General features: G+C 48.8%; 4 protein-coding genes across 4 annotated transcripts; 2 read left to right on the top strand and 2 right to left on the bottom strand.

The window, feature by feature from the left end:
- The first annotated feature begins 30,419 nt into the window (after positions 1–30,419).
- Positions 30,420–34,606, top strand: NDUFB4 (NADH:ubiquinone oxidoreductase subunit B4). The gene is made up of 3 exons (XM_073668714.1): positions 30,420–30,650; positions 32,990–33,136; positions 34,499–34,606. The coding sequence occupies exons 1-3, from the start codon at positions 30,474–30,476 to the stop codon at positions 34,559–34,561; spliced, it is 387 nt and encodes a 128-aa protein (XP_073524815.1). The 5' UTR covers positions 30,420–30,473; the 3' UTR covers positions 34,562–34,606.
- An 8,800-nt stretch (positions 34,607–43,406) lies between these two features.
- On the bottom strand, positions 43,407–88,797 carry HGD (homogentisate 1,2-dioxygenase). Its single transcript, XM_073668713.1, has 14 exons — positions 88,623–88,797; positions 63,826–63,897; positions 63,496–63,584; positions 63,123–63,228; positions 47,858–47,908; positions 47,105–47,196; positions 46,910–46,944; positions 46,647–46,726; positions 46,453–46,552; positions 46,230–46,354; positions 45,135–45,239; positions 44,935–45,061; positions 44,683–44,864; positions 43,407–43,699 (listed from the first exon to the last, which is right to left on the bottom strand). Exons 1-14 carry the CDS (start codon positions 88,635–88,637, stop codon positions 43,559–43,561), a joined length of 1,320 nt encoding a protein of 439 aa, XP_073524814.1. The 5' UTR covers positions 88,638–88,797; the 3' UTR covers positions 43,407–43,558.
- An 8,884-nt stretch (positions 88,798–97,681) lies between these two features.
- RABL3 (RAB, member of RAS oncogene family like 3) lies at positions 97,682–117,916 on the bottom strand. Its single transcript, XM_073668712.1, has 8 exons — positions 117,786–117,916; positions 117,464–117,555; positions 117,240–117,369; positions 116,405–116,519; positions 106,583–106,733; positions 106,200–106,271; positions 105,276–105,314; positions 97,682–97,938 (listed from the first exon to the last, which is right to left on the bottom strand). Exons 1-8 carry the CDS (start codon positions 117,829–117,831, stop codon positions 97,879–97,881), a joined length of 705 nt encoding a protein of 234 aa, XP_073524813.1. The 5' UTR covers positions 117,832–117,916; the 3' UTR covers positions 97,682–97,878.
- Positions 117,917–117,957: 41 nt separating this feature from the next.
- Positions 117,958–129,303, top strand: GTF2E1 (general transcription factor IIE subunit 1). The gene is made up of 5 exons (XM_073668711.1): positions 117,958–118,235; positions 118,604–119,056; positions 125,461–125,662; positions 126,584–126,819; positions 127,559–129,303. The coding sequence occupies exons 2-5, from the start codon at positions 118,609–118,611 to the stop codon at positions 127,969–127,971; spliced, it is 1,299 nt and encodes a 432-aa protein (XP_073524812.1). The 5' UTR covers positions 117,958–118,235; positions 118,604–118,608; the 3' UTR covers positions 127,972–129,303.
- Positions 129,304–144,179: the final 14,876 nt, after the last annotated feature.

Here is a 144,179-nt window from a genome sequence, read left to right as displayed (position 1 = left end):
CTCGCTGTATATCTCCCTCTGGTGGTTGCTGCTGGTAGTGCTCGCTGTATATCTCCCTCTTGTGGTTGCTGCTGGTAGTGCTCGCTGTATATCTCCCTCTTGTGGTTGCTGCTGGTAGTGCTCGCTGTATATCTCCCTCTTGTGGTTGCTGCTGGTAGTGCTCGCTGTATATCTCCCTCTTGTGGTTGCGGCTGGTAGTGCTCGCTGTATATCTCCCTCTTTTGTGGTTACTGCTGGTAGTGCTCGCTGTATATCTCCCTCTTGTGGTTGCTGCTGGTAGTGCTCGCTGTATATCTCCCTCTGGTGGTTACTGCTGGTAGTGCTCGCTGTGTATCTCCCTCTGGTGGTCGCTGCTGGTAGTGCTCGCTGTATATCTCCCTCTTGTGGTTTCTGCTGGTAGTGCTCGCTGTATATCTCCCTCTTGTGGTTGCGGCTGGTAGTGCTCGCTGTATATCTCCCTCTTGTGGTTGCGGCTGGTAGTGCTCGCTGTATATCTCCCTCTTGTGGTTGCGGCTGGTAGTGCTCGCTGTATATCTCCCTCTTTTGTGGTTACTGCTGGTAGTGCTCGCTGTATATCTCCCTCTTGTGGTTACTGCTGGTAGTGCTCGCTGTATATCTCCCTCTGGTGGTTACTGCTGGTAGTGCTTGCTGTATATCTCCCTCTTGTGGTTGCGGCTGGTAGTGCTCGCTGTATATCTCTTTTGTGGTTACTGCTGGTAGTGCTCGCTGTATATCTCCCTCTGGTGGTTACTGCTGGTAGTGCTTGCTGTATATCTCCCTCTGGTGGTCGCTGCTGCTAGTGCTCGCTGTATATCTCCCTCTGGTGGTCGCTGCTGCTAGTGCTCGCTGTATATCTCCCTCTTGTGGTTGCGGCTGGTAGTGCTCGCTGTATATCTCTCTCTTGTGGTTTCTGCTGGTAGTGCTCGCTGTGTATCTCCCTCTTGTGGTTGCGGCTGGTAGTGCTCGCTGTATATCTCCCTCTTGTGGTTGCTGCTGGTAGTGCTCGCTGTATATCTCCCTCTTGCGGTATCCGCTGGTAGTGCTCGCTGTATATCTCCCTCTTGTGGTTGCTGCTGGTAGTGCTCGCTGTATATCTCTCTCTTGTGGTTACTGCTGGTAGTGCTCGCTGTATATCTCTCTCTTGTGGTTACTGCTGGTAGTGCTCGCTGTATATCTCCCTCTGGTGGTCGCTGCTGGTAGTGCTCGCTGTATATCTCCCTCTTGTGGTTGCTGCTGGTAGTGCTCGCTGTATATCTCTCTCTTGTGGTTGCGGCTGGTAGTGCTCGCTGTATATCTCTCTCTTGTGGTTGCTGCTGGTAGTGCTTGCTGTATATCTCCCTCTGGTGGTTACTGCTGGTAGTGCTCGCTCTGTATCTCCCTCTGGTGGTCGCTGCTGCTAGTGCTCGCTGTATATCTCCCTCTGGTGGTCACTGCTGCTAGTGCTCGCTGTATATCTCCCTCTTGTGGTTACTGCTGGTAGTGCTCGCTGTATATCTCCCTCTGGTGGTTACTGCTGGTAGTGCTCGCTGTATATCTCCCTCTTGTGGTTGCTGCTGGTAGTGCTCGCTGTATATCTCCCTCTTGTGGTTGCGGCTGGTAGTGCTCGCTGTATATCTCTCTCTTGTGATTACTGCTGGTAGTGCTCGCTGTATATCTCCCTCTTGTGGTTACTGCCGGTAGTGCTCGCTGTATATCTCCCTCTGGTGGTTACTGCTGGTAGTGCTCGCTGTATATCTCCCTCTGGTGGTTACTGCTGGTAGTGCTCACTGTATATCTCTCTCTTGTGGTTGCTGCTGGTAGTGCTCACTGTATATCTCCCTCTTGTGGTTACTGCTGGTAGTGCTCGCTGTATATCTCCCTCTTGTGGTTACTGCTGGTAGTACTCGCTGTGTATCTCTCTCTTGTCGCTGCTGCTGGTAGTGCTTGCTGTATATCTCCCTCTTGTGGTTCCTGCTGGTAGTGCTTACTGTATATCTCCCTCTTGTGGTTGCGGCTGGTAGTGCTCGCTGTATGTCTCCCTCTTGCGGTTACTGTTGGTAGTGCTCGCTGTATATCTCCCTCTTGCGGTATCCGCTGGTAGTGCTCGCTGTATATCTCCCTCTTGTGGTTTCTGCTGGTAGTGCTCGCTGTATATCTCCCTCTGGTGGTTACTGCTGGTAGTGCTCGCTGTATATCTCCCTCTTGTGGTTGCTGCTGGTAGTGCTCACTGTATATCTCTTTTGTGGTTGCGGCTGGTAGTGCTCGCTGTATATCTCCCTCTGGTGGTTACTGCTGGTAGTGCTCGCTGTATATCTCCCTCTTGTGGGTACTGCTGGTTGTGCTCGCTGTATATCTCCCTCTTGTGGTTTCTGCTGGTAGTGCTCGCTGTATATCTCTTTCTTGTGGTTGCTGCTGGTAGTGCTCATTGTATATCTCCCTCTGGTGGTTACTGCTGCTAGTGCTCGCTGTATATCTCCCTCTGGTGGTTACTGCTGTTAGTGCTTGCTGTATATCTCCCTCTTGTGGTTTCTGCTGGTAGTGCTCGTTGTATATCACCCTCTTGTGGTTGCTGCTAGTAGTGCTCGCTGTATATCTCCCTCTTGTGGTTGCTGCTGGTAGTGCTCGCTGTATATCTCTCTCTTGTGATTACTGCTGGTAGTGCTCGCTGTATATCTCCCTCTTGTGGTTACTGCTGGTAGTGCTCGCTGTATATCTCCCTCTTGTGGTTACTGCTGGTAGTGCTCGCTGTATATCTCCCTCTGGTGGTTACTGCTGGTAGTGCTCGCTGTATATCTCTCTCTTGCGGTTGCTGCTGGTAGTGCTTCACTGTATATCTCCCTCTTGTGGTTTCTGCTGGTAGTGCTCACTGTATATCTCCCTCTTGTGGTTGCGGCTGGTAGTGCTCGCTGTATATCTCTCTCTTGTGGTTTCTGTTGGTAGTGCTCGCTGTATATCTCCCTCTTGTGGTTACTGCTGGTAGTGCTCGCTGTATATCTCCCTCTGGTGGTCGCTGCTGGTAGTGCTCGCTGTATATCTCCCTCTGGTGGTCGCTGCTGCTAGTGCTCGCTGTATATCTCCCTCTTGTGGTTAATGCTGGTAGTGCTCGCTGTATATCTCCCTCTGGTGGTTACTGCTGGTAGTGCTCGCTGTATATCTCCCTCTGGTGGTTACTGCTGGTAGTGCTCGCTGTGTTTCTCCCTCTGGTGGTCGCTGCTGCTAGTGCTCGCAGTATATCTCCCTCTGGTGGTCGCTGCTGCTAGTGCTCGCTGTATATCTCCCTCTTGTGGTTAATGCTGGTAGTGCTCGCTGTATATCTCCCTCTTGTGGTTGCGGCTGGTAGTGCTCGCTGTATATCTCTCTCTCGTGATTACTGCTGGGAGTGCTCGCTGTATATCTCCCTCTTGTGGTTACTGCTGGTAGTGCTCGCTGTATATCTCCCTCTGTTGGTTACTGCTGGTAGTGCTAGCTGTATATCTCCCTCTGGTGGTTACTGCTGGTAGTGCTCGCTGTATATCTCTCTCTTGTGGTTGCTGCTGGTAGTGCTTCACTGTATATCTCCCTCTTGTGGTTACTGCTGGTAGTGCTCGCTGTATATCTCCCTCTTGTGGTTACTGCTGCTAGTGCTCGCTGTATATCTCCCTCTGGTGGTTGCTGCTGGTAGTGCTCGCTGTATATCTCCCTCTTGTGGTTTCTGCTGGTAGTGCTCGCTGTATATCTCCCTCTTGTGGTTGCGGCTGGTAGTGCTCGCTGTATATCTCCCTCTTGTGGTTGCGGCTGGTAGTGCTCGCTGTATATCTCCCTCTTGTGGTTGCGGCTGGTAGTGCTCGCTGTATATCTCCCTCTTTTGTGGTTACTGCTGGTAGTGCTCGCTGTATATCTCCCTCTTGTGGTTACTGCTGGTAGTGCTCGCTGTATATCTCCCTCTGGTGGTTACTGCTGGTAGTGCTTGCTGTATATCTCCCTCTTGTGGTTGCGGCTGGTAGTGCTCGCTGTATATCTCTTTTGTGGTTACTGCTGGTAGTGCTCGTTGTATATCTCCCTCTGGTGGTTACTGCTGGTAGTGCTTGCTGTATATCTCCCTCTGGTGGTCGCTGCTGCTAGTGCTCGCTGTATATCTCCCTCTGGTGGTCGCTGCTGCTAGTGCTCGCTGTATATCTCCCTCTTGTGGTTGCGGCTGGTAGTGCTCGCTGTATATCTCTCTCTTGTGGTTTCTGCTGGTAGTGCTCGCTGTGTATCTCCCTCTTGTGGTTGCGGCTGGTAGTGCTCGCTGTATATCTCCCTCTTGTGGTTGCTGCTGGTAGTGCTCGCTGTATATCTCCCTCTTGCGGTATCCGCTGGTAGTGCTCGCTGTATATCTCCCTCTTGTGGTTGCTGCTGGTAGTGCTCGCTGTATATCTCTCTCTTGTGGTTACTGCTGGTAGTGCTCGCTGTATATCTCTCTCTTGTGGTTACTGCTGGTAGTGCTCGCTGTATATCTCCCTCTGGTGGTCGCTGCTGGTAGTGCTCGCTGTATATCTCCCTCTTGTGGTTGCTGCTGGTAGTGCTCGCTGTATATCTCTCTCTTGTGGTTGCGGCTGGTAGTGCTCGCTGTATATCTCTCTCTTGTGGTTGCTGCTGGTAGTGCTCGCTGTATATCTCCCTCTGGTGGTTACTGCTGGTAGTGCTCGCTGTGTATCTCCCTCTGGTGGTCGCTGCTGCTAGTGCTCGCTGTATATCTCCCTCTGGTGGTCGCTGCTGCTAGTGCTCGCTGTATATCTCCCTCTTGTGGTTACTGCTGGTAGTGCTCGCTGTATATCTCCCTCTGGTGGTTACTGCTGGTAGTGCTCGCTGTATATCTCCCTCTTGTGGTTGCTGCTGGTAGTGCTCGCTGTATATCTCCCTCTTGTGGTTGCGGCTGGTAGTGCTCGCTGTATATCTCTCTCTTGTGATTACTGCTGGTAGTGCTCGCTGTATATCTCCCTCTTGTGGTTACTGCTGGTAGTGCTCACTGTATATCTCCCTCTGGTGGTTACTGCTGGTAGTGCTCGCTGTATATCTCCCTCTGGTGGTTACTGCTGGTAGTGCTCACTGTATATCTCTCTCTTGTGGTTGCTGCTGGTAGTGCTCACTGTATATCTCCCTCTTGTGGTTACTGCTGGTAGTGCTCGCTGTATATCTCCCTCTTGTGGTTACTGCTGCTAGTGCTCGCTGTATATCTCCCTCTTGCGGTATCCGCTGGTAGTGCTCGCTGTATATCTCCCTCTTGTGGTTGCGGTTGGTAGTGCTCGCTGTATATCTCCCTCTGGTGGTTGCTGCTGGTAGTGCTCGCTGTATATCTCCCTCTTGTGGTTTCTGCTGGTAGTGCTCGCTGTATATCTCCCTCTTGTGGTTGCGGCTGGTAGTGCTCGCTGTATATCTCTCTCTTGTGGTTTCTGTTGGTAGTGCTCGCTGTATATCTCCCTCTTGTGGTTACTGCTGGTAGTGCTCGCTGTATATCTCCCTCTGGTGGTTGCTGCTGGTAGTGCTCGCTGTATATCTCCCTCTTGTGGTTGCTGCTGGTAGTGCTCGCTGTATATCTCCCTCTTGTGGTTGCTGCTGGTAGTGCTCGCTGTATATCTCCCTCTTGTGGTTGCTGCTGGTAGTGCTCGCTGTATATCTCTCTCTTGTGGTTGCTGCTGGTAGTGCTCGCTGTATATCTCCCTCTTGTGGTTACTGCTGGTAGTGCTCGCTGTATATCTCCCTCTTGTGGTTACTGCTGGTAGTGCTCGCTGTATATCTCCCTCTTGTGGTTTCTGCTGGTAGTGCTCGCTGTATATCTCTCTCTTGTGGTTGCTGCTGGTAGTGCTCACTGTATATCTCCCTCTGGTGGTCGCTGCTGCTAGTGCTCGCTGTATATCTCCCTCTTGTGGTTGCGGCTGGTAGTGCTCGCTGTATATCTCCCTCTTGTGGTTGCGGCTGGTAGTGCTCGCTGTATATCTCCCTCTTTTGTGGTTACTGCTGGTAGTGCTCGCTGTATATCTCCCTCTTGTGGTTACTGCTGGTAGTGCTCGCTGTATATCTCCCTCTGGTGGTTACTGCTGGTAGTGCTCGCTGTATATCTCCCTCTTGTGGTTGCGGCTGATAGTGCTCGCTGTATATCTCTTTTGTGGTTACTGCTGGTAGTGCTCGCTGTATATCTCCCTCTGGTGGTACTGCTGGTAGTGCTCGCTGTATATCTCTCTCTTGTGGTTGCTGCTGGTAGTGCTCGCTGTATATCTCCCTCTTGTGGTTACTGCTGGTAGTGCTCGCTGTATATCTCCCTCTTGTGGTTACTGCTGGTAGTGCTCGCTGTATATCTCCCTCTTGTGGTTTCTGCTGGTAGTGCTCGCTGTATATCTCTCTCTTGTGGTTGCTGCTGGTAGTGCTCACTGTATATCTCCCTCTGGTGGTCGCTGCTGCTAGTGCTCGCTGTATATCTCCCTCTTGTGGTTGCGGCTGGTAGTGCTCGCTGTATATCTCCCTCTTGTGGTTGCGGCTGGTAGTGCTCGCTGTATATCTCCCTCTTTTGTGGTTACTGCTGGTAGTGCTCGCTGTATATCTCCCTCTTGTGGTTACTGCTGGTAGTGCTCGCTGTATATCTCCCTCTTGTGGTTGCGGCTGATAGTGCTCGCTGTATATCTCTTTTGTGGTTACTGCTGGTAGTGCTCGCTGTATATCTCCCTCTGGTGGTACTGCTGGTAGTGCTCGCTGTATATCTCCCTCTGGTGGTACTGCTGGTAGTGCTCGCTGTATATCTCCCTCTGGTGGTCGCTGCTGCTAGTGCTCGCTGTATATCTCCCTCTTGTGGTTGCGGCTGGTAGTGCTCGCTGTATATCTCCCTCTTGTGGTTGCGGCTGGTAGTGCTCGCTGTATATCTCCATCTTGTGGTTGCGGCTGGTAGTGCTCGCTGTATATCTCCCTCTTGCGGTATCCGCTGGTAGTGCTCGCTGTATATCTCCCTCTTGTGGTTGCGGTTGGTAGTGCTCGCTGTATATCTCCCTCTTGTGGTTGCTGCTGGTAGTGCTCGCTGTATATCTCCCTCTTGCGGTATCCGCTGGTAGTGCTCGCTGTATATCTCTCTCTTGTGGGTACTGCTGGTAGTGCTCGCTGTATATCTCCCTCTTGTGGTTGCTGCTGGTAGTGCTCGCTGTATATCTCCCTCTTGTGGTTGCTGCTGGTAGTGCTTGCTGTATATCTCCCTCTTGTGGTTGCTGCTGGTAGTGCTCGCTGTATATCTCCCTCTTGTGGTTGCGGCTGGTATTGCTCGCTGTATATCTCCCTCTTGTGGTTACTGCTGGTAGTGCTCGCTGTATATCTCCCTCTTGTGGTTGCTGCTGGTAGTGCTCGCTGTATATCTCCCTCTTGTGGTTGCTGCTGGTAGTGCTCGCTGTATATCTCCCTCTTGTGGTTGCGGCTGGTAGTGCTCGCTGTATATCTCCCTCTTGTGGTTGCGGCAGGTAGTGCTCGCTGTATATCTCTCTCTGGTGGTTGCTGCTGCTAGTGCTCGCTGTATATCTCCCTCTGGTGGTTACTGCTGGTAGTGCTCGCTGTATATCTCCCTCTTGTGGTTGCTGCTGCTAGTGCTCGCTATATATCACCCTCTTGTGGTTGCTGCTAGTAGTGCTCGCTGTATATCTCCCTCTTGTGGTTGCGGCTGGTAGTGCTCGCTGTATATCTCCCTCTTGTGGTTGCGGCTGGTAGTGCTCGCTGTATATCTCCCTCTTGTGGTTGCGGCTGGTAGTGCTCGCTGTATATCTCCCTCTTGTGGATGCTGCTGCTAGTGCTCGCTGTATATCACCCTTTTGTGGTTGCTGCTAGTAGTGCTCGCTGTATATCTCCCTCTTGTGGTTGCGGCTGGTAGTGCTTGCTGTATATCTCCCTCTTGTGGTTTCTGCTGGTAGTGCTCGCTGTGTATCTCCCTCTTGTGGTTGCTGCTGGTAGTGCTCGCTGTATATCTCCCTCTCGTGGTTGCTGCTGGTAGTGCTCGCTGTGTATCTCCCTCTTGTGGTTGTGGCTGGTAGTGCTCGCTGTATATCTCCCTCTTGTGGTTGTGGCTGGTAGTGCTCGCTGTATATCTCTTTTGTGGTTGAGGCTGTTAGTGCTCGCTGTATATCTCCCTCTTGTGGTTGCTGCTGGTAGTGCTCGCTGTATATCTCTATTTTGTGGTTGCTGCTGGTAGTGCTCGCTGCATATCTCCCTCTTGTGGTTACTGCTGGTAGTGCTCGCTGTATATCTCCCTCTTGTGGTTACTGCTGGTAGTGCTCGCTGTATATCTCCCTCTTGTGGTTACAGCTGGTAGTGCTCGCTCTATATCTCACTCTGGTGGTTACTGTTGGTAGTGCTAGCTGTATATCTCCCTCTGGTGGTTGCTGCTGGTAGTGCTCGCTGTATATCTCCCTCTTGTGGTTGCGGCTGGTAGTGCTCGCTGTATATCTCCCTCTTGTGGTTGCTGCTGGTAGTGCTCGCTGTGTATCTCCCTATGGTGGTTACTGCTGGTAGTGCTCGCTGTATATCTCCCTCTGGTGGTTGCTGCTGGTAGTGCTCGCTGTATATCTCCCTCTTGTGGTTGCGGCTGGTAGTGCTCGCTGTATATCTCCCTCTTGTGGTTGCTGCTGGTAGTGCTCGCTGTGTATCTCCCTCTGGTGGTTACTGCTGGTAGTGCTCGCTGTGTATCTCCCTCTTGTGGCTGCTGCTGGTAGTGCTTGCTGTATATCTCCCTCTTGTGGTTGCTGCTGGTAGTGCTCGCTGTATATCTCTTGTGGCTGCTGCTGGTAGTGCTTGCTGTATATCTCCCTCTTGTGGTTGCGGCTGGTAGTGCTCGCTGTATATCTCCCCCTTGCGGTTACTGTTGGTAGTGCTCGCTGTATATCTCCCTCTTGCGGTATCCGCTGGTAGTGCTCGCTGTATATCTCCCTCTGGTGGTTTCTGCTGGTAGTGCTCGCTGTATATCTCCCTCTGGTGGTTACTGCTGGTAGTGCTCGCTGTATATCTCCCTCTTGTGGTTGCTGCTGGTAGTGCTCACTGTATATCTCTTTTGTGGTTGCGGCTGGTAGTGCTCGCTGTATATCTCTCTCTTGTGGTTGCTGCTGGTAGTGCTCGCTGTATATCTCCCTCTTGTGGTTACTGCTGGTAGTGCTCGCTGTATATCTCCCTCTTGTGGTTACTGCTGGTAGTGCTTGCTGTATATCTCCCTCTTGTGGTTTCTGCTGGTAGTGCTCGCTGTATATCTCTCTTGTGGTTGCTGCTGGTAGTGCTCACTGTATATCTCCCTCTGGTGGTTACTGCTGCTAGTGCTCGCTGTATATCTCCCCCTGGTGGTTACTGCTGGTAGTGCTTGCTGTATATCTCCCTCTTGTGGTTTCTGCTGGTAGTGCTCGCTGTATATTACCCTCTTGTGGTTGCTGCTAGTAGTTCTCGCTGTATATCTCCCTCTTGTGGTTACTGCTGCTGGTGCTCGCTGTATATCACCCTCTTGTGGTTGGTTCTGGTAGTGCTCGCTGTATATCTCCCTCTTGTGGTTACTGCTGGTAGTGCTCGCTGTATATCTCCCTCTTGCGGTATCCGCTGGTAGTGCTCGCTGTATATCTCCCTCTGGTGGTCGCTGCTGCTAGTGCTCGCTGCATATCTCCCTCTTGTGGTTGCGGCTGGTAGTGCTCGCTGTATATCTCCCTCTTGTGGCTGCGGCTGGTAGTGCTCGCTGTATATCTCCCTCTTGTGGCTGCGGCTGGTAGTGCTCGCTGTATATCTCCCTCTTGTGGTTACTGCTGGTAGTGCTCGCTGTATATCTCCCTCTGGTGGTTACTGCTGGTAGTGCTCTCTGTATATCTCCCTCTTGTGGTTACTGCTGGTAGTGCTCGCTGTATATCTCTCTCTTGTGGTTACTGCTGGTAGTGCTCGCTGTATATCTCTCTCTTTTGTGGTTACTGCTGGTAGTGCTCGCTGTACATCTCTCTCTTGTGGTTACTGCTGGTAGTGCTCGCTGTATATCTCCCTCTTGTGGTTACTGCTGGTAGTGCTCGCTGTATATCTCCCTATGGTGGTCGCTGCTGCTAGTGCTCGCTGCATATCTCCCTCTTGTGGTTGTGGCTGGTAGTGCTCGCTGTATATCTCCCTCTTGTGGTTTCTGCTGGTAGTGCTCGCTGTGTATCTCCCTCTGGTGGTTACTGCTGGTAGTGCTCGCTGTATATCTCTCTCTTGTGGCTGCTGCTGGTAGTGCTCGCTGCATATCTCCCTCTTGTGGTTGCGGCTGGTAGTGCTCGCTGTATATCTCCCTCTTGGGTTACTGCTGGTATTGCTCGCTGTATATCTCCCTCTGGTGGTTACTGCTGGTAGTGCTCGCTGTATATCTCCCTCTTGTGGTTGCGGCTGGTAGTGCTTGCTGTATATCTCTTTTGTGGTTGCGGCTGGTAGTGCTCGCTGTATATCTCCCTCTTGTGGTTGCGGCTGGTAGTGCTCGCTGTATATCTCGCTCTTGTGGCTACTGCTGGTAGTGCTCGCTGTATATCTCTCTCTTGTGGTTACTGTTGGTAGTGCTCGCTCTATATCTCCCTCTGGTGGTTACTGCTGGTAGTGCTAGCTGTATATCTCCGTCTTGTGGTTGCGGCTGGTAGTGCTCGCTGTATATCTCCCTCTTGTGGTTGCTGCTGGTAGTGCTCGCTGTGTATCTCCCTCTTGTGGTTTCTGCTGGTAGTGCTCGCTGTGTATCTCCCTCTGGTAGTTACTGCTGGTAGTGCTCGCTGTATATCTCTCTCTTGTGGCTGCTGCTGGTAGTGCTCGCTGTATATCTCCCTCTTGTGGTTGCGGCTGGTAGTGCTCGCTGTATATCTCCCTCTTGTGGTTGCGGCTGGTAGTGCTCGCTGTATATCTCTCTCTTGTGGTTTCTGTTGGTAGTGCTCGCTGTATATCTCCCTCTTGTGGTATCCGCTGGTAGTGCTCGCTGTATATCTCCCTCTTGTGGTTACTGCTGGTAGTGCTCACTGTATATCTCCCTCTTGTGGTTTCTGCTGGTAGTGCTCGCTGTATATCTCTCTCTTGTGGTTGCTGCTGGTAGTGCTCGCTGTGTATCTCCCTCTTGTGGTTGCTGCTGGTAGTGCTCGCTGTGTATCTCCCTCTTGTGGTTGCTGCTGGTAGTGCTCGCTGTGTATCTCCCTCTGGTGGTTACTGCTTGTAGTGCTCACTGTATATCTCCCTCTGGTGGTTACTGCTGCTAGTGCTCGCTGTATATCTCTCTCTTGTGGTTGCTGCTGGTAGTGCTCGCTGTATATCGCCCTCTTGTGGTTGCGGCTGGTAGTGCTCGCTGTATATCTCCCTCTTGTGGTTGCGGCTGGTAGTGCTCGCTGTATATCTCTCTCTTGTGGTTGCTGCTGGTAGTGCTCACTGTATATCTCTCTCTGGTGGTCGCTGCTGCTAGTGCTCGCTGTATATCTCCCTCTTGTGGTTGCGGCTGGTAGTGCTCGCTGTATATCTCCCTCTTGTGGTTGCGGCTGGTAGTGCTCGCTGTGTATCTCCCTCTTGCGGTTACTGCTGGTAGTGCTCGCTGTATATCTCTTTTGTGGTTACTGCTGGTAGTGCTCGCTGTATATCTCCCTCTAGTGGTCGCTGCTGCTAGTGCTCGCTGTATATCTCCCTCTTGTGGTTGCGGCTGGTAGTGCTTGCTGTATATCTCCCTCTTGTGGTTGCGGCTGGTAGTGCTCGCTGTATATCTCTCTCTTGTGGTTTCTGTTGGTAGTGCTCGCTGTATATCTCCCTCTTGCGGTATCCGCTGGTAGTGCTCGCTGTATATCTCCCTCTTGTGGTTACTGCTGGTAGTGCTCACTGTATATCTCCCTCTGGTGGTTACTGCTGCTAGTTCTCGCTGTATATCTCTCTATTGTGGTCGCTGCTGCTAGTGCTCGCTGTATATCTCCCTCTGGTGGTTACTGCTGCTAGTGCTCGCTGTATATCTCTCTCTTGTGGTTGCTGCTGGTAGTGCTCACTGTATATCTCCCTCTGCTGGTCGCTGCTGCTAGTGCTCGCTGTTTATCTCCCTCTTGTGGTTGCGGCTGGTAGTGCTCGCTGTATATCTCCCTCTTGTGGTTGTGGCTGGTAGTGCTCGCTGTGTATCTCCCTCTTGCGGTTACTGCTGGTAGTGCTCGCTGTATATCTCTTTTGTGGTTACTGCTGGTAGTGCTCGCTGTATATCTCCCTCTGGTGGTTACTGCTGGTAGTGCTCGCTGTATATCTCCCTCTAGTGGTCGCTGCTGCTAGTGCTCGCTGTATATCTCCATCTTATGGTTGCGGCTGGTAGTGCTCGCTGTATATCTCTCTCTTGTGGTTACTGCTGGTAGTGCTCGCTGTATATCTCCCTCTTGTGGTTGCTGCTGGTAGTGCTCGCTGTATATCTCCCTCTTGTGGTTGCGGCTGGTAGTGCTCGCTGTATATCTCCCTCTTGTGGTTACTGCTGGTAGTGCTCGCTGTATATCTCTCTCTTGTGGTTACTGCTGGTAGTGCTCGCTGTATATCTCCCTCTTATGGTTGCTGCTGGTAGTGATCGCTGTATATCTCCCTCTTGTGGTTGTGGCTGGTAGTGCTCGCTTTATATCTCTTGTGGTTACTGCTAGTAGTGCTCGCTGTATATCTCCCTCTGGTGGTTACTGCTGGTAGTGCTCGCTGTGTATCTCCCTCTTGTGGTTGTGGCTGGTAGTGCTCGCTGTAAATCTCTCTCTTGTGGTTGCGGCTGGTAGTGCTCGCTGTATATCTCCCTCTTTTGTGGTTACTGCTGGTAGTGCTCGCTGTATATCTCCCTCTTGTGGTTACTGCTGGTAGTGCTCGCTGTATATCTCCCTCTGGTGGTTACTGCTGGTAGTGCTCGCTGTATATCTCCCTCTTGTGGTTGCGGCTGATAGTGCTCGCTGTATATCTCTTTTGTGGTTACTGCTGGTAGTGCTCGCTGTATATCTCCCTCTGGTGGTACTGCTGGTAGTGCTCGCTGTATATCTCTCTCTTGTGGTTGCTGCTGGTAGTGCTCGCTGTATATCTCCCTCTTGTGGTTACTGCTGGTAGTGCTCGCTGTATATCTCCCTCTTGTGGTTACTGCTGGTAGTGCTCGCTGTATATCTCCCTCTTGTGGTTTCTGCTGGTAGTGCTCGCTGTATATCTCTCTTGTGGTTGCTGCTGGTAGTGCTCACTGTATATCTCCCTCTGGTGGTCGCTGCTGCTAGTGCTCGCTGTATATCTCCCTCTTGTGGTTGCGGCTGGTAGTGCTCGCTGTATATCTCCCTCTTGTGGTTGCGGCTGGTAGTGCTCGCTGTATATCTCCCTCTTTTGTGGTTACTGCTGGTAGTGCTCGCTGTATATCTCCCTCTTGTGGTTACTGCTGGTAGTGCTCGCTGTATATCTCCCTCTGGTGGTTACTGCTGGTAGTGCTCGCTGTATATCTCCCTCTTGTGGTTGCGGCTGATAGTGCTCGCTGTATATCTCTTTTGTGGTTACTGCTGGTAGTGCTCGCTGTATATCTCCCTCTGGTGGTACTGCTGGTAGTGCTCGCTGTATATCTCCCTCTGGTGGTACTGCTGGTAGTGCTCGCTGTATATCTCCCTCTGGTGGTCGCTGCTGCTAGTGCTCGCTGTATATCTCCCTCTTGTGGTTGCGGCTGGTAGTGCTCGCTGTATATCTCCCTCTTGTGGTTGCGGCTGTTAGTGATCGCTGTATATCTCCATCTTGTGGTTGCGGCTGGTAGTGCTCGCTGTATATCTCCCTCTTGCGGTATCCGCTGGTAGTGCTCGCTGTATATCTCCCTCTTGTGGTTGCGGTTGGTAGTGCTCGCTGTATATCTCCCTCTTGTGGTTGCTGCTGGTAGTGCTCGCTGTATATCTCCCTCTTGCGGTATCCGCTGGTAGTGCTCGCTGTATATCTCTCTCTTGTGGGTACTGCTGGTAGTGCTCGCTGTATATCTCCCTCTTGTGGTTGCTGCTGGTAGTGCTCGCTGTATATCTCCCTCTTGTGGTTGCTGCTGGTAGTGCTCGCTGTATATCTCCCTCTTGTGGTTGCTGCTGGTAGTGCTCGCTGTATATCTCCCTCTTGTGGTTGCGGCTGGTATTGCTCGCTGTATATCTCCCTCTTGTGGTTACTGCTGGTAGTGCTCGCTGTATATCTCCCTCTTGTGGTTGCTGCTGGTAGTGCTCGCTGTATATCTCCCTCTTGTGGTTGCTGCTGGTAGTGCTCGCTGTATATCTCCCTCTTGTGGTTGCGGCTGGTAGTGCTCGCTGTATATCTCCCTCTTGTGGTTGCGGCAGGTAGTGCTCGCTGTATATCTCTCTCTGGTGGTTGCTGCTGCTAGTGCTCGCTGTATATCTCCCTCTGGTGGTTACTGCTGGTAGTGCTCGCTGTATATCTCCCTCTTGTGGTTGCTGCTGCTAGTGCTCGCTATATATCACCCTCTTGTGGTTGCTGCTAGTAGTGCTCGCTGTATATCTCCCTCTTGTGGTTGCGGCTGGTAGTGCTCGCTGTATATCTCCCTCTTGTGGTTGCGGCTGGTAGTGCTCGCTGTATATCTCCCTCTTGTGGTTGCGGCTGGTAGTGCTCGCTGTATATCTCCCTCTTGTGGATGCTGCTGCTAGTGCTCGCTGTATATCACCCTCTTGTGGTTGCTGCTAGTAGTGCTCGCTGTATATCTCCCTCTTGTGGTTGCGGTTGGTAGTGCTTGCTGTATATCTCCCTCTTGTGGTTTCTGCTGGTAGTGCTCGCTGTGTATCTCCCTCTTGTGGTTGCTGCTGGTAGTGCTCGTTGTATATCTCCCTCTTGTGGTTGCGGCTGGTAGTGCTCGCTGTATATCTCCCTCTCGTGGTTACTGCTGGTAGTGCTCGCTGTGTATCTCCCTCTTGTGGTTGTGGCTGGTAGTGCTCGCTGTATATCTCCCTCTTGTGGTTGTGGCTGGTAGTGCTCGCTGTATATCTCTTTTGTGGTTGAGGCTGTTAGTGCTCGCTGTATATCTCCCTCTTGTGGTTGCTGCTGGTAGTGCTCGCTGTATATCTCTATTTTGTGGTTGCTGCTGGTAGTGCTCGCTGCATATCTCCCTCTTGTGGTTACTGCTGGTAGTGCTCGCTGTATATCTCCCTCTTGTGGTTACTGCTGGTAGTGCTCGCTGTATATCTCTCTCTTGTGGTTGCTGCTGGTAGTGCTCGCTGTATATCTCCCTCTTGTGGTTACAGCTGGTAGTGCTCGCTCTATATCTCCCTCTGGTGGTTACTGTTGGTAGTGCTAGCTGTATATCTCCCTCTGGTGGTTGCTGCTGGTAGTGCTCGCTGTATATCTCCCTCTTGTGGTTGCGGCTGGTAGTGCTCGCTGTATATCTCCCTCTTGTGGTTGCTGCTGGTAGTGCTCGCTGTGTATCTCCCTATGGTGGTTACTGCTGGTAGTGCTCGCTGTATATCTCCCTCTGGTGGTTGCTGCTGGTACTGCTCGCTGTATATCTCCCTCTTGTGGTTGCGGCTGGTAGTGCTCGCTGTATATCTCCCTCTTGTGGTTGCTGCTGGTAGTGCTCGCTGTGTATCTCCCTCTGGTGGTTACTGCTGGTAGTGCTCGCTGTGTATCTCTCTCTTGTGGTTGCTGCTGGTAGTGCTCGCTGTATATCTCTTGTGGCTGCTGCTGGTAGTGCTTGCTGTATATCTCCCTCTTGTGGTTGCGGCTGGTAGTGCTCGCTGTATATCTCCCCCTTGCGGTTACTGTTGGTAGTGCTCGCTGTATATCTCCCTCTTGCGGTATCCGCTGGTAGTGCTCGCTGTATATCTCCCTCTGGTGATTTCTGCTGGTAGTGCTCGCTGTATATCTCCCTCTGGTGGTTACTGCTGGTAGTGCTCGCTGTATATCTCCCTCTTGTGGTTGCTGCTGGTAGTGCTCACTGTATATCTCTTTTGTGGTTGCGGCTGGTAGTGCTCGCTGTATATCTCTCTCTTGTGGTTGCTGCTGGTAGTGCTCGCTGTATATCTCCCTCTTGTGGTTACTGCTGGTAGTGCTCGCTGTATATCTCCCTCTTGTGGTTACTGCTGGTAGTGCTCGCTGTATATCTCCCTCTTGTGGTTTCTGCTGGTAGTGCTCGCTGTATATCTCTCTTGTGGTTGCTGCTGGTAGTGCTCACTGTATATCTCCCTCTGGTGGTTACTGCTGCTAGTGCTCGCTGTATATCTCCCCCTGGTGGTTACTGCTGGTAGTGCTTGCTGTATATCTCCCTCTTGTGGTTTCTGCTGGTAGTGCTCGCTGTATATTACCCTCTTGTGGTTGCTGCTAGTACTTCTCGCTGTATATCTCCCTCTTGTGGTTACTGCTGCTGGTGCTCGCTGTATATCACCCTCTTGTGGTTGCTTCTGGTAGTGCTCGCTGTATATCTCCCTCTTGTGGTTACTGCTGGTAGTGCTCGCTGTATATCTCCCTCTTGCGGTATCCGCTGGTAGTGCTCGCTGTATATCTCCCTCTGGTGGTCGCTGCTGCTAGTGCTCGCTGCATATCTCCCTCTTGTGGTTGCGGCTGGTAGTGCTCGCTGTATATCTCCCTCTTGTGGCTGCGGCTGGTAGTGCTCGCTGTATATCTCTCTCTTGTGGTTTCTGCTGGTAGTGCTCGCTGTATATCTCCCTCTTGTGGTTGCGGCTGGTAGTGCTCGCTGTATATCTCCCTCTTGTGGTTACTGCTGGTAGTGCTCGCTGTATATCTCCCTCTGGTGGTTACTGCTGGTAGTGCTCTCTCTATATCTCCCTCTTGTGGTTACTGCTGGTAGTGCTCGCTGTATATCTCTCTCTTGTGGTTACTGCTGGTAATGCTCGCTGTATATCTCTCTTTTGTGGTTACTGCTGGTAGTGCTCGCTGTACATCTCTCTCTTGTGGTTACTGCTGGTAGTGCTCGCTGTATATCTCCCTCTTGTGGTTACTGCTGGTAGTGCTCGCTGTATATCTCTCTCTTGTGGTTACTGCTGGTAATGCTCGCTGTATATCTCTCTTTTGTGGTTACTGCTGGTAGTGCTCGCTGCATATCTCCCTCTTGTGGTTGTGGCTGGTAGTGCTCGCTGCATATCTCCCTCTTGTGGTTGCGGCTGGTAGTGCTCGCTGCATATCTCCCTCTTGTGGTTGCGGCTGGTAGTGCTCGCTGTATATCTCCCTCTTGGGTTACTGCTGGTATTGCTCGCTGTATATCTCCCTCTGGTGGTTACTGCTGGTAGTGCTCGCTGTATATCTCCCTCTTGTGGTTGCGGCTGGTAGTGCTTGCTGTATATCTCTTTTGTGGTTGCGGCTGGTAGTGCTCGCTGTATATCTCCCTCTTGTGGTTGCGGCTGGTAGTGCTCGCTGTATATCTCGCTCTTGTGGCTACTGCTGGTAGTGCTCGCTGTATATCTCTCTCTTGTGGTTACTGTTGGTAGTGCTCGCTCTATATCTCCCTCTGGTGGTTACTGCTGGTAGTGCTAGCTGTATATCTCCCTCTGGTGGTTGCTGCTGGTAGTGCTCGCTGTATATCTCCGTCTTGTGGTTGCGGCTGGTAGTGCTCGCTGTATATCTCCCTCTTGTGGTTGCTGCTGGTAGTGCTCGCTGTGCATCTCCCTCTTGTGGTTTCTGCTGGTAGTGCTCGCTGTGTATCTCCCTCTGGTGGTTACTGCTGGTAGTGCTCGCTGTATATCTCTCTCTTGTGGCTGCTGCTGGTAGTGCTCGCTGTATATCTCCCTCTTGTGGTTGCGGCTGGTAGTGCTCGCTGTATATCTCCCTCTTGTGGTTGCGGCTGGTAGTGCTCGCTGTATATCTCTCTCTTGTGGTTTCTGTTGGTAGTGCTCGCTGTATATCTCCCTCTTGTGGTATCCGCTGGTAGTGCTCGCTGTATATCTCCCTCTTGTGGTTACTGCTGTTAGTGCTCACTGTATATCTCCCTCTTGTGGTTTCTGCTGGTAGTGCTCGCTGTATATCTCTCTCTTGTGGTTGCTGCTGGTAGTGCTCGCTGTGTATCTCCCTATGGTGGTTACTGCTGGTAGTGCTCGCTGTATATCTCCCTCTGGTGGTTGCTGCTGGTACTGCTCGCTGTATATCTCCCTCTTGTGGTTGCGGCTGGTAGTGCTCGCTGTATATCTCCCTCTTGTGGTTGCTGCTGGTAGTGCTCGCTGTGTATCTCCCTCTGGTGGTTACTGCTGGTAGTGCTCGCTGTGTATCTCTCTCTTGTGGTTGCTGCTGGTAGTGCTCGCTGTATATCTCTTGTGGCTGCTGCTGGTAGTGCTTGCTGTATATCTCCCTCTTGTGGTTGCGGCTGGTAGTGCTCGCTGTATATCTCCCCCTTGCGGTTACTGTTGGTAGTGCTCGCTGTATATCTCCCTCTTGCGGTATCCGCTGGTAGTGCTCGCTGTATATCTCCCTCTGGTGATTTCTGCTGGTAGTGCTCGCTGTATATCTCCCTCTGGTGGTTACTGCTGGTAGTGCTCGCTGTATATCTCCCTCTTGTGGTTGCTGCTGGTAGTGCTCACTGTATATCTCTTTTGTGGTTGCGGCTGGTAGTGCTCGCTGTATATCTCTCTCTTGTGGTTGCTGCTGGTAGTGCTCGCTGTATATCTCCCTCTTGTGGTTACTGCTGGTAGTGCTCGCTGTATATCTCCCTCTTGTGGTTACTGCTGGTAGTGCTCGCTGTATATCTCCCTCTTGTGGTTTCTGCTGGTAGTGCTCGCTGTATATCTCTCTTGTGGTTGCTGCTGGTAGTGCTCACTGTATATCTCCCTCTGGTGGTTACTGCTGCTAGTGCTCGCTGTATATCTCCCCCTGGTGGTTACTGCTGGTAGTGCTTGCTGTATATCTCCCTCTTGTGGTTTCTGCTGGTAGTGCTCGCTGTATATTACCCTCTTGTGGTTGCTGCTAGTACTTCTCGCTGTATATCTCCCTCTTGTGGTTACTGCTGCTGGTGCTCGCTGTATATCACCCTCTTGTGGTTGCTTCTGGTAGTGCTCGCTGTATATCTCCCTCTTGTGGTTACTGCTGGTAGTGCTCGCTGTATATCTCCCTCTTGCGGTATCCGCTGGTAGTGCTCGCTGTATATCTCCCTCTGGTGGTCGCTGCTGCTAGTGCTCGCTGCATATCTCCCTCTTGTGGTTGCGGCTGGTAGTGCTCGCTGTATATCTCCCTCTTGTGGCTGCGGCTGGTAGTGCTCGCTGTATATCTCTCTCTTGTGGTTTCTGCTGGTAGTGCTCGCTGTATATCTCCCTCTTGTGGTTGCGGCTGGTAGTGCTCGCTGTATATCTCCCTCTTGTGGTTACTGCTGGTAGTGCTCGCTGTATATCTCCCTCTGGTGGTTACTGCTGGTAGTGCTCTCTCTATATCTCCCTCTTGTGGTTACTGCTGGTAGTGCTCGCTGTATATCTCTCTCTTGTGGTTACTGCTGGTAATGCTCGCTGTATATCTCTCTTTTGTGGTTACTGCTGGTAGTGCTCGCTGTACATCTCTCTCTTGTGGTTACTGCTGGTAGTGCTCGCTGTATATCTCCCTCTTGTGGTTACTGCTGGTAGTGCTCGCTGTATATCTCTCTCTTGTGGTTACTGCTGGTAATGCTCGCTGTATATCTCTCTTTTGTGGTTACTGCTGGTAGTGCTCGCTGCATATCTCCCTCTTGTGGTTGTGGCTGGTAGTGCTCGCTGCATATCTCCCTCTTGTGGTTGCGGCTGGTAGTGCTCGCTGCATATCTCCCTCTTGTGGTTGCGGCTGGTAGTGCTCGCTGTATATCTCCCTCTTGGGTTACTGCTGGTATTGCTCGCTGTATATCTCCCTCTGGTGGTTACTGCTGGTAGTGCTCGCTGTATATCTCCCTCTTGTGGTTGCGGCTGGTAGTGCTTGCTGTATATCTCTTTTGTGGTTGCGGCTGGTAGTGCTCGCTGTATATCTCCCTCTTGTGGTTGCGGCTGGTAGTGCTCGCTGTATATCTCGCTCTTGTGGCTACTGCTGGTAGTGCTCGCTGTATATCTCTCTCTTGTGGTTACTGTTGGTAGTGCTCGCTCTATATCTCCCTCTGGTGGTTACTGCTGGTAGTGCTAGCTGTATATCTCCCTCTGGTGGTTGCTGCTGGTAGTGCTCGCTGTATATCTCCGTCTTGTGGTTGCGGCTGGTAGTGCTCGCTGTATATCTCCCTCTTGTGGTTGCTGCTGGTAGTGCTCGCTGTGCATCTCCCTCTTGTGGTTTCTGCTGGTAGTGCTCGCTGTGTATCTCCCTCTGGTGGTTACTGCTGGTAGTGCTCGCTGTATATCTCTCTCTTGTGGCTGCTGCTGGTAGTGCTCGCTGTATATCTCCCTCTTGTGGTTGCGGCTGGTAGTGCTCGCTGTATATCTCCCTCTTGTGGTTGCGGCTGGTAGTGCTCGCTGTATATCTCTCTCTTGTGGTTTCTGTTGGTAGTGCTCGCTGTATATCTCCCTCTTGTGGTATCCGCTGGTAGTGCTCGCTGTATATCTCCCTCTTGTGGTTACTGCTGTTAGTGCTCACTGTATATCTCCCTCTTGTGGTTTCTGCTGGTAGTGCTCGCTGTATATCTCTCTCTTGTGGTTGCTGCTGGTAGTGCTCGCTGTGTATCTCCCTCTTGTGGTTGCTGCTGGTAGTGCTCGCTGTGTATCTCCCTCTTGTGGTTGCTGCTGGTAGTGCTCGCTGTGTATCTCCCTCTGGTGGTTACTGCTGGTAGTGCTCACTGTATATCTCCCTCTGGTGGTTACTGCTGCTAGTGCTCGCTGTATATCTCTCTCTTGTGGTTGCTGCTGGTAGTGCTCGCTGTATATCTCCCTCTTGTGGTTGCGGCTGGTAGTGCTCGCTGTATATCTCCCTCTTGTGGTTGCGGCTGGTAGTGCTCGCTGTATATCTCTCTTGTGGTTGCTGCTGGTAGTGCTCACTGTATATCTCTCTCTGGTGGTCGCTGCTGCTAGTGCTCGCTGTATATCTCCCTCTTGTGGTTGCGGCTGGTAGTGCTCGCTGTATATCTCCCTCTTGTGGTTGCGGCTGGTAGTGCTCGCTGTGTATCTCCCTCTTGCGGTTACTGCTGGTAGTGCTCGCTGTATATCTCTTTTGTGGTTACTGCTGGTAGTGCTCGCTGTATATCTCCCTCTGGTGGTTACTGCTGGTAGTGCTCGCTGTATATCTCCCTCTAGTGGTCGCTGCTGCTAGTGCTCGCTGTATATCTCCCTCTTGTGGTTGCGGCTGGTAGTGCTTGCTGTATATCTCCCTCTTGTGGTTGCGGCTGGTAGTGCTCGCTGTATATCTCTCTCTTGTGGTTTCTGTTGGTAGTGCTCGCTGTATATCTCCCTCTTGCGGTATCCGCTGGTAGTGCTCGCTGTATATCTCCCTCTTGTGGTTACTGCTGGTAGTGCTCACTGTATATCTCCCTCTGGTGGTTACTGCTGCTAGTTCTCGCTGTATATCTCTCTATTGTGGTCGCTGCTGCTAGTGCTCGCTGTATATCTCCCTCTGGTGGTTACTGCTGCTAGTGCTCGCTGTATATCTCTCTCTTGTGGTTGCTGCTGGTAGTGCTCACTGTATATCTCCCTCTGCTGGTCGCTGCTGCTAGTGCTCGCTGTTTATCTCCCTCTTGTGGTTGCGGCTGGTAGTGCTCGCTGTATATCTCCCTCTTGTGGTTGTGGCTGGTAGTGCTCGCTGTGTATCTCCCTCTTGCGGTTACTGCTGGTAGTGCTCGCTGTATATCTCTTTTGTGGTTACTGCTGGTAGTGCTCGCTGTATATCTCCCTCTGGTGGTTACTGCTGGTAGTGCTCGCTGTATATCTCCCTCTAGTGGTCGCTGCTGCTAGTGCTCGCTGTATATCTCCATCTTGTGGTTGCGGCTGGTAGTGCTCGCTGTATATCTCTCTCTTGTGGTTACTGCTTGTAGTGCTCGCTGTATATCTCCCTCTTGTGGTTACTGCTGGTAGTGCTCGCTGTATATCTCTCTCTTGTGGTTACTGCTGGTAGTGCTCGCTGTATATCTCCCTCTTATGGTTGCTGCTGGTAGTGATCGCTGTATATCTCCCTCTTGTGGTTGTGGCTGGTAGTGCTCGCTTTATATCTCTTGTGGTTACTGCTAGTAGTGCTCGCTGTATATCTCCCTCTGGTGGTTACTGCTGGTAGTGCTCGCTGTGTATCTCCCTCTTGTGGTTGTGGCTGGTAGTGCTCGCTGTATATCTCTCTCTTGTGGTTGCGGCTGGTAGTGCTCGCTGTATATCTCCCTCTTGTGGTTGCGGCTGGTATTGTTCGCTGTATATCTCCCTCTGGTGGTTACTGCTGGTAGTGCTTGCTGAATATCTCCCTCTTGTGGTTACTGCTGGTAGTGCTCGCTCTATATCGCCCTCTGGTGGTTACTGTTGGTAGTGCTCGCTCTATATCTCCCTCTGGTGGTTACTGCTGGTAGTGTTAGCTGTATATCTCCCTCTGGTGGTTGCTGCTGGTAGTGCTCGCTGTATATCTCCCTTTTGTGGTTGCGGCTGGTAGTGCTTGCTGTATATCTCCCTCTTGTGGTTACTGCTGGTAGTGCTCGCTGTGTATCTCCCTCTTGTGGTTTCTGCTGGTAGTGCTCGCTATGTATCTCCCTCTGGTGGTTACTGCTGGTAGTGCTCGCTGTATATCTCTCTCTTGTGGTTGCGGCTGGTAGTGCTCGCTGTTTATCTCCCTCTTGTGGTTGCGGCTGGTAGTGCTCGCTGTATATCTCTCTCTTGTGGTTTCTGTTGGTAGTGCTCGCTGTATATCTCCCTCTTGCGGTATCCGCTGGTAGTGTTCGCTGTATATCTCCCTCTTGTGGTTACTGCTGGTAGTGCTCGCTGCATATCTCCCTCTTGTGGTTTCTGCTGGTAGTGCTCGCTGTATATCTCTCTCTTGTGGTTGCTGCTGGTAGTGCTCACTGTATATCTCCCTCTGGTGGTCGCTGCTGCTAGTGCTCGCTGTATATCTCCCACTTGTGGTTGCGGCTGGTAGTGCTCGCTGTATATCTCCCTCTTGTGGTTACTGCTGGTAGTGCTCGCTGTATATCTCCCTCTTGTGGTTGCGGCTTGTAGTGATCGCTGTATATCTCTCTCTTGTGGTTTCTGCTGGTAGTGCTCGCTGTATATCTCCCTCTTGTGGTTGCGGCTGGTAGTGCTCGCTGTATATCTCCCTCTTGTGGTTGCTGCTGGTAGTGTTCGCTGTATATCTCCCTCTTGCGGTATCCGCTGGTAGTGCTCGCTGTATATCTCCCTCTTGTGGTTGCTGCTGGTGGTGCTCGCTGTATATCTCTCTCTTGTGGTTACTGCTGGTAGTGCTCGCTGTATATCTCTCTCTTGTGGTTACTGCTGGTAGTGCTCGCTGTATATTTCCATCTTGTGGTTGCTGCTGCTAGTGCTCGCTGTATATCACCCTCTTGTGGTTGCTGCTAGTAGTGCTCGCTGTATATCTCCCTCTTGTGGTTGCGGCTGGTAGTGCTCGCTGTATATCTCCCTCTTGTGGTTGCGGCTGGTAGTGCTCGCTGTATATCTCCCTCTTGTGGTTGCTGCTGGTAGTGCTCGCTGTATATCTCCCTCTTGTGGTTGCGGCTGGTAGTGCTCGCTGTATATCTCTCTCTTGTGGTTACTGCTGGTAGTGCTCGCTGTATATCTCCCTCTTGTGGTTTCGGCTGGTAGTGCTCGCTGTATATCTCCCTCTTGTGGTTGCGGCTGGTAGTGCTCGCTGTATATCTCTCTCTTGTGGTTACTACTGGTAGTGCTCGCTGTATATCTCCCTCTTGTGGTTGCTGCTGGTAGTGCTCGCTGTATATCTCCCTCTTGTGGTTGCGGCTGGTAGTGCTCGCTGTATATCTCACTCTTGTGGTTTCTGTTGGTAGTGCTCGCTGTATATCTCCCTCTTGTGGTATCCGCTGGTAGTGCTCGCTGTATATCTCCGTCTTGTGGTTGCTGCTGGTAGTGCTCGCTGTATATCACCCTCTTGTGGTTACTGCTGGTAGTGCTCGCTGTATATCTCCCTCTTGTGGTTGCGGCTGGTAGTGCTCGCTGTATATCTCTCTCTTGTGGTTGCTGCTGGTAGTGCTCGCTGTATATCTCCCTCTTGTGGTTACTGCTGGTAGTGCTCACTGTATATCTCCCTCTTGTGGTTTCTGCTGCTAGTGCTCGCTGTATATCTCTCTCTTGTGGTTGCTGCTGGTAGTGCTCGCTGCATATCTCCCTCTTGTGGTTGCGGCTGGTAGTGCTCGCTGTATATCTCCCTCTTGTGGTTGCGGCTGGTAGTGCTCGCTGTATATCTCACTCTTGTGGTTTCTGTTGGTAGTGCTCGCTGTATATCTCCCTCTTGTGGTATTCGCTGGTAGTGCTCGCTGTATATCTCCCTCTTGTGGTTACTGCTGGTAGTGCTCACTGTATATCTCCCTCTTGTGGTTTCTGCTGGTAGTGCTCGCTGTATATCTCTCTCTTGTGGTTGCTGCTGGTAGTGCTCGCTGTGTATCTCCCTCTTGTGGTTGCTGCTGGTAGTGCTCGCTGTGTATCTCCCTCTTGTCGTTGCTGCTGGTAGTGCTCGCTGTGTATCTCCCTCTGGTGGTTACTGCTGGTAGTGCTCACTGTATATCTCCCTCTGGTGGTTACTGCTGCTAGTGCTCGCTGTATATCTCTCTCTTGTGGTTGCTGCTGGTAGTGCTCGCTGCATATCTCCCTCTTGTGGTTGCGGCTGGTAGTGCTCGCTGTATATCTCCCTCTTGTGGTTGCGGCTGGTAGTGCTCGCTGTATATCTCTCTCTTGTGGTTGCTGCTGGTAGTGCTCACTTTATATCTCCCTCTGGTGGTCGCTGCTGCTAGTGCTCGCTGTATATCTCCCTCTTGTGGTTGCGGCTGGTAGTGCTCGCTGTATATCTCCCTCTTGTGGTTGCGGCTGGTAGTGCTCGCTGTGTATCTCCCTCTTGCGGTTACTGCTGGTAGTGCTCGCTGTATATCTCTTTTTTGGTTACTGCTGGTAGTGCTCGCTGTATATCTCCCTCTGGTGGTTACTGCTGGTAGTGCTCGCTGTATATCTCCCTCTAGTGGTCGCTGCTGCTAGTGCTCGCTGTATATCTCCCTCTTGTGGTTGCGGCTGGTAGTGCTCGCTGTATATCTCCCTCTTGTGGTTGCGGCTGGCAGTGCTCGCTGTATATCTCTCTCTTGTGGTTTCTGTTGGTAGTGCTCGCTGTATATCTCCCTCTTGCGGTATCCGCTGGTAGTGCTCGCTGTATATCTCTCTCTTGTGGTTGCTGCTGGTAGTGCTCGCTGTATATCTCCCTCTGGTGGTCGCTGCTGCTAGTGCTCGCTGTATATCTCCCTCTTGTGGTTGCGGCTGGTAGTGCTCGCTGTGTATCTCCCTCTTGCGGTTACTGCTGGTAGTGCTCGCTGTATATCTCTTGTGGTTACTGCTGGTAGTGCTCGCTGTATATCTCCCTCTGGTGGTTACTGCTGGTAGTGCTCGCTGTATATCTCCCTCTAGTGGTCGCTGCTGCTAGTGCTCGCTGTATATCTCCATCTTGTGGTTGCGGCTGGTAGTGCTCGCTGTATAACTCCCTCTTGCGGTATCCGCTGGTAGTGCTCGCTGTATATCTCCCTCTTGTGGTTGCGGCTGGTAGTGCTCGCTGTATATCTCCCTCTTGTGGTTGCTGCTGGTAGTGCTCGCTGTATATCTCCCTCTTGTGGTTTCTGCTGGTAGTGCTCGCTGTATATCTCTCTCTTGTGGTTTCTGCTGGTAGTGCTCGCTGTATATCTCCCTCTTGTGGTTGCGGCTGGTAGTGCTCGCTGTATATCTCCCTCTTGTGGTTACTGCTGGTAGTGCCCGATGTATATCTCCCTCTTGTGGTTGCGGCTGGTAGTGCTCGCTGTATATCTCCCTCTTGTGGTTGCGGCTGGTAGTGCTCGCTGTATATCTCCCTCTTGTGGTTCCTGCTGGTAGTGCTCGCTGTATATCTCCCTCTTGTGGTTACTGCTGGTAGTGCTCGCTGTATATCTCCCTCTTGTGGTTGCGGCTGGTAGTGCTCGCTGTATATCTCCCTCTTGTGGTTACTGCTGGTAGTGCTCGCTGTATATCTCCCTCTGGTGGTTACTGCTGGTAGTGCTCGCTGTATATCTCCCTCTTGTGGTTACTGCTAGTAGTGCTCGCTGTATATCTCTTTTGTGGTTGCGGCTGGTAGTGCTCGCTGTATATCTCCCTCTTGTGGTTACTGCTAGTAGTTCTCGCTGTATATCTCCCTCTTATGGTTGCGGCTGGTAGTGCTCGCTGTATATCTCCCTCTTGTGGTTGCGGCTGGTAGTGCTCGCTGTATATCTCCCTCTTGTGGTTGCGGCTGGTAGTGCTCGCTGTATATCTCCCTCTTGTGGTTGCGGCTGGTAGTGCTCGCTGTATATCTCTTTTGTGGTTGCGGCTGGTAGTGCTCGCTGTATATCTCCCTCTGGTGGTCGCTGCTGGTAGTGCTCGCTGTATATCTCCCTCTGGTGGTCGCTGCTGCTAGTGCTCGCTGTATATCTCCCTCTTGTGGTTACTGCTGCTGGTGCTCGCTGTATATCTCCCTCTTGTGGTTGCTGCTGGTAGTGCTCGCTGTATATCACCCTCTTGTGGTTGCTGCTGGTAGTGCTCGCTGTATATCTCCCTCTTGTGGTTACTGCTGGTAGTGCTCGCTGTATATCTCCCTCTTGCGGTATCCGCTGGTAGTGCTCGCTGTATATTTCCCTCTTGTGGTTGCGGCTGGTAGTGCTTGCTGTATATCTCTATTGTGGTTGCGGCTGGTAGTGCTCGATGTATATCTCCCTCTGGTGGTCGCTGCTGCTAGTGCTCGCTGTATATCTCCCTCTTGTGGTTGCTGCTGGTAGTGCTCGCTGTATATCTCTCTCTTGTGGTTGCTGCTGGTAGTGCTTGCTGTATATCTCCCTCTTGTGGTTTCTGCTGGTAGTGCTCGCTGTATATCACCCTCTTGTGGTTGCTGCTAGTAGTGCTCGCTGTATATCTCCCTCTTGTGGTTACTGCTGCTGGTGCTCGCTGTATATCTCCGTCTTGTGGTTGCTGCTGGTAGTGCTCGCTGTATATCACCCTCTTGTGGTTGCTGCTGGTAGTGCTCGCTGTATATCTCCCTCTTGTGGTTACTGCTGGTAGTGCTCGCTGTATATCTCCCTCTTGCGGTATCCGATGGTAGTGCTCGCTGTATATCTCCCTCTGGTGGTCGCTGCTGCTAGTGCTCGCTGCATATCTCCGTCTTGTGGTTGCGGCTGGTAGTGCTCGCTGTATATCTCCCTCTTGTGGCTGCGGCTGGTAGTGCTCGCTGCATATCTCCCTCTTGTGGTTGTGGCTGGTAGTGATCGCTGTATATCTCCCTCTTGTGGTTACTGCTGGTAGTGCTAGCTGTATATCTCTTTTGTGGTTGCTGTTAGTACAGTCATGGCCAAAAGTATTGAGAATGAGACAAATAGTAATTTTTCCAAAGTTTACTGCTTCATTTTTTGTAATGGCAATTTGCATATACTCCTGAATGTCAAAGAGTGATCAGCTTAACAGCAATTACTGTACTTGCAAAGTCAATATTTGCCCAGAAAATGAACTTTAACCCCCAAAACACATTTCAACATCATTGCAGTCCTGCCTTTAAAGGAGCACCTAACATCGTTTTAGTGATTGATCCATTAACACAGGTGTGGGTGTTGATGAGGACAGGGCTGGCGATCAATCAGTCATGATTAAGTAAGAATGACATCACTGGACACTTTAAAAGGAGGCTGGTTCTTGGTATCATTGTTTCTCTTCAGTTAACCATGGTTATCTCTAAAGAAACACGTGCAGCCATCATTGCACTGCACAAAAATGGCCTAACAGGGAAGAGTATCGCAGCTACAAAGATTGCACCTCAGTCAACAATCTATCGCATCATCAAGAACTTCAAGGAGAGAGCTTCCATTGTCAAAAAGGCTCCAGGGCGCCCAAGAAAGACCAGCAAGCGCCAGGACCGTATCTTAAAACTGTTTCAGCTGCGGGATGGGACTACCAGCAGTGCCGAGCTTGCTCAGGAATGGCAGCAGGCTGGTGTGAGTGCTTCTGCACGCACTGTGAGGCGGAGACTCTTTGAGCAAGGGCTGGTTTCAAGGAGGGCAGCAAAGAAGCCACTTCTCTCCAGAAAAAACATCAGGGACCGACTGATATTCTGCAAAAGGTACAGGGAGTGGACTGCTGAGGACTGGGGCAAAGTCATTTTCTCTGATGAACATCTGGAAAACAGCTTATTCGGAGAAGAAGAGGTGAGCGCTACCACCAGTCTTGTCTCATGCCAACTGTAAAGCATCCTGAAACCATTCATGTGTGGGGTTGCTTCTCAGCCAAGGGATTCGGCTCACTCACAGTCTTGCCTAAAAACACAGCCATGAATAAAGAATGGTACCAGAATGTCCTCCAAGAGCAACTTCTCCCAACCGTCCAAGAGCAGTTTGGCGCCCAACAATGCCTTTTCCAGCATGATGGAGCACCTTGCCATAAAGCAAAGGTGATAACTAAATGGCTCATTGTGGTTGCCGCTGGTAGTGCTCGCTGTATTTCTCCCTCTTGTGGTTACTGCTGGTAGTGCTCGCTGTATATCTCCCTCTTGCGGTTACTGCTGGTAGTGCTCGCTGTATATCTCCCTCTTGCGGTATCCGCTGGTAGTGCTCGCTGTATATCTCCCTCTTGTGGTTACTGCTGGTAGTGCTTGCTGTATATCTCCCTCTTGTGGTTACTGCTGGTAGTGCTCGCTGTATATCTCCCTCTTGTGGTTACTGCTGGTAGTGCTCGCTGTATATCTCCCTCTTGTGGTTGTGGCTGGTAGTGCTCGCTGTATATCTCCCTCTTGTGGTTACTGCTGGTAGTGCTCGCTGTATATCTCCCTCTTGTGGTTGCTGCTGGTAGTGCTCGCTGTATATCTCTTGTGGTTACTGCTGGTAGTGCTCGCTGTATATCTCCCTCTTGTGGTTACTGCTGGTAGTGCTCGCTGTATATCTCCCTCTTGCGGTTACTGCTGGTGGTGCTCGCTGTATATCTCCCTCTTGCGGTTACTGCTGGTAGTGCTCGCTGTATATCTCCCTCTTGCGGTATCCGCTGGTAGTGCTCGCTGTATATCTCCCTCTTGTGGTTACTGCTGGTAGTGCTCGCTGTATATCTCCCTCTTGTGGTTACTGCTGGTAGTGCTCGCTGTATATCTCCCTCTTGTGGTTACTGCTGGTAGTGCTCGCTGTATATCTCCCTCTTGTGGTTACTGCTGGTGGTGCTCGCTGTATATCTCTTGTGGTTACTGCTGGTAGTGCTCGCTGTATATCTCCCTCTTGCGGTTACTGCTGGTAGTGCTCGCTGTATATCTCCCTCTTGTGGTTACTGCTGGTAGTGCTCGCTGTATATCTCCCTCTTGTGGTTGTGGCTGGTAGTGCTCGCTGTATATCTCCCTCTTGTGGTTACTGCTGGTAGTGCTCGCTGTATATCTCCCTCTTGTGGTTACTGCTGGTAGTGCTCGCTGTATATCTCCCTCTTGTGGTTACTGCTGGTAGTGCTCGCTGTATATCTCCCTCTTGCGGTTACTGCTGGTGGTGCTCGCTGTATATCTCCCTCTTGTGGTTACTGCTGGTAGTGCTCGCTGTATATCTCCCTCTTGCGGTTACTGCTGGTGGTGCTCGCTGTATATCTCCCTCTTGTGGTTACTGCTGGTAGTGCTCGCTGTATATCTCCCTCTTGCGGTTACTGCTGGTGGTGCTCGCTGTATATCTCCCTCTTGTGGTTACTGCTGGTAGTGCTCGCTGTATATCTCCCTCTTGCGGTTACTGCTGGTGGTGCTCGCTGTATATCTCCCTCTTGTGGTTAGTGCTGGTAGTGCTCGCTGTATATCTCCCTCTTGTGGTTGCTGCTGGTAGTGCTCGCTGTATATCTCCCTCTTGTGGTTACTGCTGGTAGTGCTCGCTGTATATCTCCCTCTTGTGGTTACTGCTGGTAGTGCTCGCTGTATATCTCCCTCTTGCGGTTACTGCTGGTGGTGCTCGCTGTATATCTCCCTCTTGTGGTTACTGCTGGTAGTGCTCGCTGTATATCTCCCTCTTGTGGTTGCGGCTGGTAGTGCTCGCTGTATATCTCCCTCTTGCGGTATCCGCTGGTAGTGCTCGCTGTATATCTCCCTCTTGCGGTATCCGCTGGTAGTGCTCGCTGTATATCTCCCTCTTGCGGTTACTGCTGGTGGTGCTCGCTGTATATCTCCCTCTTGTGGTTACTGCTGGTAGTGCTCGCTGTATATCTCCCTCTTGCGGTTACTGCTGGTGGTGCTCGCTGTATATCTCCCTCTTGTGGTTACTGCTGGTAGTGCTCGCTGTATATCTCCCTCTTGCGGTTACTGCTGGTAGTGCTCGCTGTATATCTCCCTCTTGTGGTTACTGCTGGTAGTGCTCGCTGTATATCTCTTTTGTGCTTGCGGCTGGTAGTGCTCGCTGTATATCTCCCTCTGGTGGTCAGCGCTGGATCTGCACGCCGTGTCTCTGTCAGGAGCTGTCAATAAAGCTGGGCGGGACGTAGTGTCCTTGTATCATGGCGGAGTACAAGGAGAGTCCTCTCGTCAGTCGGCCGGAGGGGCTGGACCCGGCCCGGTATTATGATCTGACCCCGGAGCAGCGGAGGCTGCAGGAGAGGCGCCAGGCCCTGAGGGCGCAGGTGAAGAGGGAATATCTGCTGAAGCTCAATGACCCGCACAGGACAGGCATGGTGGTGAGCAGGGGCTCCCGGGGGCCACATAACGGACGGGATGGCGAGCAGGGGCTCCCGGGGGCCACATAACGGACGGGATGGCGAGCAGGGGCTCCCGGGGGCCACAACGGACAGGATGGCGAGCAGGGGCTCCCGGGGGCCACATAACGGATGGGATGGCGAGCAGGGTCTCCCGGGGGCCACGTAACGGACGGGATGGCGAGAAGGGGCTCCCAGGGGCCACATAACGGACGGGATGGCGAGCAGGGGCTCCCGGGTGCCACGTAACGGACGGGATGGCGAGCAGGGGCTCCCGGAGGACCACGTAACGGACGAGACGGCGAGCAGGGGCTCCCGGAGGACCACGTAACGGATGAGACGGCGAGCAGGGGCTCCCGGAGGACCACGTAACGGACGAGACGGCGAGCAGGGGCTCCCGGAGGACCACGTAACGGACGGGATGGCGAGCAGGGGCTCCCGGGGGCCACGTAACGGACGGGATGGCGAGCAGGGGCTCCCGGGGGCCACATAATGGACGGGATGGCGAGCAGGGGCTCCCGGGGGCCTTTTAACGGACAGGATGGCGAGCAGGGGCTCCCGGGGGCCTTTTAACGGACGGGACTGCGAGCAGGGGCTCTCGGGGGCCACGTAACTTACGGGACGGCGAGCAGGGGCTCCCGGAGGACCACTTAACAGACGGGACGGCGAGCAGGGGCTCCCGGAGGACCACTTAACAGACGGGACGGCGAGCAGGGGCTCCCGGAGGACCACGTAACGGACGGGACGGCGAGCAGGGGCTCCCGGAGGACCACGTAACGGACGGGACGGCGAGCAGGGGCTCCCGGAGGACCACGTAACGGACGGGATGGCGAGCAGGGGCTCCCGGAGGACCACGTAACGGACGGGACGGCGAGCAGGGGCTCCCGGAGGACCACGTAACGGACGGGACGGCGAGCAGGGGCTCCCGGAGGGCCACGTAACGGACGGGACGGCGAGCAGGGTCTTCCGGAGGGCCACGTAACGGACGGGACGGCGAGCAGGGGCTCCCGGGGGCCATGTAACGGACGGGATGACGATGCTGTATATCTCCCTCTTGTGGTTACTGCTCCCGGAGGACCATGTAACGGACGGGACGGCGAGCAGGGGCTCCCGGAGGACCACGTAACGGACGGGACGGCGAGCAGGGGCTCCCGGAGGACCACGTAACGGACGGGACGGCGAGCAGGGGCTCCCGGAGGACCACGTAACGGACGGGACGGCGAGCAGGGGCTCCCGGAGGACCACGTAACGGACGGGACGGCGAGCAGGGGCTCCCGGAGGACCACGTAACGGACGGGACGGCGAGCAGGGGCTCCCCGAGGACCACGTAACGGACGGGACGGCGAGCAGGGGCTCCCCGAGGACCACGTAACGGACGGGACGGCGAGCAGGGGCTCCCGGAGGACCACGTAACGGACGGGATGACGATGCTGTATATCTCCCTCTTGTGGTTACTGCTCCCGGGGGCCACGTAGCGGACGGGGAGCAGGGGGGCCACGTAGCGGACGGGGAGCAGGGGGGCCACGTAGCGGACGGGACGGGGAGCAGGGGGGCCACGTAGCGGACGGGACGGGGAGCAGGGGGGCCACGTAGCGGACGGGGAGCAGGGGGGCCACGTAGCGGACGGGACGGGGAGCAGGGGGGCCACGTAGCGGACGGGGAGCAGGGGGGCCACGTAGCGGACGGGGAGCAGGGGGGCCACGTAGCGGACGGGGAGCAGGGGGGCCACGTAGCGGACGGGGAGCAGGGGGGCCACGTAGCGGACGGGACGGGGAGCAGGGGGGCCACGTAGCGGACGGGACGGGGAGCAGGGGGGCCACGTAGCGGACGGGGAGCAGGGGGGCCACGTAGCGGACGGGGAGCAGGGGGGCCACGTAGCGGACGGGGAGCAGGGGGGCCACGTAGCGGACGGGGAGCAGGGGGCCACGTAGCGGACGGGATGGGGAGCAGGGGGGCCACGTAGCGGACGGGGAGCAGGGGGGCCACGTAGCGGACGGGGAGCAGGGGGGCCACGTAGCGGACGGGGAGCAGGGGGGCCACGTAGCGGACGGGACGGGGAGCAGGGGGGCCACGTAACGGACGGGGAGCAGGGGGCCCACGTAACGGACGGGACGGGGAGCAGGGGGGCCACGTAACGGACAGGATGACGATGCTGTATATCTCCCTCTTGTGGTAACTGTTCCCAGGGGTCACTTAACGGGCGGGACGGTGAGCAGGAGCTCCCGGGGACCCCTGTTATAGATGTGGTGCTGGGTAGATAAAGGATTGGGAGGCTTCTGGGTCACACGGCCACTGCAGTCACACGTCTTTTCTCACTGCAGGAAGACCCCGCTATCACCCGCTGGATGTTCGCCCGGAATCAGAACATTTATCCCAACTTCCGTCCGACGCCCAAGAACTCGCTGCTCGGCCTCTTCTGGACGGTCGGCCCCTTCCTCTTCTTCTATACAATAATCATGAAGGACCGGGTGAGACGCTGTCGCCATTTACTGTGCTGTAACCCTGTAGTGTGTGGGGCTGTGCCGGGCCGTGCGGGGTCGGGCGGTCGTGGCCGTCCCTGCTGATGCGCCTGATGGGTGGTCCGACTTCAGTTCACTGCACCCCTCCCCCATTGATGTTGCTAGATCTGCTGCCGGCGCTGTCTGGGCCTGGAATAGTCCACAGGCGCCAGAAGATCTGATTGCTGTCAGTGAATGGAAACGCTCTTGTTTATCCCCGGAGGCTTCTGCTTTCCCCGGCGTTGGATTTGCCGTCCGGGTGTGACGTCTCGCTGCCCGGCTAATCATAAGCCGAGCCTGGGATCACAGGGCAAGAAAACCACTGACTGGGTCCACTCTAGTGTGCACAGCTGAGGGTTTGTTACAGGCTTCCCTGCTGGCGCTTGGTCATGATTAAGTAGTGGTGAGGGGGCGCTATAGTCTCTGCTGTGCGGCTCAGACGCTGCTCAGTGTGTGATTGCTCAGGTCTGCCGCTCTGCCGCGGACTGCTCAGGTCTGCCGCTCTGCCGCGGTCTGCTCAGGTCTGCCGCTCTGCCGCGGTCTGCTCAGGTCTGCCGCTCTGCCGCGGACTGCTCGGGTCTGCCGCGGACTGCTCGGGTCTGCCGCGGACTGCTCGGGTCTGCCGCGGACTGCTCGGGTCTGCCGCGGACTGCTCGGGTCTGCCGCGGACTGCTCGGGTCTGCCGCGGACTGCTCACTTCTGGCTGCAGGATGCGGATCAACTGCAGCAAGTTACACCAGCTTTAATTTTTTGCTGCTTTTGAGACCCCCGGGGTATCGGGTGCAGCCACGTATCTCCCCCCCCCCCACACACACACACACACACACACACACACACACACACACACACACACACACACACACACACACACACACACACACACACACACACACACCCTGGACACTCCTCAGATACTTAGGAGGCAGGTCCCAGAAGTGGCCGCTGCTGAGCGAGGGTGGGCCGCCGCCGTTCTCCTGCGTGAGCTGATTGCTGCGCAGGCAATGCTCGGGTTTTGTACCTGGGTTCCTCTAGACTGGATACAACTGTAACAAACCCTCAGCTGTGAGAAGTGTTGGGTCTGAGGGTCCTCGGCCTCTGAATGTTCTCACTCACTGACAACAAGCAGCGGTTGTGATAATGGTTTGGAATTGAAAGATGATAAATCTTCACCCCAGTGTGAAGAGCCGGACGCCTCCTGTATTCTTCTGGTTGCAGCTCTGGCTGTGAGCGGAGTAGGAGGCGGAGTGTTTCCAGCTCTCCCCGTATTCAGTGCAGTCTCTGAGTCTTTAGATCGTCAGCTCTTCTCATTCTTATTTCTTATATTTTCTACAGGAGCGAAAGGAAAAGTTGATCAAAGAAGGAAAATACGAGCGTCCGTTCCACCTCTCCAACTGATGGCGGCTCCGCACCCGCGTCCTGTAATAAAGTCCCTTCACTGTCGCCTTGTTGTCCTGATTAGTGATGAGCGAGTACCGTAATATTCGTAATCGCTATACTCGTAACGAATACGAGATTATTACAATGTAAGTCGATGGGAAATGTGAGTAATTTTCTGCTGGACCCTACAAAGGGGTCGGGGGCCTGAAGAAAAGGCTGAAATGGATGGGAAGTGATGAAACAGAATGGGAAGAGCCTGGAGAATGAGCATTTCTGACTCGCATAAGGTTCCTGGGAATACGTTTGTCGCAGTATTACGCCACTTTTAGGGTATGTGCACACGATGCAGAAATGCTCAGGATTTTTTCCTGAGCGTTTCTGCATCTCTCTGGCAGGAAAAAACGCATGCGGATTGTACATGCGTTTTTCCTGCCAGGGACATGCGGAAATGAAGCGGTCTTCACTTTCATTTCCGCATGCGGGTTGACAAGCACTTCCCAAGCGATTTTAGCATCACTTGGAAAGTGCTTGTCAACTTCACACTATATAAATCCATGCAACCGGCATGGATTTATATAGTGTGTGATGTCAAAAAATAAATCTATATGTTACCATCTGATGGCCCCCGGTGTCCTGCTTCATCGGTCCCGGCTGCCGGCAGTGAAGACTGTAGGACCTTCCGACGTCAGCGTCACGTGACCCGTCACATGACTCTGACGTCAGCGAAGGTCCTTCATTCAACCGCGAAGTGTTGGGGAAGCCGGCAGGACGCAGCGCGGGCCGTCAGAAGGTGAGAATATATATATTTTTTATTTTATTCTTTTTTTTTAATGGTACCTGGGTCTGGATGAGAGTCCTCTTATCCACACCCGGGTACCATCCACACATTAGACCGCATGAAAAGCGCATCAACATATACAGTGATGCGGATTCCATGCGGTCTAATGCAAGTCAATGGCGGCAAAAGAGCAGCGTTTCCGCAAAATGAATTGACATGCTGCGGATTTTTGACCGCAGCGTTTACGCATCATGGGCACAGCACATGCGGATTTCCATTGGGGAACATTGCTGCCCTTCTACCATGCGTTTTTCATGCGTTTCCGCAACTGCAAAAACGCCGCGGAAACGCATGAAAAACGCATCGTGTGAACTCAGCCTTACAGACACCAAACCTAACGTAAATTGCATTTAACAGGCCAAAAAGGTTAAGAAACAATTTGTGCAGGAAAATCACTTGTATATAAGGCTAAATAAACCAGAGAAACCCCAAAAATATCCCTTTTAGCCTTTGTTCACACATACTGTTGTGGCTTTTTTTTCGCCTTTTACAATTGGGAGGGTCCTGACTTATACATTTTGTAGGTCCCTCTGTCATACATCATTTTTAGTTCGCTGGTCCCCAGCACTTTACAAGCACAGCTAGAACGCACCAGTCGGTTTGTTGATCTTTGACCTGAGAGGCCTCAGGTGGCTCTGTAACATGCCTTTTGGAGGGACAGCTGTTACTTAGACATTTGGGCGGTCCCTCCATCATTGACACTCAGATAGTGGAATACATATTCCATACCAGTTTACAATGTACCCATTGTAGCGTTGGGCTTGACCCTCCTCCTCCTCCTCCTCCACCACCATGTGATACTGCGGCCCTAAATTCCAATGTTCAGAGACCCTGCAGGTGGCAGGAAAGCTGAGTTTTGTGAAAGCCCTCGTGTGGCCCTGTAACATACATTTTGAAGTGCCCTCTAGAGATTTTGGAGGTCCCCCTTGTGTACATTTGAGAGTGCCCTCACTTATTCTTATTATAGGGCACTCACTATTGTTTAATTTAAGGGCAGAGACTGAAGAGAAAATGGCCAAGAGACATGGTGTACTAGAAGGTAGCAGTGAGTGCGGCCTGCGACCCTCAGGTATGGCTGAACTCTGTGAACCCGAAAAATAAAGCTGCACCAGTCAACTGGATGACGAGCTCAAATATATTACTTGTGCAAGTCAAAGGATATATGGTGCCCTCCCTCCAGGATGGGTTGGAGAAGCTTCTCCAAATGGCTCAGAGATATTGATTGTCAATATTCCCCAGAATATATAGGAAGAGACATCTTGATAATGTACTATTTGGTCCAGTGCAGAAAGTGCATCGTAATTCCAATAATTACTCCTGGGGGCTGGGGCCTGTGTCATAGGTGCAGGAAGAGTCCGTGACAAGGACATCCCTTGTCAAACATTAGCTACGATGGAGTACTGTAGTAGTTGTGGGCCTCAATTCACGTTTTCAGAGGGCCAGGGCCATCAGTCGGTCATCAACAGTCAAGGAATACATATTCAATAGAAATTTACACTATCTCAGTCACAATGTGGCACAACCTGTGACAAGGGCCTCCAATGACAAATATTAGCTTGGTAGGACCCCTGTACATTTCAGATTTGTCCACTGCACAATGTACATAGGGTTTGTGAAAATTAGTCCTATGGGCCGAGTCATGGTTGACGTAGGTAGCCACCATCCCAAGGGCCACAAATCACAAATAGTAGTTAGGCTGGAGTAGGAATACTGTCCTGGTTTGTCCACTGCACAATGTGCATAGGGTTTGTGAAAATTAGCCATATGGGCCGAGTCATGGTTGAAGAAGGAAGGAAACAGGTTTTTATGGGAAGGGGGTGACGTTAGCAGCAGTAGCATGAATCTGCATTTTTGGTGAATTTAGGTTGGATGGCTGACATCTGGAGGGATTACAAGCGGTGGAGATATCCAGTCCTTGTTGAATTTAATCAGAGTAAGTCTGTCTGCATGTTCGGTGGAGAGGGCTGTGCGCCTATCAGTGATGATTGCCCCAGCATAACTGAAAACCCGCTCTGACACCACACTAGCAGCCGGGCCGGCCAGCACCTCCAAGGCATATCAGGAGAGGTCGGGCCAAGTGTTCAGCCTAGACACCCAATAATTAAAGGGAACTGAAGCGTCAGAGAGGACGCACGTATGGTCACTTAAGTACCCCTTGACCATGTTCTGCAACTGATCCCTCCTTGGCATTGTTACAGGCATAGATAGGCCTTGCTGTTGTGCTGGTCTATTGAAAATTGCCCAATTTGTGCACATTTTCCCCCACCTCTGTTGGAGCTGGTGTTCTTGTCTCTCCCCATTATCCCTTGGTGTTGAGAAGAGCCGGTACCTCTGCCACCAGCATTGTCTGAGGGTGATGTTTTCAGCAGCTGATCTACAATGGCCTTCTTGAACGATTCCATTGTAAAACTCTTTGGTGACTCCAAAAGAAGAGAAGGACATTTCTCCTTGTACCGTGGATCGAGAAAGGTGGCCAACCAGTATAGGTTGTTGGATAAAATGTGCATCACGGGAGGTTCTTACCACAGACACTTACACATGAACTGTGCCATGTAGGCCAAGCTGCAAAAAGGCAAATGTTCTGTGTCTCCAACAGTAGAAACATTACCTATCCTCTCATCACACTAACTCGCCACCTCCTCGTCCTCCTCTCCAGACCATCCAGCCTGGACAGACATGAAGCTTGGGTTGGGTGTCCCCTCTGTAGCATTGCGAGTCCCCTCAGTAGCACAGAAAAACAAGTCCTCTCCCTCCTCATCACCCATTGGGAAATCTGGCTCCATACTAACATGCTCCGCACTCAAAGCTTCCTCTTTGAGAATCTGCAGTGATTGTTTCCAGAGACCCAGCAGCGGGATGGTTACGCTGATAATAGCCTGATTACTACTCACGAGGTTGGTGCAGTACTCAAAGTTCTCAAGAACCTCACAAATGTCAGCGATCCACACCCACTCGACAGTTATGTGTGGTGGCTGACCCTCAGTCTGATGGGCATGTTGAAGCTGGTATTCAGCTACTGCCCTCTGCTACTCATGAATCCTCGTCAACATATGATAGGTGGAGTTCCATCTCGTGGGCAGGTCGCAAATGAGTTGGTGACTTGGCAAATTCAAGCGCTTTTGCAGCGCTGTAAGTGCAGCAAAAGCGGTAGAGGAAGGGTGGAAATGGGCGCTAATACAGCGCAGCTTCTCAAGTAGGAACGACAAGTCACGATAAGTTTTCAGAAATTTCTGGACAACTGGGTTCAGCACATGAGCCATGCATGGCACGTGTACCAGCTTGCCGACCTTTAATGCTGCCACCAGGTTACGGCCATTATCGCAGACGACAAGACCGGGTTGAAGGTGCAGCGGGGAGAGACACTGACCGGTCTGTTGTTTTAAAGCTTGCCACAGCTCTGCTGCAGTGTGTGCTTTCTGATCTAAACAGATCAGCTTCAGCAGAGCCTGTTGCCACTTTGCCGATGCGCTGCTGCACAGGTCCCAGCTTGGCAGTGATGGGGAGGGTAATTCAGCAGAGGAGGAGGGGAGAGAAGAAGTGGAATAGGAAGAGGCGGAAACCCTGACAGAAGTTGGGCCCGCTATTCTTCGCGTGGGTAGGATGTGTGATGTTCCCGTTTGTACCTTTGTCCCACCTTCCACCAGGTTCACCCTGTGTATGCCGTGACAGAAATGTATCGTCCCTGTCCACAACTTGTCCAGGTGTCTGTTGTTAGGTGGACCTTCCGGGTTATGGCGTTGGTGAGAGCACGGTTCAGATTGTTTAACACGTGCTTGTGTAACACAAGGATGGCATACCAGGCAAAATGGTGGCAGCTGGGACCACTGTATCGTGGGGCAGCCACAGCCAAGAGATCACGGAAGACTGTGTTCCCACAAGCCTAAACGGCAACATCTCCACAGCTAGCAATTTGGCAATGTGCAAGTTTAGTATTTGTGCCTGTGGGTGCGTGGCTGGGTATTTACGCTTTTCTTTCCAAGCTCTCCGGCACGGACAATTGGACGCTTCGCTGGGACAAGGAAGTGGATGTGGTTGATGTTTGTTGTGCGTGAGCAACCGCCACTTATGGGCAGGAGGTCTGAGCGCCTGCTTCCTGAACAGCAGATTCTGAAGGACATAGCCCAGGCGACACGGCATTGGTTTGACCCGCAGACGCAGATTTGGTACCCTGGTGTTCTGCCCACATACTAGGGTGCTTGGCTGCCATGTGGTTTCTCATACTGGTGGTGCTCAGGTTGCCCTGGCCTCTGCTCAACTTGGTATGGCAGATGCTACAGACTACAATGTTTTTCTCTGAAGGACTTTCAGAAAAAAAATTCCACATCCGCACAGCAGCTGAACGCCCCTTTGCCCTGACTTGGTGCACAGCGGGGGTGCACTTGGGAGCAGTTGACCCAGTTCTCACTCTGAGCAAACCACGACCCCTTGGTGCCTGTGTTGGTGCTACATCTCCATCTTCCTCTGTGTTGCTGTCATGGCTATGCATGCCAACGGACCAGGTCGGATCAGTGACCTCGTCATCGACCACCTCGTTTTCCATCTCATCCTCCTTCCCAGTTGACATTGTAGGCTGACCTGATGGCAACTGTGTCTCATCATCATCAGCCTCCACCTCTGGAGACAGTAAATGACGTTCCTCCAAGTGGCTTTCTTCTGGCCGTAGGTCCTCAAATACTTGAGCATCAACGCACGCCACCTCCTCTTGTCCCTCTTCAATGCTGCACGGTGATAGGCCAGAGCCAACCAAAGGATACGTGCCAAACAGATCCTCGGAGTGGCCAAGCTTGGGGTCAAATGTCTCCTGTGACTGATAATGGCTGGAGGAAGGAGAACCAGCTTCAGGATTAGAGGGCCAGCCTTCTGTGTATCGTCAGTAGACTGTGTGGTCGTGGAAGATTTGTTGCTGCTTGACAAATGCGTAGAGGCCTTGTCCTCTGACTTTGTTATGAGTCTTCAGCTCTGAAAAGAGCTATTTTTTGGTGGTATTATGGAGCTAGTGAACGGCACCTTTAAACACAGAACTAGTACACACTGCAGGTAGCCCAGAAAAGGGCTTTTGTTTGATCAAGAGGCCTAAACACTCTCCCAGCAGCTCAGCGATCTCTCCCAGCAGCTCAGAGATCTCTCCCTGCAGCTCAGAGATCTCTCCCAGCAGCTCAGAGATCTCTCCCAGCAGCTCGGAGATCTCTCCCAGCAGCTCGGCGATCTCTCCCAGCAGCTCGGCGATCTCTCCCAGCAGCTCGGCGATCTCTCCCTGCAGCTCAGAGATCTCTCCCAGCAGCTCAGCGATCTCTCCCAGCAGCTCAGCGAACTCTCCCTGCAAGTCAGCGATCTCTCCCAGCAGCTCAGCGATCTCTCCCAGCAGCTCAGCGATCTCTCCCAGCAGCTCAGCGATCTCTCCCAGCAGCTCAGAGATCTCTCCCAGCAGCTCGGCGATCTCTCCCAGCAGCTCGGCGATCTCTCCCAGCAGCTCGGCGATCTCTCCCTGCAGCTCGGCGATCTCTCCCTGCAGCTCGGCGATCTCTCCCAGCAGCTCAGAGATCTCTCCCAGCAGCTCAGCGATCTTTCCCTGTGCTTATAGAACGCTTTGGACGCAATGTGCACAAAATGGCGGCGTCAGGGCTTAAATAGACCCTATGACGCTGGGCGGCCAGCCAATCACAGTAATGCCGCAACCAAGATGTCTGCGGCATTACTGTGATTGGTTAAGAGGCCCAGTATGTTTAGTTGCTGCAAAGGAGGCGCCAAAACTGCAGGGCGAGACATCCGAATATAGCGAGGTGAGTACACAAATACTCGCCGAATAGCGAATAACCCGAATACCATACTATCCGTGCGGATAGTAACGAATACACTCACTCATCACTAGTCCTGATGCTTTGCCGTCTGCACTGCGGGGGAGGGGACGTAGCCGGAATAATCGGCCCCCCAGCCCCATAATGTCTCACCCAGCGAGGCCTGGACCCCACATTACTAAGCAGCAGAGCCTGAGCGCGGCCTCCAGGGATCCCACAGATGATTGGATGGAGAAAAGTCATCACCTCGATTCCCACAGCCCCCCCCTCGATCCTGACTGGCCGTAATCTGCTAAACGAGGCGCAGCCGGGGGACAGGACCATACAATGTCCACACGATGCCAGCGGAGCATTGACCCCGTCGCTGCCCATGTGCAGGGGGCGCTCAGGGGTGGCCTGATGACCTTGTGCGCTCTGTACTTTACCGCCATATACACAGCAAGCTGCGATGCTCTGCGCAACCCAACCCCTATCCATAATAGCTGCGACACTCTTTGCGCCCAGACCCCTTTGTATCATGACAGCGACATTCTGCGTCCCGCAACCCTTATCTATAGTAGTTGCGTTGCTTTGCGTGCCCCAACTCCTCAGTTGGTTGCAACGCTCTGCATGCCCTGACCCCTCTGTATAGAAGTTTCGCCGCTCTGCGTGCCCCTACACCTCTGTACAGTAGCTGCGACGCTGTGTGCCCCAACCACTCTGTATAGTAGCTGCGACGCTGTGTGCCCAGACACCTCTGTATAGTAGCTGCGACGCTCTGCATACCCCGACAGCTATTTTAGCTGTAGCTGCGACGCTCTGCGTGCCCCGACAACTCTGTACAGTAGCTGTGATGCTCTGCATGCCCCGACACTTCTGTATAGTAGCTGCGATTCTCTGCGTGCCCCAACCCCTCTGTACAGTAGCTGCGACGCTCTGCGTGCCCCAACCACTCTGTACAGTAGCTGCGACGCTCTGCGTGCCCCGACACCTCTGTATAGTAGCTGCGACGCTCTGCATGCCCCAACCCCTCTGTACAGTAGCTGCGACGTTCTGCGTGCCTTGACACTTCTGCACAGTTTCTCTTCTGTGGGTTCATACCTGACTGATGCCTTCAGCCCCCACCTGCATCACTGGGAGCCCATCACGCAGCCTGATGGGCCACCCATGAGACCCACCGCCTAGGATGCCCCACATTATTCTTTTGGGGGCTGGTTCAGTTGTCTGCTCAGGGCAGGGGTCTTGGGTGATGGCTGCTCTATACATTGTGGGGTCAGCAGACAGGTTTGGATCTCTGTTTATTTTGGGGGTGTTACTCTGCACCCCGCCCAGAGCCTTCATGGATTGGAGTCTTCTCCAAAATGAGGTATTTTCAAATTTGACAATGTGCACATTGGACCAAATAAGACGGCAGATCCTAATAATTTCTCGTTAGAAGCTCTGTCCCCCATGCTTTACACTGCAGGTCTGCTCCTAGGAAACACCTTTGATTAGTGAGTCCGCTGGCTCAGCCGCACGAACTGTTGTTGTGTGTTAGTCGGAAATCGACATCCTGCCTTATAGGATCAGGCTGTGTCTGACCACCTCTCCCCATGCTTTATACAGCAGCTCTGATCTATTAATCTCAGGTTCTTGCTTTGCTGGTCACCTCCTGTTTGGCATGAGGATGAGGCCTCTGCTTATACTATAGTCACATCCAAATCTGCATGCTCAGTTCTGCAAGGCTGTAGGCTTCCATCTGTGGCAGCTCTGCAGGGGTCTGCGCTGCTCTGCGGGGAGGACGTGTGTCCAGGACTCCTACATTCTGGGACCCCTGGAATCTGACGCTTGTGCTGGATCTCAGGCAGCAGATTACCGTGGGGAGGAGGACGGGGCCCATGTGATTTTTGGTGAAGAATCGCCGGGACGCTGCACGTACAGAACGCAACAGATTGTTTATACTCCTCATAACGCTTGTAGGGAAAACACCAAAACATCGGAGAACAGCTAAAGATCTGATGTCACAGCAGAATAGTGAGTGCTGCTCTGGAGGATAAGACACGATGTAACAGCAGTGTATTGACCGCAGCTTTGGATATGACTAGAGGATAAGATATGTAACAGCAGAATAGTGACTGCAGAATAAGACATGGTGTAACAGAATAGTGACTGCAGCTTTGGATGTGACTGGAGGATAAGACATGATGTAACAGCAGAATAGTGAGTTCAGCTCTGGAGGATAAGCCGTGATGAGTTTACATTCAACAATGAATTTGAATACAATGTCAGATTTATTATAATTTGTGACCCCTCCTCATTCATGTAGATCACACGGGAGATTAGAGATCGTCATCATATCATATGTAATAATATACAATCCTTGGACAAGAACGGGCTGCAGTCAGGAGTGACGCTCTGCAGGGCTCAGTTCTTGCTTCGCTGTGTGGGGGTGAAGTGACTGCGCAGTGTCTCCCAGCAGCGATAATATTCTTTATCCAGGCGACTGCAGGTCTCCAACCCCCATCGGGTCACCGCCATGCTGAGCGAAGACTCAAACATGAAGGCCTGAAACAGAAATATGTATAGAATATCCTAATGAGGAGATAATGGGAGGTGTGATGTCACAGTTGTGATGTCACCGGGTCCCTGGAAACATGGCCACATCTCTGGAGAATCACAGCAAATCAATCTCCCCCGATACCAGGCTCGTCCTGTTCACAGCTGAGGGTTTGTTACAATTGTATCCAGTCTACACAATCTTCTGTAGGATTAACAGCCTGGAATCCTGCCTGATACATAGTTTGTTACAATCAGGACCCACAGAGGTTTATCTAGACTGATACATTGTTACAAATTCCAAGTTGTATAAGAAAAATGTTTCTTAAAGGGAACCTGTCAGCAGCATTTTGCTAAGTAAACTACAGGCTTTATCATGTTGGGGCTGCTGCACTGATTAAAATGATACCTGCAGTGAAGAAACCTGTCTTGTGGAATCAGTGTTTGCAGTTTTGAGTTAATGATCTGGTCGTGCTCCGGGGCCGGACTGTAGATGGATCTTATCCTGGGGCTCCGGGGCCGGACTGTAGATGGATCTTATCCTGGGGCTCTAGGCCAGATCAGCAAGAAAAGACCACAGGCCGCCCCGAAGCACAAGTATGTTCCTCATCAGAGAGGGAGAGGCAGAGAGACACCAATAGCCAACCAGAGTGTCTCTGTCTTTCTCTCTCTCTCTCTCTGTCTTTCGCTCTCTCTGGCTGTCTATCTGTCTCGATGATGAGGAACAAACTTGTGCTTCGGGGCGGCCTGTGTGCAGGTCTCACCTTGCTGATCTGGCCTAGAGCACCAGGATGAGACCCTTCCTACTGTCCGGCCCCGGCGCACAAGAATCTCATTAGCTCCAAACTGCAAACACCGATTACATTAGATGGATTTCTTCACCTCAGGTATCATATTAATCAGTGTAACAGCCCCAACCTGACACTGCCTGTAGTTTACTTAGTAAAATCCTGCTGCCCGGTTCCCTTTAATGAGGTGATCTTCCCATATACCATTGTTCCTTCAGCCACTCGCTCCGGTTCTAGTTTGGCTTTGCTCGCCTTCTCGAAGCAGTCGGTGTCCGGCCCATGAGGGGTCATAGCGCTGTGCAGACTTCCTCCTCCGGGCTGGAACCCCTCTTCTTTGGCTTCATAGTGACCTTTGATCAGACCCATGAACTCACTCATGCAGTTCCCTAACAGAGGAGACACGTCGCATTAGGTTTGATACATTGCAGGTACCTGGCCAGGGTGACTGTCACTTACTGTGGTAATAGGGAGGGCGGAAGGTGTGGTTAGCCACCCCCCAACGTGGAGGAAAAATGACAAAATCAGCAATAGCAACCCCAGGTCTGACCGATTTAGCAGTGAGCACGGTGAAGATGGACGGGTCCTGGAGACAAAGGATAAATGTAAATATATAAGAGACGGTGATTCAATAAAGATAGTATAACACCAAAACTCACCGCGTGGTCAAATGCCACACAATTAATGACCATGAAGTGGTCCAGATTGTACTTGTAGGGGGCATAGTTCCCGTGCCAGGCAACCACATTAAATGGTGAAAAATCCTGCAAGAAGGAAAGACATAATGCCATTATATGTAACCAGAATACAGGAGGTCTTATCACAAAGCAAATATAATGCAATTGAGCAACAAACTGCAATAACACGATCACATATAAGACCCAATATAAAATATAGGAAGAAAATTAGAACCATTGTATTACAGAAAATTTTGAGCAATTTTAGGGGTTGTGTTGGTGCCCACTCCAGTACCTTAATTTTAATAAAGGATTAAAGAAGTATAAACTCAAAAATAGGTTCACTGGGAAGTTGGGATATTACATAAATTAAATACATATTTTCTCTAGGAGATTTACTTACAGTATGTCCTTGCAATAGTCTATTGGGGAAAATGTACCCATCACAGTACCAGAAAAATAATGACACACATTTTGAAGGGTGATATAGTAAAGACATTGTTTCCCGGTTGTGTACACTCAGTCAGTGCTCTAGTCCAGTTATGGTGCCTGATTAATCAGGGTGGTTGTTTTGAGTGGCTTCAATATGTTTGATAAGTTTATATTACAGATTAGTTGGGGTTGTTTTTGTACCCATCACAGTATTTGTTAATTCATATTTTGCAGTGTAATATAATAAAGAAATTGTTTCTCTGGGAAAATTAGCTGCTTGTAGTTCTTGCTACTAACCATTGAGTATCATCATACAACAGTAAGGGTTATTGTCATACCCCTAATGGTGCCAGAATAATTTATACTGCAGGGAAATATAGTAAGGTGGTGTTTTCCCTAAGGCATGAGTTGCGAATATGAAGTCTTTGCTGTGTTGCATTTGGTAAGCTCATCCAATGGATTTTTTGGGGTTGTTGTCATACCCATGGTTGTACCTTCCTACTTAAAAAATCGATAATTTTGAAAAATTTGTGCAGAATGAAATGAAAATGCTTAAAAATGAAATACAAAAATCCGTCAGAAGTGTATTTACATATGGCAGAACACTAGCCCTTTAGCCATAATCTGAGAAACAAATTGAATGACCTGCTGTGCGGAGAAGAGCTTCCCCTGGTACTTGCTGATCACAGTGTAGCCACCGGCTACTGTTCTGTCTTCATACCAGGCCACAGGGGTCAGAAAATCCCGGGGATTGGCCAGGCCATTGGCTCCTACAATAAAGTCCAATTATCATTGGTAACAGTTTTCAGTCTTGAACATGAAGGATATTCTTTGTCCTTATATCTATATAGCACTCCCAGGCTCTTACCTATTGGTCCCAGGTCAAGTAGCTCAAAGTGGACCCCAAAGACCTCTAAGATGTAACCTCTGGAGTCACCAAAGACTTCAATGCTGAACCTCATTCCTTGCTGCCAAGTAGAGATCCATGCAAGAGACATACAGTATTATAACCGCCATATAGAATATCTTGTACTGCTGTTTTCTCATAGGACCTCATATCACCTGAATAACACAGATCTCATTGGGTTCTACCAAGACCTTCCCAAATTCAGTGAGAATTAGGAGTTTTCCTTGCTGCGGAACTGTGGGAAGAAAACAACATCATAGGAGACTTGATGTAACGTCGGTTAATACTGCAGTTACCACCACTGACACTAGGTGGCAGCCGACAGACATTTGTTTGCACAACAAAGTCACAACTTTACAGCAACTTTCTGCAAAACTTTTATCAAAGAAAGTGACAAAATGGAGAAATCTGAACTCACCGATAAGAAAATCCCCATCCGAATTATACAAGCACCTGGGAGGGAAGAAATGATAAATCACACATCATGTAGACATAGAGGAGACAACCCCCACCTCCATGTGCAAAAATCCCCTAAGTGAAAAATATGATTAAACTGTAACATGTGAACCCGGCCTTATGTGAAAATAATAGGGGGAGCGCCCTACTAACTTACCTGTCAATCATGGACACATTACAGGTGTAAATATGGATGGCGATCCCATTGCGTGACTTGGTGTCTCCAGCTCCACAGAGCGTGTACAGCCCCTGAACAGATAATGACAAAGATATAATAATAGTTAAAACATTTGTTTAGACATTTGCAAAGGTATTGGTGCCTGTGTATGGTATTGAGGCATCATCCTAAAAGGACTTTGTTCTTCCTATAGGTGGCACTAAAGTTCTAGTCTTCTTCCTCTCTGAAGAGACAATTTGCATATTTCCCAGAGGAGCAATGCAGCTTAGAAGTCTCCTCACCTTGACATGCTCAACATGTCACTCTCCGCACGGACAAACATTACCCCTTGGATACAGCTTCTGTTACAGAATACCAAAATCAAAAGAGGACTAGCAATAGCCCGGAGGGATGTACATTCAATTATTACCCAAATGGGGAAAACCCTATATAATATCCCTCACTATAAGGCTATAAAATGTAACTTTTATTCATTATTCCATTCAAATACAGAAAGGGTATTAAAAGGTTGTTCCTAATCTACCTATCCGTTGTATTTATATGATCATTTATATATTTGTTCTGATGACTGTTACAGAAGATTCATTCTAAAGACTTTGCAGGGGCACATATAGGGGGCGTCCATCGGGGACCCCAACATAAGAGCCATTAGATACATATGTTTGTGCCCCCCCGGCTTCAGTGCAGATAGGATGCCATGATGTCATACACACGGTTCATCTTTTGACTCACATCCACAAAGTCTTGCTTCTTCTCCCCGACCACAAATGGCTTCCACCTCAGCTGCAGAAAAACCACAAGAAGGTGATTAGCGCCTCCACTTATAATAATGGCGGACGTTACTGGGTCGCGTTTGTTGAAGGATCTGTGAGGGGCAGAACAAATTCTGGTGATCACTTTGATGATATTTTGTGATCATTCACCAGAAGTCCAAAATGCAGCACCAATTCATTTCTTAATATATTTCTAGTCATCAAAACTTCCAACCCCCTTCATCAATAAAGACACCAGATGACGTTCTGCGGCTCAGGCTTCGTCTTGGGTCTATTTAGTCCTCGGAATCAGAATACGGCATTTGTTTTTTTGTAGTTGCTCTACTTTTTGAGATAATGTACAGCTGGGACTTTTTCCTCGACAGGTATTAATATAGAATCAGAGATGGTCTGTAAGGTGCGTGGCAAATACTGGAATACTTATTAAAGGGGCTGTCCAGTCTTATCAAGAAAGTCTGCAGTAACATAGAAGGTGTAACGCAGGGCGAGACGGAGAGGCCCTGTGACCACAGGTATATAACTATGTGATAAGCGCGGCCTTGTGCAATACAAGCAAGTTGAGCGAAGCGCGTGGTGGGAGGATTCACAGACTCATGATAAGCCTGGACAACCCCTTTACATGCAATGCACTTACATAAGTGACCATCTGTGATTCTGTACCGACTGTCGGCAGCGTGCTCCTCGGAACATTTGTCATCCTCGGTGACGTCTCTTCACGTCAGGCAGAGTCCGTGCTCCCGGCTCTGAGAGTGGAAGGTTGGTGTTCACTAGACGCCGTATGTTCCTTCCTAGGATAATCAGAGGTGCGGTGATTACTGATTCAGAAGACCAGTCTTCAATGTAGTTTTGATTGTGTCTAATCTTTACATTTTTCACCCTTGCAGAAGATAACATGGCCTCCTCATGGAGGAGCAAAGAAAATCCATTTCTGATTTTGTGAAAAGGGCAAACCTAAGCTAAATACAGCTAGGGGAACAAGAGAAGACTTGGGGTCCACACACTGTCTGTAAATTGAGCACAAATGGAGGAAATGTCTGAACCTTGGCATAACTATGGTCAGGAGAGAAGAGAGGAATCACAGAGATGATTGTTACTTCTGTGTGGTGAACAGAAAGGGCATTAATGGACATATCCTGACCTAGACCAGGCAAAACGACCTGTTTACACTGAAATACCAGTCAATAAGCTAGAAGATCTGAAGAGGAGTCCTGCACTTCAGCTAGATCGGTGGTCGTGATGAAAGTGCTTTTGCAGGAACCTCATCAGAGCCACAAGGTATTAATCAGCTCAATGACCGCATTAGAGAACTAAACTCCCAAAGAAATCAGCAGAATTGATGACGTCTGGACTAGCAGAGAAGAATTTATGACATCCGGGAACCAGAATCACATAGTATCGCAGCAGAGAAGAGGACTTCCTGCTATGATTCTCCGAGGAAAGTGATTTTGGTTTATTGTAACAATATTCAAGACTGATGAAAATGGGCAAATCACAATATTGACCGAGCGAATGGCAGCTGTTCATAAACTGTTCTAAGCGGAGCCTAAATTGTGAGCTTTTATATAATGGAAACGAATACGGACCAATCCCAATAGGTCACACAGCTAAGATGATGGAAGAGCAATTGCTCTGGTCCTACAGAAAATATCACACCGCGATTACCAGAGGCCAATCTGTGTGGACCTATAGATGGAGAATGTTCTCCTGGGACAGCAGGGTGGATACATGAAGTATCCCTGTATTATCTGCCTCTGGGATAGAAGATCAGAGAATGAGCCCTGGGAGAGAATCAGCGGCCTTGGCAAGGACACATGGTGGTCGGAGAAAAGAGCGGAATAGCAGAACCATTGGTTGTCAGGAATACGATCATTTCACTGCACATCAAATTAGGTTTAATGCAGCAGTTTGTGAAGGCTCTGAACAAAGAAGGAAGATGCTTCGATACATCTGCAGAACATTCCCAGCACTGACCATGAAGGTAAAGGAGGGAGTTTTTGATGGTCCTCAAATCAGAGAACTCATGAAAGGTCCGCGCTGCAAAGATTCATTGGACGTCGCTGAGACAGATCACGGTCTTCGGTCACTGCGGTCGTACATAACTTTCTTGCGATAATTACACTGATCTAGTAGAAGGGATGACATCTTCTCTCCGTGTCCTTGGCCGCACAATCTCCACATTATCATTATCTCCACAGACACTTGGATCGTGTCCCAGAAAACCTTGGTGACCTAAGTGAAGAGCAGGGAGAACGATCCCACCAAGATGTAAGAACTATAGAGGAACGATCCCAAGGACACGGGGAGACGCACATGATGGCGGATTACTGCTGCTCTACTGCCCTGGTGCAACTTACTGCAAGACATCTTTAAGGCTTTTGTGAGGAATCTCAGTAAATGAACAGCGTATCGAAGACAACTTTTCATGCATGTTGAGTTCTTATTCTGTGATGTAAATTCTTCTTGAATAAAAGAAATCTACATGAATTTGTTTTAACCCCTTCACGCCACAGCCAATTTCCATTTTTTCTTTTCCGTTTTTTCCTCCCCGTCTTCCTAGAGACATAACTCTTTTATTTTTCTATCCACATAGACATATGAGGACTTGGGTTTTTTTGCGGAACGAGTTGTACTTTAGAATGACTCCATTCATTTTACCACAATGTACACTAGAAAGTGGGAAAAAATGTGCGTTGAACTTATGAAAAAAACCCACAATTCTGACATTGTTTTTTGGGAACGTTTTTTACAGTTAACATGTTATGGTAAATATGACCTTGCAGTATCATTCTCCTCATCAATACAATCATGGCGATACCAAACATGTCCAGTTTTTTATTTTAGTGGTGAAAAAAAAATCTGAAGTTTGCAAAAAAAACTTTTTTGGGGGGTTGTGTCACCATTTTACGAGACCTGCAAAATTGTTATTTTTCGTCTGTTTGAGCTGTGTGATGGCTTATTTTTTGTGGAGCGAGATGACATTTTTATTAATACCATTTTGGGATAGATGTGACTTTTTGATCTCTTGTTACAGCCTTTTTTGAGGAATTGCGGTGACCAAAAAAACGTAATTTTGACGTTCTTGACTTTTCCCATTTACAGTGTTTACCGATAGGTTTAATTGTTTTTATATTTTGATAGATTGGACTTTTATGAATGCGGCGATACCACGTGTATTTTTTCTATATATATTTACTATCAGTGGGGGGAGAAGGGGGGTGATTTGAACTTTTAGGGGTTTTTTTCCATATCTTTTAACACATTTTTTTTTACTTTTCACTGTTATTGTTAGACCCCTTAGGGGACTTGACACTGCGATCGTCCAATCACTTGTGCTATATACAGCGCTGCCACAGCATCACTGTATATAGCAGAAATCACTGAGGGAGCCCGTTCCATACATACATGTATGGCAGATGTCATTAAGGGGTTAATAACCAAAAAGGCAAAACTAATAACGTTTAGTAGACATCAGTGCTAGTGTTCGACCGGTCGTATGCATTGTAAGATGGCTGCCAGACAGGTCTTTGAGGGGAGATATGTATCACCGAAGTAGGTAGCTTCGGTGTTGTAAACCCGGGAAAGCATGCTCCAGCACAAGTAGTGCGGAGAGGGTTAATTGGGCATATCAGGGCCGTTTTTTACAAGCAGTCATAAAAGTTGGGAGGGATTGGCAGCTGACATATCCCCACCCCAGGGTGTGTAAATAAAATGGAGACCGAGTGTCTCATTCAGGGTCTGTGGCTGGAGGTGTGGAGACCTCCAGAGTGTTTGTGCTAAAGGACACTGACCGTGAGCGGGCGAACCCGCCATATTGTATGGACTGTTTATTTTCTGTTTTTGTTACTCTGTGCCAGACAAGGCTGTCTTTTGTTTACTTCTAAAAGTGCAGTTTATGAAGTTATAATAAACCTGCCTTGGACATTTTTAAAGAAACCGTTTCCTGTGCCTACCTCTAACGCGGCTGAGTGAGTACCAAAACTCTACAGCATATACATACATACATATACAACCCTACAATTGGTGCTAGAAGCATGGGTACGAATCCCAAGGGGCAGTGTGACTGCAGGAAACAGTTTATGTCCTGGGTGAAGGCCACCAGCCAGCCAGGGATGTCTGGCAACAAGGAGGAGCTGATAAAGCTACTGGTGCAGGCTAATCTCCAGCAGCATCAACAGCGGCAGTGGCAACAGAAGCAGCAGTGGCAATAGCATCAACAGCAGCAGCAGATGCAGCAATTGCAGCACAAGCAGCAGATGGAGCTCCTAGCTGAGGTGATTCGTGGCAGGGCAACCGCCCCACCCCCAAGTCCAGGTGATGATTCACAAGTCAGGAAGATGGTAAGGAGAGCGTTACAAAAGATGACCCCAGGTGATGACTTTCAGGCATTCCTGACGGTCTTTGAGAGGGTGGCAGAGCAGGAAAAATTGCCCCCGGCGCAGTGGATGGAGGTACTGGTGCCATATTTAACAGGGGAGCCGCAGAAAGCCTATTATGAATTGGCCTTGCAGGAAGCAAAAGAGTACGCCAAGTTAAAAACGGAGATCTTGGCATGCTTGGGAGTGACTCTGACTGTCAAGGCGCAATAGGTGCACCAATGGACCTATTGCAGTGACAAACCTCCCAGGTCCCAAAGGTTTGACCTCCTACATCTGGTCCAAAAGTGGTTGCAACCTGAATCTTCCTACCCAGCACAGATGGTGGAGAGGGTCGTCATGGACAGGTTCATCCACTCCCTTCCGAGGTTGGTGCAAGCCTGGGTTGCTCAAGAAGATCCCCGTAATGCGGATGACCTGGTGGGGTTGGTGGAAAGGTACCAGGTGGTGAGAGTTCCTTGGGAAAGCCAGAGGTCATAGCAACTCCATACTGGTGTTCCCAAAAGGGGGCGGACACCCAAAAGACGGGAACTAGAGCCACATCTGGGGGGCGCCCTAGAGCCTAGGAGGGGTCGGAGTTGCTGTCAAAGGTCCCGCCCCATAACATAGTATGTTGGAGATGTCACACCCCAGGTCACATAGCCGCCCGTTGCCCCATGACAAACAAGCCAATGGACTGTAGCGCAGGATGGTGTTGTTCATACTTTGCATATCCTGCCTGCAGTGATGTCCCTCAACCAGGCGAGGAACCGCAGGCATGCCTCGTGTCAGTGAATGGAGTGCAAGTGACTGCTCTGTTAGACTCTGAGAGTCTGGTAACCCTAGTGATGGCCACAATTCCTCATCAGCTAGTTCCGGGGAAAAAGGTCAGCGTCCGTTGTATCCATGGGGACGCTAAAGACTACCCTGTGGCCCGAGTGGTCATAGACACAAACTGTGGCGCGGAGTCCCATGAGGTGGGCGTAGTCAAGGACCTGTTGCACCCTGTGATAATAGGGCAGGACTTTGCCTTGTTTTGGGACTTGTGGGAGAATAGGAGGAAGCCAGGTTGTCTGGACAACAACCAGGTCGCTCCTGAAGAAACCTCATCGCAGGCTGCCGCCAGGTTTCCCTTTTATGTGCTGGTTGGAGATGAAGATGAGGCAGCATCCCCGGAGGCCAACATCCCTGAGCTGGAGGTGTCCGGGGGAAAGTTTGAAACCGCCAAGCTCAGGGACTTAACTCTAAAAGGGGCGTTTAATAATGTAACTGTTCTTAATGGTGTTGCTCAGGAGCCGGGGGCTGACACCCGATTTCCGTACCTTGCTGTAAATGGGGAGTTGCTATATCGGGTCATCAAGCTCAGAGGTGAGGTATTCGAGCAGTTACTAGTACCAGAGCCATACAGATGCAGGGTGTTAGATATGGTCCATACACATGTGTTGGGTGGTCATCTGGGGGTAGAAAGAAAACAGGAAAGGGTCCTCCAGAGGTTCTACTGGCCCAGGTGTCACAGAGAGATTGTGAGTTATTGTAGGTCCTGTCCCACCTGTCAGCTGGCCTCCCCGGTGGCTCACTTCCGTAGCCCCTTAGTGCCATTTCCCATCATTGAGGTCCTGTTCGATCGCATTGCCACGGATCTAGAGGGAACCCTGGTCAAGTCTGCCAGAAGACATCAGTATATCCTGGTGGTACTGGACTACACGGTATCCGGAGGCTATGCCACTATGAAACTCCTCCTCCAAGTGTATAGCCCGGGAGTTCTTCTCTAGAAAGGGGATGCCTAAAGAGATCCTAACGGACCAAGGGACTCCATTTATGTCAAAGGTGATGAGGGAGTTGTGCAAGATCCTGCAGATCACACAACTCAGGACCTCAGTTTACCACCCGCAGACAGATGGCTTGGTGGAGAGGTTTAATAAAACCTTGAAGGCCATGTTAAAGAAGATCGTAGAGAAGATGGCCGGGACTGGGACTGTCTACTGCCATACCTTCTGTTCTCCATCAGAGAAGTTCCACAGGCCTCTACTGGATTATCCCCATTTGAGCTGTTATATTGCCGAAACCCCGGCGGACTCCTGGACATGGCAAAGGAGACCTGGGAGGCAGCGTCTACACCCTACAGGAGTGTAATCGAACATGTGGCCCAGATGCAAGAGGATTGCAGAGGTGATGCCCATTGTGAAAGAACACGTCCTCAAAGCACAAGAGGTACAGTCGAGGGTGTACAATAGGTCGGCAAGGGTGAGACACTTCAACCCTAGGGATCAGGTACTGGTTCTGGTACCTATGGTGAAGAGCAAATTCCTGGCTAAGTGGCAGGGCCCCTATGAAGTAGTGGAAAAGGTTGGTGATATCAACTTTAAAGTCCACCAACCAGGGAGAAGGAAGCCCTACCAGGTGTACCACATCAACCTGATTAAGCCATGGCGAGATAGGGAGCCCGTGGAAGGTCCGTGTTTGGTGGCGAAGTCAGAAGCCGATGTGGGAGAGGTCAAAATGGCAGAGTCGCTGTTACGTACCCAAAAACAACAGTGCCACGAGTTGCTACAGCGGAACAGGGACCTGTTCTCGGATCTACCAGGGTGTACTCAGATCATAGAGCATGATGTGACCATAGTCTTGGTTCTGAAACCAGATGGAGAATGGCGGTTCTGCAATGACTATAGGAAACTCAACGAGGTCTCGAAGTTCGACACCTACCCAATGCCCAGGGTAGACGAACTGATTGAAAGGTTAGGACCAGTTACATTACCACCCTTGACCTCATGAAAGGATATTGGCAAATACCCATGTCTCAAGATACCAAGGAGAAGACGGCCTTCTCAACGCCAGACAGATGTTTCCAATACACAAGGATGCTGTTTTGGTTGCAAGGAGCCCCGACTACCTTCCAGAGACCCATAGACCGGCTCCTAGCTCCCCAAAAGAAGTACGCAGCAGCCTACCTGGATGATATCGTGATCTACAGCCAGGATTGGGGAAGCCATCTGAGTAAAGTCCAGGTGATATTCGATGTTCCTCCAACCCGAAAGAAATGTACCATAGGCATGGAGGAAACCAAATATTTGGGCTATGTCATAGGCAGAGGCGTGATAAAGCCCCAAACAAATAAAGTTGAAGCAATCCAGGGTTGGCCACAACCTCTCTCAAAAAAGCAGGTCAGAGCATTCCTGGGCATCATGGGCTACTACCGCCGGTTCATCCCTAACTTCCCATGATAACCGCCCCTTTGACAGACCTCCTTAAAGGGACAAAATCAGCTATGGCTAAATGGTCTCCAGAAGCTGAGACAGCCTTCCAGGAACTCAAGCAAGCCCTGTGTAAACAGCCAGTGTTGGTGCCACCAGATTTCTCTAAAGAGTTTGTGGTCCAAACAGATGAGTCAGATACTGGGCTGGGTGCTGTCCTATCACAAGAGATGAACGGGGAAGAGCACCCCATAATGTATTTAAGCGGGAAGCGGACATCTTGTGAGAAGAATTACTCCATAGTGGAGAAGGAATGTTTGGCCATCAAGTGAGCGTTGGACACTCTAAAATACTCCCTCTTAGGCAGGAAGTTCAGGCTGGTATCAGACCATACCCCACTAAGGTGGATGAGCGAGAGGAAGGGGAACAATGCCCGAGTGACCAGGTGGTTCCTAGCCCTTCAAGATTTTAGCTTCCATGTAGAGCATAGGCCAGGGAAACTGCATGACAATGCTGACGCATTGTCAAGGGTCCACTGTTTGTTAGCAGAAGGTGCCAAGCTCCCTGGCTTTGGGCAGAGAGGGGGGGTATGTAAGAAAGCCGCCGGACAGGTCATTGAGGGGAGATATGTATCACCGATGTTGGTAGCTTCGGTGATGTAAACCCGGGAAAAGCATGCTCCAACACAAGTAGTGCTGAGAGAGTTAATTGGGCGTATCAGGGCCTGTTTTTACGAGCAGTCATAAGAGTTGGGAGAGATTGGCTGCTCACATATCCCCACCCCTTTTGGCATTACAGACTTCTTCTTCTTCTTCTTAGAGGCTGGCTGTTTCTAGGACCCAGTGGCTACCTCCCTCTTGCTTATTAGCTCCTTAGCCTGGGTGTATAAATACCTGGTTTGTCTGAGAGGGAGGTGCCGGTGATATTCATTACTACTTGTGAGGCTTTAGCAAGAGCAGTACTTTGTCCTCTCTGGAGCTTGAGGCCCTGTGCGCATTTGTCTGGAGTCGTCTAAAGCTAAGCTATCCCCCCCTGTTTGCCTACCCTTGTTGTCTATAGATTTTAGTGGAGATCGACTAGTGCTCATCTCCTCCCTTCCCTAGTCTTAGCCATACACCAGGGAAAGTCAGGGCAAGGCACGCGTGCGGCGATTGGTGAAGAGCCAATATTGGGACAGTAGTTGAGACAGGGTGACACTAGACCAGACTAAGAGTTCTCCACTCCCCCCTTTCCCTAGTGTCTGGGCTCCCTTTCCCTCTTCCTTCTGTGTGGCTCTAAGTCTTTCCCACATCTTGCATGACATTATTGCCGGCCGAGCATGTTTTGAAAAGCAAAAAAAAAAAAAAGACATTTTGGAGTTTTTTTTATCTCTGTGTGTTTTTCCTTTCTCCCTTGGTATGGGTTCAGTTGCAGAGCTCGCAGAGCAGTTTCGCCGTCTGTCTCTGGAGTTGAATGACCTCCACTGTGAGGTACAGTAGCAGCATCAGCACCTACAGGTCGCCAATGTGGGGGTCTCTGCAGGTAGGCCTGTCCAGCCTGAACCCAAGGTTGCCCTCCCGGACAGGTTTTCAGGAGGTAGAGACACTTTTTTTGTGCTTAAGGAGGCATGCAAATTGTATTTCAAACTTTGTCCTTACTCCTCCGGTAATGAGGAGCAACGGGTTGGTATTGTGATCTCTCTACTACAGGGAGATCCTCAGTCAAGGGCGTTTTCGTTACTGCAGGACTCGGTTTGTCTCCAGTCTGTGGAGGGGTTAATTGGGGCACTGGCCCTCATCTATGATGACCCTGACTGAGTCGCCTTGGATGAGTCTAGGCTACGTCGCCTTCAGCAGGGAAATCGGTCAGTGGAAACGTACAGTTCGGAATTCCGCAGATGGGCAACGGATTCCAAATGGAATGGCTCAGCCCTTAGAAGTCAATTTTGTGAGGGGCTTACTGAATGGTTGAACGATGCCTTGGCAGTATATGAAACCCCTCAGTCCTTGGAGGCTGCCATGTCTTTGGCTATACGTCTTGATAGACGTCTTCAGGATAGACGGGTGAGACCACCTTCTCCGGGGCCTTCTTGTCTGGGTTGTGTACATCTGCCAGGGGAGCGGTCTGGAGGTGAGCCAGTACTGGGGGAGGTGGAGGAACCCATGCAGTTAGGGGGTGTCTCTACATCATACATCTTCCCGGCGATTTGCAAGAGAAAAGGCATATGTTTTTTTTGTGGGAAAAAGGTACATTTTGTTGGGACCTGTTCTTCAATTCCTAAACAAAAGGAGACTCAATTAACTCTTGGTAGTCTGGAGTTGGATAAACAAGGGGTGCATTTGTGGCCAAACTGCAGTTCCCTCTTTGTCCTGACAGCAGAGGTGGTGCTAGAGAGCAAAACTGAGAAAATTTCTGTGTTTGTTGACAGTGGAGCCGGAGTCAGCATGGTGGATGCTCAGTTTGTGAAAACTCATGGTCTTGCTTGCTGTACTTTAGATAAACCAATTTCCATTTTCGCCATCAACTCGGCGTCACTTGCACAGAAAGCATTTACTCAGATTGTACATAATGTAAAACTGAGGGTGGGGTCAATTCATTGTGAAATAATCCCTTGCTATGTTCTGGACAATCTTCCCACACCGATTGTCTTGGGTTTCCGTTGGCTTGTTAAACATAATCTGTTGGTGGATTGGCAAACCGGAGAGATTATTGAATGGGGAGACTACTGCCATGAGAACTGTTTAGATAGTTCCCTTGCTACTGTCTCTACGGAAATATTACCTACCTTTCTGTCTGGTTTTGAGGACGTTTTTTTCTGAGAGGGGATGTCAGGATTTGCTTCCTCATCGTGCATATGACTGTGCTATTAACCTGACCCCTGGAGCTAAACTACCAAAGTCCAGACTGTATAATCTTTCTGGCCCTGAGAGACAAGCCATGAAGGATTTCATTGCGGAAAGTCTGGAGAAGGGATATATCAGACCTTCATCTTCGCCCGTGGCGGCAGGGCTCTTCTTTGTGAAGAAAAAAGATGGCGGTCTACGTCCCTGTTTAGATTTCCAGGAATTAAATCAAATTACCATCCGTGATCCATACCCTCTTCCTCTGATTCCTGATTTGTTCAGACAGGTTGTGGGAGCTAAGGTATTCTCCAAGTTGGATTTAAGGGGAGCCTACAATCTGGTTAGAATCAGAGAAGGGGACCAATGGAAGACAGCGTTCAATACTCCGAAAGGACATTTCGAGAGTCTGGTTATGCCTTTTGGTTTGACCAATGCACCTGCGGTATTACAGCATTTCATAAATGATATTTTCCATCATTTGGTGGGGAGGTATGGGGTGGTCTATCTGGACGATATTTTGGTTTACTCACCTTATTTTGAGACTCATCGGGGGTATGTTAAGCAGGTGCTCCAGATATTAAGGGATAACAAACTTTATGCCAAACTAGAAAAATGTGTTTTCGGTGTTAAGGAGGTGCAGTTTTTGGGGTACTTGTTTTTGAATGGAACCGGAGAAGATCCGTGCAGTCCTTGACTTGGAACGTCCCGAGAACCTGAAGGCCCTACAACGTTTTCTGGGCTTTACTAATTTTTACCGGAAATTTATACAAAATTACTCTGTTATAGTGAAACCCCTTATTGACATGACTAAGAAGGGGTCTCATTTTTCCAAATGGTCGGATGCTTCCCTCCAGGCTTTTTCTTCCTTAAAGAATCATTTTGCCACTGCACCTATACTCAGTCAACCCGATGTTTCTCAACTCTTCATTGTGGAGGTCGATGCGTCGGATGTCGGGGTTCGGGCTGTGTTGTCTCAGGGTTCGTCCCCTGGTAAATGGCATCTCTGTGCCTTCTTTTCTAAAAAATTGTCTTCGGCTGAAAGAAATTATGACGTGGATAATAGGAAACTTTTGGCGATCAAATTGGCGTTTGAGGAATGGCGACATTGGTTGGAGAGGGCTGTCCATCCTATTACTGTTATTACTGACCATAAGAAGCTGTCACATCTCCAGTCAGCTAAACGTCTCAATTCTAGGCAAGCCAGATGGTCCCTGTTTTTCACTAGGTTCAATTTTGTTGTCACTTTTCGTCCAGGGTTCAAAAATTTCAAGGCTGATGCTTTGTCCCGGAGCTTCCCTGGTGGTGGTGATGATCATGAGAACCCTACCCCGATATTACAGAAAGGGGTAGTCATTTTGGCATTGTACCCTGAACTGGAGGGTGAGATGTTGGAGGCACAGGGGGACGCCCCTGCCTCCTGCTCTTCAGGAAAGTTATTTGTACCATCTAATCTGCACCGCAAAGTAATTAAGGAACATCATAACTCTGTGCTTGCTGGGCATCCAGGTGGTAAGGCAACCGCGGACCTCCTCTCTTGTCGTTTTTGGTGGCCGTGGTTGCATCGGGATGTAATTGAACACGTAGCTGCTTGTAGTATTTGCGCGCGTTCTAAGGTTTCGCATACCCGTTCGTCTGGTACTCTTCTTCCGCTACCTATTCCTAGCAGGCCGTGGACACACTTGTCCATGGATCTTATTCCTACCTACCGGTTTTTGCAGGCAAAATGATGTTTTTGGTGGTAGTAGATAGGTTCAGTAAAATGGTTCACTTCGTCGCATTGCCTGCACTTCCAAATGCCAAGACACTTGCTCAGGTGTTCATAAATGAGATTGTGAAGCTTCACGGGGTTACCTCCGATGTGGTGTCAGATCGGGTAACCCAGTTTGTTTCCAAGTTCTGAAAGGCATTCTGTTCTCGACTGGGGGTGCAGCTGTCCTTTTCCTCTGTCTTCCACCCTCAGTCGAATGGACAGACTGAGCGTGTCAATCAGAATTTGGACACCTATCTCAGGTGTTTTGTTTCCGAAAATCAGGAGGATTGGGCATCCTACTTACCACTGGCAGAATTTGCCATTAATAATCATTGTCAAGAATCCACTGGCAGATCAAGGTTCTTCGGTGCATACGGTTATCACCCACAGTTTGGTACCTTTAGTGGTGGAGGGGATTCAGGAGTTCCTGAGGAGGAATGTTTTGCTTCATCGCTCTCCTCGGTATGGCGGGGGGTTCTGAGTAATTTAAAGACCATGGGAGACAGGTATAAAGGTATGGCTGACAGAAAACGCTTGCCAGGTCCGGACCTGAATGTGAATGATTTTGTCTAGTTGTCTACCAGGAATATAAGATTGAAAGCTCCTTCTTGGAAGCTGGGACCTAGGTTTATTGGTCCCTATAAAATAACCGCTGTCATTAACCCAGCAGTGTTTCGTCTTGAACTTCCTCAGGCCCTTAAGATCCACAATGTTTTCCACAGGTCCTTACTCAAAAGTTATGTAGAACCTCTTGAGCCCTCACCTCTACCACCGCCCCCAGTAATGGTTGATGGCAATCTGGCGTTCCAGATTTCGAGGATTGTAGATTCTCGTCCCCAATGCCGTTCTCTACAATACTTGGTGCACTGGAAAGGCTATGGTCCAGAAGAGAGGATGTGGATTTCAGCGTTAGAGGTGAACGCTCCCAGATTGGTTCGCTCATTTCACACCTCTTTTCCTGAGAAACCCGGTCCTGAGTATCCAGAGGCCACTCCTAGAGGCAGGGGTACTGTCACGGGTGTGTCAGAGGTGACAGACAGTCGCCCTGCAGTTGGTTGCAGGAGATCTCTACGTTTGGCGTTACAGACTTCTTCTTAGAGGCTGGCTGTCTCTAGGACCCAGCGGCTACCTCCCTCTGGCTAATTAGCTCCCTGGCCTGGGTGTATAAATACCTGGTGTGTCTGAGAGGGAGGTGCCGGTGATATTCATTACTACTTGTGAGGCTTTAGCAAGAGCAGTACTTCGTCCTCTCTGGAGCTTGAGGCCCTGTGCGCATTTGTCTGGAGTCGTCTAAAGCTAAGCAATCCCCCCCTGTTTGTCTACCCTTGTTGTCTATAGAGTTTAGTGGAGATCGACTAGTGCTCATCTCCTCCCTTCCCTAGCCTTAGCCATACACCAGGGAAAGTCAGGGCGAGGCACGCGTGCGGCGATTGGTGAAGAGCCAATGTAGGGACGGTAGTTGAGCCAGGGTGACACTAGACCAGACTAGGAGGTCTCCACTCCCCACTTTCCCTAGAGGCTGGGCTCCCTTTCCCTCTTCCCTCTCTGTTGCACTAAGTCTTTCCCACTCCTTGCGTGACAGTTTTGTGCTAAAGGACACTGACTGTGAGCGGGCGAACCCCCCATATTGGATTGTTTATTTTCTGTTTTTGTACTCTGTGCCGGACAAGGCTGTCTTTTGTTTACTTCTAAAAGTGCGGTTTATGAAGGTATAACACCCTGCCTTGGACATTTTTAAAGAAACCTTTCCTGTGCCTACCTCTAACGCGGCTGAGTGAGTACCAAAATCCTACAGCATATACATAGGGAATATCACATCTCATTAACTAGAGCCAAATGAAAAGAATAAGGGCAGATTTAGAATCGGCGACAAAAACTGAAGGAAAAACAGGAGCAATATCTCCGGCACCAATCTTCTTGTTATTCAGTGTGGGCTCTTGGCTCCCTCTAGTGGTGGCTGCTGGTAGTGACGACCAATGCAGAATTTTAGACCTTTAAAGCAGTTGTGTGAACCAGGCCTAAGTCATCCCTCACGTGAGTGACCCCATAGAGACACATGGTATTTGCTGCACTATCTTTAGTTGTGTTTTTACAACCACTAAATAGTATGATCTATATGGCGGGACTAAGGGTGTCATATATAGTATATTCCCAATAGTCCTAATAAAGGGGGCGCTGTACTAATCATTACCCCACCTGCACTACAAGTGTCAGATGGTAGCAGCTCAGCCCATTGGACGGACGTCTCACCTGACTGGGGGCCCTCTCACCTGACTTGGGGCCGTCTCACTTGAATGGGAACCCTCTCACCTGATCGGGGCCCATCTCACCTGAATGGGAATAGTCTCACCTGATCGGGGGCCCGTCTCACCTGATCGGGGGCCCTCTCACCTGATCGGGGCCATCTCACCTGATCGGGGCTCGTCTCACCTGATCGGGGCCCGTCTCACCTGATCGGGGGCCCTCTCACCTGATCGGGGCCATCTCACCTGATCGGGGCTCGTCTCACCTGATCGGGGCCCGTCTCACCTGATCGGGGCCCGTCTCACCTGATCGGGGCTCGTCTCACCTAATCGGGGCTCGTCTCGCCTGATCGGGGGCCCTCTCACCTGATCGGGGCCCGTCTCGCCTGATCGGGAATAGTCTCACCTGATCGGGGCGAGTCTCACTTGATCGGGGCTCGTCTCACCTGATCGGGGGCCCTCTCACCTGATCGGGGCTCGTCTCACCTGATCGGGGGCCCTCTCACCTGATCGGGAATAGTCTCACCTGATCGGGGCGAGTTTCACTTGATCGGGGCTCGTCTCACCTGATCGAGGGCCCTCTCACCTGATCGGGGCCCGTCTCGCCTGATCGGGAATAGTCTCACCTGATCGGGGCTCGTCTCACTTGATCGGGGCTCGTCTCACCTGATCGGGGGCCCTCTCACCTGATCGGGGGCCCTCTCACCTGATCAGGGCTCGTCTCACCTGATCGGGGGCCCTCTCACCTGATCGGGGCTCGTCTCACCTGATTGGGGGCCCTCTCACCTGATCGGGGCTCGTCTCACCTGATCGGGGGCCCTCTCACCTGATCGGGAATAGTCTCACCTGATCGGGGCGAGTCTCACCTGATTGGGGTCCGGCTCCACTTCATCCCAGTTATGTGTCAGGTGTTTTTGCTCGTAAGCCTGAAACGGTTTATGGCGGACGGACGGCAGAATACGATAAAGCCAACTGAAAATTTAAAACATGAGAGATAACTCCCATCATCCGGACGTGCAGTTTTTACACTGTGCATTAGTGACTGGGGCAGCTTTATCATCCAGGACTGTAGGAAAGATGGTGCCAGCCTCCGTGGGTTAACAGCCGCCATATTGGTTGCAACCCAACTTTCCCAAAACCAGATATAACTCAGTGACTGAACGGAAGATGCTAATCCATAGTTACTGGAAGTCTTACTTTTCTTAAAGGGGCAGCGCCCTCTGATTTCCATTTGCTTACCTTCTTTTATTGGAGCTTCTGGGACAGGTGAAGGCAGAACCGGAGAGCTGCTCCGCGTACAGACCGTACGGACAGACCTGGGGGTTATTCTGAAAAGCAATACAGTGAATGAATCCGACCCTGTGTTTAATTCCCTACCGTTGTCTACATCTCCTCTTGCTGTTAGTGAATGGAAACATTCAATACTATATACTGCGAGGTGAAGGACTTTATCAGTCTTGTGACGAGGACTGAAAAGACGATTCCCATTCACCGAGAGCAAAATGCAAAGAGATTAAACTTTAATCCATATGAAAAGCTTCAGTAAGAAATAACATATCAGCCGCTTACCTGACCCTCCGGTAACGCTCCTGGACATCGAGGATCCTCCGAGGAGAATTCATTGCCAAATCCAGGCAAATACTGGAAAGAAGAGACAGAAATGTGACAGGTGAGACGGCAAATGCTCCAAATCCCCTGAGACCCTTCACACAGCCATAAATAATGATATTCTGTCACTACATACAGATTTATACAGCCACCACTAGGGGGAGCTCACTACATACAGATTTAATACAGCCACCGCTAGAGGGAGCTCACTACATACAGATTTATACTGCCACCACTAGGGGGAGCTCACTACATACAGATTTATACAGTCACCACTAGGAGGAGCTCACTACATACAGATTTATACAGCCACCACTAGAGGGAGCTCACTACATACAGATTTATACAGCCACCACTAGGAGGAGCTCACTACATACAGATTTATACAGTCACCACTAGGAGGAGCTCACTACATACAGATTTATACAGTCACCACTAGGAGGAGCTCACTACATACAGATTTATACAGCCACCACTAGGAGGAGCTCACTACATACAGATTTATACAGTCACTACTAGAGGGAGCTCACTACATACAGATTTATACAGCCACCGCAAGGAGGAGCTCACTACATACAGATTTATACAGCCACCGCTAGAGGGAGTTCACTACATACATATTTATACAGTCACCACTAGGAGGAGCTCACTACATACAGATTTATACAGCCACTGCTAGAGGGAGCTCACTACATACAGATTTATACAGTCACCACTAGGAGGAGCTCACTACATACAGATTTATACAGCCACTGCTAGAGGGAGCTCACTACATACAGATTTATACAGTCACCACTAGAGGGAGCTCACTACATACAGATTTATACAGCCATCACTAGAGGGAGCTCACTACATACAGATTTATACAGTCACCACTAGGAGGAGCTCACTACATATAGATTTATACAGTCACCACTAGAGGGAGCTCACTACATATAGATTTATACAGCACCACTATAGGGAGCTCACTACATACAGATTTATACAGTCACCACTAGAGGGAGCTCACTACATACAGATTTATACAGTCACCACTAGGAGGAGCTCACTACATACAGATTTATACAGCCACAGCTAGAGGGAGCTCACTACATAAAGATTTATACAGTCACCACTAGGAGGAGCTCACTACATACAGATTTATACAGCCACAGTTAGAGGGAGCTCACTACATACAGATTTATACAGTCACCACTAGGAGGAGCTCAATACATACAGATTTATACAGTCACCACTAGGAGGAGCTCACTACATACAGATTTATACAGTCACCACTAGGAGGAGCTCAATACATACAGATTTATACAGTCACCACTAGAGGGAGCTCACTACATACAGATTTATGCATCAAATACTACAGGGAGCTCACTACACACAGATTTATACAGCCACCACTAGGGGGAGCTCACTACATACAGATTTATACAGCCACCACTAGAGGGAGCTCACTACATACAGATTTATACAGCCACCACTAGGGGGAGCTCCCTATATACAGATTTATACAGTCCCCACTAGAGGGAGCTCACTACATACAGATTTATACAGTCACCACTAGGAGGAGCTCACTACATACAGATTTATACAGCCACAGCTAGAGGGAGCTCACTACATACAGATTTATACAGTCACCACTAGGAGGAGCTCAATACATACAGATTTATACAGTCACCACTAGAGGGAGCTCACTACATACAGATTTATACAGTCACCACTAGGAGGAGCTCACTACATACAGATTTATACAGTCACCACTACGAGGAGCTCACTACATACAGATTTATATAGCCACCACTAGAGGGAGCTCACTACATACAGATTTATACAGTCACCACTACGAGGAGCTCACTACATACAGATTTATATAGCCACAGCTAGAGGGAGCTCACTATATACAGATTTATACAGTCACCACTAGGAGGAGCTCACTACATACAGATTTATACAGCCACAGCTAGAGGGAGCTCACTACATACAGATTTATACAGCCACCGCTAGAGGGAGCTCACTACATACAGATTTATACAGTCACCACAAGGAGGAGCTCACTACATACAGATTTATACAGCCACCGCTAGAGGGAGCTCACTACATACAGATTTATACAGTCACCACTAGGAGGAGCTCACTACATACAGATTTATACAGTCACCACTAGGAGGAGCTCACTACATACAGATTTATACAGTCACCACTAGAGGGAGCTCACTACATACAGATTTATACAGCCACCACTAGAGGGAGCTCACTACATACAGATTTATACAGTCACCACTAGGAGGAGCTCACTACATATAGATTTATACAGTCACCACTAGAGGGAGCTCACTACATATAGATTTATACAGCAACACTAGAGGGAGCTCACTACATATAGATTTATACAGCCACCACTAGAGGGAGCTCACTATATACAGATTTATACAGCCACCACTAGAGGGAGCTCACTACATATAGATTTATACAGCCACAACTAGGGGGAGCTCACTACATACAGATTTATGCAGCCACCACTAGGGGAAGCTCACTACATACAGATTTCTACAGCCACCACTAGGGGGAGCTCACTACATACAGATTTATACAGCCACCACTAGGAGGAGCTCACTACATACAGATTTATATAGCCATCACTAGAGGGAGCTCCCTACATACAGATTTATACAGCCACCACTAGGAGAAGCTCACTACATACAGATTTATATAGCCATCACTAGAGGGAGCTCCCTACATACAGATTTATACAGCCACCACTAGAGGGAGCTCACTACAAACAGATTTACACAGCCACCACTAGGGGGAGCTCACTACATACAGATTTATACAGCCACCACTAGGGGGAGCTCACTACATACAGATTTATACAGCCACCACTAGGGGGAGCTCACTACATACAGATTTATACAGCCACCACTAGAGGGAGCTCACTACATACAGATTTATACCGCCACCATTAGGCGGAGCTCACTACATACAGCTTTATACAGCCATCACTAGGAGGAGCTCACTACATATAGATTTATACAGTCACCACTAGGGGGAGCTCACTACATACAGATTTATACAGCCACCACTAGAGGGAGCTCACTACATACAGATTTATACAGCCACCACTAGGAGGAGCTCACTACATACAGATTTATACAGCCACCACTAGGAGGAGCTCACTACATACAGAATTATACAGCCACCACTAGGGGGAGCTCACTACATACAGATTTATACAGCCACGACTAGGGGGAGCTCACTACATACAGATTTATACAGCCACCACTAGGGGGGGGGGGAGCTCACTACATACAGATTTATACAGCCACCACTAGGGGGAGCTCACTACATACAGATTTATACAGCCACCACTAGGGGGGGGGAGCTCACTACATACAGATTTATACAGCCACCACTAGAGGGAGCTCACTACATACAGATTTATACAGCCACCACTAGGGGGAGCTCACTACATACAGATTTATACAGCCACCACTAGGGGGAACTCACTACATACAGATTTATACAGCCACCACTAGGAGGAGCTCACTACATACAGATTTATACAGTCACCACTAGGATGAGCTCACTACATACAGATTTATACGTCACCACTAGGGGGAGTTCACTACATACCGATTTATACAGCCATCACTAGAGGGGGCTCACTATATACAGATTTATACAGCTACCACTAGGGGGAGCTCACTACATATAGATTTATACAGCCACCATTAGGAGGAGCTCACTACATACAGATGTATACAGCCACCACTAGGAGGAGCTCACTACATACAGATTTACACAGCCACCACTAGAGAGGGCTCACTACATACAGATTTATATAGCCACCACTAGGGGGAGCTCACTACATACAGATTTATACAGCCACCACTAGGGGGAGCTCACTATATACAGATTTATACAGTCACCACTACGAGGAGCTCACTACATACAGATTTATATAGCCACAGCTAGAGGGAGCTCACTATATACAGATTTATACAGTCACCACTAGGAGGAGCTCACTACATACAGATTTATACAGCCACAGCTAGAGGGAGCTCACTACATACAGATTTATACAGCCACCGCTAGAGGGAGCTCACTACATACAGATTTATACAGTCACCACAAGGAGGAGCTCACTACATACAGATTTATACAGCCACCGCTAGAGGGAGCTCACTACATACAGATTTATACAGTCACCACTAGGAGGAGCTCACTACATACAGATTTATACAGTCACCACTAGGAGGAGCTCACTACATACAGATTTATACAGTCACCACTAGAGGGAGCTCACTACATACAGATTTATACAGCCACCACTAGAGGGAGCTCACTACATACAGATTTATACAGTCACCACTAGGAGGAGCTCACTACATATAGATTTATACAGTCACCACTAGAGGGAGCTCACTACATATAGATTTATACAGCAACACTAGAGGGAGCTCACTACATATAGATTTATACAGCCACCACTAGAGGGAGCTCACTATATACAGATTTATACAGCCACCACTAGAGGGAGCTCACTACATATAGATTTATACAGCCACAACTAGGGGGAGCTCACTACATACAGATTTATGCAGCCACCACTAGGGGAAGCTCACTACATACAGATTTCTACAGCCACCACTAGGGGGAGCTCACTACATACAGATTTATACAGCCACCACTAGGAGGAGCTCACTACATACAGATTTATATAGCCATCACTAGAGGGAGCTCCCTACATACAGATTTATACAGCCACCACTAGGAGAAGCTCACTACATACAGATTTATATAGCCATCACTAGAGGGAGCTCCCTACATACAGATTTATACAGCCACCACTAGAGGGAGCTCACTACAAACAGATTTACACAGCCACCACTAGGGGGAGCTCACTACATACAGATTTATACAGCCACCACTAGGGGGAGCTCACTACATACAGATTTATACAGCCACCACTAGGGGGAGCTCACTACATACAGATTTATACAGCCACCACTAGAGGGAGCTCACTACATACAGATTTATACCGCCACCATTAGGCGGAGCTCACTACATACAGCTTTATACAGCCATCACTAGGAGGAGCTCACTACATATAGATTTATACAGTCACCACTAGGGGGAGCTCACTACATACAGATTTATACAGCCACCACTAGAGGGAGCTCACTACATACAGATTTATACAGCCACCACTAGGAGGAGCTCACTACATACAGATTTATACAGCCACCACTAGGAGGAGCTCACTACATACAGAATTATACAGCCACCACTAGGGGGAGCTCACTACATACAGATTTATACAGCCACGACTAGGGGGAGCTCACTACATACAGATTTATACAGCCACCACTAGGGGGGGGGGGAGCTCACTACATACAGATTTATACAGCCACCACTAGGGGGAGCTCACTACATACAGATTTATACAGCCACCACTAGGGGGGGGGAGCTCACTACATACAGATTTATACAGCCACCACTAGAGGGAGCTCACTACATACAGATTTATACAGCCACCACTAGGGGGAGCTCACTACATACAGATTTATACAGCCACCACTAGGGGGAACTCACTACATACAGATTTATACAGCCACCACTAGGAGGAGCTCACTACATACAGATTTATACAGTCACCACTAGGATGAGCTCACTACATACAGATTTATACGTCACCACTAGGGGGAGTTCACTACATACCGATTTATACAGCCATCACTAGAGGGGGCTCACTACATACAGATTTATACAGCCACCACTAGGGGGAGCTCACTACATATAGATTTATACAGTCACCACTAGGAGGAGCTCACTACATACAGATTTGCACAGCCACCACTAGAGAGGGCTCACTACATACAGATTTATACAGCCACCACTAGGGGGAGCTCACTACATACAGATTTATACAGCCACCGCTAGGGGGAGCTAACTACATACAGATGTATACAGCCACCACTAGGGGGAGCTCACTACATACAGATTTATACAGCCACCACTAGGGGGAACTCACTACATACAGATTTATACAGCCACCGCTAGGAGGAGCTCACTACATACAGATTTATACAGTCACCACTAGAGGGAGCTCACTACATACAGATTTATATAGCCACCACTAGAGAGGGCTCACTACATACAGATTGATACATCCACAACTAGGGGGAGCTCACTACATACAGATTTATACAGCCACCGCTAGGGGGAGCTAACTACATACAGATGTATACAGCCACCACTAGGGGGAGCTCACTACATACAAATTTATACAGCCACCACTAGGGGGAACTCACTACATACAGATTTATACAGCCACCGCTAGGAGGAGCTCACTACATACAGATTTATACAGTCACCACTAGGAGGAGCTCACTACATACAGATTTATACGTCACCACTAGGGGGAGTTCACTACATACCGATTTATACAGCCATCACTAGAGGGGGCTCACTACATACAGATTTATACAGCTACCACTAGGGGGAGCTCACTACATATAGATTTATACAGCCACCATTAGGAGGAGCTCACTACATACAGATGTATACAGCCACCACTAGGAGGAGCTCACTACATACATATTTACACAGCCACCACTAGAGAGGGCTCACTACATACAGATTTATATAGCCACCACTAGGGGGAGCTCACTACATACAGATTTATACAGCCACCACTAGGGGGAGCTCACTACATATAGATTTATACAGTCACCAGTAGGAGGAGCTCACTACATACAGATTTGCACAGCCACCACTAGAGAGGGCTCACTACATACAGATTTATACAGCCACCACTAGGGGGAGCTCACTACATACAGATTGATACATCCACAACTAGGGGGAGCTCACTACATACAGATTTATACAGCCACCGCTAGGGGGAGCTAACTACATACAGATGTATACAGCCACCACTAGGGGGAGCCCACTCCATACAGATTTATACAGCCACCACTAGAGGGAGCTCACTACATACAGATTTATACAGCCATCACTAGAGGGAGCTCACTACATACAGATTTATACAGCCACCACTAGGAGGAGCTCACTACATACAGAATTATACAGCCACCACTAGGGGGAGCTCACTACATACAGATTTATACAGCCACCACTAGGGGGGGGAGCTCACTACATACAGATTTATACAGCCACCACTAGGGGGAGCTCACTACATACAGATTTATACAGCCACCACTAGGGGGGGGAGCTCACTACATACAGATTTATACAGCCACCACTAGAGGGAGCTCACTACATACAGATTTATACAGCCACCACTAGGGGGAGCTCACTACATACAGATTTATACAGCACCACTAGAGGGAGCTCACTACATACAGATTTATACAGTCACCACTAGGGGGAGCTCACTACATACAGATTTATACAGCTACTACTAGGGGGAGCTCCCTACATACAGATTTATACAGTCACCACTAAAGGGAGCTCACTGCATACAGATTTATACAGCTACTACTAGGGGGAGCTCACTACATACAGATTTATACAGTCACCACTAGGGGGAGCTCACTACATACAGATTTATACAGTCACCACTAGGGGGGAGCTCACTACATACAGATTTATACAGCCACCACTAGGGGGAGCTCACTACATACAGATTTATACAGCCACCACTAGGGGGAGCTCACTACATACAGATTTATACAGTCACCACTAGGGGGATCTCACTACATACAGATTTATACAGCCACCACTAGAGGGAGCTCAGTACATACAGATTTATACAGCCATCACTAGAGGGGGCTCACTACATACAGATGTATACAGTCACCACTAGGGGGAGCTCACTACATACAGATTTATACAGTCACCACTAGAGGGAGCTCACTACATACAGATTTATACAGTCACCACTAGGCGGGGGGGCTCACTACAGATTTATACAGTCACCACTAGGGGGATCTCACTACATACAGATTTATACAGCCACCACTAGGGGGGGGGGGGGCTCACTACATACAGATTTATACAGTCACCACTAGGGGGGGAGCTCACTACATACAGATTTATACAGCCACCACTAGGAGGAGCTCACTACATACAGATTTATACAGCCACCACTAGAGGGAGCTCCCTACATACTGATTTATACAGCCACCACTAGGGAGAGCTCACTACATACAGATTTATACAGTCACCACTAGGAGAAGCTCACTACATACAGATTTATACAGTCACCACTAGGAGGAGCTCACTACATACAGATTTATACAGTCACCACTAGAGGGAGCTCACTACATATAGATTTATACAGCCACCACTAGGGGGAGCTCACTACATACAGATTTATACAGTCACCACTAGGAGGAGCTCACTACATACAGATTTATACAGCCACCACTAGGGGGAACTCACTACATACAGATTTATACAGCCACCGCTAGGAGGAGCTCACTACATACAGATTTATACAGTCACCACTAGGAGGAGCTCACTACATACAGATTTATACGTCACCACTAGGGGGAGTTCACTACATATCGATTTATACAGCCATCACTAGAGGGGGCTCACTACATACAGATTTATACAGCTACCACTAGGGGGAGCTCACTACATACAGATTTATACAGCTACCACTAGGGGGGGCTCACTACATATAGATTTATACAGTCACCACTAGAGGGAGCTCACTACATACAGATGTATACAGCCACCACTAGGAGGAGCTCACTACATACAGATTTACACAGCCACCACTAGAGAGGGCTCACTACATACAGATTTATATAGCCACCACTAGGGGGAGCTCACTACATACAGATTTATACAGCCACCACTAGGGGGAGCTCACTACATATAGATTTATACAGTCACCACTAGGAGGAGCTCACTACATACAGATTTGCACAGCCACCACTAGAGAGGGCTCACTACATACAGATTTATACAGCCACCACTAGGGGGAGCTCACTACATACAGATTGATACATCCACAACTAGGGGGAGCTCACTACATACAGATTTATACAGCCACCGCTAGGGGGAGCTAACTACATACAGATGTATACAGCCACCACTAGGGGGAGCCCACTCCATACAGATTTATACAGCCACCACTAGAGGGAGCTCACTACATACAGATTTATACAGCCATCACTAGAGGGAGCTCACTACATACAGATTTATACAGCCACCACTAGGGGGAGCTCACTACATACAGATGTATACAGCCACCACTAGGAGGAGCTCACTACATGCAGATATACACAGCCATCACTAGAGAGGGCTCACTACATACAGATTTATACAGCCACCACTAGGAGGAGCTCACTACATACAGATTTATACAGTCACCACTAGGAGGAGCTCACTACATACAGATTTATACGTCACCACTAGGGGGAGTTCACTACATACCGATTTATACAACCATCACTAGAGGGGGCTCACTACATACAGATTTATACAGCTACCACTAGGGGGAGCTCACTACATACAGATTTATACAGCTACCACTAGGGGGAGCTCACTACATATAGATTTATACAGTCACCACTAGGAGGAGCTCACTACATACAGATTTGCACAGCCACCACTAGAGAGGGCTCACTACATACAGATTGATACATCCACAACTAGGGGGAGCTCACTACATACAGATTTATACAGCCACCGCTAGGGGGAGCTAACTACATACAGATGTATACAGCCACCACTAGGGGGAGCCCACTCCATACAGATTTATACAGCCACCACTAGAGGGAGCTCACTACATACAGATTTATACAGCCATCACTAGAGGGAGCTCACTACATACAGATTTATACAGCCACCACTAGGGGGAGCTCACTACATACAGATGTATACAGCCACCACTAGGAGGAGCTCACTACATACAGATATACACAGCCATCACTAGAGAGGGCTCACTACATACAGATTTATACAGCCACCACTAGAGGGAGCTCACTACATACAGATTTATACAGCCACCACTAGGGGGAGCTCACTGCATACAGGTTTATACAGCCACAACTAGAGGGAGCTCACTGCATACAGATTTATACAGCCACCACTAGAGGAGCTCACTACATACAGATTTATACAGCCACAACTAGAGGGAGCTCACTACATACAGATTTATACAGCCACCACTAGGGGGAGCTCACTACATACAGATGTATACAGCCACCACTAGGAGGAGCTCACTACATACAGATATACACAGCCATCACTAGAGAGGGCTCACTACATACAGATTTATACAGCCACCACTAGAGGGAGCTCACTACATACAGATTTATACAGCCACCACTAGGGGGAGCTCACTGCATACAGATTTATACAGCCACGACTAGAGGGAGCTCACTGCATACAGATTTATACAGCCACCACTAGAGGAGCTCACTACATACAGATTTATACAGCCACAACTAGAGGGAGCTCACTACATACAGATTTATACAGTCCCCACTAGAGGGAGCTCACTACATACAGATTTATACAGCCACCACTAGGGGGAGCTCACTACATACAGATTTATACAGCCACAAGTAGAGGGAGCTGACTACATATACAATGGGTACAGTAAGTATTCAGACCCCTTTAAATTTTTCACTGTTTCATTGCAGCCATTTGGTAAATTCTAAAAAGTTCATTTTTTTTTCTCAGTAAAGTCCACTCTGCACCCCATCTTGACTGGAAAAAAAACCAGAAATGTAGAAATTTTTGCCAATTTATTAAAAGAGAAAAACTGAAATATCACATGGTCATAAGTATTCAGACCCTTTGCTCAGTGTTGAGTAGAAGCCCCCTTTTGAGCTAGTACAGCCATGAGTCTTCTTGGGAATGATGCAACAAGTTTTTCACCCCTGGATTTGGGGATCCTCTGCCATTCTTCCTTGCAGATCCTCTCCAGTTCCATCAGGTTGGATGGTGAACGTTGGTGGACAGCCATTTTCAGGTCTCTCCAGAGATGCTCAATCGGGTTTAGGTCAGGGCTCTGGCTGGGCCAGTCAAGAATGGTCACAGAGTTGTTCTGAAGCCACTCCTTTGTTATTTTAGCTGTGTGCTTAGGGTCATTGTCTTGTTGGAAGGTGAACCTTCGGCCAAGTCTGAGGTCCAGAGCACTCTGGAAGAGGTTTTCATCCAGGATATCTCTGTACTTGGCCGCATTCATGTTTCCTTCAATTGCAACCAGCCGTCCTGTCCCTGCAGCTGAAAAACACCCCCATAGCATGATGCTGCCACCACCATGTTTCACTGTTGGGATTGTATTGGGCAGGTGATGAGCAGTGCCAGGTTTTCTCAACACAAACCGCTTAGAATAATCAGCAAAAAGTTCTATCATCGTCTCATCAGACCAGAGAATCTTATTTCTCATAGTCTGGGAGTCCTTCATGTGTTTTTGAGCAAACTCTATGCGGGCTTTCATATGTCTTGCACTGAGGAGAGGCTTCCGTCAGGCCACTGTGCCATAAAGGCCCAACTGGTGGAACGCTGCAGTGATAGTTGACTTTGTGGAACTTTCTCCCATCTCCCTACTGCATCTCTGGAGCTCAGCCACAGTGATCTTGGGGTTCTTCTTTACCTCTCTCACCAAGGCTCTTCTCCCACAATTGTTCAGTTTGGCTGGACAGTCAGGTCTAGGAAGACTTCTGGTGGTCCCAAACTTCTTCCATTTAAGGATTATGGAGGCCACTGTGCTCTTAGGAACCTTGAGTAATGTAGAAATTATTTTGCAACCTTGGCCAGATCTGTGCCTTGCCACAATTCTGTCTCTGAGCTCCTTGGGCAGTTCCTTTGAGCTCATGATTCTCATTTGGTCTGACATGCACTGTGAGCTGTGAGGTCTTATATAGACAGGTGTGCACCTTTCCAAATCAAGTCCTATCAGTTTAATTAAACACAGCTGGACTCCAAAGAAGGAGTAGAACCATCTCAAGGAGGATCACAAGGAAATGGACAGCATGTGACTTAAATATGAGTGTCTGAGCAAAGGGTCTGAATACTTATGACCATGGGATATTTCAGTTTTTCTTTTTTTAATACATTTGCAAAAATGTCTACATTTCTGTTTTTTTACAGTCAAGATGAGGTGCAGAGTGTACATTAATGAGAAAAAAAATGAACTTTTTAGAATTTTCCAAATGGATGCAATGAAACAAAGAGTGAAAAATTTAAAGGGGTCTGAATACTTTCCGTACCCACTGTAGATTTATACAGTCACCACTAGGGTAGGGAGAGCTCACTACATAATAAAATATACAGCCATCAATAAGTGGAGGTCACTAAATACAGATTTATGCCACCCCTAGAGGGAACTGACTACATACAGATTTATACAGCCACCACTAGAGAGAGCTCACTACATAGATTTATACAGCCATCACTAGGGGGAGCTCATTACATACAGATTTATACAGTCACCACTAGGGGGAGCTCACTACATACAGATTTATACAGCCACCGCTAGGGGGAGCAGACTACATATAGATTTATACAGCCACCACTAGAGAGAGCTCACTACATACAGATTTATACAGCCACCACTAGAGGGAGTTTACTACATACAGATTTATACAGTCACCACTAGGGGGAGCTCACTACATACAGATTTATACAGTCACCACTAGAGGGAGCTCACTACATACAGATTTATACAGCCACCACTAGAGGGAGCTCACTACATAGATTTATACAGCCATCACTAGGGGGAGCTCATTACATACAGATTTATACAGTCACCACTAGGGGGAGCTCACTACATACAGATTTATACAGCCACTGCTAGGGGGAGCAGACTACATATAGATTTATACAGCCACATTGGAGGATTTCTGAGCATTAACAACCTTTTTAAGGTCTGGCCACAACATCTCAATTGGATTAAGGTCAGGACTTTGACTAGGCCACGCCAAAGTCTTAATTTTGTTTTTCTTTAGCCATTCAGAGGTGGACTTGCTGGTGTGTTTTGGATCCTTGTCTTGCTGCATACCCCAGGTGCGCTTCAGGTTGAGGTCGCCGACAGATGGCCGGACATTCTCCTTCAGGATTTTTTGGTAGACAGCAGAATTCCTGGTTCCATTTACCACAGTCAGTCTTCCAGGTCCTGAAGCAGCAAAACAGCCCCAGACCATCACACTACCACCACCATATTTTACTGTTGGTATGATGTTCCTTTTCTGAAATGCTGTGTTACTTCTACGCCAGATGTAATGGAACATACACCTTCCAAAAAGTTCAACTTTTGTCTTGTCAGTCCACAGGGTATTCTCCCAAAAGTCTTGCCTTCAAGATGTTTTCTGGCAAAACTGAGATGAGCCTTTGCTCAGCAGCTCTGGCATGTCTGCCATTTTTGCCCAGTCTCTTTCTTTTGGTGGAGTCATGAAAACTGACCTTAACTGAGACAAGTGAGGCCTGCAGTTATTTGGATGTTGTTGTGGGGTGTTTTGGGACCTCTCAGATGAGTCGTCGCTGCGCTCTTGGGGTAACTTTGGTTAGCTGGCTACTCCTGGGAGGGTTCACCACTGTTCTAGGTTTTTGCCATTTCTGGATAATGGCTCTCACTGTGGTTCGCTGGAGTCCCAAAGCTTTAGAAATGGCTTTATAACCTTTCCAGACTGATAGATCTCAGTTACTTTGTTTCTCATTTGTTCCTGAATTTCTTTGGATCACAGCATGATGTCTAGCTTTTAAGGATCTTTTGGCCTACTTCACTTTGTCAGGCAGGTCCTGCTTAAGTGATTTCTTGATTGAGAACAGGTGTGGCAGTAATCCGGCCTGTGTGTGGCAGGGGAAATTGAACTCAGCTTCCCAAAGATATGATAAAGCACAGTTAATTTATGTTTAGGGGGCAATCACTTTCTCACACAGGGCCGTGTACGTTTGGATTTTTTTTCCCCTTAATAATAAAGACCTTCATTTAAAAACTGCATTTTGTGTTTACTTGTGTTATCTTTCTATAATATTTAAATTTGTTTTTTGATCTGAAACATTCAAGTGTGACCAACATGCAAAAGAATAAGAAATCAGGAAGGGGGCAAACTTTTTCCCACCACAATACAGATTTACACTTACAGCGGCCGCTGATTGTTGTCATGTGTCCGCTGCAGCCAATCTCACATCCCCCGCTGGGAATAGCGGCAGTGATGAGATTGCAGGATCGGTGCCGCTGTGAGAGGTATCGATTGCTTTTACTGTAATTAGGGTCTGAATTGATGAAGCAGGACGCCTTCTAGATTCGGCAGGTCGTACTCCAGCTTCTTTTCATTAAAAGTGGCGTTCATAAATAAATCTCCCCCATTGTAACCAGTGCGGTTCTGTGTGCGGTTCTGTGTGCGGTGCTTGTCAGATAAAGCTGCTGAGTCACAATGTGTCAGGACCCGCCACATGTGGGAGAAGTTACTGAAACTGCAGAATCTGGTGGAGGAGTGAGGCACACCAGAGTAGGACAGGGGCTAGAGATCAGGCCACCCTCCCCACTTGGTCCTTATGTTGCCATTATTATTATTATAACGCCATTTATTCCATGGCGCTTTACATGTGAAAAAGGGGTATACATAGCAAAAACAATTACAATAATCTTGAACAAAACGTGATGACGACTACAGGAGGAGAGAGGACCCTGCCCGCAAGGCTCACAATCTACAAGCCCTTATTGTCAGTTTTCTGCCCCTTTAACCCCTTTCCGACCTGGTCAGTAATAGTACGCACCAGATCGGGAAGGCCGGTTCAGCGGGGGCTCCGGCGGTGAGCCCGCACTGAACCGAGCACATGTCAGTTGATTATTACAGCTGACATGTGCCCGCAACAGCCACGGGTGGAATCGCGATCCACCCACAGCTGTTTACATGTTAAATGCCACTGTCAATCTCTGACAGCGGCATTTAACTTGCGCTTCCGGGAAGCGCGTCCTAAGCCCCGCCCATCGGTGACCCTGTCACATGATCGTGGGTCACCAGTGGGTGGGCATGACAACCCAGGGTCTGCAGCAGAAGCCTGTGGGTGTCATGTCTCAATTGCTATGAGCGCCACCTATGGTAAAACCAGTGATGGTGTTTAAAAGTACAACCCGTCCTGCAAAAAATAAGCCCTCACACGGCCATATTGAATGAAAATTAAAAAAGTTCTGGCTCTGGGAAGAAGGGGAGCAAAAAATGAAAACACAAAAACAGAAAGACCCAAGGTCGTTAAGGTGTTAATTGCCCCGGGATGCAGCTTTTTCCGCCGTCCTTTGCGGCAGGCAGCGGTGACATTTGCCTGGCACACACCGGGAGCCGTGAAATATTTAGCAGCTTCTTGCCCTCCCCACAGGTTAATCTGCTCTCCCCTCCCCCGCAGTCGCACACCAGGGTCCACCACCCATGACCTTTCCACACTTTGCACCAATGAAGGTTCTGGAGCCGGTGCTGGGGAATCGGGATCCGCACAAACCCATCATTTATTCATATAGGGCAGCGTGCTGGCGGTGGTCGCTCTCCTGCAGTTCGCTGACAATTCAGTAATTAATCTGCTCGTTAATCCTGTCTATGTTTATGGAATAACTCCGGTGCCAGCGGCAAGAAAGGCACAAATAACCAGTAGATGGCGGAGCGCCTACGGCAAACGATCCAGTATTAGTGCACTGACTGTGGAAGGATGGAGCAGAGTCAGGAATGTTGGGTGTAACCTAAGCCGCTCCTGCCATGATACATTTTCTCATCAGATGTCTCCTCCTGCAGCTCTTCCTCCCCTCTCACAGCAGGCAGTCTCAAGGACATGCTGGGGAACATTTACTAAACTATTTGCTGCTGCCAGAAAAAGTTGCATATTTTATTGCATCTTACTCTGGAGAGCCGCAGCTTTCAGTCTCAAAGGCCCAGAGGGAAAGGAAAGATGCAGCTGCCCCCCAAGTCAAACATTTCCTGGGGTCTAAGTGTTCCTCTGTGCGGAGAATACCGGTACGCTCAATAAATGACACACGGGACTCATCCACCCTGCACAGGCACACCTGCACAGAGCACGCTCACAGCACTCCACAATTGCCAACCACGAGAGGTCTTAGGACTTTTTTTTGTCTGTGTGTCTCCTGTAAAGTAAATCTCAGATACTGCCGCCACAGAGCAGAGCGACAGCTCCGGCCACCCCGATAATCATGTGCAGAAGGAATAAAAAAGTAAAAACAGGTCGTGTTCCAGTATCTGCTTTAACCCCTTATAGGGCGAATACACTTGAATAATTTGTTGCCATTGTTGTAGAAACAAAAAATTAATTAATAAAAACAAACATCAGAGACAGCCCCCCACCCCCCGCACTAAAAAGTTATTTGTCGGGAAATTGCTGACTGAACATTTATTAACTCCTTAACTTTTTTATCCATGACCCATTAGTCCTAACAGACTGGGTGGAGCTTAGTTATCACATGACCATCTACCTGACAACTGGTGTCACTGGACCACAAGTCTCCTGGTTTGGGAATAGATGTCAGCAGAATAGTCAGGAGCCGCAGTGATGAGGAAAATCCCAGAATACAACACTGACTGCAGGAGGCACCAGACGTCCCAGCACAGACACTGTCAAACAGGGGAGGCTGCTGTCACACTCCATTATATCGGGGTGTTGCTCCATCAGGCGCCATTATCTCGGGGTGTTGCTCCATCAGGCGCCGTTATCTCGGGGTGTTGCTCCATCAGGCGCCGTTATATAGGCGTGTTACATCAGGAGCCATTATGTCGAGGTGTTGCTCCATCAGGTGCCGTTATCTCGGGGTGTTGCTCCATCAGGCGCCGTTATCTCAGGGTGTTGCTCCATCAGGTGCCGTTATCTCGGGGTGTTGCTCCATCAGGTGCCGTTATATAGGGGTGTTACTATATCAGGCGCCATTATGTCAGGGTGTTGCTCCATCAGGTGCCGTTATCTCGGGGTGTTGCTACATAATAATAATAATCTTTATTTATATAGCGCCAACATATTCTGCAGCGCTTTACAGTTCAGAGGTAAGGCGCCGTTATGTCGGGGTGTTGCTACATCAGGCGCCGTTATCTCGGGGTGTTGCTCCATCAGGCGCCGTTATATCGGGGTGTTATTACATAATAATAATAATAATCTTTATTTATATAGCGCCAACATATTCCGCAGCGCTTTACAATTCAGAGGTAAGGCGCCGTTATCTCGGGGTGTTGCTACATCAGGCGCCGTTATCTCGGGGTGTTCCTACATCAGGCGCTGTTATCACGGGGTCTTGCTCCATCATGCACCGTTATATCGGGGTGTTATTACATAATAATAATAATCTTTATTTATATAGCGCCAACATATTCCGCAGCGCTTTACAATTCAGAGGTAAGGCGCCGTTATGTCGGGGTGTTGCTACATCAGGCGCCGTTATCTCGGGGTGTTGCTACATCAGGCGCCGTTATCTCGGGGTGTTGCTCCATCAGGCGCCGGTATATAGGGGTGTTACTACATCAGGCACCATTATGTCAGGGTGTTGCTCCATCAGGTGCCGTTATATAGGGGTGTTACTACATCAGGCACCATTATGTCGGGGTGTTGCTCCATCAGGTGCCGTTATATAGGGGTGTTACTACATCAGGCACCATTATGTCAGGGTGTTGCTCCATCAGGTGCCGTTATCTCGGGGTGTTATTACATAATAATAATAATCTTTATTTATATAGAACCAACATATTCCGCAGCGCTTTACAATTCAGAGGTAAGGCGCCGTTATGTCGGGGTGTTGCTACATCAGGCGCTGTTATCTCGGGGTGTTGCTCCATCAGGCGCCGTTATATAGGGGTGTTACTACATCAGGCACCATTATGTCGGGGTGTTGCTCCATCAGGTGCCGTTATATAGGATTGTTACTACATCAGGCACCATTATGTCAGGGTGTTGCTCCATCAGGTGCCGTTATCTCGGGGTGTTATTACATAATAATAATAATCTTTATTTATATAGCGCCAACATATTCCGCAGCGCTTTACAATTCAGAGGTAAGGCGCCGTTATGTCTGGGTGTTGCTACATCAGGCACCGTTATCTCGGGGTGTTGCTCCATCAGGCACCGTTATCTCGGGGTGTTGCTCCATCAGGCGCCGTTATCTCGGGGTGTTGCTCCATCAGACGCCGTTATCTCGGGGTGAGAACTATATAGGACACTATTATATTATTACATCATCGCCCCCTGAGCGCTGGGTTCGGCTCCACCCTCTTATAATGACCCGTTTACCCTCCTGACGGTGGTGACGGGGTTAATGGTGACAGCGGCAGGAACGTGCCAGGAGCTTCCATGTGGTTGAACATCTGGGCAGATGGTGCAGCTCTGGCTGTGATTGGCTGAGCCGGGAACACCCCTGCCCCACCGCCCTCCGCCCCATCCACAGACGCCCCACCTCAGGAGGCAGCAAAGGTCGCAGCGAGAGGCCTCACCGAGGCACAGGGGACTGCGGGGGAACTACAACTCCCAGCATACGCAACAGCTGCAGCGTGGTCTAAAGGTTTTTAGCTGTTGTGACTCTACAACTCCCAGCGTGTGTGCAGAAGTGTATTTATAATTCCTGCCTGCGAGGATACAGCGCCCCACATACCCAATGGGTATAAAGAAACGTAATCACTGGTGTTACATAGGACTGCAGGTGACATCTAATACATGATCTGTACTCATAGAGTTATCACTGTTATCGGTGGTGTTACATAGGACTGCAGGTTACATCTACTACATTATCTGTGCTCATAGAGTTGTCACTGTGTTATCTGTGGTCTTACATAGGACTGCAGGTATCTGTTCTTGGAGTGATCGCTGCCGTCTTCAGCCCTGATACCACAGCGGTGGAGGATGATTTTCTGGATATCACCATATACCATCCATAGTGCACATACAATACTGCCGCCACCAGTCTCCTGGAAACAGGCGGCACTTGATAAACCTGTGATTGGTCGGAGTAAAGAGCCACCCACACACAGCAACAAACCCTGACCTGTGAGGAGTATGACCCATGCACAGATTTCAGCTTCTGGCTATAAATAATAAAGTTCCCGTCCCTGGCAGCAAGCAGAGATCCAGAGAATATATGAAAAAGCTGCAGAACTGATCTCTGTACAAGGACTGGAGCCCAGGTCCAAGTAAATACAGCTCTGGCAAAGATTAAGAGACCCCTGCCCAGTTTTCAGTCCGTTCCAGTGTCAGCTGAATTCCAACCACCGTCCACCTCATTCTACTTAATGTGCTTCTGATTAGGTGATCACCTGAACCAAATCTTATGTAACGAGGGAAAGTATAAAAACCCTGCTGTGCTCTTCACAATCCTCCAGCAATAGGACAAGCTGGATGCTAGCAATAGCCCAAAAGTAATTTGAATGAAAAAATAACTTGTCACCATGCCAAAGGAGCAGAAAAGAAAAGTGTTGAGTGAGTAAGAGAAGGGCTCAATACTGGCTTTACAAGCGGAGGGATACAGTGAGCGTCATGTTGCCTCCATCCTTAAAATTTCGAAGACGGCAGTCCATTACAACAAGGTCAAGCAGCAGACATTGGGGACAACAAAGCTACAGACCGGCAGAGGGCGAAAGCGACTCTCCACTGACCGGATGACCATCATCTTATTCCAATGTCACTCAGCAACCGCTGACCTACAAAAGGAATGGCAAATGGCAGCTGGGGTGAAGTGCACGGCCAGAACAGTTGGTAACGGGCTCCTAGAGGCCTCAAGTCATGTAAAGCTAGAAAAAAGCTTTTCATCAATGAGAAGCAGAGGAGAGCCAGGCTGAAGACTGCCAAAGACCATAAGGATTGGACCATAGAGGACAGGAGTAAGGTAATCTTCTCTGATGAGTCTAATTTTCAGCTTTGCCCAACACTTGGTTGTCTAATGGTTAGACGGAGACCTGGAGAGGCGTACAAGCCACAGTGTCTGCACCCACTGTGAAATTTGGTGGAGGATCAGTGATGATCTGGGGATGCTTCAGGAATTGGGCAGGTTAATCTTTGCGAGGGATGTATGAATCAAGCCGCAAACAAGGTTATCCTTGAAAAACACTTGCTTCCTTCTGCTCAGACAATGGTCCCCAACTCTGAGGACAATGCCCCATGCCACACAGCTAGGTCAATCAATGTGTGGCTGAAGGGGCACCACATCAAGACCCTGTCATGGCCGCCCAATCTCCAGACCTGAACCCCATTGAAAACCTCTGGAATGTAATCAAGAGGAAGATGGATGGTCACAAGCCATCAAACAAAGAAGAACTGCCGGAGCGGCATAAGGTCACCCAAAAGCCGTGTGAAAGACTGGTGGAAAGCAGCCAAGACGCATGAAAGCTGGGATTAACAATCATGGTTATTCCACCAAATATTGATTTCTGAACTCTTCCCGAGTTAAAACATGATCCTTTTTTGGGTGAAAAAAATGGGGAATCAGACTGCTCTGCCCGACTGTCAGAATAATGTACCAGAGGAATCCAAATCGATGTAATGATGAAATAGACTATTTCTACGCGTTTCGTGGTGATCACACCACTTCCTCAGGACAGTCTATTCTGTTTCATCAGTCTGATGCCCCATTCTCTTCACCCAACAAAGGATCATGGCTTCGGGGTTTGCAGCAGCCGCCAATAAGTACAGTGGTTGTGTCTGACACAACCCTAATAGGGGAGAGAATTTGAATTATCTTTCACGAATATTCCTTTTATCTCGGATAAGACCCTATGTGCGCTCTATATTCCTTCTAGTTACTGAGTTAAAACATGAGGATTGTTGTTTCTAAATGAATAAGAACTTGTTTTCTTTGCATTATTTGAGACCTGCCTCTCTCTGCCTCCCCCTCTCTGCCTGCCTCTTTCTCTCTGCCCCCCTCCCTCTCTCTGCCCCTCCCTCTCTCTGCCCCTCTCTCTCTCTGCCCCTCTCTCTCTCTGCCCCTCCCTCTCTCTGCCCCTCCCTCTCTCTGCCCCTCCCTCTCTCTGCCCCTCCCTCTCTCTGCCCCTCCCTCTCTCTGCCCCTCTCTCTCTCTGCCCCCCTCCCTCTCTGCCCCCCTCCCTCTCTCTGCCCCCCTCCCTCTCTCTGCCCCCCTCCCTCTCTGCCCCCCTCCCTCTCTCTGCCCCTCCCTCTCTCTGCCCCTCCCTCTCTCTGCCCCTCCCTCTCTCTGCCCCTCTTTCTCTGCCCCCCTCTCTCTGCCCCCCTCCCTCTCTCTGCCCCTCCCTCTCTCTGCCCCTCTCTCTCTCTGCCCCCCTCCCTCTCTGCCCCTCTTTCTCTCTGCCCCTCTCTCTGCCCCCCTCCCTCTCTGCCCCCCTCCCTCTCTCTGCCCCCCTCCCTCTCTCTGCCCCTCCCTCTCTCTGCCCCTCCCTCTCTCTGCCCCTCCCTCTCTCTGCCCCTCTCTCTCTCTCTGCCCCTCTCTCTCTCTGCCCCTCCCTCTCTCTGCCCCTCCCTCTCTCTGCCCCTCCCTCTCTCTGCCCCTCCCTCTCTCTGCCCCTCCCTCTCTCTGCCCCTCCCTCTCTCTGCCCCTCCCTCTCTCTGCCCCTCCCTCTCTCTGCCCCTCTCTCTCTCTGCCCCTCTCTCTCTGCCCCTCCCTCTCTCTGCCCCTCCCTCTCTCTGCCCCCCTCCCTCTCTGCCCCCCTCCCTCTCTCTGCCCCCCTCCCTCTCTGCCCCTCTCTCTCTCTGCCCCTCCCTCTCTCTGCCCCTCCCTCTCTCTGCCCCTCCCTCTCTCTGCCCCTCCCTCTCTCTGCCCCTCCCTCTCTCTGCCCCTCTCTCTCTCTGCCCCTCTCTCTCTCTGCCCCTCTCTCTCTCTGCCCCTCTCTCTCTCTGCCCCTCTCTCTCTGCCTCCTTTTTTGCTATTTTGACAATTTCTCATTTGCTGCAAAAAATATAACATTTTTGGCTTTGAATTTCGGAGACATGTTGTCAGTAGTTTATAGAATAAAACAACAATGTACATTTTACTCAAAAATATACCTATAAGGAGAAAAATCTGAGAAAATGAAAATTTTGCAGTGGTCTCTTAATTTTTGGCAGAGCTGAATAGTGAAAGGTCCACAACCGTCTCATCCACTGCCAGCAGCAGAGATCCAGAAGATGGACAAAACTGAAACAGAACTACTGACACCAACGATGAAGCATCAAGTACATAAGACTGAACCGGGCCGTGACTCTGCCCATCAATCACACGCAGACTGCAACGCACTGCCACGTGGACGCAGAGTATTGCACCAGACGGATCACACACGTTACAGATATCAACCATATATCACGTATCAGCACTCACATCACTCATGTATCAGCCAGATATCACACACGTATCAGCCAGATATCACACACATATCGCTCATGTGTCCTCCGTGTATCGGTCCATATCACACACGTATCGCTCATGTATCTGCCGTGTATCGGTCCATATCACTCGTGTATCTGCCGTGTATCGGTCCATATCACACACGTATCACTCATGTATCTGCCGTGTATCGGTCCATATCACACACGTATCGCTCATGTGTCCTCCGTGTATCGGTCCATATCACACACGTATCACTCATGTGTCCTCCGTGTATCGGTCCATATCACACACGTATCGCTCATGTGTCCTCCGTGTATCGGTCCATATCACACACGTATTGCTCATGTGTCCTCTGTGTATCGGTCCATATCACACAAATATCGCTCATGTATCCTCTGTGTATCGGTCCATATCACACAAATATCGCTCATGTATCCTCTGTGTATCGGTCCATATCACACACGTATCACTCATGTATCTGTCGTGTATCGGTCCATATCACACACGTATCGCTCATGTGTCCTCCGTGTATCGGTCCATATCACACACGTATCGCTCATGTATCTGCCGTGTATCGGTCCATATCACTCGTGTATCTGCCGTGTATCGGTCCATATCACACACGTATCACTCATGTATCTGCCGTGTATCGGTCCATATCACACACGTATCGCTCATGTGTCCTCCGTGTATCGGTCCATATCACACACGTATCACTCATGTGTCCTCCGTGTATCGGTCCATATCACACACGTATCGCTCATGTGTCCTCCGTGTATCGGTCCATATCACACACGTATTGCTCATGTGTCCTCTGTGTATCGGTCCATATCACACAAATATCGCTCATGTATCCTCTGTGTATCGGTCCATATCACACAAATATCGCTCATGTATCCTCTGTGTATCGGTCCATATCACACACGTATCACTCATGTATCTGTCGTGTATCGGTCCATATCACACACGTATCGCTCATGTGTCCTCCGTGTATCGGTCCATATCACACACGTATCGCTCATGTATCCTCTGTGTATCGGTCCATATCACACAAATATCGCTCATGTATCCTCTGTGTATCGGTCCATATCACACACGTATCACTCATGTCCTCCGTGTATCGGTCCATATCACACACGTATCGCTCATGTGTCCTCCGTGTATCGGTCCATATCACACACGTATCGCTCATGTATCGGTCCATATAACACACGTATCGCTGATGTGTCCTCCGTGTATCGGTCCATATCACACACGTATCGCTCATGTATCCTCTGTGTATCGGTCCATATCACACACGTATCGCTCATGTGTCCTCCGTGTATCGGTCCATATCACACACGTATCGCTCATGTGTCCTCCGTGTATCGGTCCATATCACACACGTATCGCTGATGTGTCCTCCGTGTATCGGTCCATATCACACACGTATCGCTCATGTATCCTCCGTGTATCGGTCCATAACACACACGTATCGCTCATGTGTCCTCCGTGTATCGGTCCATATCACACACGTATCGCTCATGTATCCTCCGTGTATCGGTCCATATCACACACGTATCGCTCATGTATCCTCTGTGTATCGGTCCATATCACACACGTATCACTCATGTATCCTCTGTGTATCGGTCCATATCACACACGTATCGCTCATGTGTCCTCCGTGTATCGGTCCATATCACACACGTATCACTCATGTATCCTCTGTGTATCGGTCCATATCACACACGTATCACTCATGTATCCTCCGTGTATCGGTCCATATCACACACGTATCACTCATGTATCGGTCCATATCACACACGTATCGCTCATGTATCTGCCGTGTATCGGTCCATATCACACACGTATCGCTCATGTGTCCTCCGTGTATCGGTCCATATCACACACGTATCGCTCATGTATCCTCCGTGTATCGGTCCATATCACACACGTATCGCTCATGTATCCTCCGTGTATCGGTCCATATCACACACGTATCGCTCATGTATCCTCCGTGTATCGGTCCATATCACACACGTATCGCTCATGTATCCTCCGTGTATCGGTCCATATCACACACGTATCGCTCATGTATCCTCCGTGTATCGGTCCATATCACACACGTATCGCTCATGTATCCTCTGTGTATCGGTCCATATCACACACGTATCGCTCATGTATCCTCTGTGTATCGGTCCATATCACACACGTATCGCTCATGTATCCTCTGTGTATCGGTCCATATCACACACGTATCGCTCATGTATCCTCTATGTATCGGTCCATATCACACACGTATCGCTCATGTATCCTCTGTGTATCGGTCCATATCACACACGTATCGCTCATGTATCCTCTGTGTATCGGTCCATATCACACGTGAATTGTCAAATGTGTCAAGAGTTTGACCTTAACCTCAAATATAAGAAATATGTTGCAGATTCTGTCTCCTCCGCTGGCAGCACAGTAAGAATGGCGGCTCCTTATCAATAATCCTTAGGATACGTTTCCCTCCCTTCCCAGCTCCAGGTTCCCCTTTCACAGGGCTTACCTTGAGCTCTGCCATGTCCGGGTCCCTGCTGCTCCTCCGCTCCGCTCCGCTTTGTGCTGCAGATTTCTGCTCTGCCGAGGTTTAACCCGCAGCTCAATGTGGATTTGATTAAACACAGGCCGGTTGCACAATTCTACAGTGTGACTGGTGGAGGGGGAGGGGTGGGCCGCACGGGTCACTGACACAACCGAACGCAACATTACAGGTGTCTTCTCTTACAGGACACTGACCTCCCAATCCACCCACCGCCGAGCAGCGCTACACACGCCACATCACCCCACAACTTTCATTTACTTCATTGTTCTAAGTTTGTACCAGATTGCAGCTCTGGTTGTAACTGGATAATGCAATCACACTACTGTTATCCCATGGCTCAAACATCAGCTCCCTCCAGAGCTGCATTCATAGTTCTTACTAGGTGTCATGTTAGAGCACTGTGCCCTCCCGGGAGCATTCACCTGAACTTCTAAAATCTGATATATTATTTTTTACTTTTGGACAAAGCATGGTAAAAATGATGCCTCCCATAATGGTCCACAGCTAAGGATTGAGAATATATACAAATTTATACAGCCACCACTAGAGGGCGCTCACTACATACAGATTTATACAGCCACCACTAGAGGGAGCTCACTACATACAGATTTATACAGCCACCACTAGAGGGAGCTCACTACATACAGAATTCTACAGCCATCACTAGAGGGAGCTCACTACATACAGAATTATACAGCCACCACTAGGGGGAGCTCACTACATACAGATTTATACATCCACCACTAGGGGGAGCTCACTACATACAGATTTATACATCCACCACTAGGGGGAGCTCACTACATACAGATTTATACAGCCACCACTAGAGGGGGCTCACTACATACAGATTTATACAGCCACCACTAGGGGGAGCTCACTACATACAGATTTATACAGCCACCACTAGGAGGAGCTCACTACATACAGATTTATACAGTCACCACTAGAGGGAGCTCACTACATACAGATTTATACAGTCACCACTAGAGGGAGCTCACTACATACAGATTTATACAGTCACCACTAGGAGGAGCTCACTACATACAGATTTATACAGCCACCACTAGGAGGGGGAGCTCACTACATACAGATTTATACAGCCACCACTAGAGGGAGCTCACTACATACAGATTTATACAGTCACCACTAGGGAGAGCTCACTACATACAGATTTATACAGTCACCACTAGAGGGAGCTCATTACATACAGATTTATACATCCACCACTAGGGGGAGCTCACTACATACAGATTTATACAGCCACCACTAGGGGGAGCTCACTACATACAGATTTATACAGTCACCACTAGAGGGAGCTCACTACATACAGATTTATACAGCCACCACTAGAGGGAGCTCACTACATACAGATTTATACAGCCACCACTAGAGGGAGCTCACTACATACAGATTTATACAGCCACCACTAGAGAGGGCTCACTACATACAGATTTATACAGCCACCACTAGAGGGAGCTCACTACATACAGATTTATACAGCCACCACTAGGAGGGGGAGCTCACTACATACAGATTTATACATCCACCACTAGGGGGAGCTCACTACATACAGATTTATACAGCCACCACTAGAGGGAGCTCACTACATACAGATTTATACAGCCACCACTAGAGGGAGCTCACTACATACAGATTTATACAGCCACCACTAGAGGGAGCTCACTACATACAGATTTATACAGCCACCACTAGAGGGAGCTCACTACACACAGATTTATACAGCCACCACTAGGGGGAGCTCACTACATACAGATTTATACATCCACCACTACGGGGAACTCACTACATACAGATTTATACATCCACCACTAGGAGGGGGAGCTCACTACATACAGATTTATACAGTCACCACTAGGGGGAGCTCACTACATACAGATTTATACATCCACCACTACGGGGAACTCACTACATACAGATTTATATAGCCACCATTAGCGGGAGCTCACTACATACAGATTTATACAGCCACCACTAGAGGGAGCTCATTACATACAGATTTATACAGCCATCACTAGAGGGAGCTCACTACATACAGATTTCTACAGCCACCACTAGAGGGAGCTCACTACATACAGATTTATACTGCCACCACTAGGGGGAGCTCACTACATATAGATTTATACTGCCACCACTAGGGGGAGCTCACTACATATAGATTTATACTGCCACCACTAGAGGGATCTCACTACATACAGATTTATACAGCCACCACTAGGAGGAGTTCACTGCATACAGATTTATAGTCACCACTAGAGGGAGCTCACTACATACAGATTTATACAGTCACCACTAGATGGAGCTTAGTACATACAGATTTATACAGCCACCACTAGGGGGAGCTCACTACATACAGATTTATACAGCCACCACTAGGAGGAGCTCACTACATACAGATTTATACAGCCACCACTAGAGGGAGCTCACTACATACAGATTTATACAGCCACCACTAGGAGGAGCTCACCACATACAGATTTATATAGTCACCACTAGAGAGCTCACTGCATACAGATTTATACAGTCACCACTAGGAGGAGCTCACCATATACAGATTTATACAGCCACCACTAGAGGGTGTTCACTATATACAGATTTATACAGTCACTACTAGAGGGAGCTCACTACATATAGATTTATACAGTCACTACTAGGGGGAGCTCACTACATACAGATTTATACAGCCACCACTAGAGGGAGCTCACTACATACAGATTTATACAGCCACCACTAGGGGGAGCTCACTACATACAGATTTATACAGCCACCACTAGGGGGAGCTCACTACATACAGATTTATACAGCCACCACTAGAGGGAGCTCACTACATACAGATTTATACAGCCACCACTAGAGGGAGCTCACTACATACAGATTTATACAGCCACCACTAGAGGGAGCTCACTACATACAGATTTATACAGCCACCACTAGAGGGAGCTCACTACATACAGATTTATACAGCCACCACTAGAGGGAGCTCACTACATACAGATTTATACAGCCACCACTAGGGGGAGCTCACTACATACAGATTTATACATCCACCACTAGGGGGAGCTCACTACATACAGATTTATACAGCCACCACTAGAGGGAGCTCACTACATACAGATTTATACAGCCACCACTAGAGGGAGCTCACTACATACAGATTTATACAGCCACCACTAGAGGGAGCTCACTACATACAGATTTATACAGCCACCACTAGAGGGAGCTCACTACACACAGATTTATACAGCCACCACTAGGGGGAGCTCACTACATACAGATTTATACATCCACCACTACGGGGAACTCACTACATACAGATTTATACAGTCACCACTAGGGGGAGCTCACTACATACAGATTTATACATCCACCACTACGGGGAACTCACTACATACAGATTTATACAGCCACCACTAGCGGGAGCTCACTACATACAGATTTATACAGCCACCACTAGAGGGAGCTCATTACATACAGATTTATACAGCCATCACTAGAGGGAGCTCACTACATACAGATTTCTACAGCCACCACTAGAGGGAGCTCACTACATACAGATTTATACTGCCACCACTAGGGGGAGCTCACTACATATAGATTTATACTGCCACCACTAGAGGGATCTCACTACATACAGATTTATACAGCCACCACTAGGAGGAGTTCACTGCATACAGATTTATAGTCACCACTAGAGGGAGCTCACTACATACAGATTTATACAGTCACCACTAGATGGAGCTTAGTACATACAGATTTATACAGCCACCACTAGGGGGAGCTCACTACATACAGATTTATACAGCCACCACTAGGAGGAGCTCACTACATACAGATTTATACAGCCACCACTAGAGGGAGCTCACTACATACAGTTTTATACAGCCACCACTAGAGGGAGCTCACTACATACAGATTTATACAGCCACCACTAGAGGGAGCTCACTACATACAGATTTATACAGCCACCACTAGGAGGAGCTCACTACATACAGATTTATATAGTCACCACTAGAGAGCTCACTGCATACAGATTTATACAGTCACCACTAGGAGGAGCTCAGTACATACAAATTTATACAGCCACCACTAGGAGGAGCTCACTACATACAAATTTATACAGCCACCACTAGGAGGAGCTCACTACATACAGATTTATACAGCCACCACTAGGGGGAGCTCACTACATACAGATTTATACAGCCACCACTAGGGGGAGCTCACTACATACAGATTTATACAGCCACCACTAGAGGGAGCTCACTACATACAGATTTATACAGCCACCACTAGAGGGCGCTCACTACATACAGATTTATACAGCCACCACTAGGGGGAGCTCACTACATACAGATTTATACAGCCACCACTAGAGGGAGCTCACTACATACAGATTTATACAGCCACCACTAGAGGGAGCTCACTACATACAGATTTATATAGTCACTACTAGAGGGAGCTCACTACATATAGATTTATACAGTCACTACTAAGGGGAGCTCACTACATACAGATTTATACAGTCACCACTAGAGGGAGCTCACTACATACATATTTATACAGCCACCACTAGGGGGAGCTCACTACATACAGATTTATACAGTCACCACTAGGAGGAGCTCACTACATAGAGCTTTATACAGTCACCACTAGGAGGAGCTCACTACATACAGATTTATACAGTCACCACTAGGGGGAGCTCACTACATACAGATTTATACAGTCACCACTAGGTGGAGCTCACCATATACAGATTTATACAGTCACCACTAGAGGGAGCTCACTACATACAGATTTATACAGCCACCACTAGAGGGAGCTCACTACATACAGATTTATACAGCCACCACTAGAGGGAGCTCACTACATACAGATTTATACAGCCACCACTAGGAGGAGCTCACTACATACAAATTTATACAGCCACCACTAGGAGGAGCTCACTACATACAGATTTATACAGCCACCACTAGGGGGAGCTCACTACATACAGATTTATACAGCCACCACTAGGGGGAGCTCACTACATACAGATTTATACAGCCACCACTAGAGGGAGCTCACTACATACAGATTTATACAGCCACCACTAGAGGGCGCTCACTACATACAGATTTATACAGCCACCACTAGGGGGAGCTCACTACATACAGATTTATACAGCCACCACTAGAGGGAGCTCACTACATACAGATTTATACAGCCACCACTAGAGGGAGCTCACTACATACAGATTTATATAGTCACTACTAGAGGGAGCTCACTACATATAGATTTATACAGTCACTACTAGGGGGAGCTCACTACATACAGATTTATACAGTCACCACTAGAGGGAGCTCACTACATACATATTTATACAGCCACCACTAGGGGGAGCTCACTACATACAGATTTATACAGTCACCACTAGGAGGAGCTCACTACATAGAGCTTTATACAGTCACCACTAGGAGGAGCTCACTACATACAGATTTATACAGTCACCACTAGGGGGAGCTCACTACATACAGATTTATACAGTCACCACTAGGTGGAGCTCACCATATACAGATTTATACAGTCACCACTAGAGGGAGCTCACTACATACAGATTTATACAGCCACCACTAGGGGAAGCTCACTACATACAGATTTATACAGCCACCACTAGGGGGAGCTCACTACATACAGATTTATACAGCCACCACTAGGGGGAGCTCACTACATACAGATTTATACAGCCACCACTAGAGGGAGCTCACTACATACAGATTTATACAGTCACCACTAGGGGGAGCTCACTACATACAGATTTATACAGTCACCACTAGGGGGAGCTCACTACATACAGATTTATACAGCCACCACTAGGGGGAGCTCACCATATACAGATTTATACAGTCACCACTAGGGGGAGCTCACTACATACAGATTTATACAGCCACCACTAGGGGAAGCTCACTACATACAGATTTATACAGCCACCACTAGGGGGAGCTCACTACATACAGATTTAAACAGCCACCACTAGGGGGAGCTCACTACATACAGATTTATACAGCCACCACTAGAGAGAGCTCACTGCATACAGATTTATACAGTCACCACTAGGGGGAGCTCACTACATACAGATTTATACAGTCACCACTAGAGGGAGCTCACTACATATAGATTTATACAGTCACTACTAGGGGGAGCTCACTACATACAGATTTATACAGTCAACACTAGGAGGAGCTCACTACATACAGATTTATACAGCCACCACTAGAGGAAGCTCACTACATACAGATTTATACAGCCACCACTAGAGGAAGCTCACTACATACAGATTTATACAGCCACCACTATAGGGAGCTCACTACATACAGATTTATACATCCACCACTAGGGGGAGCTCACTACATACAGATTTATACAGCCACCACTAGAGAGCTCACTACATACAGATTTATACAGCCACCACTAGAGAGAGCTCACTACATACAGATTTATACAGCCACCACTAGAGGGAGCTCACTACATACAGATTTATACAGTCACCACTAGGAGGAGCTCACTACATACAGATTTATACAGTCACCACTAGGAGGAGCTCACTACATACAGATTTATACAGCCACCACTAGGGGGAGCTCACTACATACAGCTTTATACAGTCACCACTAGGTGGAGCTCACCATATACAGATTTATACAGTCACCACTAGAGGGAGCTCACTACATACAGATTTATACAGCCACCACTAGGGGGAGCTCACTACATACAGATTTATACAGCCACCACTAGGGGGAGCTCACTACATACAGATTTATACAGCCACCACTAGAGGGAGCTCACTACATACAGATTTATACAGTCACCACTAGGGGGAGCTCACTACATACAGATTTATACAGTCACCACTAGGGGGAGCTCACCACATACAGATTTATACAGCCACCACTAGGGGGAGCTCACCATATACAGATTTATACAGTCACCACTAGGGGGAGCTCACTACATACAGATTTAAACAGCCACCACTAGGGGGAGCTCACTACATACAGATTTATACAGCCACCACTAGGAGGAGCTCACTACATACAGATTTATACAGCCACCACTAGAGAGAGCTCACTACATACAGATTTATACAGTCACCACTAGAGAGAGCTCACTGCCTACAGATTTATACAGTCACCACTAGAGAGAGCTCACTGCCTACAGATTTATACAGTCAACACTAGGAGGAGCTCACTACATACAGATTTATACAGCCACCACTAGAGGAAGCTCACTACATACAGATTTATACAGCCACCACTAGAGGGAGCTCACTACATACAGATTTATACATCCACCACTAGGGGGAGCTCACTACATACAGATTTATACAGCCACCACTAGAGAGCTCACTACATACAGATTTATACAGCCACCACTAGAGGGAGCTCACTACATACAGATTTATACAGCCACCACTAGGAGGAGCTCACTACATACAAATTTATACAGCCACCACTAGAGGGAGCTCACTACATACAGATTTATACAGCCACCACTAGGGGGAGCTCACCATATACAGATTTATACAGTCACCACTAGAGAGGGCTCACTACATACAGATTTATACAGCCACAACTAGAGGGGGCTCACTACATACAGATTTATACAGCCACCACTAGAGGGAGCTCACTACATACAGATTCATACAGCCACCACTAGAGGGAGCTCACTACATACAGATTTATACAGCCACCATTAGGAGGAGCTCACTACATACAGATTTATACAGCCACCACTAGAGAGCTCACTACATACAGATTTATACAGCCACCACTAGAGAGAGCTCACTACATACAGATTTATACAGCCACCACTAGAGGGAGCTCACTACATACAGATTTATACAGCCACCACTAGGGGGAGCTCACCATATACATATTTATACAGTCACCACTAGAGGGGGCTCACTACATACAGATTTATACAGCCACAACTAGAGGGGGCTCACTACATACAGATTTATACAGTCACCACTAAAGGGAGCTCACTACATACAGATTCATACAGCCACCACTAGAGGGAGCTCACTACATACAGATTTATACAGCCACCATTAGGAGGAGCTCACTACATACAGATTTATACAGCCACCACTAGAGGGAGCTCACTACATACAGATTTATACAGCCACCACTAGGAGGAGCTCACTACATACAGATTTATACATCCACCACTAGAGGGAGCTCACTACATACAGATTTATACAGCCACCACTAGAGAGAGCTCACTACATACAGATTTATACAACCACCACTAGGGGGAGCTCAGTACATACAGATTTATACAGCCACCACTAGAGGGAGATCACTACATACAGATTCATACAGCCACCACTAGGGGGAGCTCACTGCATACAGATTTATACAGCCACCGCTAGGAGGAGCTCAGTACATACAGATTTATACAGCCACCACTAGGGGGCGCTCTCTACACACAGATTTATACAGTCACCACTAGGGGGCGCTCCCTACATACAGACCTATCATGTCTTATGAAGATGGCACATGTGGAGGTGGCTGATGAGAGCTGGAATCGGAGGCTGATATTCTGGTACTTCGGCAGTGCCATCCATGCTGGATTATCAGAATTTTACTGCGTGAATACCAGCATTTCCCCTCAAGTCACCACCCAGATGTCACAGTCTGGGGCTGAAATGTCCTGAACATCCCCAGATGTTGGAAACAAAGTAAACAGGAAACATGGGGGTGTTAGCGTTAGACAGCTGCTGTGAAAGCTTCATGTAATTGTAGGATTCACAGATGACACGGTAATCACCAACATAAAGGAGTTAACGCCCATCTCCATGTGGGAACTTCTGGCAATAAATAAGCGTGGATCCACCATTTACAAGGCGACCGCTCTCGCTTATGGCCCTGTACACACAGGCTGGCAGAGTCCAGTGCTGTAAGATTACAAGACATACGGTAGATAACTGTGCAATAAAACTTTACCAGTCCCGAGGTCCCGGACGGACCCTGTTCTCTTTCATCTTTTACTTATATAATAATGAACCGGTGACATCAAACTGTTCATTACAACAAGGCAGCGACGAGGCCACGGATCCGCTCACGTGGACGTCTCCTGGGCTCTCAGCGGCTGATCCATGGGACGTGGAGATCATTTATGTCCCTATTGGTCCTTATAAAAGGAGTCAGTGCCGCATACAGGGAGCTCCTCAGTCATAATGTAAACTTTTAAAGGAGGCGAACCGCTTCCGATCAGAGAATCCCGGCATCTGAGGAGAGAAGAAAACAGATCACAGGCCTGGAGGGCACGGGGTTAATATGGACGGAGCAGAAAATCCACAAGTGGCAGAAAACACCTCGATCAGCAGGGGCACAATCCACAGGAGTCTGCAGAGCTCGGCACCACGGCTATAAAGTGGCCCCGGGTCACTCCCAGATGAAGAATATATGGATGGCAGCGGAGTGCGAGGAGAAGCAATAAAATCTACTGGATTCTCTGAAAATCAGATCTAGATGAGATGAATGTGTCAGGTGACACGGCTCAACATCAGAACTGAACTACCAAGAAGGAAAAGTCCTGGAGATCCCAGAACAGAGACGTCACTAATGACGGAAAACGGAAACAACATTATCACAACCTCCAGAGTCGGAGCCTCGTGCAGAAATCCCGGCACCTACAGCCTTGGTGACGTTTTACAACATAATTTTTCCCAGGCCCCATGTTCCTCGTGTTACTGTGAGCGCCTGCGTGGCCTGAACCAGCTCCTGAGGCTGCAGCGTCTCTTGACTTGTCTCCATCCAGCACATCGGGGATGTCATTGGTCGGTGATTACACAGGAGCTGCCAGCAGCGTCTCCGGACTTGTCTCCATCCAGCACATCAGGACGTCATTGGTCGGTGATTACACAGGAGCTGCCGGCTGCGTCTCCGGACTTGTCTCCATTGAGAACGTCATTGGTCGGTGATTACACAGGAGCTGCCGGCTGCGTCTCCGGACTTGTCTCCATTGAGAACATTGGGGACGTCATTGGTCGGTGATTACACAGGAGCTACCGGCAGCGTCTCCGGACTGGTCTCCATCGAGTACGTCATTGGTCGGTGATTACACAGGAGATCCCGGCAGCGTCTCCGGACTTGTCTCCATCGAGTACATCAGGGACGTCATTGGTCGGTGATTACACAGGAGCTGCCGGCTGCGTCTCCGGACTTGTCTCCATTGAGAACATCGGGGACCTCATTGGTCGGTGATTACCCAGGAGCTGCCGGCTGCGTCTCTGGACTTGTCTCCATAGAGTACATCGGGGACGTCATTGGTCGGTGATTACACAGGAGCTACCGGCTGCGTCTCCGGACTTGTCTCCATCCAGCACATCGGGGACCTCATTGGTCGGTGATTACCCAGGAGCTACCGGCAGCTTCTCCGGACTTGTCTCCATCCAGCACATCGGGGACGTCATTGGTCGGTGATTACACAGGAGCTGCCGGCAGCGTCTCCGGACTTGTCTCCATCCAGCACATCGGGGACCTCATTGGTCGGTGATTACACAGGAGCTACCGGCAGCGTCTCTGGACTTGTCTCCATTGAGAACATCGGGGATGTCACTGGTCGGTGATTACACAGGAGCGGATCCCGATGATTTATATGTTCAGCGGCAGAACTTTCCTCAGACGACCATTAATGACCTCAGTGACAGCCGTGGAGGCTGGAGGTGCCGGGATTTCTGCACGAGGATCAGACCCCGGACTGGAGAATCAGGAACATGTGATCATGTTGTTTCCATTTTCCATATCAGTAACTTGACTGATGGAAATCACAGGATGGAGACATCAGTTTCCCTTCTTGGTGTTACAACTTCAGTATTGAGTAGTGTGTCGTGATACATTTATTTATACTTGATGACATCTTATATACACTCCATCCATGAGTAAGCCGGGGCCCCCAGGGGCCACTTTATAACCACAGCGCCGCACATTGCAGATTCCTGGAGGAGCCCTGCTGGTTCAGGGCCTTCATGGAGCTTCAGTCCATTGTAAAAGTAAACTAGAACCAAAGAAATTCAACCGATAAAAGGCCAGGTAGTATAAAATCTATAAAACTTGATAAGATCAAGAAAAAATGTGAAGGGGGTGGGAAAACAACCAGAATGGTGGAGCTGATCAAGCATGTGTTCCCCAGATATATACTGTATATCAGACATATATGCAAAGATTGGGATAGATAAATCAAAGCAGGGTATCACAAGGTATGCTTTTTTAACATAAAGAGTATATGACATAATATGTAAAAGTCTCCTAGAGCATAGCAAAAGTAAAGTGCTATATCGCAAGGATACCTCAGGATGAAAAAGAGTGCTATAATTAAGGGATCTCCTGGCATATATACTATAGTAGAGCAGAACCAATAGAGGTGAATGATTTCAATAGGATTAATGTATATACCTGGGTAGCAGTAGGGAGCCAAGTGACACACGATGAAGCTCCCACCCCGACGCGTGTTTCGGCATCAGCCTTTGTCAGCCCCCGAGTTCCAGGAGTTCCCTTGATTATAGCACTCTTTCATCCTGAAATATGGAGTCGCTCCTCTGCAGATATAACGGCTCCCACTCTTCTAGGATGTCTACAAAATTTTGGTGGCGTCTGTGGCAATTTTCGCCCCTTCATCCAGAAGAACAATTGTTAGGCCAGACTCTGATGTTGGGGAGTCAGAGCTCACAATCTCCATTGTTGGATAGGGATGAGGTCCGGGCTTTGTGCGGCCGCTCACGTTCTCCCCTCCATTTCTGTACGGATCTTGTGCACGGGGCCCAGTGGTAATGTCCTCCTGGAATCACCAAACCCAGACTCCTCCATCAAAAGCAGATAAAGACGAGCGATCCATCACTGCACAGAACATGTCTCCTCCAGAGTCCAGTGGTGGCGGCTTTACACCACTCCATCCGACGCTCGGCATTGTGCTTGGTGATGTACGGCCGCATGCAGCTGCTCGGCCATGAAGCTCCGGGCGGGGGAGCACTGTTTGTTCTGATATCAGAGGAGGACTGGACTCTGCAGTTATGGGGTCAGCAGAGCGGTGGTGACTTTTCTACTCCTCAGCACTCGGCCCCCCACTCTGTAATGTTACGGGGTCTTCACTTCATGGTTGAGTTGCTGCGGTTCCTTCCACTTCTCAATAATATCACTCATAGGTGATGGGGGAAGATTCAGGAGGAGAAATGTCATGAACGAATTTGTTACCCAGGTGGCCCCTATTACAGGACCGCGATGGTCAGTGAGCTCTGCACCACTGGCCGCTCTGTCGTATGGTAGTAAAGCCAGACGGCACGGCCGGAGGGTATACACCAGGAGACCCTGGGGGCTGAATGTTATACACCAAAGAGACGGAGATTATATAACTACTAGATGGTGGCCCGATTCTAACGCATCGGGTATTCTAGAATATGTATGCGGCCGACCGGGCGCAATTAGCAGAGCGGTGTTTAAATTTGGCGCCAAAATCGCTGATTGGTCGCGGTTACCAAACGCGACCAATCAGCAAAGCGGTGTTTAAATTTGGCGGCAATATCGGAGATTAGTCGCGAGCAATCAGCAGAGCGGTTTTTAAATTTGGCGCCAATACTGCTGATTGGTCGCGACCGCGACCAATCAGCAGAGCGGTGTTTAAATTTGGCACCAATCTCGCTGATTGGTCGCGGATGGCGGCCGCAACCAATCAGCAAAGCAGTGTTTAAATTTTGGGCCAAAATCGCTGATTGGTCGCAGGCGGCGGTCGCGACCAATCGGCGAACCGTGTTAGTGAGAACTGGAGAGCGTGTTTAAATTTGGCACCAACATCGCTGATTAGTCGCGACCAATCAGCAAAGAGGTGTTTAAATTTGGCGACAATCTCGCTGATTGTTCGCGGCTGGCAGCCGCGACCAATCAGCAGAGCGGGGTTTAAATTTGGCCCCAATACTGCTAATTGGTCGCGGCAAGCGACCGCGACCAATCAGCAGAGCGTTGTTTAAATTTGTCACAAAAAACGAAGATTGGTCGCGGCCGGTGGTTGCGACCAATCAGCAGATTGAGGTTTAAATTTGGCGCCAATACTGCTGACTGGTCACGGCCGACAACCGCGACCAATCAGCAGAGCGGTGTTTAAATTTGGCGCCAATCTAGCTGATTGGACACGTCTGGCAACCGCGACCAATTAGCAGAGCGTTGTTTAAATTTGGCGCCAAGATCACTGATTGGTCGCGTGTGGAGAGCGCGACCAATCAGCGAATCGTATTGGTGAGGAGCGGGGAGCGGAATTGTATTAGTGAGGACCGGGGAGCGCCGCTGCCTGTGCGGGTACTTCCGCTGCGAGAACCCGGGACATGAGCGGGCGCTCGGAGCAGAAGTATCCCGACCCGCAGCGCCGCTCCCCGGTCCTCCCTTCACACCCTAGCCGCTGATGTCCCCACAGTATCTGCATGGTGTTACAAAGGTCCGGACATTTGTGTTAAAAATCGGTGATTGGTCGCTGGCGCTGCCCGCGACCAATCACCGATTTGGGCGCCAAATTTAAATATCGGCCGCGACCAATCACCGATCTTGGCTCCATATTTAAACACCGCTGTTCTGAATGGATATTTAAATTTGGCGCCCAAATCGGTGATTGGTCGCGGGCAGCGCCAGCGACCAATCAGCGATTTTTAACACAAATGTCTGGACCTTTGTAACACCATGCGGATACTGTGGGGACATCAGCGGCTAGGGTGTGAAGGGAGGACCGGGGAGCGGCGCTGCGGGTCCGGATACTTCTGCTCCGAGCACCTGCTCATGTCCCGGGTTCTCGCAGCGGAAGTATCCGCACAGGCAGCGCCGCTGACATCCAATTGGTCGCGGCCGCTATTTAAATCTGCCGCACAAATCGGTGATTGCTCGCTGTCTTGGCCCGCGACCAATCACTGATTTTGGCGCCAAAGTTAAACACTATTGTGCTGATTGGTCGCGGACGCTGACCGCGACCAGTCACCGATTTGGGCGCCAAATTTAAATATCGGCCGAGACCAATCACGATCTTGGCTCCACATTTAAACACCGCTTTGCTGATTGGTCGCGGCCGATATTTTAAATTTGGCGCCCAAATCGGTGATTGGTCGCGGGCAGCGTCGGCGACCAATCAGCACAGCGGTGTTTAAGTTTTGCGCTAAGATCAGTGATTGGTCGGGTCCGAAGACCGCGACCAATCATCGAATCGTCTTGGTGAGGACCGGGGAGCGGCGCTGCCTGTGCGGCTACTTACGCTGCGAGAACCCGGGACATGAGCGGGCGCTTGCAGCAGAAGTATCCCGACCCGCAGCGCCGCTCCCCGGTCCTCCCTTCCACATGGAGGTCAGCGGCGCCGGCGGTCCTTCCGCTGCTACCGGCCCGGGAGATGAGCGCATCGCGCCGCTCATCTCCCGGCTGCATCTCCGTCCCGCAGATGGGTCCGGCGGTCGGGTTCCTTCTGCTGGTACTGGCCGGGAGATGAGCGCCTCGCGCCGATCATCTCCCGGCTGCATCGCCGCTGAGCTCCGTCCCGCAAATGAGCCGCTAACGGCCGCCATCTTTTTTCAGAAATCCCGCGGCGCTGATTGGCCGCTGGCGGACCAATGAGCGATGTGGGATTTCCTGGACAGACAGACAGACAGACACACAGACGGGATAAGACGATTATATATATAGAAGATGATGGGACTAAACGGGAAAACCTGAGCTCAATGATTAAGGCCCAATGTTTCTCCCCACATCGTGTGACTGCGCACTGACACTGCAGGTGGGGCGCACTTATTCTCCACGCACTGCAGATTAGGAGGATTTCCCACTTGTCTTTCATCTCTTACATTTGGATTAAACACTAGGAAACATTAAGTGTGAGAATAAATCCAATAATATCAGACATGGGGGAGTGAATCTTCCCGCTCGGTATGGTCCCCGTAAGCCTCATGGCAGGGCTGTGGAGTGAATAAGCCAAAACTCCAACTCCTCAATTTCCATGACTCCGACCCCCTCATACACGGCTCCGACCCCCTCATACACGGCTGATGTTTAACCCCTTAAGACCCGGAGCATTTTTCGTTTTTGCATTTTCGTTTTTGCTCCCCTTGTTCCCAGAGCCATAGCGTTTTTATTTTTTGGTCAATATGGCCATGTGAGGGCTTATTTTTTGCGGGACGAGTTGTACTTTTCAACGCCATTACTAGTTTTATCATATTCTGTACGGGAAAAAAATTCCAAGTGCGGTAAAATTGCAAAAAAAGTGCAATACCACAGTTGTTTTCTATTTATTTTTTTTACCATGTTCACTGAATGCTAAAACTGACCTGCCCTTCTTATTCTACAGGTCATTACGAGTTCATAGACACCAAACATGTATAGGTTCTTTTATATTTAAGTGGTGAAAAAAAATTCCAAAATTTGGCAAAAAAAATAAATAAAAAAATAGCGCCATTTTCTAAGACCCGTAGCGTCTCAATTTTTCGTGATCTGGGGCTGGTTGATGGCTTATTTTTTGCGTGCCAGGCTGACGTTTTTATTGATAACATTTGGGGTAGATCCGATGTTTTGATCGCCCGTTATTGCATTTTATTGCAATTTTGCGGCGACCAAAAAACGTAATTCTGCCGTTTAGAATTTTTTTCTCGCTACGCCGTTTACCGATCGGATTAATTCTTTTTTTATATTGATAGATCGGGCGATTCTGAACGCGGCGATACCAAATATGTGTATGTGGGTTTTTTTTTTATATATTTTATTTTGAATGGGGCGAAAGGGGGGTGATTTAAACTTTTATATTTTTTTATATATTTTTAAAAACTTTTTTTTTTTTTTACTTTTTGCATGCTTCTATAGTCTCCATAGGAGACTAGAAGCAGCAACTGTCCGATCGCCTCTGCTACATACAGGGGACGAGCAGGTCCCCTGCATGCAGCAGAAATGGTCCTGTGCTATGAGCGCCGACCACTAGGTGGCGCTCATAGCGACAAGATCATGACAACCACAGGCGTCTGCTGCAGACCCTGGGTTGTCATGCACGCCCATCAGCGACCCGCGATCACGTGACGGGGTCGCCGGTGGGCGGGGCTTATGACGCGCTACCCGGAAGCGCGCGTTAAATGCTGCTGTCGGAGATTGACAGCAGCATTTAACTGGTTAACAGCAGCGGGTGGATCGCGATTCCACCCGCGGCTGTTGCGGGCACATGTCAGCTGTAAGAATCAGCTGACATGTGCTCCGTTCAGTGAGGGCTCAGCGCAGCAGCCCTCACTGAACGGGGGGTACGCAAATATGCGTACTAATACGTCCCCGGTAAGTAAGGGGTTAAAGTGATAAATTTACTGCAGCTCAGATTCATCTCAGCTAAAAGTCCAGACCCTGAGATCAGGAATAGGACGGACATTTATAGGACATTTCAGAACTTTCCCAAATTCTTATGAAAAAATATTCCCCACAAACTGCATTGTACTACTGTATCCAATATATGATATATTTTAGGAGTTGGTACATTTTATACTGACTGCGATTCCGACTCCAACTCCACAGCCCTGCCTCATGGTGCTCCCCTATATACAGTACAGGGGCAGGAGAATGAGCGTGCACTCACTGTGTTTCCGTCCCGTGAGAAGTATCTTTTCTCTATCACCTGAAAAAGAAGGAGATCCTGTGAGACGACGATCCGCCATGAAAGCGCAGACACGGGTGAGCGACAAACAGCGCGGCACCACCGTGTGTACACTGCCTCACCAAGGAAGACAAGAGCTGCACACAATCTATTCTCCCTGTTATCAGCCATTCCAGGCTGTGGTGAGGACAATGGTAGTGATCATCAATAGGATGGCTACATCTGGATGACTACAGTATATCCAGCACTGATATCAGCCTCTTATAACGCTCCAGTACTGATATAACCTCCAGACATTACACCATATGTGACTGATATCAGCCTCTTATAACGCTCCAGTACTGATATAACCTCCAGACATTACACCATATGTGACTGATGTCAGCTCCTCTTATAACGCTCCAGTACTGATATAACCTCCAGACATTACACCATATGTGACTGATATCAGCCTCTTATAACGCTCCAGTACTGATATAACCTCCAAACATTACACCATATGACTGATATCAGCCCCTCTTATAACGCTCCAGTACTGATATAACCTCCAGACATTACATCATATGTGACTGATATCAGCCTCTTATAACGCTCCAGTACTGATATAACCTCCAGACATTACATCATATGTGACTGATATCAGCTCCTCTTATAACGCTCCAGTACTGATATAACCTCCAGACATTACATCATATGTGACTTATATCAGCTCCTCTTATAATGCTCCAGTACTGATATAACCTCCAGACATTACATCATATGTGACTGATATCAGCCCCTCTTATAACGCTCCAGTACTGATATAACCTCCAGACATTACATCATATGTGACTGATATCAGCCCCTCTTATAATGCTTCAGTACTGATATAAGCTGTGGATTTTGGGTGATATGATAATCTGTTACCTTATCGAAGAATCTGCTGAGTTTGACAGCGTTGGATGACCCAGCGGCGAGGTACCGTGTATTAGTGCAGTCCTGTATGGAGGGAGGACATCACATGATTATACTGCCCCCTGCTGGGTGAATAATGCTGATTTTCAGCATAATAAACATTACATTAGACCCCCCTGATTCCTCAGCACTTGCTGTCACGATGCTGTACACTGCACAGTATAAACACTCCATCTCCCACACAGCCTCAGACAATGAAGCAGCAGGGGCAGCGTCATTATGAGGCTTTGTGGCCTGAGAGCGAGCAGTACAGTAGCAGAATTGTGATTTCAGCTCTGGATGAGACTAGAGTATAATGAGGACGTTTTAACAAGAGTTTTCAGTGTCTTTCTTACCAGATTTATTTCCTCTGCATTGAAATCCTCGGCCAGGAAAGCCGTGCGGGTGAGAACCTCGTTACGCTTCGCCTCTGGGATCTGATCTAGTTTGGTGCCGATCACCAGAAGAGGGATCTGATTATCTGCAAAGTTCTCCCGGTCATAGTCCCTACAGGAGCAGCGAGAGGGAGGTCAGCATGGGAGCATTAAAGAGCACGGCCTGTTCATCTGGCAACAAAGATGACTGCCGTTATAGCGCCCCCACAGGATGCTCCAATTTTCCTCCTGTAATTTGCTCATAAGAGTAGGAAAGTTGGGTGTCAATGGGAGATATAACGACTGACAAACTGTGTGCAGCATTATGTATATAGTATAGTAGATGGCGGCCCGATTCTAACGCATCGGGTATTCTAGAATATGTATGCGGCCGACCGGGCGCAAATAATCAGCGAAGCAGTGTTTAAATGGGTTGTGCCCTACTTTAAATTAACCCCCCAATGTATTCCCCCGGGGCCCCTAATGAATTTTGCAATTACGTCATGTTGTCAATACTGCTTGTGACAACATCGCTGAGGACGCACAGCCAGCACATAATCCCCCCGGCTGCAGCCGGCTCTCGCTTCCGCTTACATCACGACTATTTGCGGCTGCTGCCAAGGAGTCTCCTGTTTCGCGTTCCACGGTGAGTGATGGGCTGTGGGTGGGGTTATCCCCCATCGTGTCACACCCAGCATCCACAGCGCGCTCTGTCAATGAAGGCGCGTGCGGTGGATGCCGGGTGTGACGGGATGGGGGATAACCCCACCCACAGCCCATCACTCACCGTGGAACGCGAAACAGGAGACTCCTTGGCAGCAGCCGCAAATAGTTGTGACATAAGCAGAAGCAAGAGCCAGCTGCAGCCGGGGGTCACAAGCTGCCTGTGCGCGGTGACCCGAGTATAAGCAGAGACCCCTAATTTTACAACAAAAAACTGGGAAAATTTACCGTGTTAGTGAGGACCGGCGCTGCCTGTGCGGGTACTTCCGCTGCGAGCGCCGGTCATCTACCGGCTGCATCGCCGCTGACCTCCACGCGGCTACCGTCGGGAGATCAGTAGCTAGGGCCGCTGATCTCCCGACGGCAAGTGTGAAGGGAGGACCGGGGTGCGAGGCCGCCGGTCGGGGTACTTCTGCTGCGAGCAGCCGGGAGATGACCGGCTAGCACCGGTCATCTCCCGGCTGCGTCGCCGCTGATCTCCCGACGGTGGCCTGCGTGTTTCAAATCCGGCGCCAATTCGCGGCCGGACTGCGCTCGTTGCTAATTGGTGGTGGCCTCCGGCAGCGACCAATCAGAGAAGCGGTGTTTTAAATTTCGCGACCAATCAGCGAACCGTGTTAGTGAGGACCGGGGCGCGGCGCTGCCTGTGCGGGTACTTCCGCTGCGAGCAGCCGGGAGATGAGGCTAGGGCCGCTGATCTCCCGACGGCAAGTGTGAAAGGAGGACCGGGGAGCAGCGCCACCTAGGCCGCCGGTCGGGGTACTTCTGCTGCGAGCAGCCGGGAGATGACCGGCTAGCGCTGGTCGTCTCTCTGCTGCATCGCCACTGACTTCCGTGCGGCAGATGAGCCACTAACGGCCGCCATCTTGTTCTGAAATCCCGCGTCGCTGATTGGCCGCGGCGGGACCAATCAGCGACGTGGGATTTCCTGGACGGACAGACAGACGGGATAAGCCGATTATATAGTAAATATGCATCATACACAGTGAAGAGAATTATGTATATAGTATATATGCATCATACACCGTGCGCAGCATTACGTATAATAAATAAAGGTGCATCTCAATAAATTAAAATATCATCAAAAAGTGAATTTATTTCAGTTCTTCAATACAAAAAGTGAAGCTTCTATATTATATGGAGTCATTACACGCAGAGTGATCTATTTCACGTGATTATTTCTGTTAATGTTGGTGATTATGGCTTACAGCCAATGAAAACACAAAAGTCATTATCTCAGTAAATTAGAATACTCTATAACAACAGCTGGTCATCCTCCTGAAATGTCTGTTCAGTAAATGCCTCAATACTTGGTCGGGCTCCTTGTGCATCAATTACTGCATCAATGCGGCAATGTGGCATGGAGGGATCAGCCTGTGGCATGGAGGGATCAGCCTGTGGCATGGAGGGGATCAGCCTGTGGCATGGAGGGGATCAGCCTGTGGCATGGAGGGGATCAGCCTGTGGCATGGAGGGATCAGCCTGTGGCCCTGCTGAGGGGTTATGGAAGCCCAGGTGGCTTTGATAGCCCCCTTCAGGTCGTCTGCATTGTTGGGTCTGGGGTCTCATCTTCCTCTTGACAATACCCCATAGATTCTCTATAATAGATCCTCTATGGGGTTAAGGTCAGGCGAGTTTGCTGACAATCAAGCACAGTGATACTGTTGTGTGTAAACCAGGTGTTGGTACTTTTGGCCGTGTGGACAGGGGCCAAGTCCTGCTGGAGAATGACATTTCCATCTCCATAAAGCTTGTCGGCAGAGGGAAGCATGAAGTGCTGTAAAATGTCCTGGTAGACGGCGGCGCTGACTTTGGTCCTGATAAAACACAGTGGACCTCCACCAGCAGATGACATGGCCCCCAAACCATCATCGATTGTGGAGACTTCACACTAGACCTCCAGCAGCTTGGATTGTGGCCTCTCCACTCTTCCTCCAGACTCTGGGACCTTGTGGAGTGTCAGTGACTTCCTTCTGGACATCTGTCAAGTCAGCAGTCTTCCCCATGATTGTGGAGCCTATGGAAACAGACTAAGGGACCTTTTTAAACACTTAGGAAGCCTTTGTAGGTGTTTTTTGTAATTATTCTAATTTACTGAGATAATGACTTTTGTGTTTTCATTGGTTGTTAGCCATAATCATCAACATTAACGGAAATAAACACGTGAAATAGATCCCTCTGTGTGTAATGACTCTATATAATAGATCCCTCTGTGTGTAATGACTATATAATAGATCCCTCTGTGTGTAATGACTCTATATAATAGATCCCTCTGTGTGTAATGACTCTATATAATAGATCCCTCTGTGTGTAATGACTCTATATAATAGATCCCTCTGCGTGTAATGACTCTATATAATAGATCCCTCTGCGTGTAATGACTCTATATAATAGATCCCTCTGCGTGTAATGACTCTATATAATAGATCCCTCTGCGTGTAATGACTCTATATAATAGATCCCTCTGTGTGTAATGACTCTATATAATAGATCCCTCTGAGTGTAATGACTCTATATAATATAATATAATATAGGAGTTTCACTTTTAGTATTGAAGAACTGAAATAAATTAACTATTTGATGATATTCTAATTTAGTGAAAAGCACATATATCTATCTATATATAAAACTATCTAATAGTAATATTGCTGCCCTTCTTCACGGGAAATCTCAGTGTAAGAAGGGCCAAAAGTGCTCACTGGGGTTTAGGTCTGGTCATTATTCTCCATCTTTAAGGCCTTTCCTGGCCAAGAGCAGTAGAGATCTCGACGCTGTAATGGAGCCTTGTCCTGCACAACAATCCTGGTTTTCTGGAGAGACGCAGACTTTTTCCTGCTCCACTGCTGGAAAGTGTCTTTCTTGACCCGGTCCTGACATGTCCACTCCTGGGAAGGTTCACCACTGTTAAAGTTTTTTGCCATTTCTGGATAATGGCTCACACTGTGGTTTACTGGAGTCCCAAAGCTTTAGAAATGGCTTTAGAACTTTTTCCAGACTGATAGATCTCAATTACTTTGTTTCTCATTGGTTCCTGAATTTCTCTGGATCGCAGCATGATGTCTAGCCTTTGAGGATTGTTTGGTGTACTTCACTTTGCCAGGCAGGTCCTATTTAAGTGATTTCTTGATTGAGAACAGGTGTGGCAGTAATCCAGCCTGTGTGTGGCAAGGGAAACTGAACTCAACTTCCCAAAGATGTGATAAAGCACAGTTAAAACATAAATTAAAGGGGGGGCACAATCACTTTTTCACACAGGGCCCTGTAGGTTTGGATTTCTTTTTCCCTTAATAATAAAGACCTTCATTTACACACTGCATTTTGTTTTTACTTGTGTTATCTTTCTATAATATTTACATTTGTTTTGTGATCTGAAACATTTAAGTGTGAGAAACATGTAAAAGAATAAGAAATCAGGAAGGGGGCAAACACTTTCTCCTTTTTCACACCACTGTGTGAGTATATTATATTATATTATATTATATATATATATATATATATATATATATATATATATATATATATATATATATATATATATATATATATATATATATATATATATATATATATATATACACACATATACACAGTACAGACCAAAAGTTTGGACACACCTTCTCATTTAAAGATTTTTCTGTATTTTCATGACTATGAAAATTGTACATTCACACTGAAGGCGTCAAAACTATGAATTACCACATGTGGAATTATATACTTAACAAAAAAGTGTGAAACTACTGAAAATATGTCTTATATTCTAGGGTCTTCACAGTAGCCACCTTTTGCTTTGATGACTGCTTTGCACACTCTTGGCATTCTCTTGATGAGCTTCAAGAGGTAGTCACTGGAAATGGTCTTCACTTCTCAGGTGTGCCCTGTCAGGTTTAATAAGTGGGATTTCTTGCCTTATAAATGGGGTTGGGACCATCAGTTGTGTTGTGCAGAAGTCTGATGGATACACAGCTGATAGTCCTACTGAATAGACTGTTAGAATTTGTATTATGGCAAGAAAAAAGCAGCTAAGTAATGAAAAACGAGTGGCCATCATTACTTTAAGAAATTAAGGTCAGCCAGTGCGAAAAAATTGGGAAAACTTTGAAAGTGTCCCCAAGTGAAGTTGCAAAAACCATCAAGTGCTACAAAGAAACTGGCTCACATGAGGACCGCCCCAGGAAAGGAAGACCAAGAGTCAACTCTGCTTCTGAGGATAAGTTTATCCAAGTCACCAGCCTCAAAAATCGCAGGTTAACAGCAGCTCAGATTAGAGACCAGGTCAATGCCACACAGAGTTCTAGCAGCAGACACATCTCTACAACAACTGTTAAGAGGAGACTTTGTGCAGCAGGGCTTCATGGTAAAATAGCTGCTAGGAAACCACTGCTAAGGACAGGCAACAAGCAGAAGAGACTTGTTTGGGCTAAAGAACACAAGGAATGGACATTACACCAGTGGAAATCTGCTTTGGTCTGATGAGTCCAAATTTGAGATCTTTGGTTCCAACCACCGTGTCTTTGTGCGACGCAGAAAAGGTGAGCGGATGGACTCTACATGCCTGGTTCCCACCGTGAAGCATGGAGGAGGAGGTGTGATGGTGTGGGGGGCTTTGCTGGTGACTGTTGGGGATTTATTCAAAATTGAAGGCATACTGAACCAGCATGGCTACCACAGCATCTTGCAGCGGCATGCTATTCCATCCGGTTTGTGTTTAGTTGGACCATCATTTATTTTTCAACAGGACAATGACCCCAAACACCTCCAGGCTGTGTAAGGGCTATTTGACCAAGAAGGAGAGTGATGGGGTGCTACGCCAGATGACCTGGTCTCCACAGTCACCAGACCTGAACCCAATCGAGATGGTTTGGGGTGAGCTGGACCGCAGAGTGAAGGCAAAAGGGCCAACAAGTGCTAAGCATCTCTGGGAACTCCTTCAAGATTGTTGGAAGACCATTTCCGGTGACGACCTCTTGAAGCTCATCAAGAGAATGCCAAGAGTGTGCAAAGCAGTCATCAAAGCAAAAGGTGGCTACTTTGAAGAACCTAGAATATAAGACATATTTTCAGTTGTTTCACACTTTTTTGTTAACTATATAATTCCACATGTGTTAATTCATAGTTTTGATGCCTTCAGTGTGAATGTACAATTTTTATAGTCATGAAAATACAGAAAAATCTTTAAATGAGAAGGTGTGTCCAAACTTTTGGTCTGTACTGTATATATATTACAGAAGATATTAGTGCATACTACTGCACTAACACATATACACTGCTCAAAAAAAGAAGGGAACACTTAAACAACAGACTATAACTCCAAGTAAGTCAAAGTTCTGTGAAATCAAACTGTCCACTTAGGAAGCAACACTGATTGACAATCAATTTCACATGCTGTTGTGCAAATGGAATAGACAATGGATGGAAATTATTGCCAATTATCAAGACACCCTCAATAAAAGGAGTGGTTCTGCAGGTGGGGACCACAGACCACATCTCAGTACCAATGCTTTCTGGCTGATGTTTTGATCACTTTTGAATGTTGGTTGTGCTTTCAACCCACCGAAGTTGCTCAGGTAGTGCAGCTCATCCAGGATGGCAGATCAATGCGAGCTGTGGCAAGAAGGTTTGCTGTGTCTGTCAGCGTAGTGTCCAGAGGCTGGAGGCGCTACCAGGAGACAGGCCAGTACACCAGGAGACGTGGAGGGGGCCGTAGGACGGCAACAACCCAGCAGCAGGACCGCTACCTCCCCCTTTGTGCAAGGAGGAACAGGAGGAGCACTGCCAGAGCCCTGCAAAATGACCTCCAGCAGACCACAAATGTGCATGTGTCTGCACAAACGGTTAGAAACCGACTCCATGAGGGTGGTATGAGGGCCCGACGTCCACAGATGGGGGTTGTACTCACAGCCCAGCACCATGCAGGATGCTTGGCATTTCCCACAGAACACCAGGATTGGCAAAGTCGCCACTGGAGCGCTGTGCTCTTCACAGATGAAAGCAGGTTCACACTGAGCACATGTGACAGACGTGACAGAGTCTGGAGATGCCGTGGAGAGCGATCTGCTGCCTGCAACATCCTTCAGCATGACCGGTTTGGCAGTGGGTCAGTAATGGTGTGGGGTGGCATTTCTTTGGAGGGCCGCACAGCCCTCCATGTGCTCACCAGAGGTAGCCTGACCTCCATTAGGTACCGAGATGAGATCCTCAGACCCCTTGTGAGACCATATGCTGGTGCGGTTGGCCCTGGGTTCCTCCTAATGCAGGACAATGCCAGACCTCATGTGGCTGGAGTGTGTCAGCAGTTCCTGCAAGATGAAGGCATTGAAGCTATGAACTGGCCCGCCCGTTCCCCAGACCTGAATCCAATTGAGCACATCTGGGACATCATGTCTCTCTCCATCCACCAACGTCACGTTGCACCACAGACTGTCCAGGAGTTGGCGGATGCTTTAGCCCAGGTCTGGGAGGAGATCCCACAGGAGACCATCCGTAACCTCATCAGGAGCATGCCCAGGCGTTGTAGGGAGGTCATACAGGCACGTGGAGGCCACACACAATACTCAGCCTCATCAGGAGCATGCCCAGGCGTTGTAGGGAGGTCATACCGGCACGTGGAGGCCACACACAATAAGGAGACTCATTTTAACTTGTTTTAAGGACATTACATCAAAGTTGGATCAGTCTGTAGTGTGTTTTTCCACTTTAATTTTGGGGGTGACTCCAAATCCAGGCCTCCATTGGTTAATAAATGTGATTTCCATTGATGATTTTTGTGTGATTTTGTTGTCAGCACATTCAACTTTGTACAGAACAAAGTATTCAATGAGAATATTTCATTCATTCAGATCTAGGATGTGTTATTTAAGTGTTCCCTTTATTTTTTTGAGCTAAAATATTATATATATATATATATACATAAAATTTTACAGATTTTGCAGCCCAATAGTTGATAGGTACCTTCCCCAACAGCCAGCTGAGTTCAGTTGTACAGCGCCATTGGTTCAAGTAGTCAGATGAATAACACACTTACTATTCACGGAAGTTTGTTAGCATTCCTCCAGCTCCCATTCTACGGTAGTAACTATGGCAGGGTTCTCTGGCAAGGTGGAAACAAGGTGGAGGACGCCCCCTGAAGAAGGCAAACGCCGAAACGTGCGTTGGGGTGGACGAGCGGTCCACATGTGGGTGCCCTGACATCGCAGCTTGTGGCCCAGGTAATTCTCCCCTATATAACGCAGCACTTGCTTTTTACTCACCTATCTTCATACTCGCTTGGTATACACTCTGTCAACATAACTCTATTAATTGAACCTTCCTAGCTGCCATACCTTGATTATAATAGTGCTATAGTGGCTATTACTAGTGTCCCTTATGTGGCGTTTTGATATGATGAATGTATATCTTAGCTGCTGGTATATGGCACCCTGACAGTATAGGTTTTGAGTTCCCTATGAGGTATTGCCAAGTATTTGATATTATTTCTACATATACACTTGTTATATGCACTACCATATGGGTATTACTATGGGTATTACACTGTGGTCATTTGATAATCCTCTTTATTGGTCTGTCATATGAAGGACTATATACACGTTTTTTTGCTGTGGTGCCTCGGACCCTATAACATGTGGACTGGATCGTCCCTTCAGTGAGATGGTCATCCTACATGATATGTGTCTTTCTGTATTTCTGTACTGTGCCCTATATTGATTATGAAGTAACTTTTTATACTATTTATGAATAAAAGTTAATTTTTAATATTATTTTGGGTTGATATGGTCGTATTTCTCTCTTCAAGTATTTAAGGTGGAAACGTTGCAGGAGCGTCCTCCTGAATCTGCCTCTCTCCTGTGTCCTCGCCCGGGGTGATGGTAAACAGTGGAGAGCTCCGGCCAGAAGCGCTGTTGCTGAGCCGCATCACGAGCGGGGGGCATGAACAATGTGATGTCACTAAGACCAAAGCTATGGGACCTAGATGCGGCCACAAACCGACATGTTTCAAAGGAGATGCTGTCCTTCTTCCTCAGGGTTCCTGATATACGGCGCATGTCGGGAAGGAGTTAAGAAAAAGTCAGTATCTGACGTCCATAAAAGTGCTGTACAGATTTCGCATGAAATGAACAAAGAATATGGGGCCAAAGTGAGTCGCCATACTGTGGTGCGAATGCTAAGAGCAGTAGGGTTGAATGCACGAGGTCCAGTCAAGAAGCCTTTCATCTCTGCAAAGAACCGGAACAAAGAACACAGCCAATGGAAAGAGACATATTGCTGTAAGGTGCTGTGGTTGGATGAATCAAAGTTCAATCTGCTTGGTAGTGATGGCAGCACTATATATACCGCCCAACTGGAAAACGTGAAGATGTAAGGTACCAAACGCCTATAGTGAAGCATGGTGGTGACAATGTCATGGTTTAGGGCTGTTTTTCTGCATCTGCCATTGGCCTCTGCACAGAATTGATGGAAATAGGAATGCTACCATGTACAAGGATATAATGGAAAATGTAATGCAGCCACATGGTAAAACCAAAGTAGGAGATGGAAATTCCAGCAAGACAATGATCCTAAGCACACATCCAATGTAGTAAAAAATTGGTTAGCAAAGAAAAATGATCGCTTGCTGCAATGGCCGAGCCAATCACCTGATATACACCCTATAGAGCAGCTTTGGGATGAGTTAGGGCGACAAGTTGGGGCCTGTACCCAGAGCAATAAAGCTAAATTGTCTGCAGATTTGCAAATGGAACGGAGCAAGATACCTCAAGATGTCTTGAATACTCGAGTGGCTTCAATGCCCTGTCGGTGCGGTGCAGGAATTCTAGCAAGAGGTTATGCTACAAAATACTAAGTTATGGTAAGCAATGAATTACTCTATGTTGTGATCAATAAATAGTAGATGCAAAACTTTTGCTGTCAGTTTTATTTAAGTAAATGACTATATCTATATTCAAAAACATTTTGGTTAAAATTAAGGTCTTGCATGATGACAACTTCATGCACTTTCAATTCACACTTGTAAAATATATTCACATACACGACACAATCCTCACTGCTGAGCATTCTGCACAGTGTACAGTGGGGCAGAGGACTCACCCATTGGTCACCAGCACGCCCGTCGGCTGCAGGTCTCGGTTCAGGGCCTCCAGGGACCAGCGGTACAAGTTCTGAGACGACTTCTTGTTTGTGAGATCGTGAACAAGAACAATACCTGAGAAATACAGAAAGGGGCGATGAAATCCAGGAATGAGCGATTATGTGACTTACAGGCCTCAGCAAAAAAGGAGGTCCGAGGCTTTACTTATCTAAGACTAGAAATAGTGACACATGCACAAGTCACATCCAGAGCTGCAGCCACAATTCAGTACCTGCAGATTACACATAGAGCTGAAGGGAAATGCAGCAGAGTCAGATGTGTGCTCATCAGCAAAGTGCAGACAGAAGGAGGAAGAAGCTGAGAACGAGCATGAGACACGATGTAACGGCAGAATAATGACTGCAGCTCTGGAGGATAAGACACGATGTAAGGCAGAATAATGACTGCAGCTCTGGAGGATAAGACACGATGTAAGGCAGAATAATGACTGCAGCTCTGGAGGATAAGACACGATGTAACGGCAGAATAGTGAGTGCAGCTCTGGAGGTGACTGGAGGAGGAGACCTGATGTAACAGCAGAATAGTGACTGCAGCTCTGGAGGTGACTGGAGGAGGAGACCTGATGTAACAGCAGAATAGTGACAGCAGCTCTGGAGGATAAGACACGATGTAACGGCAGAATAGTGAAGTCAGCTCTGGAGGTGACTGGAGGATAAGACACGATGTAACGGCAGAATAGTGAGTGCAGCTCTGGAGGTGACTGGAGGATAAGACAAGATGTGAGAGCAGAATAGTGAGTGCAGCTCCGGAGGATTTATAATCAGCTCCTCTCACCATTGACACCGTTGTAGAATACGGCTCTGGTGCTCTTCACGCTGCTGGCGCTGCCCACCGATCCGCCAACATCCCACAGCTCTATGTAGAAGGTCTTCTCCTCCGGAGTGCCCTCCCGATACTCATGGAGCTGATGACAAAAAGAAAATGACTGACGGCCCCTCCTGCGGTACAAACTGGATCTTCCCTCCCCCCCGCGGTACAGACCGGACCTCATCACTCACCCTGACGTCCACCGAGCAGCCCACGGTCCAGGACGGTTTCCCCAGCACTTGGTTCTGGCACAGGAGATGGACAAGGGAGGACTTCCCGACTCCTGCAGGCAGAGGGCAGTGTGAGGACGGACAGTCACCCTGCTAGGACACAACCGCTCACACCTGACACCCAGAACTGAGGGAAAGCTGCCTGACAACCCGCACCGCGTCCATATTGGTTGTCACCCAGTTTTCTCAGGAGCAGATAAAACTAAGGAAAGCTCAAATTATTTCTGACGAGAGGATGACACAGGAGACATGACCCTGGCGCCGCCGCCATACTACAGCTCACCGGAGTCCCCCAGCACCAGCACCTTCACCCGGTCCAGCGCCGCCATGTCACCCGGACATGCCCGCCTCCTGCCCTGCTCACCATAACAACCAGAGAAGAACTGATCCTAATTGGTCAGTTCCCAGACCCATCCACCAATTAGAAAAGACAACATCCGGAAAATAGACGGAAGTACGTCACGAAGCGTTCCAGGATGTTTTAAGCGTTTCAGCGGCCATTGTTATTTCTGGCAGGTCATTGCCGTAGGAATAGAGCGAAAATATTGTATATCGGCAGGTCTCAGGACCTCCTGTGTGTGGATTGTAGTGCAGGACACAAGATTCGGCGCTTACAATGTAAAACCTCCGCTCTAAACCGGTTTTCCCGGACTTAAAATGGCGGCTGGAGAATTGGGCGTCAGTAAGATGCGCTTCCTGATGACGTGAAGAGTGGCCGGTGAGGCGGCGTGAGGTGAGTGTGTGAGGGTTCCGTGTTATCAGTATCATCGGTGCAGAGCCTGCCCCCACCACGTGTGGATAAGTATGTGCCCCCCTCTGCCGGTGATTTCTTACCCAGAATTCCCTGTTTGGATCAGATAATGACGCCTTCACAGTGCTGCCTGTGCTCATTTGCTGTCCTGTTATCTTTTCACAGCTGAGGGGCTGTTACAGTTGCATACAGCCTGATACAGGACACATGAGACGACTGTGAGGTCCTTCAGCTGTGGCAGCAGGATGGGCTGTGGTGGTCGGGAGCAGGAGTGGACGGGCAGTGATGGTCGGGAGCAGGGGTGGACTGGCAGTGGTGGTCGGGGTCACCTGTGTGTTCTCTCCTGACAGGTAACATGTCTGACCCCGGGGTGGTGACCGAGGTCCCTGCCGTGCTGAAGCGTCTGGCCAAGTACGTGGTGCGCGGCTTCTACGGGCTGGAGCACGCTCTGGCGCTGGACATCCTGATCCGCAACCCCTGTGTGAAGGAGGAGGACATGCTGGAGCTGCTGAAGTTTGACCGCAAGCAACTGCGAGCCGTGCTCAACACCCTGAAGGGGGACAAGTTCATCAAGTGCCGCATGCGGGTGGAGACCGCCCACGATGGGAAGACCACCAGACACAACTACTACTTCATAAACTACCGGCTGCTGGTGAACGTGGTGAAGTACAAGCTGGACCACATGAGGCGGCGGATCGAAACCGACGAGAGGGACTCCACCAACCGCGCCTCCTTCAAGTGCCCCAACTGCTGCAGCACCTTCACCGACCTGGAGGCCAATCAGCTGTTCGACCTCATGACGGGTAAGAGGGCAATAACCTCACGTCCCCCCCCAACCAACGGGGCACATAACGCCTGACACTCCAGAGCTGCACTCACTATTCTGCTGGTGCAGTCACTGTGTACATACATTACATTACTGATCCTGAGTTACATCCTGTATTATACTCCAGAGCAGCACTCACTATTCTGCTGGTGGAGTCACTGTGTACATACATTACATTACTGATCCTGAGTTACATCCTGTATTATCCTCCAGAGCTGCACTCACTATTCTGCTGGTGGAGTAACTGTGTACATACATTACATTACTGATCCTGAGTTACATCCTGTATTATCCTCCAGAGCTGCACTCACTATCTACATACATTACTGATCCTGAGTTACCTCCTGTATTATACTCCAGAGCTACACACACTATTCTGCTGGTGCAGTCACTGTGTACATACATTACTGATCCTGAGTTACCTCCTGTATTATACCCCAGAGCTGCACTCACTATTCTGCTGGTGCAGTCACTGTGTACATACATTACATTACTGATCCTGAGTTACATCCTGTATTATACTCCAGAGGAGCACTCACTATTCTGCTGGTGGAGTCACTGTGTACATACATTACATTACTGATCCTGAGTTACCTCCTGTATTATACCCCAGAGCTGCACTCACTATTCTGCTGGTGCAGTCACTGTGTACATACATTACATTACTGATCCTGAGTTACATCCTGTATTATACTCCAGAGGAGCACTCACTATTCTGCTGGTGCAGTCACTGTGTACATACATTACATTACTGATCCTGAGTTACATCCTGTATTATACTCCAGAGCTGCACTCACTATTCTGCTGGTGCAGTCACTGTGTACATACATTACATTACTGATCCTGAGTTACATCCTGTATTATGCTCCAGAGCTGCACTCACTATTCTGCTGGTGCAGTCACTGTGTACATACATTACATTACTGATCCTGAGTTACATCCTGTATTACACCCCAGAGCTGTTCTCCAGCAGAATAGTGAGTGCAGCTCTGCAGTATAGCTGTTATTATTTTAACACCAGGAGTGAATTAAGATAATTGAAGTATAAATATTTCTTATTCTTTCTATGTCGTAGGATGACACTGTGCATCCAGGTCTGCGATGTGAGTGAGGTCTTGGGCCGCATTCACACATCCGTGTGTGTGTCTGAGTATGGATTGTGATTCATGAATCGGCCGCCGGTCTCCTGACAGCATCAAACGGAGACAAATGGTTGTGTGAATGCGGCTTTATGTTGAGTGAGTGGAGTGTGTTGTGTGAAGGATTGGCCAGCAGGGGGAGCTCTGCTTCCTCTAGTTACACTGATTTCAGTGTAGGCAGTGGTGGTCACCTGCAGTGTCCGTCCTGTTATTCTCGTTTTTCTTCTGAGTCTTCCCTTTTAGTCCCAACTTTTCCTTTCTGTGGTGCCTGCTACTCTATGTGCCAATGTCATGATTGCCTGCAGCGCTGTTGTCAGTCACCTATATGGTATATGCTGCTAAAGCTTTCCATAATCATAGTACTTCCAGTCACCTTGTAGCAAAACACTGCACGATGTACTTCACAGCTGCAGTTAAAGTTCTGCCCTCAGAATAAGTGAGTTCAGCTCTGGAATATATTACAGGATGTAACTCAGGATCAGTAATGTAATGTATGTACACAGTGACTGCACCAGCAGAATAGTGAGTGCAGCTCTGGAGTATAATACAGGATGTAACTCAGGATCAGTAATGTATGTACACAGTGACTGCACCAGCAGAATAGTGAGTGCAGCTCTGGGGTATAATACAGGATGTCACTCAGCATCAGTAATGTAATGTATGTACACAGTGACTGCACCAGCAGAATAGTGAGTGCAGCTCTGGAGTATAATACAGGATGCAACTCAGGATCAGTAATGTAATGTATGTACACAGTGACTCCACCAGCAGAATAGTGAGTGCAGCTCTGGAGTATAATACAGGATGTAACTCAGGATCAGTAATGTAATATATGTACACAGTGACTGCACCAGCAGAATAGTGAGTGCAGCTCTGGAGTATAATACAGGATGTAACTCGGGATCAGTAATGTAAGGTATGTACACAGTGACTGCACCAGCAGAATAGTGAGTGCAGCTCTGGAGTATAATACAGGAGATAACTTAGGATCAGTAATGTAATGTATGTACACAGTGACTGCACCAGCAGAATAGTGAGTGCAGCTCTGGGGTATAATACAGGAGGTAACTCAGGATCAGTAATGTAATATATGTACACAGTGACTGCACCAGCAGAATAGTGAGTGCAGCTCTGGAGTATAATACAGGATGAGTAATGCACTGATTAGTGATGTGACTGGTGCCGGCGATGGTTTTCCTGGTGCTGTGATGCCTGGACTACGTGTCACGGTTGATGAGGATGACTGCGGTTTATAATCTGTGGCCCGGGATGGTCACTGTCCCTTTTAGCTTCGTGTGCTGTCGCTCTTCCTCTCGTCCCCTGTTTTCTCGCTGTTACATGGTGTTTGGGATCTGCACTCGGCGCGGTGACCTTGGAGCAGGCAGGTTAACTCTTCTCCTGCTGGATGTGCTCGGTGGTTGCTGCTATTTTGGGTGCTGACTGTTCCCTGCAGGTCCACAGATCAGTGCACTCAGGAGGCCCTGGCTGCACCAGTCGCTCCATTACTCTGCCTGCTGGAAGCTTTCTGCCCGACCGCAGGCTGCGATAAATCCCCACAATCCCCCGGGGCTTCAGCTGATGAGAATCCTCCGGCTCTGCCTGACTCCAGCAGCCGTAATCCCCCTCCCCCGCCAGGTGTCTGATCTGAACATGGCGCCCACATCCACAACGTGTGCACCGCAGTTATCAGCCACTTACCCATCATCCTGCACCGATGTGATCATCACCAGACTGAGCCGCACCACGGCCGAAAGGCTGCAGACAAGAAATATCTGCACTGTGTGAATGAGAAGTACAAAAGCTTAGTTACAAATATAAATCTACTCCATCTGTCCTATCACAATACTGACTCCATTATCCTCCTGTCACTTCCAGAGCTGCAGTCACTATTCTGCTATTACATCATGTCTTATCCTCCAGTCACCTCCAGAGCTGCACTCACTATTCTGCTGTTACATCCTGTCTTGAGCTGCAGTCACTATTCTACTGTTACATTGGGTCTTATCCTCCAGTCACCTCCAGAGCTGCAGTCACCGTTTTTTCTTTCCTGGGCCCACAGAGCAGTACATCATGGGAGCTCAAAATACAGGAACTTGGTTATTCCTGAACTGTTTGGTCACAGGACTGTCAGGAAAGATACATTGAGCTCTGTGATTGCAGCTTTGGTTGTGACTGGAGTATAAGGATCTAGATCCAGTGTCACACTGTACATTGATGAGCATTACATCTTGCTGGTGTGGAGTTGCTGGAGTCGAAGGATCAATAAGCAGGATAATATGGGGGTGAGCAAGATCCGGGTCCCACACTAATCCCAGGCGCTCGGGGGCCACAGCTCCCAGTACTGCTGCATATTATCTGTTAGGTGTGCACAGGTTAGATTTGAGCCCATATTGTTGCACAGCTGTCAGATCTGCCATTCAGGAGTCTGAGAAAGTTGTATGGGAGCCTCCATACTGATGGTTTCCTAGCAATAATCACACAGTCTCTGGACGCTGCGCTGTCATCTTCTTTGGTGTCCTCGCCAGATAGAGCGACCCCGCTGCCGCCCCTTGGTATAACTCCGACCTTGGTTTTCTTCTGCCGGCCGGGCGCGCCTCTGCTCCGCGCCATTGTTGTATCTGATCGCAGAGGAGACGAGGAGCAGCTGTAGGCGGAGAGCGATGGACGCGGCTCCAGACACGCGGTGAATGGGAGACCTTGAAACGCGCTTCTTCTGTCTCCCGCTCTGCAGGCGCTGCTGCGGTCTGACACTTAACTGCTGCAGTGCTGGATGCGCACTCTGTAAGACGTCCACTGAGCGCGTTACTGACACTGGGGAAGGTTACTGATCAGTAAGAAGAACGATAGAGGAAGCAGCAGCCGGTGCATCCAACATCGGGCCAGAACACTACGAGCGGTGTACACCGATCAGTGAGCCCCAGCTACACTGTGCGTGTATATAACATATCCATACTGATCACTGTGTACATACATTACTTATACTGTATTCTATTCCAGTACTGCACTCACTAATCTGCTGATGGAGTCACTGTGTACATACAATACAGTACTGATCCTGAGTGATATCCTGTATTATACTCCAGAGCTGCACTCACTATTCTGCTGGTGCAGTCACTGTGTACATACAATACAGTACTGATCCTGAGTGATATCCTGTATTATACTCCAGAGCTGCACTCACTATTCTGCTGGTGCAGTCACTATGTACATACATTACATTACTGATCCTGAGTTACCTCCTGTATTATACCCCAGAGCTGCACTCACTATTCTGCTGGTGCAGTCACTGTGTACATACATTACATTACTGATCCTGAGTTACCTCCTGTATTATACCCCAGAGCTGCACTCACTATTCTGTGCAGTCACTGTGTACATACATTACATTACTGATCCTGAGTTACATCCTGTATTATACTCCAGAGCTGCACTCACTATTCTGCTGGTGCAGTCACTGTGTACATACAATACATTACTGATCCTGAGTTACATCCTGTATTATACTCCAGAGCTGCACTCACTATTCTGCTGGTGCAGTCACTGTGTACATACATTACATTACTGATCCTGAGTTACCTCCTGTATTATACTCCAGAGCTGCACTCACTATTCTGCTGGTGCAGACACTGTGTACATACATTACATTACTGATCCTGATTGATATCCTGTATTATACTCCGGAGCTGCACTCACTATTCTGCTGGTGCAGTCACTGTGTACATACATTACATTACTGATCCTGAGTTACCTCCTGTATTATACCCCAGAGCTGCACTCACTATTCTGCTGGTGCAGTCACTGTGTACATACATTACATTACTGATCCTGAGTTACCTCCTGTATTATACTCCAGAGCTGCACTCACTATTCTGCTGATGGAGTCACTGTGTACATACAATACAGTACTGATCCTGAGTGATATCCTGTATTATACTCCAGAGCTGCACTCACTATTCTGCTGGTGCATTCACTGTGTACATACATTACATTACTGATCCTGAGTTGCCTCCTGTATTACACTCCAGAGCTGCACTCACTATTCTGCTGGTGCAGTCAGTGTACATGCATTACATTACTGATCCTGAGTTACATCCTGTATTATACTCCAGAGCTGCACTCACTATTCTGCTGGTGCAGTCACTGTGTACATACAATACATTACTGATCCTGAGTTACATCCTGTATTATACTCCAGAGCTGCACTCACTATTCTGCTGGTGCAGTCACTGTGTACATACATGACATTACTGATCCTGGGTTACATCCTGTATTATACTCCAGAGCTGCACTCACTATTCTGCTGGTGCAGTCACTGTGTACATACATTACATTACTGATCCTGAGTTACCTCCTGTATTATACTCCAGAGCTGCACTCACTATTCTGCTGGTGCAGTCACTGTGTACATACAGTACATTACTGATCCTGAGTTACCTCCTGTATTATACTCCAGAGCTGCACTCACTATTCTGCTGGTGCAGTCACTGTGTACATACATTACTGATCCTGGGTTACATCCTGTATTATACTCCAGAGCTGCACTCACTGTTCTGCTGGTGCATTCACTGTGTACATACATTACATTACTGATCCTGAGTTGCCTCCTGTATTATACTCCAGAGCTGCACTCACTATTCTGCTGGTGCAGTCACTGTGTACATACATTACATTACTGATCCTGAGTGATATCCTGTATTATACTCCAGAGCTGCACTCACTATTCTGCTGGTGCATTCACTGTGTACATACATTACATTACTGATCCTGAGTTGCCTCCTGTATTATACTCCAGAGCTGCACTCACTATTCTGCTGGTGCAGTCACTGTGTACATACATTACATTACTGATCCTGAGTTACATCCTGTATTATACTCCAGAGCTGCACTCACTATTCTGCTTGTGTACAGACACTGACTGAGCACCTATATTTTGAGACGTTGGCTTCTTTCTGCGTCAGTCTGTACAGGAGCTTATCACCAAGATAAGCTTTGTGCAGATATTATACACGCTGGATATGGCGTAAGATTAAATCCATAAGGCTGTGGAATGTGAGTGCAGCTCTGGAGTGTAATACCAGCTGTTGGTTCTGTACATGGCAGTGCAGGAATGGGGTGATGACATTTTCTGTACTGAATAGATACAATTATTTTGGGATGATCTGAGCTGGATCCTGTAGGTGGTCGGCGGCGCTTTGCTGCCATCTTGCCTTGATCAGACTTCCTCACTCTCCTTGTATTTCAGGTACCTTCCGCTGCACATTCTGCCAGACGGAGGTGGAGGAGGACGAGTCTGCAATGCCCAAGAAGGACGCCCGCACCCTGGTTGCCAGATTTAATGATCAGATAGAACCGATCTACGCCCTCCTCCGAGAGACCGAAGATATCAACCTGGCCTACGAGATCCTGGAGCCCGAGCCCACCGAAATCCCAGCGCTCAGACAAAGGTGCCCGAGCCTCAGACCCTGCGCAGCCAGACTTCATATCCCTTACTGTCAGCCTATCCTCAGCCTGTGATGGCTGATAACAGAGAGTAGTGAGTACAGCTCTGGAGTATAATACAGGAGGTAACTCCTGATCAGTAATGTAATGTGTGTACACAGTGACTGCACCAGCAGAATAGTGAGCGCAGCTCTGGAGTATAATACAGGAGGTAACTCAGGATCAGTAATGTAATGTATGTACACATTGACTGCACCAGCAGAATAGTGAGTGCTGCTGTGGAGTATAATACAGGATGTAACTCAGGATCAGTAATGTAATGTATGTTCACAATGATGGCACCAACAGAATTGTGGGTGCAGCTCTGGAGTATAATACAGGATGTAACTCAGGATATGTAATGTATGTACACAGTGACTGCACCAGCAGAATAGTGAGTGCAGCTCTGGAGTATAATACAAGATGTAACTCAGGATCAGTAATGTATGTACACAGTGACTGCACCAGCAGAATAGTGAGTGCAGCTCTGGAGTATAATACAGGATATACACGTGCATTAGTGTCGGTGTATCCTGTATTTGCGGTGTCTTCTTTCTTTGTCATTTTCTGTACATTGTGCTCGGTCTGTGCTGCCTTCTCTTCTCCCTTTTTCTCCTTTCTTCCTTTATTCTCTTCCTCTCTCGTATCTGTCGCTCCAATAACTGTCAGATCCTAAAAACTTTGCACTTAGAGGAGCGCAGCTGCTTGTGTGCGTGGAGCGACTCTTCTCTTGTGCAGGCGGAGGGGGCGGTAATTTACTTGTCCCCCGGAGACTTCCTCTCTCTGCTGTATCTATGGCGGAGTATCTATGGCGGAGCTCCGCTGTCTCCGTTGCGGCTCCCATTCTATCATTATGTGTCTCTGTATAAATCCTCTGTGTTTTGCAGCAAGGACAAGGCTGCGGCCTCGAGGGATGGAGCCTCCGGTCCTCACAAGGAAGCCTGGACCAAAGGTCCGTCATATGAAGATCTGTACACGCAGGACGTGGTGATCAGCATGGAGGAGCAGGAGGACCTGCAGAGAGCGCCCACTGAGGGCAAACCCGTGAAGGAGCGCCCCATCTGGCTGCGGGAGAGCACCGTGCAGGGCGGCGCCTACAGCGACCCCAGCGATGCTAAAGATGGTGAGCGGAGGGGGAGGGGAGCTCCGCATACACAACTGCACCAATACATGGGGGTCGCTCATCTGCGGATCACTGTCACAGAATTAAAGGGGTATTCTATTCAGAAGCACTTATCACCTCTCCACTGCGGGGGGCGCTCTTCACATTGCAATATCCCAGCTACAGACAGCTGGTCAGAGGAAGGGGTGCGAGATTACCCTGAATTAGCTCCAGTAGGGGCACCTTCAGCTTTAAATGGGGTCCTCCAAACAAGTCACCACCAAAAGGTCCAGGCTTTTGGAATATATCTATTTTATAGTTTAGGAACTTCCTAATAAGTCCCAGTTCTTACATAAAAAATATCTGCTTGCTGACTGTGAATGGAAACATTCTCGCTTACTTCACAAGAAGTCGTTACTTCAGGGGACCTGGAGGATTGTCTACACCGATACATTGTAACAAGGTCTCAGCAGTGTGTGCAGGACTAGGCCAGGACAGGCATTCGGCCACTGGTTGTAAAAAAAAAAAAAAAAAAAAAAAAAAAATGTTCTTATTCACTGACAGCAAGCAGAAATGTCATAAAAGCTCCAACATTGAAACCTAATTCACATTAGAAGATTTCATAACCTTTATAGGAGACTGGAAGCTGCTACGTGGAATAGATCCCCCCCCTAATGTGTGCAGCGTTGGGTGGGGACCCCTGTAAGCGTCGCCCTGTATCTCCTCGCCCCGCTTCTCATCACCTTGTGTCTTCCTCCAGGTCTGGACATGGAGTCTTTCCAAGAGGATGGCCGCACCATGGCGGATGAGAATGAGGAGGTGATGCAAGCTCTGCTCATTCACGAGAAAAAGAGCGCAGCGGGAATCTCGTCCGCTGCGAGTGAAAACGCAGGTGTCGGCAGCGATTCAGACAGTGACACCAGCGAATCGGACCAGGATAGTCCTGTGACCCGGCACCCTATGAGCGCAGCCTCCCGCCTAATGGAGGTGGAGGATGAGGAAGATGATGAGTTTGAGGAGGTGTCTGCGGACCCCACACTGACCGTTGGGGGGCGGCCGTACCTATACAGCGAGGTCAGCCAACGCCCAGAACTGGTGGCGCAGATGACCGCACAGGAGAAGGAGGCGTACATAGGGATCGGGCAGAGGGTGTTTGAAGACATGTACGACTGAGCTGCCGGAGCCGCTGCCATGTTGTACCTCTGCCCCCTCGGGCCACACGGGGGCGCCACCATTTTATTTGTTACAAATACTTTTAGTTTTTCATTTTACCTTTTAAGTAATGGGGGGGAAATTAATTTATTATTGAACCAGCTCCAGCCGTGTCTGCTGCAGCCGACGCTGGCACATCGCTTTCTCATGATGACCCTCCTCTCCAACACTAGCAGGGGGCATCATGTATCGTTTGGATTGTTCCCCCTCCGAGCTCTGTACATAAGGGTTAATCCTCTTTTATTAGGTTTTTATTACTTTTTACTGTAGGAAAAGCCCCTTCCGGCGAGGCTGATAAAGGAGAGAACAGCAGGCGTAGTTAGTACCCCAGGTAGCAGTGTTACCTCCCATCCTGGTGCCATTATCGCTGCTCGCAGGAGCACGTGGGATCGTTTTAGTCCAGCTGTCAGGAGGGATTAAGGATTTCACTTAAAGGGCCGGTGTCCTGTCTTCTGTAAATAACTATCCATTGTATCAGCATAAAGAAACCTGCAGCTTTCTAGATGGCAAGATCTCTGCTTGCTGTCACTGATGTGTCTTCTGTGAGCTGAAATCTCCAGGATTTTACCTGCACTGATACATTGTAGCAAAATGCCCAACCAGTTGTTGTTCTTTTCAGGATTACTGAAACATTGTAACAAACACATCAGCTGTGTGACAGGGTTCAGAGTGATTGTCGGCATTCAGGGACATCAAGCAGAGATCTTGATAATAGTGAAAAGCTGAAAGGAGCCAAGTTTAAAAGTTCTGAAACTTTCTCTTTTTTACGTTGGTTAAGCTTTGATGTAGAAGTGGATTAGTCCCTTTAAGTCTTAAAGGGGCATTTCCTCCATTTTTCTGTGATTTAGAAATTAGTGGGGTCGGCCATCTTTGTGTATCTTATTATTGTCGCATCTGAAACAAACTGTTATAAAGGAGCAGAACCTGACATTATACAGTAATTGTGTCAGTGACCGAATCTGACAACGAGGCTTTTGACCCTTAAAGTGGCGTCCAACCAACTTTACTTGATTTTCCTTTAAGTGAACCTGTGTCCTTTACTCACTGAGCCATCAAATATTGCAACCAATCGGCGTCCACGTTTCATTGGAGTTATTGGTGGAGACCAGATGTTTCTGGTTCCCCTGTGATGGCGGCTGCCGCGTTTTCCATCGGCGGGAGCACGTGACGCCGTGTAGCGGTTTTACTCGCGCTGTGATTGCCGATTTGTGGATTTTACAAGATTTCTGTGAATTGTTTTTAGATTTATTTTACTTTTTTTTTTCTTGGAATAAAATTTTTGCATTTTTAAAACTGTAAGATTTATTTTAGGGCGTTTTGGTGCGGATGAAAATCCCTGGTAAATATGAACCCTCGACTTTTGTCATTGGGTTTTCCCTTTTGTGGAAAGGCTGAGTGACCACTGTACATTACAGCCACTGTCACCCAGCTTTCTCAGACCCCTGAATGACAGACCCGTATTTCCATTGACCAGGCTGGGGTCTGGGGAAGCCGGGTATGGGAAATGTAATGGGGTCCATATGAGTTGTCATCTGTAGATCCTTTGGCTCCGGAGTAAGTGCTGCCAGCTAGTTCCCGCGTGCTGCCACCTAGTTCCCGCGTGCTGCCACCTAGTTCCCACGTGCTCATATATCCTGTCTGTAACTCATCATGGCTACATAATATAATGGCACCGTATCGCTGTGGCTCCTGTGCTCCCCGAGGCAGCCGGTACTATCTGTGCTGAGAGCAACGACCTCTGCTTATAACAGATCTGGAAAATCTCCATGGAGCAAATATAACAAGCAATAATCCAGAGCAGACCTGGGAACAGCTGCAGAATTTAAAGGGGAAGTGCGGCATGAACAGAAATCAGTGGAGTAACACAAAAGGTAGAGTAGATGAGATCTGTAGTGAGGGAATAATGGCTGGAGATGTCATATAATGTCCGGGACACGCAGATCCCCCACTTATAACATGTTCTCATTGTGCCATGTTCAAAGGTGATTATATGGGAAGCTTATACGAATATGGAGGAGGTGCAAAATGAGCATCCCTATAAGGATCCCAGCGATTACAAGAAGAAACAAGTAATAATAGCAGTCCTGCATAATCAGTGCAGCTTCTGATCTTAAAAGTGCAGCAGGACCTTTGGTGACTTCATGGTCATGTGACCAAAGGTCCTGTACCCTATGAGAGTCTGGAACAGGAGCAGACAGGCTGGTAAGTCTTTTATAGTGAGCATGAGGTGTGTGTATGCAAGTGTGTATGATGTGCTACATATAAATATGTGTGTTTGTGATATAGTAGCCGCTCAGAGGAGAATTCAGAGGTATTAACGTCAACAATCACGCACTGAAGGAGAAAAATGCAAATTCATTGGGTGATTGGATTGTATATTGCTGTTGTGCTCGGCAGCACGTCGCCTGGTGTAAGCTGCAGATGTGCTGCTGATAACATGATACTGTATGGAGAACGATAGATATTATAGTGATCGTTCTGTGCCCATCATACTTCATCGGCCGGGAAACAAGCACCGAATGACTTGAATATAGTCCATCACCCTAGGTGTATAACCTCCGGTCCCCCACATGCCGTCTGCCTTTACGACCATGTGACAGAGCGGCTGGTGGTGTAGCGCTCACTGATACCAGTTCAATCCTGTAATAGGAGCCTCCAAGGTAACAGGTCCGTCCATGACATTTCTTCCTCCTGAATCTTCTCCCATCAAATTATGAAAAAGTCACCACTGCTCTGCTGACCCCATAACTGCAGAGTCCAGACCTCCTCTGGTATAAACACTGCGCCCCCGCTGAGAGCTTTATGGCTGAGCAGCTGCCTGCAGCCGTACATCACCAAGCACAACCCAGGTGGAGTGGTGTAAGGAATGTGTGGTTGTCCTGATACGTTTGTATAGCTTATCTTCAGCCTACTTATATAGGATTCCATGTCTGTGCTGTATTCAGAAACTTTCACTGATTGTCAGCCCCACTTCCCCTCCACACCGGCAGGAGGTGTCAGGAGACAAGCTCCATCCAGTGAAGAAAAAATGATGTATCATGGGAGGCAATTTGGAAGCGAGATACATAATGGTTGACATGGCCTTATTGGAGGTGGAGTCTGTTCTTGAGAATGGTAGCGGATGAGGATCACTCATCGCGGAGGGGAAGGGATGTTTGGTGCCGATTCATTCAAGTAATCAAAAATGTTGCAAAATGTCATAAAATGGAGTGAGCTGGTCCATACAGAGGCTCCGATGACCGGTCATGTTGGGCCTCCCTAACCTCATCTGGCCATAGTCAACTCGAAATATATAAATCTGCCAGCGGGCGAGGCCGTGAAGAATACCCCCGGCGGCTCCTGTATGGGGTACGTTGTCTTTAATACTGTAGATACACAATTATAGGTAACGGTGAAATCATCGTCTCCCAGGACGGGCGCTGGAGGTGTACATCTATGGTCTACTGTCTTCTCCACATCTGACCTGCGCTGATTGAGCTTTGACCCTCAGGGTTGGACAGTAATGAGCGGATGATTTTCTGGAAAGCAGCGACTCTAGTGAATTCATTACTCGATGCCTGGAGCCGCTTCCTTCTTCCGTAATGAAAATGGTTTCCTTGTATCCGGAGAAGAGATATCAGGATGAGCTGTACCCCCTCCCCCACCTCGTGCTGCTGTATCCTCCGCGCTGAGCACAATCACATTACACTCTCATTAGCGGCAGCGCTGTCCGATTATCAGGGTGATGAATGGTCGGTGGAGGAGGAGAAGTGGACAGTGCTGTGGCCTTATAGACCGGTGACCTAAGCTGTGGGTCAGCTCTGTGCCATCGATAGCACCTGGTGATAATAACGACACGTCATCACTATACTGCTGTATATAGATCCTGTACGGGGACATCACGGATATCACTATTATAATACCGCCATCTGGTCTACATGCTTAGACTCATCTTAGGACTAAGAAATGCTACACGTTACCCGTAGTACAATATGGTGCTCATCTAAGGCCGATGCCAACAGGCATGAAGCCACAAGGCAGACTAAGTAGCCCAGACATCAGTTCATGGCCATCAGTCAACCATTGCCTAACTACTGGTTCTGATTTTTGGACACTCCTCCTTAGTATCTGGTGCTTCTCTCTTTGGCGCCGTCTCTATTATTTCTCCCTTGGACGCCTGCTCTTGTGCCTCCCATTTGGAAGCCTGTGTTGCTTTTCCTTGGGTGCTGTCTCTGGTACTTCTCTCTTGGACACCATCTATTGATACTCACTTGGATGCCATCACTTCTGTTTCCCCTTGGGTGTCATCTCTGGGGCTTCTCTTTTACGCACCATCTCTTCTGCTTCTCACTTGGACCCCATCACTTCTCCCTCGGATGCCATCTCTTCTGCTTTTCCCTTGGACGTCATTTCTTCTGCTTCTCCCTTGGATGCCATCTCTGGTGCTTCTCACTTAGACAGCATCTCTTCTTGTTTCTCCCTTGGGTGTCATCTCTGGTGCTTCTCCTTTACGCACCATCTCTTCTGCTTCTCACTTGGACGCCATCACTTTTGCTTCTCCTTAGGATGCCATCACTTTTGCTTCTCTCTTGGATGCCATATCTTCTGCTTCTCCATTGGGTGCCATCTCTTCTGCTTTTTCTTTGGGCTCCATTTCTTCTGCTTCTCACTTGGATATCATTTCTTCTTCTCTCTTGGACGCCATCAATGGTGCTTCTCCCTTGGATGCCATTTCTTCTGCTTCTCATTTGGACACCGTCAATGGTGCTTCTCCCTTGAACGTCATCTCTTCTACTTCTCCATTGGATACCATCTCTGGTGCATCTCCCTTGAGCACCATCGCTTATACTTCTTTGGGCGCCATCTCTTCTGCTTCTTTGCGTACCATCTCTTCTGCGTCTCACTTGGATGCCATCTCTTCTTCTTCCTCTTGGACGCCATCAATGGTGCTTCTTCCTTGGGTGCCATCTCTTCTGCTTTGGGTGCCATCTCTTCTGCTTCTTGCTTGAATGCCATCTCTTCTGCTTCTAACTTGGATGCCATTTCTTCTCATTTGACACTGTCAGTGGTGCTTCTCGCTTGACCGTCATCTCTTCTACTTCTCCCTGGGGCACCATCTCTTCTGCTTCTTGCTTTGATGCCATCTCTGGTGCTTTTCCCTTGACCCCATTTCTTGTGCTTCTCTGGTGGACATGGTCTCTGCTGCTTCTCCCTTGAACACTGTCTCTCCAGCTTTTCTCAACTAGTCACAGATCGGGCCGTCAATGTAAAGTAGGGACATCACAGATTAAGTTCCCTAAACCTTGAACTGTCTCAGAGTAGATGATGGGTCATTTACCAAATGCAATGCAACCATTTTTGTTTCTAGACTCGTCCCTCATGAGTGTACTGCTACTTGATATGTGATAGATTTTGAGCAATATCAGACTCTTGAGAAGGCGGAAGTCCTCGTAGTCTGTGACCACTTTCCTGTCACCACCAGTGCCCAGCAGATCTCCAAAATCCCTGCTGTCCTATGTGTTAGTCTGCAATCCCAGCTCTAAAGAGTCAACTGTCCCTGAAAAACTGTGACCCCATCTAAGGTTCTTTTCACAAATCCGAGAAAAACGGACAATGCTTGGATGGCAATAACCGGCCCTAAACGGCTGGATCTCCAGACCTGCGCTAAAGTGAACACAAATAATGCAGTTATTTCAGGTCAGGAGACCCGCGGTCGGGCCGGTTATTGTGACCCAACCATGGTCTGGACCAGAGAAGCCTAGAGATCCTCCAGGTGATCCAAACAAGATAGGTCTTTTACCTGGCTGTAACCTTATCAGACCTTGGCCTATGAGTAAAACCCTAAGGCCTCGGCCCCACTATCAGTATTTAGTCAGTATTCGGTCAGTATTTTTTCTCAGGAGTGGGTGATAGATACAGAATTGGTGACTTGTTTCTGTTATACCTTTCCTCTGATTGTTCCTCACCTGGTTTTGGCTTCCACTCCTGAGAAAAAATACTGACCGAATACTGACCAAATACTGATAGTGAGGCCGTGGCCTTAATGTTATGCCCAGCCGCTCACTGGTGACTGAGGCTCCTGCTTGGTGACCTCCCCAGCCACCAGATGGCGCTCCACCAAACTATCTGCAAGGAGGCAGCAAAGACCCAGATAAGGACCCGACCTCTAAGACCCTAATGACCCGACACATGATGGCTACCTGGAGGTATCGGGATAAATCAGAAGAACACCACATAGGGCCGCACCCCGATCACTGCACTTCTGACCGGTGGCCGCTCCCCGGCCTCACTCCCGGCCTTCATGAATTGCCATCACTTAGTTACTTGTCTGCTGATCTCAGCCATTGTGCCACCTGTCTTTATTCACTGACATGTTGCCTCATGCCGCGCTGACATAATGGAGGTCCATGATCTAATGACGTGACCGACCCCTGAGGTCCATCTCTATATCCTCATGTATGAAGATGTGCAGAGATCTGGGGAAGGGGGGGATAAAATGGCCGCTCAGCCACATGCGGTTACTATGGCAATGACATCTAAGTCTGACAAATCAATTGTGACATGGTGATAAGACCGAGGATGTCCGACATTCACAGAGAACATCCCCATGTGATGAGACCCCCGAGGACGAACGATGTATCTACAACTGAAACCTCAAGAGTATCTAAGCCTATAACGTGATACTGACTGCTGAGCCGTGTATCTAATCCTCTCCTGTGTGATACTGACTGCTGAGCCGTGTATCTAATCCTCTCCTGTGTGATACTGTCTGCTGAGCCGTGTATCTAATCCTCTCCTGTGTGATACTGTCTGCTGAGCCGTATATCTAATCCTCTCCTGTGTGATACTGTCTGCTGAGCCGTATATCTAATCCTATCCTGTGTGATACTGTCTGCTGAGCCGTGTATCTAATCCTATCCTGTGTGATACTGTCTGCTGAGCCGTATATCTAATCCTCTCCTGTGTGATACTGTCTGCTGAGCCGTGTATCTAATCCTCTCCTGTGTGATACTGACTGCTGAGCCGTGTATCTAATCCTCTCCTGTGTGATACTGACTGCTGAGCCGTGTATCTAATCCTATCCTGTGTGATACTGACTGCTGAGCCGTGTATCTAATCCTCTCCTGTGTGATACTGTCTGCTGAGCCGTGTATCTAATCCTCTCCTGTGTGATACTGTCTGCTGAGCCGTGTATCTAATCCTATCCTGTGTGATACTGTCTGCTGAGCCGTATATCTAATCCTCTCCTGTGTGATACTGTCTGCTGAGCCGTGTATCTAATCCTCTCCTGTGTGATACTGACTGCTGAGCCGTGTATCTAATCCTCTCCTGTGTGATACTGACTGCTGAGCCGTGTATCTAATCCTCTCCTGTGTGATACTGACTGCTGAGCCGTGTATCTAATCCTCTCCTGTGTGATACTGTCTGCTGAGCCGTGTATCTAATCCTCTCCTGTGTGATACTGTCTGCTGAGCCGTGTATCTAATCCTATCCTGTGTGATACTGTCTGCTGAGCCGTATATCTAATCCTCTCCTGTGTGATACTGTCTGCTGAGCCCTGTATCTAATCCTCTCCTGTGTGATACTGTCTGCTGAGCCGTGTATCTAATCCTATCCTGTGTGATACGCACATTCCGATGGTCGAGGATTCTTCCTGGAGGGGTGGACAGTGGATCTTCGGGTGGTGTTGGCGCCCCCTCCTGGGCCCCGTCCAGGTTCGGTCCCAATAACGATATGTTTATAATCCGCCTCTAATCACAATTCCCGGGTGTCGCTCGCTGCAGTTTGACCTTCTCATTAGCGGGAAGCTGCAGCCGCTGCTCTCCGGGGAATCCTGCAGTCAGCGCCGCGTGTACCCGGGATCCGGGACAATTACCTCATTAACATTTCACCTTCTCTATTAATTGCTGTAAATGGAGAAGTGAAATATCCAAGACGATGATTATATCAGAGAACGACCAGTTACCGAGGAAACGTCGAGCGTCAGTTATGTGATATTCCAGATTACTGGATGTTGTGATTGTATCACCTCGTTAACCCCTCATATCACTGCTAATCTGCATTATACAGGTCACAGAATCAATCAACATAAACAATGGAGTCACTGTGTACATACATTACATTACTGATCCTGAGTTACATCCTGTATTATACCCCAGAGCTGCACTCACTATTCTGCTGGTGCAGTCACTGTGTACATACATTACATTACTGATCCTGAGTTACATCCTGTATTATACCCCAGAGCTGCACTCACTATTCTGCTGGTGCAGTTACTGTGTACATACATTACATTACTGATCCTGAGTTACATCCTGTATTATACCCCAGAGCTGCACTCACTATTCTGCTGGTGCAGTCACTGTGTACATACATTACATTACTGATCCTGAGTTACATCCTGTATTATACTCCAGAGCTGCACTCACTATTCTGCTGGTGCAGTCACTGTGTACATACATTACATTACTGATCCTGAGTTACATCCTGTATTATACTCCAGAGCTGCACTCACTATTCTGCTGGTGCAGTCACTGTGTACATACATTACATTACTGATCCTGAGTTACCTCCTGTATTATACTCCAGAGCTGCACTCACTATTCTGCTGGTGCAGTCACTGTGTACATACATTACATTACTGATCCTGAGTTACCTCCTGTATTATACTCCAGAGCTGCACTCACTATTCTGCTGGTGCAGTCACTGTGTACATACATTACATTACTGATCCTGAGTTACATCCTGTATTATACTCCAGAGCTGCACTCACTATTCTGCTGGTGTAGTCACTGTGTACATACATTACATTACTGATCCTGAGTTACATCCTGTATTATACTCCAGAGCTGCACTCACTATTCTGCTTGTGCAGTCACTGTGTACATACATTACATTACTGATCCTGAGTTACCTCCTGTATTATACTCCAGAGCTGCACTCACTATTCTGCTGGTGCAGTCACTTTGTACATACATTACATTACTGACCCTGAGTTACATCCTGTATTATACCCCAGAGCTGCACTCACTATTCTGCTGGTGCAGTCACTGTGTACATACATTACATTACTGATCCGGAGTTACATCCTGTATTATACCCCAGAGCTGTACTCACTATTCTGCTGGTGCAGTCACTGTGTACATACATTACATTACTGATCCTGAGTTACATCCTGTATTATACTCCAGAGCTGCACTCACTATTCTGCTGGTGCAGTCACTGTGTACATACATTACATTACTGATCCTGAGTTACATCCTGTATTATACTCCAGAGCTGCACTCACTATTCTGCTGGTGCAGTCACTGTGTACATACATTACATTACTGATCCTGAGTTACCTCCTGTATTATACTCCAGAGCTGCACTCACTATTCTGCTGGTGCAGTCACTGTGTACATACATTACATTACTGATCCTGAGTTACCTCCTGTATTATACTCCAGAGCTGCACTCACTATTCTGCTGGTGCAGTCACTGTGTACATACATTACATTACTGATCCTGAGTTACATCCTGTATTATACTCCAGAGCTGCACTCACTATTCTGCTGGTGTAGTCACTGTGTACATACATTACATTACTGATCCTGAGTTACATCCTGTATTATACTCCAGAGCTGCACTCACTATTCTGCTTGTGCAGTCACTGTGTACATACATTACATTACTGATCCTGAGTTACCTCCTGTATTATACTCCAGAGCTGCACTCACTATTCTGCTGGTGCAGTCACTTTGTACATACATTACATTACTGACCCTGAGTTACATCCTGTATTATACCCCAGAGCTGCACTCACTATTCTGCTGGTGCAGTCACTGTGTACATACATTACATTACTGATCCGGAGTTACATCCTGTATTATACCCCAGAGCTGCACTCACTATTCTGCTGGTGCAGTCACTGTGTACATACATTACATTACTGATCCGGAGTTACATCCTGTATTATACCCCAGAGCTGCACTCACTATTCTGCTGGTGCAGTCACTGTGTACATACATTACATTACTGATCCTGAGTTACATCCTGTATTATACTCCAGAGCTGCATTCACTATTCTGCTGGTGCAGTCACTGTGTACATACATTACTTTACTGACCCTGAGTTACATCCTGTATTATACCCCAGAGCTGCACTCACTATTCTGCTGGTGCAGTCACTGTGTACATACATTACATTACTTATCCTGAGTTACATCCTGTATTATACCCCAGAGCTGCACTCACTATTCTGCTGGTGCAGTCACTGTGTACATACATTACATTACTTATCCTGAGTTACCTCCTGTATTATACTCCAGAGCTGCACTCACTATTCTGCTGGTGCAGTCACTGTGTACATACATTACATTACTGATCCTGAGTTACCTCCTGTATTATACTCCAGAGCTGCACTCACTATTCTGCTGGTGCAGTCACTGTGTACATACATTACATTACTGATCCTGAGTTACATCCTGTATTATACTCCAGAGCTGCACTCACTATTCTGCTTGTGCAGTCACTGTGTACATACATTACATTACTGATCCTGAGTTACCTCCTGTGTTATACTCCAGAGCTGCACTCACTATTCTGCTGGTGCAGTCACTTTGTACATACATTACATTACTGACCCTGAGTTACATCCTGTATTATACCCCAGAGCTGCACTCACTATTCTGCTGGTGCAGTCACTGTGTACATACATTACATTACTGATCCGGAGTTTCATCCTGTATTATACCCCAGAGCTGCACTCACTATTCTGCTGGTGCAGTCACTGTGTACATACATTACATTACTGATCCTGAGTTACATCCTGTATTATACTCCAGAGCTGCATTCACTATTCTGCTGGTGCAGTCACTGTGTACATACATTACTTTACTGACCCTGAATTACATCCTGTATTATACCCCAGAGCTGCACTCACTATTCTGCTGGTGCAGTCACTGTGTACATACATTACATTACTTATCCTGAGTTACATCCTGTATTATACCCCAGAGCTGCACTCACTATTCTGCTGGTGCAGTCACTGTGTACATACATTACATTACTTATCCTGAGTTACATCCTGTATTATACTCCAGAGCTGCACTCACTATTCTGCTGGTGCAGTCACTGTGTACATACATTACATTACTTATCCTGAGTTACATCCTGTATTATACTCCAGAGCTGCACTCACTATTCTGCTGATCCACTCACTGTGTACATACATTACATTACTGATCCTGTACTGATCCTGAGTTACATCCTGTATTATACTCCAGAGCTGCACTCACTATTCTGCTGGTGCAGTCACTGTGTACATACATTACATTACTGATCCTGAGTTACATCCTGTATTATACTCCAGAGCTGCACTCACTATTCTGCTGGTGCAGTCTCTGTGTACATACATTACATTACTGATCCTGAGTTACATCCTGTATTATACTCCAGAGCTGCACTCACTATTCTGCTGGTGCAGTCACTGCGTACATACATTACATTACTGATCCTGAGTTACATCCTGTATTATACTCCAGAGCTGCACTCACTATTCTGCTGGTGCAGTCACTGCGTACATACATTACATTACTGATCCTGAGTTACATCCTCTATTATACCCCAGAGCTGCACTCACTATTCTGCTGGTGCAGTCACTGTGTACATACATTACATTACTGATCCTGAGTTACATCCTGTATTATACTCCAGAGCTGCATTCACTATTCTGCTGGTGCAGTCACTGTGTACATACATTACTTTACTAACCCTGAGTTACATCCTGTATTATACTCCAGAGCTGCACTCACTATTCTGCTGGTGCAGTCACTGTGTACATACATTACATTACTTATCCTGAGTTACATCCTGTATTACACTCCAGAGCTGCACTCACTATTCTGCTGGTGCAGTCACTGTGTACATACATTACATTACTGATCCTGTACTGATCTTGAGTTACATCCTGTATTATACTCCAGAGCTGCACTCACTGTTCTGCTGATGCAGTCACTGTGTACATACATTACTTATCTTGTACTGATCTTGAGTTACATCATGTATTATACCCCAGAGCTGCGCTCACTATTCTGCTGGTGCAGTCACTGTGTACATACATTACACTACTGATCCTGTGCTGATCCTGAGTTACATCCTGTATTATACTCCAGAGCTGCACTCACTATTCTGCTGATGCAGTCACTGTGTACATACCTTACATTACTGATCCTGAGTTACCTCCTGTATTATTCTCCAGAGCGGCACTCACTATTCTGCTGGTGCAGTCACTGTGTACATCCATTACATTACTGATCCTGAGTTACATCCTGTATAATACTCCACAGCTGCGCTCACTATTCTGCTGTTGGAGTCACTATGTACAGCGGGTGAAATAAGTGCTGAACTCGTCACCAATTTTCTTAGATAATATATTTGTAAAGGTGCCATTGACATGAAATTCTCACCAGATGTCGGTAACAACCCGTCCAATCCACACAGGAAAAGAAATCGCCATAGATGTTCATAAATTATGTGTAATAATGAAAAATGACACTGGGAAAAAGTTTTGAACACATGAAGAAAGAGAGGAGCAAAAAGCCCTGGAAAGTCCTGACATCGGCTGAGATCTATCAGTAATTAGAAAGCAATCCTGCCACTTAGTGACCAATAATATCAGTTGGTTCAATTGATGGCCGATAAAAAGGTGTCTCATTATCAAGGCGCCACACAAGAAACATCTCATGAAGGGTAACACCAGTGAGCTGCCTCAAGACCTTTGCAACCTTATTGTTGCAAAACATATGTGGCGCCCCTGAGGGTTCAGTCGCCACAGAGGTACTGCACCTCACTCAGAGGTGTGGTGCCTCCCTTCACTCAGGTAAGGAGGGAGTGCTGCACGGAACCCCAAACACCTGCATCCAACACTACAGTGCTCCAGGCCGGCTGGAGGGGCGACATGCAGAGCGCAGCTGCTGAGCCCTGTCCCTGGCTGGAGTGGGAGGAACCCAAAGGTAGGGGGAACCAGTAGTGGGTGTGGATGGAGGAAGTAGTTTAGGGGAGCACTCATACAGTAAAGATATAAAAAGAAGCCATCTTAGAATAGTGCAGTCCAGTCAGTGAGAGGAGAGAGTGAAGACAGTCAGGGAGCAGAGTCTCAGTCAGAGCTCTGCTCCCCAAGCAGGGCCTGACCTCAGAGGCCCAGGAGGGGAGTAGGGAGTAAGCTCCGTTCTGTGAAAGGGATCCTAGGGGAGTACGGCGAGTGCAGGCGGCACCCGTACACCCCGAACCTGCCAAGTGTCAGGAGGATCTAGGCCGCAAGAAGGGGACCGGCCCCTGGCCCAGTCGTGCAGCTTCAAGCCTCGGCTGGAAAAACCGGAGGCTTCTGACTTCTATAGCCACCAGCCAAACCCTCAGTTCAATCCAAAAGTAAGGTCAAGCAGGTCTGTGCAACTCCGACAGACAGGGGGGACCTCGCAGCACCCGAACAGGATTCACAGTGGGAAGCGCAGGGCAGGAGGGAGAAAAGACCCAGCGTGAAGTCGGTCTAGAAAGGTACATAGGAAAGTGGGGTTCTGCCAGGTACACCCAAGTGCCTGAGGAAGGACTGGACCCCTGCCCGGTGAACGCACTGCGACGCAGGAGGCTTGCACCAGTACTGTGCACCTGTGGACTGGCTAAGAACTGTGAGTAAATCTTGGATGACTGCACTGAGCTGCCTCAGCTCCTTTATTTCGCCGGTGCCATTTCCCTCCCTGCACTACAACGCCCAGCGCACCTCCTCCATTTATCTACACTGCCCTGAGGCCTGCTTCCCCTGTGGGGAGCCGTTCCATCACAAGCTGCCCTACCATCTGCCTCAGAGGACTGTTGCAGCGCTGGTGATCCTCACCAGAGACCACAGGTGGCGTCACGAATAATTCCAAAAACCCCAAGTAATAGAAGTTTCCCCATTTCACTGACCGCCCTGGGTTACGGACCGGGCCAGCCACCGTGATAACCCCCGGCAACCAGAGGCCCGGCTGCCGAGTACCCCACGGCCCTGGGGGCGCGTCACATACTGATGACATTGGTTACAGAAAAATTTCTAAACTACTGAAGGCCCTAGTGAGCGCTGCTGGGGCCATAATCCAGAAGTGGAAAGAACATAATTTCATCATAAACCAGCCATGACCAGGTTCTCCCCGCAGGAATTCAGACAGAGGAGTGAAAAGAAGTCAGATGAGTTGTCCAAAAGCCAGGGACCACCTGTGGAGAGCTGAAAGCAGGTAAAATTGTTTCAAAGAAAACAATAAGTAATCCACTCAATCTCACTGGCCTCTATGCATGCTAACCACACAACCTCCATGGCCTATATGCACGCTCACCACGCAACCTCCATGGCCTGTATGCACACTCACCACGCAACCTCCATGGCCTGTATGCACACTCACCACACAACCTCCATGGCCTGTGTGTGTACGTTCACCACGCAACCTCCATGGCCTATATGCACGTTCACCATGCAACCTCCATGGCCTGTATTCACGCTCATCACGCAACCTCCATGGCCAGTATGCACGCTCACCACACAACCTCCATGGCCTATATGCACGCTCACCACTCAACCTCCATGGCCAGTATGCACGCTCACCACACAACCTCCATGGCCAGTATGCACGCTCACCACACAACCTCCATGGCCTGTATGCACGCTCACCACACAACCTCCATGGCCTGTATGCACGCTCACCACGCAACCTCCATGGACTCTATGCACGTTCACCATGCAACCTCCATGGCCTGTATTCACGCTCATCACGCAACCTCCATGGCCAGTATGCACGCTCACCACACAACCTCCATGGCCTGTGTGTGTACGTTCACCACGCAACCTCCATGGCCTATATGCACGCTCACCACACAACCTCCATGGCCTATATGCACGCTCACCACATAACCTCCATGGCCTATATGCATGCTCACCACGCAACCTCCATGGCCTGTGTGTGTACGTTCACCACGCAACCTCCATGGACTCTATGCACGTTCACCATGCAACCTCCATGGCCTGTATTCACGCTCACCACGCAACTGCCATGGCCTATATGCACGCTCACCATACAAGACTCCATTGCTGAACAAAAAGATTGTTCAAGTGCGTTTACAGTTTGCTCAACAAAATTTAGACAGTGAAATACTGGGAGAATATAGTCTGGTCAAATGAGACCAAAATTGAACTCTTTGGATGCCATAATACACATTATGTTTGGAGGCCAAAAGGCGTTGCATATCACCCCAAAATACCATACCAACAGTGAAGTGTGGAGGTGGGACATCATGGTATCGGGCTATTTTTCAGCATACGGCACTGGCAAACTTCATGTGATTGAATGAAGGATGAATGGACAAATGTACAGAGACATTCTTGATAAAATCTGCTGCCATCTACCAGGATGATGAAGATGAAACGAGGGTGGATATTTCAGCAAGACAATGACCTCCAAACATACAGCCAAGAAAACTCTCAATTGGTTTCAGAGAAAGAGAAAATAAAGCTCATAGAATGGCCCAGCCGATCACCGGACCTGAATCCTATATAAAATGTATGAAACAAAGAGCCTGGAGAGGCATAACTAAGCGCACACCTGAGTTTTCACTAGAGCCCCTGATAGTGGGGTTAGCCTTGAGCCCAGGTGGACACCAGGTACTACTCCAGGACAGATCCCGATACCGCTGCAGCTGACCCCAAGGGTCAGGACAGTAGAACGGACTAGGAGTCCTAGACAGGACCGGATACAGAGGATATAGATGTAGCCGCTCATTCAGATGGGACGGATACTGGAACCGGTACTGGCAGTGTGGGATTCAAGCACAGATACTGCCGGAGCTGGTTCAGGTACCGTGGGTGCGGTTACACGTTCAGGTTCTGGTACCATCAGAGCGGTTTCAGGTTCAGGTGCCACACAGACCGGACGGAACAGGAAAGCAGAACTTGTACTGGGACCTGATCACTTACTAGCAGCTTGCAGACTGACTAACTACAATTGTTGCTCAGGCACCTCCTTACTGGGTGGTGAGTAAGTCGGCTTCTCTGCTGGGGGCAGGAGCGGAGGCATGCAGGGACACCGGCGTTACAGTATATTCCCCCCTTCATTTTGCCCTCTCTTCTTCAAACCCACAAGTTATTTCTCCGGAAGAAGAGGGGGAATGCATATTCTCCTTGGGTTC

Source organism: Phyllobates terribilis, unplaced genomic scaffold (assembly GCF_046119375.1).
Source record: "Phyllobates terribilis strain yellow unplaced genomic scaffold, ASM4611937v1 Scaffold_2__4_contigs__length_985480577, whole genome shotgun sequence".
NCBI classification, from domain to species: Eukaryota; Metazoa; Chordata; class Amphibia; order Anura; family Dendrobatidae; genus Phyllobates; species Phyllobates terribilis.
This window is presented reverse-complemented; position numbering and strand designations above follow the sequence as displayed.

Coding starts and splice junctions, on each gene's coding strand:
- NDUFB4 (XM_073668714.1), top strand. CDS start 30,474: ATGGCGGAGTACAAGGAGAGTCCTCTCGTCAGTCGGCCGGAGGGGCTG. Junction 30,651..32,989: donor CGCACAGGACAGGCATGGTG/GTGAGCAGGGGC, acceptor TTCTCACTGCAG/GAAGACCCCGCTATCACCCG. Junction 33,137..34,498: donor CAATAATCATGAAGGACCGG/GTGAGACGCTGT, acceptor TATTTTCTACAG/GAGCGAAAGGAAAAGTTGAT.
- HGD (XM_073668713.1), bottom strand. Junction 46,727..46,909: donor GGATGGGGATTTTCTTATCG/GTGAGTTCAGAT, acceptor TTCTTCCCACAG/TTCCGCAGCAAGGAAAACTC. Junction 44,865..44,934: donor CCGCCCTCCCTATTACCACA/GTAAGTGACAGT, acceptor CTCCTCTGTTAG/GGAACTGCATGAGTGAGTTC.
- RABL3 (XM_073668712.1), bottom strand. CDS start 117,831: ATGGCGGCGCTGGACCGGGTGAAGGTGCTGGTGCTGGGGGACTCCG. Junction 116,520..117,239: donor ATTCTACAACGGTGTCAATG/GTGAGAGGAGCT, acceptor TGTATTTCTCAG/GTATTGTTCTTGTTCACGAT. Junction 106,272..106,582: donor ATGCAGAGGAAATAAATCTG/GTAAGAAAGACA, acceptor CCCTCCATACAG/GACTGCACTAATACACGGTA.
- GTF2E1 (XM_073668711.1), top strand. CDS start 118,609: ATGTCTGACCCCGGGGTGGTGACCGAGGTCCCTGCCGTGCTGAAGCGT. Junction 125,663..126,583: donor ATCCCAGCGCTCAGACAAAG/GTGCCCGAGCCT, acceptor TGTGTTTTGCAG/CAAGGACAAGGCTGCGGCCT. Junction 126,820..127,558: donor CCCCAGCGATGCTAAAGATG/GTGAGCGGAGGG, acceptor GTCTTCCTCCAG/GTCTGGACATGGAGTCTTTC.